Source organism: Eschrichtius robustus, chromosome 15 (assembly GCF_028021215.1).
Source record: "Eschrichtius robustus isolate mEscRob2 chromosome 15, mEscRob2.pri, whole genome shotgun sequence".
NCBI lineage: Eukaryota > Metazoa > Chordata > Mammalia > Artiodactyla > Eschrichtiidae > Eschrichtius > Eschrichtius robustus.
The window spans coordinates 74157015-74301193 of record NC_090838.1 but is presented as its reverse complement, the minus strand read 5'-3'; positions in this window follow the sequence as shown (position 1 = coordinate 74301193).

Here is a 144179-nt window from a genome sequence, read left to right as displayed (position 1 = left end):
AAAATAATGATACTTTCCCTAATTGTCTTAGTTTTTATTTTTCTATAGTCTTTATAAAAATTACGTGGACAATTCATTTGATCAGATCAATGGCTTGAGGTTGAAATGGTGTGTTCTAACATTGCATCTAGTCCAGTCCTAGTTGACCCTAGCAGGTATTCATCTGGTACAGCTTTGTTGAGGTGCCATCTTGCTTACCTTTCTTTACTTGACTCAGAGTCTAAACAAACAAGGCACATGGAAATGGATGTTTCTCAGGCTGTATTATGAACAAGGATGTTTTCTCACTCTTTCTAGTTCTGTTTGCAACCCCAAATGATAAAAACATATCAACCTCTTTCCTTCTGGAGTTTAATCACTAATCTATGAATGAAGAGCCTCTGTCTCATAGAATTTAAGCTCTGTGTCCATAATTATGCAGGTAGTTAGTGTAAAATCCAGTATAACGCACAGGAAAGAGCACTGACTTTGGGAATATGAAATTTATGTTTACATTTTTGCTTTACCATTTTTGAGCCATAGGTCAAATTGATACCGACCAGGGTTCTTGGCCTTCCCCAATCAATATAAATTGACCAGAGGCCAGACAAGAGACTCAGGCAAGGCTTTATTGGGGCTCCTGTGGCCACAGGAGGGAGTGAAAACAAGTAACATATTCCCTTGCTTGCTCCCTGAAGGGCGAGTGGTTCCTTATACAGGGTGAGGGTAAAGATGTGTCCAGGGGTCAGGTCTAAGGGTGGCTTAGATGGTTTGCTCACCCCTTAGGTGGTGTTGAGTGCAGGGAGCATGCTCAGTATCCTGTTTTTTAATCCGGGCTCTTCAGAAGTGGCAGTTGCATTTTTTGGTCTTTTTGTATCTTTTTTACCCATAATTTGTCCCAACTGTGCATTCATGTAGTTATTTTTAGTCCTTTATACTTTCTTTGTAATTTGTAGCTTGAGGAGACCTTTGTCCAGGTACAAGCATTGCAACACTGCAGCAAGGGTCCCAGGTCCCAGGTTGTCTCAAAATGATCTAGTAGTCCTCTCTGTAGCTCAGTTTTTGAAACTGAAAATAAGAAAAAATATATATATACTTACTATAAAATGTTGTGGTGTGAATTAGTGAAACAATGTACATAGAACCTGCATAAATGTCAACCTACTGATTCCCAGCACATGCTTTTCTGCCTCATCATACTGCTTTCTCTTTTCTTTATATATAAACTGTAATAACTACCAGTCTTAAGAGAATAATTACTTAATATTAATACTAATTCAATCATTACTATTCAATATGCTACCCATATTAATATCTAGCTTATGGAATAATTAATCAGACATGGTGATTGATAGTTTGATATACTTATACCTTTTTATTTAAAAAAAATAAAGATCTGTTTCAGTAAAATTCCAGTTATGTTCCAGATTATTGGAAAAATTTTGTTTCCCTCACTTTCTCATTGAATGAAAATGTTCTGTTTATAAGTTTATTTGAATTAATCTTGTTGTAATCTGAAATATTTATTTTTGAAAACTATATTTGAAAAAATATACATTTTTATAATTGATTTTACCAAACACATAGTGATTATTTATGAAAAAAAGTGTAAATTGTTAGTGTTTCAAAAGAATATAGCATAGACACAAAAATGTTATTTTATTTTCATTTGAACTTGATGATATAAAATGATATCAAAGCAGAAACTAACACACCATTGTAAAGCAATTATACTCCAATAAAGATGTTTAAAAAAAAAAAAAATGAAGTGAGTATCTTCAACTGCACCCTTTTAAAACTGCCTCAGGGAAATATGTTAGTTGATAATATTAATTAAAATGGAAGGTAAAAGTTCTTAAGCAGAATTATATCCCAAGTCTTATTATGGGGTGTAAATAGATGGAAATTTAACTTTATAATGTTTTTGAGGGATTGCCATTTTAGTCAATGTGATATATCTGGGGTTGACACTCTCCCTGGAGCCTAGAGTTTCTTATTTTCATTTATTCGTTAAACATACTGATTGCCTCTGAAAAACAGGAAAACAGGAGAGCTCTTTTTTTCATTCTTCATCTTTTTTATAGGGATGAAGATAAATTATTAGGAAATATTCAGAATTAAGAAGGAAATTACTAGGAAAAACGAAGGTCTAATTAATGAAGCAAATTTATGGCTCTATTAAAGGTGAGAAGAAGAGTATAGAGTAAGGTCCTATTTTAAAATAACTCCCATATTTTGCCCACTCTTAGCACTGAGGGAGAGCATTTTCACTTTGTTTCTTTAGTTTATGAATTCAGGAATCACTCTCAGATTTTGATTAAACAACATATAGTTTAAATGTGCAATGACACAAAAGCCTGGATAGACAGTCAGGATGCAAGATACCAGTTAATTACATTACTTTGGAACTCAAGGCCACTCAACTCTCTGAAGCCCAAGCATCAGTTCAAGGCCTTCTGCTTGTTCAAGTTGGAAGGGGAAAAGGTATGGTCCCTGAATTTTTTTGAAATTTTCATCCTTCTTGATATTTTAAAGCAGAAAGTGATTTACATGGGAAAAAAAAAAATTGCAAAATCCTGGACATGAAGAAAAGGAAAAGATCTAGAATGGACTTCCAAGAATCACTTCCAGATTAATATCTACAGACCTCTAGAAGGGGAACATAGGAGAACTACCAGTACTGACTTCGAGAACATACTATCACAGCCATTGCTGCAGCTACTGCTTTCGCTGACACCACCAATGCTGCTAAAAATTGCCCTTCTACTCCCACAAAGTTAGTGACTGGAATGCTGCTGCAACAACACCCAGTGCCTTCAAAACTCTGCTTTTGGAGAGCAGCAGCCAAACCAGCCACAGGATAGCCTCTCAGGCACTTCTGACTTCACATGAGTGTATCTAATTTGTAGAACCAAAATCCCGGTCAGAGCTGCAGCTCTAAGGGAGTCTGGGAAATATTTACTTTAGCTTTCAAGACTCTGAAATACAGGGAGGTACTCTAAAAGGAGATTGAAATGGGCTCTTTGTGTTAATTCCTCTTATTAAGCATGTCTTTTATGTTCAACATAGTGTCTTAGTTTCAAAGGTTCCTCAATAGCTTCAAAGCACTCCTAGGGAATTCAAGCATGACATCAACACCACTGGCCAAAAGTCAGTATTATTTATAAATTTTCCATTCCCAGTTTTGTTGTGACTGCCACCTCATAGTCTTCTGTGGAAGATACCTCTGCTTTAGACACTAGACATTATGATTTTAAACATAATGTTGGAACACATCCAGAGAAGTTAATCTTTGTGTCACTTCCTTGAAATGATTTACCCTATGTTCTGTTTCACAAATGGTTTTCTATTTTTCCAAGAAAATATGCCCTCATAGAAGTTTTTTAATTGATTTAGAGTTTTTATTTTATTTTCAAGTACCTATCACATGAAAGAAAGTACAATGACCACTCTAGGTACAGCTGTACATTTTATATCTTGTAAACTCATAGATTCTGATCTTATGGAAAATTGATGTAAATTTCATCTGTAGCTTCTTTGATTTTCCCCTCATTTTATGTGCTGGGATCACACCTCTGTGAATGTGAGGTAATTCCAGAAAAGACAGAAATTTTTGAGGACTTTATTTTTTCTTGGCAAAATGGAACAATTACGGTCAGATCTACAGGACATTGAAGTACAAGGGATTTCTTAGCATTTATAGTTGCAACAGCAAGTGCTGAGTCCACTACAACTTATCCTGGAAAGTACAGGCTCTTCTCTGGGATCCTCTCCACACAAGTCATTGACTTTCAGCTATTTCACAAAGTCATCTGCTATTCTTTTGTAGATTGCATTCCTGAGCATTTTCCAAAATAGAGATCTATGAAGAAAATTATCCAACACAGAATAATTATAATTAAGAAAATGAGGAACATTGAGGAGCATGGATTTTCCTAAGGATGCTGACAAATGGAAGAGAACAGAAAAATTATTTATATTATATATATGATTAAATGTTATGAGAATGATATGAATATTGGCACATCTTCCCATTATTACTTCCAAGGGCAAATAGATTATTTTGGGAGTCAGGAGAAACTGGGAAATTAATTTTAGTCCTAGCTCTGCTACTGCATCTCAATTCCTGGCACCTCCATCTCTCCACTTGTACGTGCCAGAAACCACAGTGTTATCCTTGAATTCTTTCTTTCTTTACAACTCACATTCAACCCACTAAGAAATCTTTTTGGCTTTACCTTCAAATTAGATCCAGAATCTGATCATTTTTGAACTTCAACCATGGTCTGAGTCGTTAAGATTTCTTGCTGGTATTAATGTAAGAGCTTGCTAACTAGTCATCTTGCTTCCATTCTTGCCTCTCACCCAACATAATAGCCAGGTGATCCTTGTAAAACTTAAGAAGGGTCATTTCACTCCTTTGCTCAATGTTTACTGTATGGTTTTGCTAGGGCTGTTATAACAAAGTACCATAAACTGGGTGGCTTAAATAATATATATTTATGTTCCCACAGTTCTGGAGGCTACAAGGCCAAGATCAAAGCAGGGTCAGTTCCTTCTGCAGGCTGTGAGATAAAATCTGTCCCATGCCCCTCTCCTAGAGTTTGGTGGTTTGCTGGCAATATTTGATATTTATCTGCTTGAGAAGCATTGTCCCAATTTTTATCTTCATCTTCATATGACAATCTCCCTGTGTGTGTTTCCGTTTCCAAATTTCCCCTTTTTATAAGGACACTGGTCATATCGGATTAGTGCTCATCCTAATGATCTCATCTGCAATGATCTTATTTCCAAATAAGGTCACATTCTGAGGTACTGGGGGTTAGGACTTCAACATATGAATTTTGAGGGGATACAATTTAACCCATAACACCTATCAAGGTTTGTCCTCTCCCACAAAGTAAGAGCCAACATCCTTACAGTGGCTTTAGTATGACATTTTATGACCTGAATCTCCACTGCCTCTCCAACCTTACTCTCCAAGTTAGCCACTTTTCTCTAGTCACCCTCTCACCTTACAACCATTGCACTGGCTGTTCCCTCTGCTGGCAGCAGTCTTCACACAGATGACACATGTCCAATGTCCTTGCTTTCTTCAGTTTTTGCTTAAATGTTGCTTTGGCAATAAACCTACCCTGACCACCTGAAATAAAACTGAAGCTGCCCTTCCTATCCATGAACTTCTAATACACTTTATCCTATTCTACTTTGCCAGGTATTACTAACTTCTAACAAACTCTATTAATTATAATTTACTTTAAAATATTGTTTATTGTTTCCCTTCAATAAAAAGGTAAAATTGTGTCCATTAATCTACCCTAAATATAGATTACAGTGCTTGACACATAGAAAGGGATCAATATAAATGAACTGAAAGTTGTACCAATGGCCCTTTTTGAAATAAACAGTAAATATTATGTCAGAATCTGATCCAGACTGAAGTACTGTGGGACTACCATTTGTACATGGAGTCTGTATGTGGACAAGAGTGGTCGCCTGACATCAAAACTGGATTTGGCATCCAGATATCATTTGGAATTGTTTCCCATTATAGAGATAGAACTAATGTTTGCAGCGGTATCTGTGAGTGGATCCTATTAAGTAAGGGCATCTTTAAATGTAGGAAAAGAAATGCGTGTGACGAGCAGTAAAAGGTAGAGTTTAATAGAAAGTTCGCGGCTTGAAGGATTGGTTCACAGTGATTTTCTCTTTTAAGGAAATGGATCTCAACTCAAATAAGCTCCCAATAACTAACAATTGATACAAAGTCACCTGAAAAACTAGAACAGATGGAAAAATGAATGAGAATTGTGGAGCTAAGTCATACTGATGGTAGGGTCATGGACAGAAAAATCATGACTCCTGCTGCTGCAGTATCTGGAAATGTCCTGTTTCCTTCCATCCCATGTTTTATAGAACTGCTCCATGACCTACCCAAGTACCTTTCAATAAATTGGCCTCCCCTTTCTTTTTAAGTTTAAGGTAATCAGAATTTTTTTTTTAATTAAAGTTTTAATTTTATATTAAAGATTTTTTTTAATGTCTGAAACATTTATATTAACATATTTCCATACATATTTCCATGCAAATACAAATATAAGATTTTTAGAAATTTCATGTAATGTCTGAAACATTTATATTAACATATTTCCATACAAATAACCCAATGAAAGTTTAGTATTAGTTGTTTTGTTTGTTTTTTTATACTGCAGGTTCTTATTAGGCATCAATTTTAAACACATCAGTGTATACATGTCAATCCCAATGGCCCAATTCAGCACACCACCATCCCCACCTCACCGCAGTATTCCCCCCTTGGTGTCCATATGTCCATTCTCTACATCTGTGTCTCAACTTCTGCCCTGCAAACTGGCTCATCTGTACCATTTTTCTAGGTTCCACATACATGCATTAATATACGATATTTGTTTTTCTCTTTCTGACTTACTTCACTCTGTATGACAGTCTCTAGATCCATCCACGTCTCAAAAAATGACTCAATTTCGTTCCTTTTTATGGCTGAGTAATATTCCATTGCATATATGTACCACAACTTCTTTATCCATTCGTCTGCTGATGGGCATTTAGGTTGCTTCCATGACCTGGCTATTGTAAATAGTGCTGCAATGAACATTCGGGTGCATGTGTCTTTTTGAATTACGGTTTTCTCTGGGTATATGCCCAGTAGTGGGATTGCTGGGTCATATGGTAATTCTATTTTTAGTTTTTTAAGGAACCTCCATATTGTTCTCCATAGTGGCTGTATCAATTTACATTCCCACCAACAGTGCAAGAGGGTTCCCTTTTCTCCACACCCTCTCCAGCATTTGTTGTTTGTAGATTTTCTGATGATGCCCATTCTAACAAGAGTGAGGTGATACCTCATTGTAGTTTTGATTTGCATTTCTCTAATAATTAGTGATGTTGAGCATCTTTTCATGTGCTTCGTGGCCGTCTGTATGTCTTCTTTGGAGAAATGTCTATTTAGGTCTTCTGCCCATTTTTGGATTGGGGTGTTTGTTTCTTTGATATTGAGCTGAATGAGCTGTTTATATATTTTGGAGATTAATCCTTTGTCCGTTGATTCATTTGCAAATATTTTCTCCCATTCTGAGGGTTGTCTTTTCGTCTTGTTTATGGTTTCCTTGGCTGTGCAAAAGCTTTGAAGTTTCATTAGGTCCCACTTGTTTATTTTTGTTTTTATTTCCATTACTTTAGGAGGTGGATCAAAAAAGATCTTGCTGTGATTTATGTCAAAGAGTGTTCTTCCTATGTTTTCCTCTAAGAGTTTTATAGTGTCCAGTCTTATATTTAGGTCTCTAATCCATTATGAGTTTATTTTTGTGTATGGTGTTAGGGAGTATTCTAATTTCATTCTTTTACACGTAGCTGTCCAGTTTTCCCAGCACCACTTATTGAAGAGACTGTCTTTTCTCCATTGTATATCTTTGCCTCCTTTGTCATAGATTAGTTGACCATAGGTGCGTGGGTTAATCTCTGGGCTTTCTATCTTGTTCCATTGATCTATGTTTCTGTTTTTGTGCCAGTACCATATTGTCTTGATTACTGTAGCTTTGTAGTAGAGTCTGAAGTCAGGGAGTCTGATTCCTCCAGCTCCATTTTTTTGCCTCAAGACTGCTTTGGCTATTCTGGGTCTTTTGTGTCTCCATACAAATTTTAAGATGATTTGTTCTAGCTCCGTAAAAAATGCCATTGGTAATTTGATAGGGATTGCATTGAATCTGTAGATTGCTTTGGGTAGTAGAGTCATTTTCACAATGTTGATTCTTCCAATCCAAGAACATGGTATATCTCTCCATCTGTTGGTATCATCTTTAATTTCTTTCATCAGTGGCTTATAGTTTTCTGCATAAGGGTCTTTTGTCTCCCTAGGTAGGTTTATTCCTAAGTATTTTATTCTTTTTGTTGCAATGGTAAATGGGAGTGTTTCCATAATTTCTCTTTCAGATTTTTCATCATTAGTGTATAGGAATGCAAGAGATTTCTGTGCATTAATTTTGTATCCTGCAACTTTACCATATTCATTAATTAGCTCTAGCAGTTTTCTGGTGGCAGTTTTAGGATTCTCTATGTATAGTATCATGTCATCCGCAAACAGTGACAGTTTTACTTCTTCTTTTCCAATTTGTATTCCTTTTATTTCTTTTTCTTCTCTGATTGCCGTGGCTAGGACTTCCAGAACTATGTTGAATAATAGTGGTGAGAGTGGACATCCTTGTCTCGTTCCTGATCCTAGAGGAAATGCTTTCAGTTTTTCACCATTGAGAATGATGTTTGCTGTGGGTTTGTCATATATGGCCTTTATTATGTTGAGGTAGCTTTCCTCTATGCCCACTTTCTGGAGAGTTTTTATCATAAATGGGTGTTGAATTTTGTCAAAAGCTTTTTCTGCCTCTATTGAGACGATCATATGGTTTTTATTCTTCAATTTGTTAATATGGTGTATCACATTGATTGATTTGCGTATATTGAAGAATCCTTGCATCCCTGGGATAAATCCCACTTGATCGTGGTGTATGATCCTTTTAATGTGTTGTTGGATTCTGTTTGCTAGTATTTTGTTGAGGATTTTTGCATCTATATTCATCAGTGATATTGGTCTGTAATTTTCTTTTTTTGTAGTGTCTTTGTCTGGTTTTGGTATCAGGGTGATGGTGGCCTCATAGAATGAGTTTGGGAGTGTTCCTTACTCTGCAATTTTTTGGAAGAGTTTGAGAAGGATGGGTGTTAGCTCTTCTCTAAATGTTTGATAGAATTCACCTGTGAAGCCATCTGGTCCTGGACTTTTGTTTGTTGGAAGATTTTTAATCACAGTTTCAATTTCATTACTTGTGAATCGTCTGTTCATATTTTCTATTTCTTCCTGATTCAGTCTTGGAAGGTTATACCTTTCTAAGAATTTGTCCATTTCTTCCAGGTTGTCCATTTTATTGGCATAAAGTTGCTTGTAGTAGTCTCTTAGGATGCTTTCTATTTCTGCAGTGTCTGTTGTAACTTCTCCTTTTTCATTTCTGATTTTATTGATTTGAGTCCTCGCCCTCTTTTTCTTGATGAGTCTGGCTAATGGCTTATCAATTTTGTTTATCTTCTCAAAGAACCAACTTTTAGTTTTATTGATCTTTGCTATTGTTTTCTTTGTTTCTATTTCATTTATTTCTGCTCTGATCTTTATGATTTCTTTCCTTCTGCTAACTTTAGGTTTTGTTTGTTCTTCTTTCTCTAGTTTCTTTAGGTGTAAGGTTAGATTGTTTACTTGAGATTTTTCTTGTTTCTTTAGGTAGGCTTGTATAGCTATAAACTTCCCTCTTAGAACCGCTTTTGCTGCATCCCATAGGTTTTGGGTCGTCGTGTTTTCATTGTCATTTGTCTCTAGGTATTTTTTTATTTCCTCTTTGATTTCTTCAGTGATCTCTTGGTTATTTAGTAACGTATTGTTTAGCCTCCATGTGTTTGTCTTTTTTGCGCTTTTTTCCCTGTAATTCATTTCTAATCTCATCGCGTTGTGGTCAGAAAAGATGCTTGATATGATTTCAATTTTCTTAAATTTACTGAAGCTTGATTTGTGACCCAAGATGTGATCTATTCTGGAGAATGTTCCATGCGCACTTGAGAAGAAAGTGTAATCTGCTGTTTTTGGATGGAATGTCCTATATATATCAATTAAATCTATCTGGTCTATTGTGTCATTTAAAGCTTCTGTTTCCTTATTTATTTTCATTTTGGATGATCTGTCCATTGGTGTAAGTGAAGTGTTAAAGTCCCCCACTATTATTGTGTTACTGTCGATTTCCTCTTTTATAGCTGTTAGCAGTTGCCTTATGTATTGAGGTGCTCCTATGTTGGGTGCATATATATTTATAATTGTTATATCTTCTTCTTGGATTGATCCCTGGATCATTATGTAGTGTCCTTCCTTGTCTCTTCTAACATTCTTTATTTTACAGTCTATTTTATCTGATATGAGTATAGCTACTCCAGCTTTCTTTTGATTTCCATTTGCATGGAATATCTTTTTCCATCCCCTCACTTTCAGTCTGTATGTGTCCCTAGGTCTAAAGTGGGTCTCTTGTAGACAGCATATATATGGGTCTTGTTTTTGTATCCATTCAGCCAGTCTATGTCTTTTGGTTGGGGCATTTAATCCATTCACGTTTAAGGTAATTATCGATATGTATATTCCTATGACCATTTTCTTAATTGTTTTGGGTTTGTTTTTGTAGGTCCTTTTCTTCTCTTGTGTTTCCCACTTAGAGAAGTTCCTTTAGCATTTGTTGTAGAGCTGGTTTGGTGGTGCTGAATTCTCTTAGCTTTTGCTTGTCTGTAAAGCTTTTGATTTCTCCATCAAATCTAAATGAGATCCTTGCCGGGTAGAGTAATCTTGGTTGTAGTTTCTTCCCTTTTATCACTTTAAGTATATCATGCCACTCCCTTCTGGCTTGCAGAGTTTCTGCTGAGAAATCAGCTGTTAACCTTATGGGAGTTCCCTTGTATATTATTTGTCATTTTTCCCTTGCTGCTTTCAATAATTTTTCTTTGTCTTTAATTTTTGCCACTTTGATTACTATGTGTCTCGGCGTGTTTCTCCTTGGGTTTATTCTGCATGGGACTCTCTGCGCTTCCTGGACTTGGGTGGCTATTTCCTTTCCCATGTTAGGGAAGTTTTCGACTATAATCTCTTCAAATATTTTCTCTGGTCCTTTCTCTCTCTCTTCTCATTCTGGGACCCCTATAATGCGAATGTTGTTGCATTTAATGTTGTCCCAGAGGTCTCTTAGGCTGTCTTCATTTCTTTTCATTCTTTTTTCTTTAGTCTGTTCCACAGCAGTGAATTCCACCATTCTGTCTTCCAGGTCACTTATCCGTTCTTCTGCCTCAGTTATTCTGCTATTGATTCCTTCTAGTGTAGTTTTCATTTCAGTTATTGTATTGGTCATCTCTGTTTGTTTGTTCTTTAATTCTTCTAGGTCTTTGATAATCATTTCTTGCATCGTCTCTATCTTTGCCTCCATTCTTATTCCGAGGTCCTGGATCATCTTCACTATCATTATTCTGAATTCTTTTTCTGGAAGGTTGCCTATCTCCACTTCATTTAGTTGTTTTTCTGGGGTTTTTTCTTGTTCCTTCCTCTGGTACATAGCCCTCTGCCTTTTCATCTTGTCTATCTTTCTGTAACTGTGGTTTTTGGTCCACAGGCTGTAGGATTGTAGTTTTTCTTGTTTCTGTTGTCTGCCCTCTGGTGGTTGAGGCTATCTAAGAGGCTTGATGGGAGGCTCTGGTGGTGGGTAGAGATGACTGTTGCTGTGGCGGTCAGAGCTCAGTAAAACCTTAATCCACTTGACTGTTGTTGGGTGGGGCTGGGTTCCCTCCCTGTTGGTTGTTTTGCCTGAGGCAACCCAACACTGGAGCCTACCCGTGCTCTTTGGTGGGGTTAATGGCAGACTCTGGGAGGGCTCACGCCAAGGAGAACTTCCCAGAACCTCTGCTGCCAGTGTCCTTATCCCCACGGTGAAACAGAGCCACCACTCGCCTCTGCAGGAGACCCCCCAACACCAGCAGGTAGGTCTGGTTCAGTCTCCCCCAGGGTCACTGCTCCTTCCCCTGGGTCCCGATGCACACATTACTTTGTGTGTGCCCTCCAAGAGTGGGGTCTCTGTTTCCCCCAGTCCTGTCAAAGTCCTGCAATCAATTCCCACTAGGCTTCAAAGTCTGATTCTCTAGGAATTCCTCCTCCCATAGCCGGACCCCCAGGTTGGGAAGCCTGACGTGGGGCTCAGAACGTTCACTCCAGTGGGTGGACTTCTGTGGTATAAGTGTTTGGCAGTCTGTGAGCCACCCACCCAGCAGTTATGGGGTTTGATTTTACTCTGATTGTGCCCCTCCTACCGTCTCACTGTGGCTTCTCCTCTGTCCTTGGACGTGGGGTATCCTCCTTGGTGAAGTCCAGGGTCTTCCTGTCAATGATTGTCCAGCAGCCAGTTGCGATTCTGGTGCTCTCGCAAGAGGGAGTGAGAGCACGTCCTTCTACTCCGCCATCTTGGTTAATCCTCTCTAATCTGCTGTTTTTGGATGGAATGTCCTATATATATCAATATATTAAAGATTTTAAACACATAGAAAATAACATAACTTCTTACATTCCACTGTTTCATCTTAGATTCACCTTTATTCTTAAAAATGAATATATATATAATTTATAAACACAATTTATCTATAATTTACATATATAATTCAGAATTTGAAGTTGATTGTTTTCCATAAGCACTTTGATGATCTTACTCCACTGTAATTCTGGTCTCTATTGTTATCGGAAGCCTGTGATCAGTCTTATATTTGTTTTTAGATAAACTGTCTTGACTTTCTTGTTATTATTAAGATTTTTCAATCTCATTAGGATTCTATTGGGCTGGCCAAAATGTTCATTCGGTTTTTTCCATAAGATGGCTCTAGTAGCACTTAGTCATCTTTAATTTCATTCAAAACAATTTTGTTACATTGTATGTGACAGCTGTCATATCAGTGTGCATTTAAAAAAAAGACTTATCAAAATTGGTGAATTTTTGTGTAGCCATTAAAGATGGAAGAAAAAAGCAACATTTTTGGCATATTATGCTTTATTATTTCAAGAAAGGTAAAAATGCAACTGAAATGCCAAAAAAAAATGATTTGTGCAGTGTATGGAGAAGATGCTGTGAACTGATCGAATGTGTCAAAAGTAGTTTGCAAAGTTTCGTGCTGGAGATTTCTCGCTGGATGATGCTCTACCATTGCGGTAGACCAGTTGAAGTTGATAGCCATCAAATCGAGACATTAACTGAGAACAATCAATGTTATACCACACGGGAGATAGCTGACATACTCAAAATATCCAAATCAAGTGTTGAAAATCATTTGCACCAGCTTAGTTATGTTAATTGCTTTGATGTTTGGGTTCCACATAAGTTAAGTGAGAAAAACCTTCTTGACCCTATTTCCGCATGTGATTCTCTACTGAAATGTAATGAAAATGTTCCGTTTTTAAAACAAATTGTGACGGGCGATGAAAAGTGGATACTGTACAATAACGTGGAATGGAAGAGATCATGAGGCAAACGACATGAACCACCACCAACCACACCAAAGGCCGGTCTTCATCCAAAGAAGGTGATGTTGTGTTCGTGGTGGGATTGGAAGGGAGTCCTCTATTATGAGCTCCTTCCAGAAAACCAAATGATTAATTCCAATAAGTACTGCTCCCAGTTAGACCCGCTGAATGTAGCACTCGATGAAAAACATCCAGAATTAGTCAACAGAAAACGCATAATCTTCCATCAGGATAAGGCAAGACCGCATGTTTCTTTGATGACCAAGGAAAAAGCTGTTACAGCTTGGCTGGGAAGTTCTGATTCATCTGCTGTATTCATCAGACATTGCACCTTTGGGTTTCCATTTATTTAGGTCTTTACAAAATTCTCTTAATGGAAAAAATGTCAATTCCCTGGAAGACTGTAAAAGGCACCTGGAATAGCTCTTTGCTCAAAAAGATAAAAAGCTTTGGGAAGACAGCATAATGAAGTTGCCTGAAAAATGGCAGAAGGTAGTGGAACAAAAGGGTGAATACGTTGTTCAACAAAGTTCTTGGTGAAAATGAAAAATGTGTCTTTTATTTTTCTTTAAAAACCGAAGGCACTTTTTGGCCAACCCAATAGATATTCTAGATCTCTCAGATATGTTAGATATGTAGCATTTATGTTGCTGAGAAAATTGTGCATATAGAATTTGTGAATTTATGTTTGTAATCAATTCTGGAAAATTTTTAGCAATTGTGTCTTTAAAGATCTTTTAACCCATTCTTTCTCATTCTAATTCCAATTGTATACTCCGTGTCTCATAACCTGTCCTCTTTTCTATATTACCTTTCCATTTATTTTTCGTTTTCACTGATTATATTCTTTTTTGTAAAACTATTATCTGTTACTTTTTCATATTTCCCCACTGTTTTTTTCTCAACATGTAGTTCTTTTTCTGAGGGTATCAGTTACCTTTTAAAGTTCTTTTATAAGTTTTCATATTCATATCTTATGCTTTTATGAGTGCCACTTTATTATTTGAAGACCTTAGAGCTCTGATCCTGCAATCTGTTATGCCTGAATCTCAATCATAGCAAATTATTTACTCATATCTTTTGTGATTCTGTGCTGTGACCTTATGCTTTAGAGAGTAGTAGAAGATGAGTATCCCATCTGGGCTGATTTACTGAAGCATCTCTCCTTATGGGTTATAAATTTGCTTCCTAAAAATCATTCTGGTAATATTATCTGCCTATAACTAATCATTATGTTAATTTCTCATCTTTAAGGTTCTGTATCTATGTGGATATTGTAAAATCATTCTTAAACCCTATGGATGTACAAGCCGTGGAATTATATATTTTAGGAGAAACTTTCTTTTTCCAATGAGAATCCAGAAAGAGACCGACAAGCTTCCTGTCGTCACCCTGCGATGGAGGATGAATTTCTTTCTATTTCCCCATTTCTGTCTGGGAACAATCCAGGTTTGTTCAGGTGTCTCAGTTCCAACTGTGTACCCCACATTTCTCAGTAAGCTGAAGGCCCTTAGGTTATTTATTTATTTTTTTAAACATCTTTATTGAAGTATAATTGCCTTACAATAGTGTGTTAGCTTCTGCTTTATAACAAAGTGAATCAGTTATACATATACAATATGTTCCCATTTCTCTTCCCTCTTGCATCTCCCTCCCTCCTACCCTCCCCATCCCACCCCTCTAGGTGGTCACAAAGCACCGAGCTGATCTCCCTGTGATATGCGGCTGCTTCGCACTAGCTATCTATTTCACATTTGGTAGTGTATATATGTCCATGACACTCTCTTACCCTGTCACATCTGCCCTTAGGTTATTAAGACACATAATTCCCTCCATTCAACTTTTCAGGACAGCCACAGAATAAGTATTTATAAATAAACGTGAAACTTTTTGTCTTCAGTTCTTATTGTTGTTACTTTGCCTATAATTTCTCTTTCGTAAGATCATAACTATACTATTAGACATTTTTATTGTACATTTTCCTAGCATTTTTCATATGACCTTAGTTTTCTATCATGCTAGTTTTCATCTTGAGAGTATACAGAACATAGCAACAATGTCTGGTTCTAGTGTAGAGTATATTTACCCTTTCCTCTTCAAATTCTACCCAAGTAAATAATATTTTAGAAAGATGAAACTATCTAATGAATTGACTTTTCTTTTTAAAATGGGAAAATAAACTAATTTAATGTATTTAAGTTTTTTTCCATAGACCTAATTCAGCTCAGTGTTACCAACATCTGAAACAGCCTCTCCTCCTTTAAAGTCTGAAACACAAACTGGAGTGGGCGTAATTTATGGCAAAACCCCACAAACATCCTTCTGTGCAGGTGAGACTCTAGTTACAGCTTGGCTAACAACAGAAGGCATTATTTTAACAAAGAGAAATGCTGAGTGAGACACTGATCCCCTCTCAAGAATAGTGACAGACTAAGATTCTTGGCTTAAATGAGACCCTAGTGATTGGAATTCATAAACCTGGTCAGGAGAGAGACTTGTCCACTGCCAACTGCATAAAACACCTTTAATTACAGTTGCATTGCTAAAGGTTAAATAAGCCCCATGTAAGTAAAATTAAAAAGAGAAAGAGAAATATTTATTTTTTTTAAATCTGTTTCATTACTACCATCTTTTGTCTCAAAAGTGTGAAAATCTGGGGTAAAAAAAATACAGAAGTAAATAATAGAAAATGCACTGAAGTTGAGAAAAAATAAAAACAGATTTTAGCCACATTTAATTCTTTCAGTTAGTGCTTTTGGCTCTACCTTTAAAATCTGGCTCTGTCTTAATTCTCATTTCTTCCACTAATTTGATCCAAGACATGGCCATTTCTCAACATTACCATTGCAGTAGCCTCCCACTGGAATCCTTGCAAGCACCATTCTCTAGAGTCTATTTTCAGCATACAACCTTTTCTTTTTTTTTTGTTTTTAATTTTCAAACATGCACAAAATAGACGGAAGAATGTTAAAAATCACCTCATGTCCGTTACAAGCCTTCAACAATTACCAACATTTTGCCAGTTATGTTTCCACTAACCCATCCTTCCCCATTTCCCAGTCCTCTAGCAATTCTTTTATGTATGTATTTGTTTCAATTTTATTGGACTATAGTTGATATACAATGTTGTGTTGGTTTCAGGTGTACAGCAAAGTGATTCAGCTATACATATACATATATTCATTCTTTTTCAGATTCTTTTCCTATATAGGTTATTTAGATCAAGTTACTTTTCTGCTCACAACTTTCTAAAGGCTTCCAAACTCAGAAAAAGGAGGAGAAACCATAACACGTTCAATGGCCCACACTGCTTCTATAATTTTCTATCACTGCCCTTCTATCATCTCACAATTCTACTCACCTTGCTCCAGCCACTGGCCTCCTTGTTGCTGCGGAACATCTTGGCTTGCTTCTGCCTTAGAAGTTGGCACTTTTTGCTCATTCTGCTTAAAACCTCTCCTCTCCCACTCCTTCCCCCTATACAGACAGATTGCTCCCTCAACTATTTTAAGCCTCTACTAGATGTAACTTTTAAGTGAGGAATTTTCTGGGGATTCTATTTAAAATTGTAATCCACCCCAAACCACCTGCCAGCACTCTTTATCTTCCTTGCCTGCTTCACTTTTCATCGTAGCACTATTTTGTTCCCTAATGGAGCCTCTATGCAGATACACACCTAACCTTGTATATAAACGTATATAATTATTGGCAAGGATATGGAAGCACCGGGACTTTCATACAATATTGGAAGACTGTAAAACAGTACATTCACTTTGGATATGGCAACATGTGATTTTCCTTGTGTATCATTGTTTACTGTATAACAAACCACTAGGAAATAGTGATTTATAACAATATTATTTGGATTTAATTTCTCACTTATATATTTTGCTTTTTCTATTTTACTTTGAGATTGGACTGAGTTGCCCTGGAAACTCTCACTGTTAAGCACCTTTAATAATAAAATCACCTTCTCAGTCAAGACAATTCCATCATATCGTATTCACATAGATGTTACTGGGTTCCTTTTCTATAAATGTATTGAACATTATGAAGGGGTGACTTCTGCAACAGTAGCCATGATGGATTCAGTGACACTTTTTCCATCCTAAGCATACTTCTTGTACCACACCAAGATTTTCTTCTTTCAGTTATATTGAGATATAACTGACATGCAGCAGTGTGTAAGTTTGAGGTGTACAATAATTTGTTTCAAAGCCTTGACTTGCATATGTTGCAAAGTATTACTACAATAAGTTTAGTTAACATCCATCATTTCATATAGTTACAAAAAAAAAGGAAGGAAGGGGGGAAGAAAGAAAGAAAGAAAGAAAGAAAGAAAGAAAGAAAGAAAGAAAGAAAGAAAGAAAGAAAGAAAGAAAGAAAGAAAAAGAAAGAAAGAAAAAAGAAAGAAGGAGAAAAGAAGGAAGAGAGGAAGGAAAGAAGGAAGGGAAGAAGGAAAGAAGGAAGGAAGGAAGGAAAAGTATTTTGTTTTTTTAACTTGTAATGAGAACTTTTAGGACTTACTTCCTTAGCAACTTTCAGATATACTATACCATATAGCAGTGTTAACTATGGTCTGTCTGACATAGGCAGTTCTGGTTAGGCCAACATGGGGCCGGTGATCTTGGTTGACGTTATTCATATATCTGGTGTTTGGCATTCTGGATGATCTAAGAGGCCTGAAATGGGCTGTTGTTACCCCAGCTTATGGTTGCTCCCAATGGCTTTAAATAATGTTTAAAAAAATTCATCTTTCATAATTGTTATGAGCTGTAATCTTAGTCCAATGTAAACTTCTCTGGCTTCCTAAGAATAGAAATTTCAATCACAAACATTTAAAAACTGGACTTTTAGTATATAGATATTGACAATTTCATTTCTGTTTTTACATGTATTTTAAATTTGATTTTTTGGTTTTCCATCTTTCTGTTATATATGTCTTTAAAAAAGATTTCCTTAACCAGATCTGACAGCTCAATAGTTTGTTTTTGGTTTTGTCCCATTTTCATATTCTTTCTGTAAAATATAACATTTTTGTATACTTGGTATTTTGATGTGAGTTTTCATAATTACAAGTACTAAGTTCATGCCCTCATTAGTTTCCTTTCACCTATTACATGTCTATTTGGCTTATCACCTTCATTGTAACAGTGATTCTATCCTCAATTATCTAATTATTTTTCCATTAGCTCATTTCCCTTGATTAGCTCAGCCACTTTGACAGGTAATATATATCTGAGGAGAGTGGTGGGGTCCAGGTCCCACCTTAAGCTCTTTTGGTGAATTTAAGCTGGGACGTGGCATAAAGCAGACAGCCTTGTTGCCATAGCCTGGGATTGGCCACCTCCACCTGCTGCATACCACATCTTACCTTGATGTGCCCTGAACCTCCACAATGGTTTTTACAAAAGCTTTTTATCTTTCACCATCTCTGGCTGGTACTGGACAGGAGTTTCTGAGAAGATGATGTTTACATTCTATAGATACATCTACTTCCAAATTCTGACACCTGGATCTTCTCTACACTCTACTGCTATTTCCTCCCATGGCAGGTCACAGCTGTCTTTGTTTTTTTCCCCAAGGGTGACACTATTTTAAAAATTATTATTAATTTGTCATATTCTTATATTTCCCTATGGCTTTTGTGGCATCCCCAGTGATTGGTTGAAATAAACACCTTCTAGTAGCCCCAATTTTTTTTATTATTCATAATTAATTAAAATATACATTTTTGATAGACCACACTTAATTGAATTAATGGTCTCTATTAATGACCTTTATTTCTTATTATAGTCACAAACTAGGTAACATAATGATAAATATAAGCTAGCACTATGTCAAAATATATTTGGTTTCCAATTTAATCAATCAACCGTGATCTTCAAACTTTAGTATGCATCATAACTACACAGAGGACTTGTTAAAACAGAAGTTCCTAAGCCCTAATACCAGAGTTGCTGATTCTTAGATCTAGGGCTGTGCCAGAGAATTTGTATTTCTAACAAGTTCCCAGGTGGCGCTGCTGCTGCTGCTGCTGCTTCATTGCTATAAAATGATGAGGTTTGACTTAGGACACTTACATTAGCATAACAGAAAGGCAGTTTCCTCCGATGTCCGGCTTTACTTAGTGTCAGTCATATAACTTTCAAAACTTTTGATTATTCTTTTAGTATTCCCTAGAAGATTTGAAACTGTTTCCACCATAGCCAATTTGATACATTTATATGCAGAGACCTTGACACAAATCCTGTACGTAAGAAGTTGGTTGGTGCTTCCTTACCCTCTGCACAAGTCAGATTTCTCCAGGGAAACCGAACAAACTATATATATATGTGTGTGTGTGCGTGTGTGTGTGTGTGTGTGTGTGTGTGTGTATATATATATATATACAGAGAGAGAGAGAGCGAGAGATTTTCACATTCACATGATTTGGGAGCTGGCAAGTTCAAAGTCTGAAGAGCTGGCCAGTAGGCTTGCAATTCTGGCAAGATATGATGTTGAAGTCTTGATTTGGAGGTAGTCTGGAGATGGAATTCCATCCTCCTAGGGGAACCTCAGTCTTTTCTTTTAAGGTCTTTGACTGACTAGATGAAGCCTATATACCTTATGGAATATAATCTGCTTTACTGACAGTCTACTAATTTAAATGCTACTTACGTCTAAAAAACACCTTCACAGCAACATCTAGACTAGTATTTGACCTAAAGTTGAATACTCTAGCATAGGCTAATTAACATATAAAATTAACCTTTATACTCTGACATCTAGTTTAGTTCATTCAATGGTAAACTCCAGCAAGAAAAGCCTAGGGTAGGGGAAATTAGCCCTTGGTTTTCTTTCGGATGTGTTATCATAGACTTCACAGCTCCTCCCGAGGACACTCTTTATACTTGACCCTGTGTTTCCAGTTCCATTAATGACTTTCCATTTCTCTTACCCATTTCCATAGTAGAGTAGTACCAGGCTCTCCCTTCCACCTCGTAAGAGTTCCCTGGTAGTGTTCTATCCTTTATGGTTTGCCCAAACACTTTTCATATATTTGAAAATAACCCTTCTTTAAACTCTCCTCAAATTATCTAATTTGATCATGCTCTCTTTTTCTTTCTAGAACTGGACAGACAAAACAAAATATGGGATTGGAAATTTGTAGACTATTCCTGTGGATATTCAAATCTCTATAACAAAGCTACACATGTTTCTTCCACTTTTTAAGAATTTCCTTTTCAGTCTTAGAGACTTCAACTGATCAGTGTAATTCCAAGTTTTACCTTAAATCCCCTTCATTTGCAAGGATATCATTTCTCAATCTTCCATTGACACCACAAAACAGGCTTGATCTTTGGAAATACAACAAGTGCTGAAATTGAGCTGAATAATACTAGAGAACATAGAAAATACTCTTCACTATCAAACTGCTTCAATCATGCCTGGCTCTTCTGGAAGCAGATTTTTCATGTAAACTAATTTTAATAATAGTATATAAATAGTATAATAGTATATAAAATTAGTATAATAGTATATAAAATTACGTCTACTGGCTTTAATATAATTTAACAGCAGTTATTCTATTTTTATATAGTCAGATTGCTTCTAGAGATTAACAATTAAATGATCCCTGATAATTATTCTTGATTTATAAATTTAAATGTTAATCTCTGAATATAGACATGTAATAAATGCTTTATGACTATGTATATTAATTTGCTAAGGATGCCATAACAAAACAACACAGATGTGTGGAGTAACAGGAAAAATTTATTTTCTCACCATTCTAAGGAGCTAGTAATCCAAGATCAAGGTGTCAGCAGCTATAGTTTTTCTGATGCTTCTCTCCTTGGCTTACAGATGGTGCCTTCTTGCTGTGTTTTCGCATAGTTTTTCCTCTGTGTGCACATCCCTGGTGTCCCTTTGTGCATCCAGATTTACTCTTTTTATAAGGAAATCAATCAGATTGGATTGGCGCTCACCATATGACCTCATTTAACTGTAGTTACCCTTTTAAAGGCACTATTTCTAAAGACAGTTACATTCTGAGGTACTGGGGATTAAAGCTTCAAATTTGTGGGCACAGAATTCAGCCCCAGACACTATGCATCAGGGAAAATAAGAATATATACTTGTACCTTCTTATCTGTGAAACAATAGTATAAAAAATAAATGAATTTCTTTCATCAGTGTTTTATAATTTTCTGCATACAGGTCTTTTGTCTCCTTAGGTAGGTTTATTCTTAGATATTTTATTCTTTTTGTTGCATTGGTAAATGGGAGTGTTTTCTTAATTTCACTTTCAGATTTTTTCATCATTAGTGTATAGGAATGCAAGAGATTTCTGTGCATTAATTTTGTATCCTGCTACTTTACCAAATTCATTGATTAGCTCTAGTAGTTTTCTGGTAGCATCTTTAGGGTTCTCTATGTATAGTATCATGTCATCTGAAAACAGTGACAGCTTTACTTCTTCTTTTCCGATTTGGATTCCTTTTATTTCTGTTTCTTCTCTGATTGCTGTGGCTAAAACTTCCAAAACTATGTTGAATAATAGTGGTGAGAGTGGGCAACCTTGTCTTGCTCCTGATCTTAGTAGAAATGGTTTCAGTTTTTCACCACTGAGGATGATGTTGGCTGTGGGTTTGTCATATATGGCCTTTATTATGTTGAGGAAAGTTCCCTCTATGCCTACTTTCTGCAGGGCTTTTATCATAAATGGGTGTTGAATTTTGTCAAAAGCTTTCTCTGCATCTACTGAGATGATCATGTGGTTTTTCTCCTTCAATTTGTTAATATGCTGTATCACTTTGATTGATTTGCATATATTGAAGAATCTTTGCATTCCTGGAATAAACCCCACTTGATCATGGTGTATGATCCTTTTAATGTGCTGTTGGATTCTGTTTGCTTGTATTTTGTTGAGGATTTTTGCATTTATGTTCATCAAAGATATTGGCCTGTAGTTTTCTTTCTTTGTGACATCTTTGTCTGGTTTTGGTATCAGGGTGATGGTGGCCTCGTAGAATGAGTTTGGGAGTGTTCCTCCCTCTGCAATATTTTGGAAGAGCTTGAGAAGGATAGGTGTTAGCTCTTCTCTAAATGTTTGATAGAATTCGCCTGTGAAGCCATCTGGTCCTGGGCTTTTGTTTGTTGGAAGGTTTTTAATCACAGTTTCAATTTCAGTGCTTGTGATTGGTCTGTTCATATTTTCTATTTCTTCCTGGTTCAGTCTCGGCAGGTTGTGCATTTCTAAGAATTTGTCCATTTCTTCCAGGTTGTCCATTTTATTGGCATAGAGTTGCTTGTAGTAATCTCTCATGATCCTTTGTATTTCTGCCTTGTCCGTTGATACCTCTCCTTTTTCATTTCTAATTCTATTGATTTGAGTCTTCTCCCTTTTTTTCTTGATGAGTCTGGCTAATGGCTTATCAATTTTGTTTATCTTCTCAAAGAACCAGCTTTTAGTTTTATTGATCTTTGCTATTGTTTTCTTCATTTCTTTTTCATTTATTTCTGATCTGACCTTTATGATTTCTTTCCTTCTGCTAACTTTGGGTTTTTTTTTGTTCTTCTTCCTCTAATTGCTTTAGGTGCAAAGTTAAGCTGTTTATTTGAGATGTTTCCTGTTTCTTGAGGTAGGCTTCTATTGCTATAAACTTCCCTGTTAGAACTGCTTTTGCTGCATCCCATAGGTTTAGGGTCATCGTGTCTCCATTGTCATTTGTTTCTAGGTATTTTTTGATTTCCCCTTTGATTTCTTCAGTGATCACTTCGTTATTAAGTAGTGTATTGTGTAGCCTCCATGTGTTTGTATTTTTTACAGATCTTTTCCTGTAATTGATATCTAGTCTCATAGCGTTGTGGTCAGAAAAGATACTTGATACAATTTCAATTTTCTTAAATTTACCAAAGCTTGATTTGTGACCCAAGATATGATGTATCCTGGAGAATATTCCATGAGGACTTGAGAAAAATGTGTATTCTGTGATACAAATAGATGGAGAGATATACCATGTTCTTGGATTGGAAGAATCAACATTGTGAAAATGACTCTACTACCCAAGCAATCTACAGATTCAATGCAATCCCTATCAAACTACCACTGGCATTTTTCACAGAACTAGAACAAAATATTACACAATTTGTATGGAAACACAAAAGACCCCGAATAGCCAAAGAAATCTTGAGAAAGAAAAATGGAGCTGGAGGAATCAGGCTCCCTGACTTCAGACTATACTACAAAGCTACAGTAATCAAGACAGTATGGTACTGGCACAAAAACAGAAATATAGATCAATGGAACAGGATAGAAAGCCCAAGGATAAATCCATACGCATATAGTCACCTTATCTTTCATAAAGGAGGCAAGCATATACAGTAGAGAAAAGACAGCCTCTTCAATAAGTGGTGCTGGGAAAACTGGACAGCTATATGTAAAAGTATGAAATTAGAACACTCCCTAACACCATACACAAAAATAAACAAAATGGATTAAAGACCTAAATGTAAGGCCAGACACTATCAAACACTTAGAGGAAAACATAGGCAGAACACTCTATGACATAAATCACAGCAAGATCCTTTTTGACCCAGCTCCTGGAGAAATGGAAATAAAAACAAAAATAAACAAATGGGACCTAATGAAACTTAAAAGCTTTTGCACAGCAAAGGAAACCATAAACAAGACCAAAAGACAACCCTCAGAATGGGAGAAAATATTTTCAAATGAAGCAACTGACAAAGGATTAATCTCCAAAATTTACAAGCAACACATGCAGCTCAACAATAAAAAAAAAACAACCCAATCCAAAAATGGACAGAAGACCTAAATAGACATTTCTCCAAAGAAGATATACAGATTGCCCACAAACACATGAAAGAATGCTCAACATCATTAATCATTAGAGAAATGCAGATCAAAACTACATTGAGATATCATCTCACAGCGGTCAGAATGGCCATCATCAAAAAATCTAGAAGCAATAAATGCTGGAGCGGGTGTGGAGAAAAGGGAACACTCTTGCACTGTTGGTGGGAATGTAAATTGATACAACCACTATGGAGAATAGTATGGAGGTTCCTTAAAAAACTAAAAATAGAACTACCATACGACCCAGCAATCCCACTACTGGGCATATACCCTGAGAAAACCATAATTCAAAAAGAGTCATGTACCATAATGTTCATTGCAGCTCTATTTACAATAGCCAGGACATGGAAGCAACCTAAGTGTCCATCATCAGATGAATGGATAAAGAAGATGTGGCACATATATACAATGGAATGTTACTCAGCCATAAAAAGAAATGAAATGGAGTTATTTGTAGTGAGGTGGATGGAGTTAGAGTCTGTCATACAGAGTGAAGTAAGTCAGAAAGGGAAAAACAAATATAGTATGCTAACACATATATATGGAATCTAAGGGAAAAAAAAAAAAAAGGTCATGAAGAACCTAGTGGCAAGATGGGAATAAAGACAGACCTACTAGAGAATGGACTTGAGGATATGGGGAGGGGAAAGGGTAAGCTGTGACAAAGTGAGAGATTGGCATCGACATATATACACTACCAAACGTAAAATAGATACCTAGTGGGAAGCAACTGCATAGCACAAGGAGATTAGCTCGGTGCTTTGTGACCACCTAGAGGAGTGGGATAGGGAGGGTGGGAGGGAGATGCAAGAGGGAAGAGATATGGGAACATATGCATATGTATAACTGATTCACTTTGTTATAAAGTAGAAACTAACACACCATTGTAAGGCAATTATACTCCAATAAAGATGTTAAAATAAATAAATAAATAAATAAATGAAAATTTAATGGGGTGTTTTCCTACAGGAATGTGCGGCATTGGGATGGCAAGGATGAGACTGGGGCAGCATAGAAGGAAGGGAAATAAAGGTGGCACTTCCTTGAGTTTGTCTTTCTGCACAGTGCTGATATTTGGGAGAAAGTTGATGTTTTAGATGATAGATAGATAGATGATAGATAGATAGATAGATAGATAGATAGATAGATAGATAGATAGATAGATTTACATAATAGAATTACCAGTGATAGAGGGGGGAAATGTAAAATGCAAAACAAATAGAAATAAGTAATTGTATTTCAAATTACTAAGTTTGATATACATGTTGCTGTTCATATGAGTTTATCAATCTGTATATCTATTTATTTTATGTATTCATGACTAAGACCCTCCATAAATGTGATATATGGGATGCTTTATATGTTTAATGAATGTTATATAATTTAACACTTTTATTTTTTGTATTCCATGTAAATATGTTTTTTCAGTTCTCATTTGCCTCTTATATTTACTTAAAAAAACTTAGAGAATATTATACACTTATGCAAATTAAAGTTTTTACTTTTATCATTCTCCTATTACTTCTATGCATAGAAAAGCTTCCTCTCATAAGACAAGATGTATGTTCACTAATACTGAGATTAATATATTTGTGGTAATCTTCCCTTAAACTTAATGTTTATGGCTATTCAGGGTCTTTTGTGTTTCCACACAAATTTAACTTTTTTGTTCTATTTCTGTGAAAAATGCCATTGGCAGTTTAATAGGGATTGCATTGAATGTGTAGATTGCCTTCAGTATGGTCATTTTAACAATACTGATTCTTCCAATCGAAGAACACTGTATATCTTTCCATCTGTTTGTTTTGTCTATAAATTCTTTCATCAGCATCTTATACTTTTCAGAGTACAGGTTTTTGCCTCCTTAGGTAGGTTTATTCCTAGGTAGTTTATTCTTTTTGATGATATGGAAAATGAGACAGTTTCCTTAATTTCTGTTTCTGGTATTTCATTGTTAGTGTGTAGAAATGCAACAGATTTCTGTACATTTATTTTGTATTTTGCAACTTTTCCAAATTCATTGATGACCTCTAGTAGTTTTCTGGTAGTGTCTTTAAGATTTTCTACATATAATATCATTTCATCTGCAAACAGTGATAGTTTTATTTCTCCCTTTCCAATTTGGATTTATTTATGTCTTTTTATTCTCTGATTGCTTTGTATAGGACTTCCAAAACTATGTAGAATAAAAATGGTGAGAGTGGGCATCCTTGTCTTGTTCCTGATCTTAGAGGAAATTGTTTCAGCTTTTCACCATTGAGAATGATGTTTGCTGTGGGTTTGCCATATATGTTCTTTATTATGTTGAGATAGGTTCCCTCTATGCTCATTTTCTGGAGAGTTTTATCATAAATGGGTGTTGCATTTTGTCAAAAGCTTTTACTCCTTGTATTGACATGATCATATGGATTTTAGTCTTCAGTTTGTTAATGTGATGTATCACATTGGTTGATTTATGCATATTGAAGAATCCTTGCATCCTTGGAATAAATCCCACTTGGTCATGGTATAGGATCATTTTGATGTCTTGTAGGATTTGGTTTGCTAGTATTTCATTGAGTATTTTTGCATCTATGTTCGTCAGTGATAATGGCCTGCAATCTTCTTTTTTTGTAATATCTTTTTCTGGTTTTGGTATCAGGTTGATGGTGGCTTCAGAGAATGAGTTCAGGAGTATTCCATCCTCTGCAGTGTTTTTAGAATAGTTTCAGGAGGATAGTTATTAATTCTTCTCTAAATGTTTGGTAGAATCTTGAGAAAGAAGAATGGAGCTGGAAGAATCAGGCTCCTTGACTTCAGACTACACTACAATGCTACAGTCATCAAATCAGTATGGTACTGGCACAAACACACAGATAGATCAGTGAAACAGGAGAGAAAGCCCAGAAATAAACCCACACACTTATGGTCAATTAAATTACAACAAAGGAGGCAAGAATATACAAAGGAAAAAAGGGCGTCTCTTCAAGAAAAAAAAATGAAATGAAAAAGAATGAAATTAAAACATTCTCTAACACCATATACAAAATAAACTCAAAATGGATTGAAGACCTATATGTAAGATCAGATAATATATAACTCCTAGAGGAAAACATACGTGCACACTCTGATTAAAATTGTAACAATATTTTTTGGATCAGTAACCTAGAGTAATGGAAATAAAAGCAAACATTTTTTAAAAATGGGACCTTATTAAACTTAAAAGCTTTTGCACAGAGAAGGATACCATAAACAAAACAAAAAGACAACCTATGGAATGGGAGAAAATATTTGCAAATGATGCAACCAACAAAGGATTAATCTCCAAAATATACAAACAGCTCATTCAGCTCTATGTCAAAAAAAAACAAACGCCTCAATCAAAAAGTGGACAGAAGATCTAAATAGACATTTCTCCAAAGAAGACACACAGATGGCCAAAAAGCACATGAAAGGATGCTCAACATCACTAATTATCAGAGAAATACAAATCAAAACTACAATGAGGCATCACTTAACACCAGTCAGAATGGCCATCATCAAAAAATCTACAAACAATAAATGCCGGAGAGGGTTTGGAGAAAAGGCCATCCTCCTACACTGTTGGTGGAAATGTGAATTGGTACAGCCACTAGGGAGAACAGTATGGAGGTTCCTTAAAAAACTAAAAATAGAGTTACCATATGATCCAACAAACCTACTCCTGGGCATATATTTGGAAAAGACAAAACCTTTAATTTGAAAAGATACATGGACCCCAATGTTCATAGCAACACCATTTCCAATAGCCAAGACTTGGAAGCAACCTAAATGTCTATTGACAGATGAATGGATAAAGAAGATGTGGTGTATATATACAATGGGATATTACTCAGCCATAAAAAAGAATGAAATAATGTGATTTGCAGCAACATGGATGGACCTAGAGAGTCAGACAGAGAAAGACAAATATCCTATGATATCACTTATATGTGGAATCTAAAATAATGATACAAATGAACTTATTTACAAAACAGGAATAGACTCACAGACATAGAAAACAAATTATGGTTACCAAAGGGGAAAAGGGGGAGGGAGCGATAAATTAGGAGTTTGGGATTAATACACACTAATATATATAAAATAGATGAACAACCAGGATTTACTTTACAGCAGAGAGAACTATATTCAATATCTTGTAATAACCTAAAATGGAAAAGAATATATATATATATATGTGTGTGTGTGTTTGCGTGTATGTATAATTGAATCACTTTGCTCTATGCCTGAAACTAACACAACATTGTAAATCAACTATACTTCAATAAAAACCTGTATGTTTATGTATATAATTATGTTTCTGTATTTTTATTTTGTACATATTTCAATTTTTTCTTTTAATCATAATTGACTGTCCCAACCATTTTTGAATGCCATATTTATGCCATATTTTCATTAAAATATTTATATATAAGTATACATATTTATAAATATAAATCATATATTCTATATATTTATAATTTATAAAATTATAATGTTTGTTTCTGGACTTTATATTTGGTTCTGTATTTGACTCTTCATTTTCTCTGGATAATATTATGGAGAGAACACATGATTTACAAGAGCACAAACTTTTTTTCACTGTGAGAAAAAATATTGAGCTATTCAGACAAATTTTCTGATTTATTATGACAGTTTTTTCAAAAAATTCTATGTAAGAATAGATTCCTGGGGCTTCCCTGGTGGCACAGTGGTTGAGAATCTGCCTGCCAATGCAGGGGACACGGGTTCGAGCCCTGGTCTGGGAAGATCCCACATGCCGCGGAGCATCTAGGCCCGTGAGCCACAACTACTGAGCCTGCGCGTCTGGAGCTTGTGCTCCGCAACAAGAGAGGCCGCGATAGTGAGAGGCCCGCGCACCGTGATGAAGAGTGGCCCCTGCTTGCCGCAACTAGAGAAAGCCCTTGCACAGAAACGAGGACCCAACACAGCCAAAAATAAATAAATAATAAAAATAAAGGAAAAAAAAAAGAGTAAATTGACAATGTAAAAAAAAAAAAAAAAGAATAGATTCCTGTAGAAAGTGTGAAAAAAGTAGAATGGACTTAAAGGATTCGATAAAATTAAATTTATGTTATTAGCATAGAAATACTTTCATTCCTTTTTATGGTTGCAATTGTTGATGTTTCATGCAATCAAATCATTATTTGTATTAAAAATTTTCTCGTTGTTACTATCAGCTTGTTTTTTAAAATTTTTTTCTGGCAAAACCCAGGACTAGATGTATAGTTCCTGATTCAAACACTGCCTTATTACTATATCTCCACATTTAGGCTCAGCAGAATTAAGAAGTGGAAAGAATAATTCTCTATATACATTTTTCCCTTTGAAGTGTTCCCGTATTTGGCCATGAGTTCAGATGGACAGGTACATGCACCTTTATAAATATGTGGGGGGTTGTACAGCAATACATATAAACAGAGGCCAGCAAACACTTGGCTTACAACTCAAAGAGAATTCACTTATTTCATAAACATAATGGAATGAATGTCATTCATATTTATCAACAACTAGTCCCTTTCTGTTTCTCCCATGAGAAATTAGTGAATAATTTCCACTATTCCTTGGTATTCAAAAGGTGTTTTTATCTTATAGGACTCCAAGACCAGATATTTCACTGTCCTTCTCTTACGTTATCTGTCTATGTCTAGTTTGGTAAATCCAAAAATTGTTCATAGACTCTTACCAATTACTCTGGACAATTGGTGGAATACATTATCCTTTCATCCAGGTGTAAAAGCCCATTATTTTTAATCAATATTCTAATCTAGAGATAAAGCTCATCAGAGATTACTAACTCATATAATCTACCACCATTGCAAAGATATTTTACAACTACTTCTGTAGGCAGGAGACTTTTGAAGTAAGAGTGTTTGTGATAATGAAAACAATACCATTATTGATAAACACAAATATAAAGGTTTAATGTGAATGTAAGCATTTGAACCCCAAATATTCTGAACTATATATCCTGGTTTCTAGAAAATGGTACAGCATTAGGCTGTGACTACAATTCAGCTAAACTGAGTTTGTGTCCCTGTTTTGACATTTAATATTCTCTGACACCCTCATCAAGTGTCTTACTTTGGATGACACTCTATTCTGGTGGTTTTAGATATTGGGTTCTCAGTATGATTTGTAATACCTCAATATTTCAGATTTCTCATCTCTAAAGTAGGGATAGGTAAAACAAATTCGTAAGGAAGAAGGGCAGTGGGGACTTCACAAGTTTCTTTGTTCTGGTCTCAATTTGGATTCTCCACAAAAAGTGGTGATAAAAGACTGAAGAGTAGCACTCCCGAATAGAGTAGAAAAGAAACTATGTACATTACTAAGATAGATGCAGTAAAACTATTAAATAAATAATTTACATTCAATTGCTGAATCTCCTAGAAATTTTCATTTTGATGATAGTTTCATTTTTTTTTCCTTTGGACATTTGAAGAAGACAATATGTATATTACAGTAAATAGGTTCAAAAATACTTTTTGGTGTTTCTCATTTAGTAAAGAAAGTTAGCTGTCAACTATTTTAGTTGATCATCTTATTTTTTTGTTTGTTTTAAATACATCCTCCCTTAGCTACAGAGAACACTGTATCTTTTATTAATCATCTTTGCAATACTTGAAAATTTTCACCCATGGGCTGTTTAATATATTGTCAGTTAAGATGTCAACTAGAGTTGGAGGTTGCATTGAGTATAAACATAGAGTTATATTTAAAAACAACTATCATAAATATCAATCTAGCTGAGGAGTGACATGAGCAAGTTTGCATCTTAGAAAGTCAACTGCATCAGCAGAAAAGAGCTAGGTTTAAAGAAGAATTGTATTGATTCATAGAGAAGAGTGTGAACATGCAGTTGTAGTAACTGAGGTAAGATGTGATGATTTGTACTAAGGGGAAGGCAACATAAGTGAAAATAGCAAGATAAACTCAAGAGATGTTAAAGAGAAACACTGGACAGAATATAGTGACTTATTGTTTGGGAGTGTGCGAGCAAGAAAACAGAATATTTCTGATTGGGAAAGTCATGGTTACATTAACTGAAATAGAGAATACAGGCGCAGAAGCAGGCATTGTTGACAGTATCTGTTTGGACACAGTGATTTTTGAAGAGCGTATTCTTAGAAACTTTGATATTTTCCCCCCAGAATTTTCTGCCTGATCCCAAATTTAGCATCACTACTTAATAGATATTTACATTTTGTGGCTGATTTTCATTTAAGAAAAAGAATGTAACACCCGTATATGTCAACATTAATAAGTTCTTTATATGTATAAAGAATGTATAAATATACAAATATATTCTATACTCGCCTATATTTTATCCATTTTTAAATAATATCTTTTTACACATGAAATTTTTCGTCTACTTTGTTTTAATACTACTTCTCTACTACTTCTCTACTACTTCTCTCATATTGCGTAACTAACACTCTCCCATCTGGAGTTACTGGTTCCCATATCAACGACTCCCAATGACTGTACCAAAGTCAATAACTTCAGATATATTTAATTCATTTCTCATGTCATATATTATTATCTTCAAAAGTTGCTAAATATTTCAAACAGCAGCTTATTTTCCTAAAGCTGTGATAATTCTTTGATAATTTGTATTTGTTGGTCATTTGATAACTGCCACCACTTCATTTTCAACACTTTCAGAATAGTTATAATGAGAATTTTTAATTATGATCATAAATAATTATTATGTTACTAGAAACAATAAGACTTTTCTTTATAAACATCATTAATTCTCTATAAACATCACCAGAGACATGAGTTTTAAAAAAATAGCCTCCACTAAAATTGCTAAACATTTTATATAATGCCATTGAGCACCTAAAGTTTAACTTCTCTAAGTAAAGAAGATTATTATTTCTCCCTTAGTATTTTTCCCACACACTTAAACCTTTTCTCTCATGCCACCTTTGTCAAAAGGAACCTGTAGTACAGATGTGATAGTTACTAAATGTGGATCATACATAACTAGCACATATTCATTAGTGCATATAGCTTTTGCTGGCTCTGTATTTTAGTTTCAGTGATTGTAAAGTGTTTTGTTATAGTTAAAAAAATTTTTTTTTACTGTCTATGTTTGTTTTTACTTATACTTATTCTCTTTGGAAATTTAGTAGATTTTCATAAAAGAAAATTGGACTTGTATTCGTGCCAACTTTTCCCAAGAAGTCACATCTGATGAGATTTATATTTAAAATGTTTTATATATTTACCAGTGCAAGTAGTTTTCCAACTGATAGTGTTGTTTACCTGGTGAATGCTCATATCATAAAAGATAATGTTGATTTCTCCTTCCTAATATTTAATCTTCTTTATTTTTCTTTATTTCATGAGTAATAACTTAAAGAATGATGGTTAATCATCAATAGATGGTCACAAAACAATCACTCTTAAATTTCATGCTATTGTCTTTTGTGTTTCATTCTGCTGCCTGTAATCGAAAATGGAGCAGAGGGATTCTCCAAACAGGACTGCAAGCTCCTGAAGCTGCTCAGTGAAGTCATCCAACACTGAAATTTTTTCCACATTAACAGTTTTTCTCCATAGTTGCGAGATGATTCCTGGACTTCAAGATGTCACAGTTGAAATCCTGTAGGAAAGCTGTGAATGGAAAAGAAAAAACATTAATGAAATTGTCTTCTGATATTTTGCCTTTTTCATTCAATAAGGAATATCCTCATCTGGAACAAACACTTTTTTTGCAGGGTCACACAGAGATTCTATTTATTAATAAAGGGAATTGAATCAGATGTAGAAAGCTAGAAGAGATTGTCATAAACATTGTGGGAGGTATTGGCTGTAAGATTAAGTCTTTTTAAAAATTATTATGACTTATGCTTCTATGTCCGTATTCTCAAATCTTTCAAAATGCTATTTTGTTATCTACTGAAATAATAAAGTCTTTGTTTACAGACTCATGATATTACATACAAAATTTTGATTAAAAGCAATTACAAAGTGTCCAGTTGGATAATATTTAATTGTAATTCTATGAAACAATTTACTACTTAAACCAGATTGTGGGTTTAATTAGATTTTCTACTTGAATAAATATTGGTCATTAACAATACACATATATAACTACACTGATAATCATAACTTTTATGAACTTTTAAAAATGAGATTACATTCAATTTATGTAATCATTTTCGCTTAGTCTCCTCTGTAACTAGATTATTTTTGTTCATCTTTTCCTAGCACTGTTTAATTTTGGGGGGATTTTTATTACTTTAAAAACCTGAAAATGTTTTGCTATTTTTAGTTTTATTTTTTGGTGTAATTAAAAAATTTCTTCCAGATGCTTTACTTTGTCTTGCTTATTTCCAATGGCATCAGTATATTCTTTATTAAAAATGTAAGGACACATAGCCTGCTATTTAAAATTAAGTTTGTCAGGCTCAAAATGTTCTCATTATTTTACATTTCTAAATATTTGTCTTTCCAGTTTTTAAATTCTTCTTTAAACAGGAGCAATTTAGTTGCTTCCTTTTTTTCTTTACTCCCTCCTTATTTCCAGGCTTCCTTATTTACAATTATGGATTTTAAAATTTAAATAGTTGACTGTTACTTATACTTTTAGTGGAGTCTTATGTAAAAACCTAAGGTGCATTTTCTACTATAATGTATTGTAATTTGCTCCTAAATGTCCTCTGATAGTCTGAGTACAGATTGAAAAAATAAGAGCTTGCAACATCTTTTCTGATTTCTGTTTTCCTTCCCAACTAGCGAAGAACTAACAAAATTTTGCTCTCTTGATACATAGACCATAAAACAGAATCCCATTTATATGGACACAGTGGCCAGTATATAAAACATAGTGATCGCTCCATGTCCTCACTTCCTTCTTCCCAGGCAAAGCTCCAACGGCCCTCTGAAGTAGAGAGAGTAGATGATATGCAATTGAGCCCTTCCTGCACCAATCAAACACCTGGCCACACTTGCATTTCTGTATCCCTTTTGATGTGAAAAAAATATTTGAAGGAACTTTCAGACCTTGTCTGGCATATGTGTGCTACACAATGATTCATGTCACAGGGAACACATACCTGAATTGGCTTGGATTGCTTTATGCTCACAATAACTCTATTAAAATTTGTCTACAAGCTTTACATTTTGCAATATATCAAGCCAAAATATGCCCATATCTTCTTCAGCCATATCCATCAATTATTTACATTTTGATACATTTGCTTTCACTCATCCTTCATACATAAATACATACTCACAAATGTACATGCATACATGCATATTCACATCCAGACATACATACATAGACATTATTTTTTAGCTAATCCATTTCAGAGTATATTGAAGAAATCACAATGCTTTACCAACAAACACTCAACATGTGTCTCCTTAGAACAATAACAACCTTCTACATAAAGGTAATATTTGCAGTGCTCTCAGTCATTTAACATTGATACATGCAATTTTCCAATTGTTCCAATAAAAAACTTCAGAAATTTTTTTCTCTTACTCTAAGATATAATTAAGGATCATACACTGAATTTGGTTGGTTTTTCCTTTAGTCCAAATTTAATTTAGATAAGTTTTTTTTTTTTTTTTAATCTAACTTGGGCTGCTTTTTTGTTGTTGTTGTTGGCAACAAGTATATGCCAGTTATTTTAAATACATATATATTTGGTTGTCTGATAGTTGCCTCAGGATTGGATCCAAGTTAAAATGTTTTGGCAGTAATACAACAAAAGTGATGTGTATTTATCACAACAGGGTAATATCCTTTCAGTTTGTCCTGTTGATGGTGCCATTTAGTTATGGAGAGTTGGTGGATATACAAGTCACCAAGTCATCAAGTGAAGTTTTTCCATTTATTAGCTGTTGTTTGTCTCCTAAAAAAATAATTTCTCCCTTTCTTTCTTTCTTTTGTGCTATATTTCTTTCTTTCTTTCATGTTTATTTAGATTATCCATGTGGAGCTTATGGGTACTTTTCCTTTACTCACTGTTACAATCCATCATCATCACCATTTCCTTTGATACACAAATTTCTATTTTAAGTATTCCAATTAGTCTCTGAAGACTTTTTTTTCCCCAAAGAAATTGTTTGGGAGAAAATTGTATTTTACTTATTCTATCTAGATCTGCAGTCAACATATTAGAAGGGGATGATATTTAATAAGAGATGGTAAGAGTGCCTCAGTTATGTGGAATGGAATTTAGAAATCAACATTTGGGCACTAGCTTTATTCATTGCTAGTAGAATATCACTGGGTTTAATCTGGTTTAGTGGTGAGAAGGGAATACATAGTATGAAAATCACAAGTTGATGTTAATGCTTCTGAATATTAGCCAAGAAAACAGAACTTTTCTCCACTGTATTTTACTTATATGGTGAGAATTTTGATTCTTAAGGAGTTGCTGCCTTAATTTTTTTTATTATGCAACATAATATATGTAAAGATAATCAAATATACCACTATAACAGTAAAGCTACTTAGCAGAGTTCAATAGTCCTGTGCAGTTTTTGTCTTTAGTATATATCTTATTGAAAACATACAGTTAGAATGATATTAAAAAGTAAGTAGTATTAATATTCTTTTTAAATTTTCTTCTATGTGAATACTGTGAATATGATGTGTACTTAGGCTCATTACTTTCTGTTTATGTTCAATATTAAATCGTTCTAGCTGATCTAAATTTAACTTCAGATAGATAAAATGTTCTAAATTCTAAAATTTTAAAAATATGTGAGTACTCCAGTGAAACTGGCTGAGTAGACAGCTCCAAAACCTTGTAGTTTTCAGTCCACAGATCTTTTACCTCCTTGTTTAAATTTATTCCTAAGTGTTTTATTATATTTGATGCTATTGTGAATGTGACTGTTTTCTTTTTATTTCAGATATTTCATTGTTTTTGTATAGAAACACAACTGATTTCTGTATATTGGTTTTGTATCTTGGAACTTTACTGTTTTTGTTGATTAATTCTGACAGCTTTTTGGTGGAGTTTTTTAGAAATTTCTATATTTAATATTATCATAAACAGAAAAACAGAAAGGCAATATATAGAATGGGAGAAATATTTTAAAATCATACATCTGGTAAGGGGTTAATATCCAAAATATATAAAGGACTCATATGACTCAATAGCAAAACAAACAAACAAAAAAGCAAAACAATATAATTAAAAATGGACAGAGGCACTGCTACATTTAAAATGGATAACCAGAGGAACTTCAAGATGGCAGAGGAGTAAGATGTGGAGATCACCTTCCTCTCCACAAACACATCAGAAATACATCTACATGAGGAACACTCCTACAGAACTCCTACTGAACGATGGTAAAAGACCTCAGACTTCCCAAAAAGCAAGAAACTCCCTACGTACCTGGGTAGGGCAAAAGAAAAAAGAAAAAAACAGAGACAAAACAATAGGGATGGGACCTGCACCTTTGGGAGGGAGCTGCGAAGGAGGAAAAGTTTCCACACACTAGGAAGCCCCTTCACTGGTGGAGACAGGGGGGTGGGGGAAGCTTCAGAGCCACAGAGGAGAGCACAGTAACAGGGGTGCAGAGGGCAAAGCGGAGAGATTTCCACACAGAGGATCAGTGCCGGCCAGCACTCACCAGCCCAAGAGGCTTGTCTGCTCACCCGCCAGGATGGATGGCAGCTGGGAGCTGAGGCTAAGGCTTTGGAGTTCAGATCCCAGGGAGAGGACTGCAGTTGGCTGCGTGAACATAGCCTGAAGGGGGCTAGAGCACCACAGCTAGCTGGGAGGGAGTCCGAGAAAAAGTCTGGAGCTGCCTAAGAGGTAAGAGACCATTGTTTCAGGGTATGCGAGGAGAGAGGATTCAGAGCACTGCCTAAACAAGCTCCAGAGATGGGGGTTAGCCTCGGCTATCAGCGCAGACTCCAGAGACAGGCATGAAACGCTAAGGCTGCTGCTGCAGCCCCCAAGAAGCCTGTGTGCAAGCACAGGTCACTATCCACACCTCCTGTCCCAGGAGCCTGTACAGCCTGCCACTACCAGGGTCCTGTGATGCAGGGACAACTTCCCTGGAGAACACATGGTATGCCTCAGGCTGTTGCAATGTCATGGGACCTCTGCCACTGCAGGCTCACCCCGCATTCCGCACCCCACCTTCCCCCTGGCCTGAGTGAGCCAGAGCACCGTAATCAGCTGCTACTTAACCCTGTCCTCTCTGGGTGGGGAACAGATGCCCTCAGGCAACCTACATGCAGAGGTGGGGCCAAATCCAAAGCTGAACCCCCAGAGCTGTATGAACAAGGAAGAGAAAGGGAAATCTCTCCATGCAGCCTCAGGAGCAGCAGATTAAATCTTCACAATCAAATTGATCTACCCTGCATCTGTGGAATACCTGAATAGACAAAGAATCATCCCAAAATTCAGGCAGTGGACTTTGGGAACAACTGTAGAATTGGGGTTTGCTTTCTGCATCTAATTTGTTTCTGGTTTTATGTTTACCTTAGTTTAGTATTTAGAGCTTATTTTCATTCGTAGATTTTTTTATTAATTTGGTTGCTCTCTTCCTTTTATATATATATATATTTTCCATTTTCTCCTTTTGTGAGTGTGTATGTGTATTCTTCTTTGTGTGATTTTGTCTGTATAGTATTGTTTTTACCATTTGTCCTAGGTTTCTGTCTGTCTGTTTTTGGTTTTTTGTTTTGTTTTTTTTTTTCTTATTTTTAGTATAGTTTTTAGTGCTTGTTATCATTGGTGGATTTATTTTTTGGTTGGGTTGCTTTCTTCTTTCTTTCTTCTTTTTTATTACTTTTATTTTTTTATTTTTAATAATATATTTTTATTTTAATAACTTTATTTTTTTTAAATTTTTCTTTCTGTTTTTATTCTCCCTTTTCTACTGAACCGTGTGGTTGACAGGGTCTTACTGCTCCAGCCAGGTGTCAGACCTGAGCCTCTGAGGTGGGAGAGCTGAGTTCAGGACATTGGCCCACCAAAGACCTCCTGGCCGCATGTAATATCAAATGGCAAAAGCTATATCAGAGATCTCCATCTCAACGTGAAGACCCAGCTCCACTCAATGACCAGCAAGCTACAATGCTGGATACGATATGCTAAACAACTAGCAAGACAGGAGCACAACCACACCCATTAGCAGAGAGGCTGCCTAAAATAATAATAAGGCCACAGACACCCAAAAACAACCACCAGATGCAGTCTTGCCCACAAGAAAGACAAGATCCAGCCTCATACACCAGAACATAGGAACCAGTCCTCTCCACCAGGAAGCCTACACAACACACTGAAACAACCTTACCCATTGGAGGCAGACACCAAAAACAATAGGAACTATGAAGCTGCAGCCTGCAAAAAGGAGACCCCAAACACGGTACCTTAAGCAAAATGAGAAGACAGAGAATTGCACAGCAGATGAAGGAGCAAGGTAAAACCCACCAGAACTAACAAATGAGGAGGAAATAGGAGGGTCTACCTGAAAAAGAATATAGAGAAATGATAGTAAACATGATCCAAAATCTTGGAAATAGAATGGAGAAAATACAAGAAAAGTTTAACAAGGACCTAAAAGAACTAAAGAGCAAACAAATAATGATGAATAACACAATAAATAAAATTAAAAATACTCTAGAAGGAATCAATAGCAGAATAACTGAGGCAGAAGAACGGATAAGTGACCTGGAAGATAAAATATTGGAAATAACCACTGCAGAGCAGAATTAAAAAAAAAAAAAAGAATAAAAAGAATTGAGGACAGTCTCAGAGACCTCTGGGACAACATAAAACACACCAACATTCGAATTATAGGGACCCCAGAAGAAGAATAGAAAAAAAAGTAAAAGGGACTGAGAAAATATTTGAAGAGTTTATAGTTGAAAACTTCCCTAATATGGGAAAGGAAATAAGTCCAGGAATCACAGAGAGTCCATACAGGATAAATCCAAGGAGAAACATGCCAAGCACATGTTAATCAAGCTATCAAAAATTAAATATAAAGAAAAAAAAAATAAAAGCAGCAAGGGAAAAGAAACAAATAACATACAAGGGAATCCCCATAAGGTTAACAGCTGATCTTTTAGCAGAAACTCTGCAAGTCAGAAGGGAGTGGCAGGACATAGTTAAAGTGACGAAAGGGAAAAAAAACTACAACCAAGATTACTGTACCCAGCAAGGATATCATTCAGATTAAACGGAGAAATTAAAACCTTTACAGACAAGCAAAAGTTAAGAGAATACAGCAACACCAAACCAGCTTTACAACAAATGCTATAGGAACTTCTCTAGGCAGGAAACACAAGAGAAGGAAAAGACCTACAATAACAAACTCAAAACCATTATGAAAATGGTAATAGGAACATACATATAGATAACTACCTTAAATGTAACTGATTTAATGCTCCAAACAAAAGAGATAGACTGAGTTAATGGATACAAAAACAAGACCTGTAAGTATTCTGTCTACAAGACACCCACATTAGACCTCGGGACACATACAGACTGAAAGTGAGTGGATAGAAAAAGATATTCCATGAAAATGGAAATGAAAAGAAAGCTGGAGTAGAAATTCTCATATCAGAAAAAATAGACTTTAAAATAAAGACTATTATGAAAAACAAAGAAGGACACAACATAATGATCAAGGGATCAATCCAAGAAGAAGATATAACAATTTGAAATATTTATGCACCAAACATAGGAGCACCACAATATATAAGGCAAATGCCAGCAGCCATAAAAGGGGAAATTGATAGTAACACAATCATAGTAGGAGACTTTAACATGCCACTTTCACCAATGGACAGATCATCCAAAATAAAAATAAATAAGGAACAGAAGCTTTAAATAACACATTAAGCAAGATATACTAATTGATATTTATAGAACATTCCACCCAAAAACTACAGAATACACTTTCTTCTCAAGTGCTCATGGAACATTCTCCAGGATACATCATATTTTGGGTCACAAATCAAGCCTTGGTAAATTTAAGAAAATTGAAATGGTATCAAGTATATTTTCCAACCACAACGTTATGAGACTAGATATCAATTACAGGAAAGAAACTGTAAAAAATACAAACACATGGAGGCTAAACAATACACTACTAAATAACTAAGAAATCACTGAACAAATCAAAGAGGAAATCAAAAAATACCTAGAAACAAATGACAATGAAAACACGATGACCCAAACCCTCTGGGATGCAGCAAAAGCAGTTCTAAGAGAGAAATTTATAACAATACAATCCTACCTCAAGAAACAAGAAAAAACTCGAACAGCAGAAGGAAAGAAATCATAAAGATCAGATCAGAAATAAATGAAAAAGAAATGTAGGAAACAATAACAAAGATGAATAAAACTAAAAGCTGGTTCTTTGAGAAGATAAACAAAATTGATAAGCCATTAGCCAGACTCATCAACAAAAAAAGGGAGAAGACTCATTCAACAGAATTAGAAATGAAAAAGGTGAAGTAACAACTGACACTGCAGAAATACAAAGGATCATGAGAAATTACTACAAGCAACTATATGCCAAAAACATGTACAACCTGGAAGAAATGGACAAATTCTTAGAAATGCACAACCTGCCGAGACTGAAGAAATAGAAAATATGAACAGACCAATCACACGCACTGAAATTGAAACTGTGATTAAAAATCTTTCAACAAACAAAAGCACAGGACCAGATGGCTTCACAGGCAAATTCTATCAAACATTTAGAAAAAAGCTAACACCTATCCTTTTCAAAGTCTGCCAAAAAATATCAGAGGGAGGAACACTCCCAAACTCATTCTACAAGGCCACCATCACCCTGATACCAAAACCAGACAAAGATGTCACAATAAAAGAAAACTACAAGCCAATAACACTGATGAACATAGATGCAAACATCCTCAACAAAATACTAGCAAAAAGAACCCAACAGCACATTAAAAGGATCATACAGCATGATCAAGTGGGTTCTATCCCAGGAATGCAAAGATTCTTCAATATACACAAATCATTCAATGTGATACACCATATTAACAAATTGAAGAATAAAAACCATATGATCATCTCAATAGATGCAGAAAAAGCCTTTGACAAAATTCAACACCCATTTATGGTAAAAAATCTCCAGAAAGTAGGCATTGAAGCAACTTACCTCAACATAATAAAGGCCATATATGACAAACCCACAGCCAACATCTTTCTGAATGGTGAAAAACTGAAACCATTTCCACTAAGATCAGGAACAAGACAAAGTTGCCCACTCTCACCACTATAATTCAACACAGTTTTGGAAGTTTTAGCCACAGCAGTCAGAGAAGAAAATGAAATTAAAGGAATCTAATTTAGAAAGAAGAAGTAAAATTGTCACTGTTTGCAGATGACATGATACTACAGATAGAGAATCCTAAAGATGTTACCAGAAAACTACTAGAGGTAAACAATGAATTTGGTAATGTAGCAGGACACAAAATTAATGCACAGAAATCTCTTGCATTCCTATACACTAATGCTGAAAAATCTGAAAGAGAAATTAAGGAAACACTCCCTTTTACCTTTGCAACAAAAAGAATAAAATACCTAGGAATAAACCTACCTAAGGAGACAAAAGATCTGTATTAAGAAAACTATTAGACACTGATGAAAGAAGGATACAAACAGATGGAGAGATATACCATGTTCTTGGATTGGAAGATTTAACATTGTGAAAAAATTTATACTACCCAAAACAATCTACAGATTCAATGCAATCTCTATCAAACTATCAATGGCATTTTTCACAGAACTAGAGCGAAAAATTTCACAATTTGTATGGAAACATAAAAGACCCTGAAGAACAAAGACAATCTTGAGAAAGAAAAACAGAGCTGGAGGAATCAGGCTCCCTGACTTCAGGCTATACTGCAAAGCTACGGTAATCACGACAGTATGGTACTGGCACAAAAACAGAAATATAGATCAATGGAACAGGATAGAAAACCCAGAGATAAACCCATGCACATATGGTCACCTTATTTTTGATAAAGGAGGCAAAAATATACAATGGAGAAAAGACAGCCTCTTCAATAAGTGGTGCTGGGAAAACTGGACAGCTACATGTAAAATAATTAAATTAGAACACTCCTTAACACTGTATACAAAAATAAACTCCAAATGGATTAAAGACCTAAATTTAAGGCCAGACACTATCAAACTCTTAGAGGAAAACATAGGCAGAACACTCTATGACATAAATCACAGCAAGATCCTTTTTGACCCACCTCCTAGAGAAGTGGAAATAAAAACAAAAATAAACAAATGGGACCTAATGAAACTTAAAAGCTTTTGCACAGAAAAAGAAACAATAAACAAGATGAAAAGACAACCCTCAGAATGGGAGAAAATATTTGCAAATGAAGCACCTGACAAAGGATTAATCTCCAAAATATACAAGCAGCTCATGCAGCTCAATATCAAAATACGAACAGCCCAATACAAAAATGGGCAGAAGACCTAAATAGACATTTCTCCAAAGAAATATACAGCTTGCCAACTGACACATGAAAGAATGTGCAACACCACTAATCATTAGAGAAATGCAAATCAAAAGTACAATGAGGTGTCTCCTCACACTTGTCAGAATGGCCATCATTAAAATATCTACAAACAATAAATGCTGGAGAGGGTGTGGAGAAAAATGAACCCTCTTGCACTGTTGGTAAGAATGTAAATTAATACAGGCACTATGGAGAACAGTATGGAGCTTCCTTAAAATACTGAAAATAGAACTACCATATGACACAGAAATCCCACTACTGGGCATATACCCTGAGAAAACCATAGTTCAAAAAGAGTCATGTACCACAATGTTCATTGCAGCTCTATTTAAAATAGCCAGGACATGGAAAGAACCTATGTGTCCATTGACACAGGAATGGATAAAGAAGGTGTGGCCCATATATACAATGGAATATTATTCAGCCATAAAAAGAAATGAAATTGAGTTATTTGTGGTTAGGTGGATGGACCTAGAGTCTGTCATACAGAGTGAAGTAAGTCAGATAGAGAAAAACAAATATATGCTAACACATATATATGGGGTCTAAATAAGAAAAATGGTTCTGGAGAACCTAGGGGCAGGAAAGAAATAAAGACGCAGATGTAGACAATGGACTTGAGAACACGGGGAGGGGGAAGGTTAACCTGGGGCGAAGTGAGTGAGTGGCATTGACATATATACAGTACCAAATATAAAATAGCTAGCTAGTGGGAAGCAGCTGCATAGCACAGGGAGATCAGCTTGGTGCTTTGTGACCACCTAGGGGGTGGGTAGGGAGGCTGGAAGGCAGACGCAAGAGGGAGGGGATAAGGGAATATATGTCTATGTATAGCTGATTCACTTTGTTATACAGCAGAAACTAACACAACAATGTAAAGCAATTATACTCCAATAAAGATGTTAAAAAAATAAAATAAAATAAAATGGATAACCAGCAGGGACCTACTTTATAGCACAGGGACTCTGCTCAATATTATATAACAACCTAAGTGGGAAAAGATTTTGAAAAAGAATAGATACATGTATATGTATAACTGAATCACTTTGCTCTACACCTGAAAGTATCACAACTTTGTTAATCAACTATACTCCAATATAAAATAAAAAAATTTAAGAGAATGGACAGAGGAACCAAGTAGACATTTTCCAGACAGTATCAACATGGAAATAGGCTTAACATGACTAACTATCAGGGAAATGCAAATGAAATCACAATGAAATGTCACCAGGCACTTTTTAGAATAACTATCTTCAAAAAGACAACAGGTAAGTGTTTGCACTGATGTGGAGAAAAGAGAGCCCTTGTGCACTGTTGGTGAGAATGTAAATTGGTGCATTTCCTCTGGAAAACATTACAGAAGTTTCTCAAAAAATTATGACTAGAATTACCATACGATCCACAATCCCACTTCTGGATATATATTTAAAGTAAATAAAAACAAGGTCTTGAAGAAATATCTGCAATCTCATGTTTATTGCATCATTATTCAGAGTAGCCAAGATAAGGCAACAACCTAATTGTCAATCAACGTATGAAAGAATAAAGTATATATATGCACAATGGAATATTACACAGTCATGAGAAAAATAAATCCTGCCACTTGTGACAACATGGATGGACCTTGAGTGCATTTTGCTAAGTGTAATATCAGACAGAGAAAGACAAATACTATATGATGTCACTTATGTGTGGAATCTGCAAAAAGCAAACTCATAAAAATAGAGAGTAGTAGAATGGTGTTTGCCAGGGTTTGGGATGTGGGGAAAATGAGGTGTTGTTGGTCAAGGTTCAAATTTCCATTTATAAGGTAAATAATATTGATTTATCTCACTATATAAAATCTCATTCTTTCTTTTTTTCCTACTATCATTTTCACTCCCGACCTTTGTAGGTAACTAATTACTTTCCTGAAAACTAAGCAGGTATATTCATATATTCTTCTTTCTTGTTATTTCTTGCCCCAGAAATACTATTTTAGACTTATTCAGTGGCATCTGTGTTTTTTACACTTAACACATATTTTAAAACTACAGTGTAAATTCTAGGAAGTGGGATTTATGGATCAAATGGTAAATACATATGCAGTTTTGGTAGATATTGCCTTCACAGGGGTTATGCCATTTCACAATCCCAGCAGCAATAATAAAATGATACTTCTTTTCCCCACAGCTTGGCCAACAGCATATGTTGTCATGTCTTTGAATTCTGTCAATCTAATAGATGAGACACTGTGACTAAGTATAGTTTTAATTTGCATTTCATGTATAAGTGAATTTAAATATATTTCCATATATATAAGGACAATTTTATATCTTTTTTGAGCATTTTAAAAACTAATTTTGCATCTCTTATTTATTATTACATTGAGTTTTTAATTTTTTTCCCTCAATGTTTTTTGAGATTTTTTAAAAATTAAGGTTACAGGCCCTTTCATTCTGTGGTGTTATATATTGTAAATATTTTTATCCAGTTGGCCATTGCCTTTGATATTGCTAACTGTGTTTTGCAGTGGAATTATTATAAAATTTTATCTATCACATTGGTTAATTGTTTTCATTATTGTATCTGAATTTTGAGACATAGTTGGAAAATATTTATGCATATGCAGGTTTTAAAGGAATTCTGTCATTTTTTTTCTAGTAGTTTATATTGCTCATTTCTACACTTAGATCTTAACCATTAAGGTGTTACTGGTGTATTTTAACAAATGATGCAATTTTATCCTAAAGGGCTGACTAACTGTACCATTATCGTCTATTAATAAGCTTATTTTGACCCCAGCAATTTGGAACACAAACCTTATTATCGTACTAAAGTTTCATATTTCTTTAGTGTACTTTGGACTTTCTATTTCTGTTCTACTTGATCGTGTATCTACCAGTACTACAATTTTAAAATTTAGATGGTCTATGTTTTAATATCTGATTGGGTTAGTTCACCCAATTTTATTAAGTTTATTTCTAATTATTTTATGTTTTGTGGCCATGGTACGTAAGCTCTTCTCTTCCATTATGTCTTTTAACTTTTTATTATTTATGTATGTGATAGTTATTGAGTTTTGTATGTTGATATTACATTTTGCCAAATTAATGAATTGTTTTCTGGGTTCAGATAGTACATGTGAACAATCCAAAGGAATTAGTGATAAAAAAATCATATCACAAATATGTATGTTATTTATTCTTTTAAAAGTTTTATGCCTGCAAATATTGTCTCTCTCCTAATTGCATTTCTTAATTGTATTCCTTTTGAATTGTTTCCTTATTCATTACAATACTGATTTTTGGAAATTGTATATCTCAAATTCTTCCCACCCAGATTCCACTTCCTGCCCCTCTACATGTCCCTGACATCTATCAGTAGGGAAACTCCTTCCCTTTATAGGGAAGTAAGTAAATCTCCTTTATTTTGTCTGCCCATTCATATTTTAATCTGTAGAGAACAAAGACCATGATGGTTATCTTTGTAATTCTTTTCTTTACCACATGGAACAATATTTTCATGAAACAAGCTCTTTAAATGATCTAGACTCATTACTTATAAAAATGTATGTTCAAAAATTATATGTATATGATTTTTTTTAAAGGCCAAAATTGCATAGGAAGTTGAAATATTATAGAAAAAATTGGAATAATTCTTATTAACTGTCAACTGGGAAAACAAAATTTGTGTAATGTGACTTTAAAGTCTAATAATTTTTTATACACCTGAAAATACCTATCCAAGAAATGTTCATATTATTTTCTATCCCACTTTAAGAAATGTATAATTTCTTACCAAAGCAAAAGACACATGGTTCCCCGTATGTACCTCAATTTATGAGAAAATGTAACAACTGTTCAACATTAAAATTGGGCCACCACTGTGGTCTTTACACATTATTTCTCTTTTTTTCATAGGCAGTTACATCTTGAAGATATCTATAAATTATTTATTTTAAACTGGTTTTCAGGAAGGAATTGTTGGTGTTCACTTTGTTTTGTTTACTGGATTTTGTTGTGTTTTCCCTGTTGTAACAAAATTTTGATATGAGGAAACTCTCAGAAGAACTGACTATTCTGGATCCAGGAAGGGAAATGTCATGGAGGATGCTCAAGTTCTTGGAAAATAACTAGCCAATTTTGTTCAAGAGGTATATCTATGACTTGAATGAGTTGAAAAGGGTAGGCCTGAAGAATTCCTTTGAATGAATGCCAGGATCACTTTGTTACAGGATTCAACATTAATACAAATAATAATACATTTTAATATCACTATTGTGTGTGTATCTCCCTGAACCACAGCTTTTCCTGTTCAACTGTCCTGTCCATCAAAATCAATGCTAGAGTGAGGACATTCTGTTTAAAAAGATGAGAGATTTTATTTAACGTTTCTATTTTAATTCTATGAAGAGAATATGTGTTTGTGTGATCAGATCCTTTTTAATTTTTTTTGTTGTTTTTGACCTATAAAAATAGGTAGTAGTGGGAAACTAACAAGGAATCAATAGAGGGATGATTCTTGGAGTGGAAATGCCGTTACCCAACCCCCCCCCCCACCAAAAGAAAAGAGTAGTTTTTGTTACAGAGTTTAGTTTTGCATTATCTTTAGCTTTTAGCAACACTATACGATATGGTGTCAGCATTTAGAAAATGCCAAGTATTCTTAGATTGAGAATTAATTTGTGCTTACTGATAACTATTGTCTCATCATCATACTGGCTTTTGATATTTAAGTTTTAACAGCAAAATGAAAAGAGGAAAAAAATTCTAGAGTCTCTAAGCCTAAGTGGTTTAGCAAATCAATATAATTGTACAGGTAAGTGATGTACAAGGAGTGAGAAAAAAAGGCACTACTAGAATTGTTGAGATAATATTCTTACTAGTGCAGGGGAAATATAATCGTTTTGAAATATTTTTTATGGATCATAAATTCACACATATAGCTTCTTCCTCACCACTAATTCCTTCAACTACCCTTGTCATACTCTTGGAAAATGCATACATAGAGAGAAGCAAAACAAATGATACAGTAAGAACAATGTTGAGAAATAGAAGGGAAAATTTTTTGTGTTTAGTGGTTATATAGTTGAAAGGTCAGTTATGTAATAGAAAATTCATTTCAAGACTAGAAAGTTTAGTAGCCTGGAAAAATTCCCTGTTGAAATAAATAGCCATATCCTTCAGAACAACAGCCTGTCAAAATAGAAGAGCTATTTACAACTGCACACCATATGAGCTTTGGGAAGAGGCTATGCTCCTTGACAACTTGCAACTGAAAAATGAACTAAAGGAATTCAAACTGGTTTTAGGTCTCCATTTCTTTAAAGACACATGGGGGATTGATACATATTTCTTATTCTGAAACAGAGTTTTGAACACACTGGGAAGACAAATATCCAAATAATAAATTGGCTGGCAATTTAGGGACAGTAGAAATCTATGGACATACCACTTATAGAATTACTATTTGGTTTATATTTAAAACTGTCAGTAAAGCCAAATGATCTTCCTTATTTCCTCTATATTAATCTGTATTCAGACTATTAAAAAGTAACATATACTTCATTCATCCACTTACTGAATTCCTCAGAGCATTTTGGATAAATGCAAGTCAAAATCCAAGTAACAGCTTTACATTTAATCTTGTTTATATGCTGCTTTAAACAACTGTTCCTTTTTAGTATTCATAATTGGTTAATAATGGAATATAATGAAACTTAGACTCAACAATATTCTTAACAGGCTGGTAAAAATTATTTATTTACTGTGAAATAATAAAACCAGAATAAATAGAAACATAGATGTGACTTTTACTTTCTTGAATAAGTTAACAAAACAATCCCAAGTTTATACATTATAGCTATATATTTTTTAAATCAAACATCATTATAGATAAAAATAATAGATAAAAATAATAATGCCTGTTTTCTTTAAAAAGGTTATTTTGAGTTGGGTATATTATTTTTCTCACTGAAAATTAAGACAAAAATATCAAGGAAACTTGCACTTGTTTCTTAATACAGCACACTTTTTTCTTATATTTTCAAATCTATAAAAGATACTAAATGCTAAATATTGGTGCCTCTACCTTCCTTTTGTAATTTAATGGCTTTTCTAAATTATTCACAAAAGACTAGGAATGTGTTTTATATCTAAGTACCCTTACTTTTTAATTTCTTTTTGAATTCATAATCAATATAATATTAAAGAAATGCAATTACCTAAACTCACCAGTGTTTCTGTTTCCCAGCATAGGATGCCTGTCCAGAGTCATCAATGCTCATGATTGATGGGCCAGGCACTTTATTCAAGAGATTCCCAAATTTGGATGGTGAGTCTTCCTTAGGATCATCAAGAGGAAATATAAACAAATGGAAGCCATGTGTTCTAGAGCTTTCATGTCACAATATCAATCTGGATATATTTTCCCAGATAATCCTTTGAGCTCAGGCATTCCTGATTTGGATTGTAGTTTGTGATGGTTAACAAACTACCTATATTTTTAGGATTTTCTGAATATCTTGTTAGATCATTCTCTACATTAAGCATTTACTCTAAATTGCTAAAGAAAGTGAAACTGAGAGTGAAATTTTAGTCGTAGTGTGTACAACTCACCTATTATCCATGAGTATAAAGCATAATGTCACAAATAACACAACTTGAATTATGATAAACTTAAAAGCTAAGAGTTGCTGTTCTTGTTCTACTTCAGTAGATTCATGACTGTTGTCAGCTGCAATATCATAAACATTCCCTGTTCTCCTGTTCTCTCTCTCATGTGTGTGAGGTGAGGACAAACACTCATACTCTTTTAGAGCCACATTTGTTGCAGTGGCAGGAGAGGGGTCACTGGCCTGACTTTTCCACTAAGTAATAATGACAGCAAAACAGAAGGCAACTTTTCTGCATTTGCAGAGTGGAATTAAAGGTCACTGCAGGCACCAGATCTGTGTTTATGATCACCACCTTAAATGAAAGCTTAGAAAATGGGCAAAGCAAATACAGGTTCGATCAATTCAATGGATACAGCCGTGCAAAGAGATACTCCACTGATAAGACTGTAGCTCAAAATACTTCATTTTTTTTCTTGTATAATTTAAATATGATGACAAAAATGTTATAAAACTCTTTGGAAAGGCAAAGAATATCACCTCTTAGTCTATGCTTCAAATAAAACTATAATTTCATATCTTCCTATTTTTCCCAGTATCAATTAGAAAAAAACTGCACCTCTGGTGGGCATTTTTAATCATCAGTACAACCTCTTGTTTTTTCAAGGGTTTCTCTGAAAAGTGCTCTATAGTGAAATTTGTTTTCTGTGTTTGTTTTGTTTTTAATTTCCAATATTTCCAATAGATTATTTTCTAATATTTCCAATATTCCTTAGACCTGGAGATGGAGTAAATTTTCTCCTCACTTCTTATTGTTACCTCCATATTCACTCTATTTTTTATATCCTAAACTTCCAGTTCATTCAAAGCTCATGCTTCCTTTAATTTTAGTCTTCCCAGGAATTTGGGGTTATTTCATCCTCATTTCTTGAAAGTTTTATCAGCTGGCTCACTTTTCCTTCTTCACCAATATGGTGATAACATTTCCTTTAGCCAACTTCAACTGTTTATCTCTGGATCTTACCTTTAGTACTTTTCCTTTTGGGAAGCAATTAATTGCACATCTCTATTTATTCCCCCCTGCCCATGGTTTCAGATGATGCATTAAAAAAGTTCCAACTTTAACACTCTCTGTATTGATACCTCAGAGGCAGTCATGAATAAGATGATGAACAAGAATATTATAACCCCCTGTAATCAATATAAATTTGGTTGCTTGCTTAATGTTGGCACAAAGAGGAAAACTAAAAATAAATTATAGTCATCTATGTCCAATTATATATGGAATCCTGCTGTCTCTAATAATAAGGGGAAGTTACTGGAATTTTCTAATTTAATTCAAAATTCCTTACAAAGTAAATTTTTAAAGAATTGATGAACTGAGCTCATTTGTATTATTGAGTTAAAACTCTTACTACAATGAGAAAGAATATTTTGTCAGAGTATTCTTCTTCATGCCAGTGATAGATATACCTTTATCTTTTAAACCAGGCTGAAGCACTTTGTTTCTCCTAATATGCTCATTCAATAGAACATTTTGCCTATTTTAATATTGTGAGCAAGAAACATTATTATGAAAACTTATTATAACAATATGCCATAAAAGTAAGAGAAACTAGTCATGAATCATGCCTGCATGATACAAAATGAAATATGTAGAAGGAATAGATACTAGTCTTTAAATCTGAAATTTTACATTGTATTTAATGTATAGTAATTCCAATTTCCATTTGCTAGTTCTAAATGAATACAACCGACCGAGATTTGAATATATATTCACATATATACAACACACATAAAACACACACACATATGAACATAAGGAGAGAGGTAGAGATGGATAAAGATAAGAAGAGAGAGAGAAAACAAGAGAGATTCTGAAGTCAGCTCGTTGCTTTGTGACCACCTAGAGGAATGGGATAGGGAGGGTGGGAGGGAGACACAAGAGGGAGGGGATATGGGGATATATGTATATGTATAGCTGATTCACTTTGTTATAAAGCAGAAACTAACACACCATTGTAAAGCAATTATACTCCAATAAAGATGTTAAATAAGTAAATAAATAAAAAATAAAAGTATACAGTTTAATAAACATTTAATGGTTAAGTATCTTGCTAAGAGGTCACCAAAATGTCAGTATTAGTACACAGAATTGAGCCCCATTTTTTGTTCTCATCACTGGAGATCTGTACAGTATATCAGAGTTGTCAACCTAGACATTTTGTTGTTTTGTTGTTTTTTTTATCCTTTGTCTGTGTATAAGTCAGCTAATTGGCCCCAACACAGCTTCAATTCTATCAGTGTGTGACACTCATAACATTCACAGGGAGAAGAATAAGAATCAGATCTACCATTGTATTTGTGCTTGGATTTAATAAGCCTGCTAACCTGATCTTATATCTGGAATAGTAGAGATAAACCCTGAGAATTCCAATGGCCTTCAAGCAAGCAAACAAGCTAGACTGCTGACATTCTTAAAAGGACTTCTTTTTTAGACTTGATTTTGGCATCTGCATCACTATCTAAGTATCTTTCTAAGGTTGAGTTGGAGAAAACATTTCTACTGTTTTTACAGTAAAAGAAAAAAGATAAATTTCATAATCATCATATTTCTTTTTCCCTCTCATTAAAAAGAAATCTATAGCCATCACCACCACTATGTCTAAAATAAAATGTGCAAATCTTGCACAATTGCTCATATTCAGAGTAATTTCCATATAAACTAGTACTATGATACAAATACCCCTAAACTTCATTGGGTTCTAGTCTACAAACTTAAAAATATATTGCTCAGATTAATAGGTGTGTTATTTCTGTCCTGACAAAATACAGCCTAGTTTTACTTCTTTGAATGATGAAGATACCACACTTTTAAGGTAGAATTAAAGCTATGAAACTGATTAAAAAAAACTAAAAATAGCTAGTGGATAGAATGAAATTTCCAGTCACAGATACATGATAATTTTTGGTCTCTCATTAATAATTATTTCATGAAAGTGTAAGAATTTTTTTGCACAGATTATTAAGGAAAAATAAACTTATAATGATTTCCAATTTTACATATATATTTTAGACTTGGTACAGAAAACACTAAAAAATAAATAGGTCTTCACACATAAGGCCTGCATGTGTACATGTACACTGTACATATGTCACTATATCGCCCCTTGTTTCCCGGTAAGCAGGCTTTATGTTCAGGGTGATGAAGTAATAGGTTTGATTTTTATTATCATTATTTTTCAGGTTTTCTATAGAGAGCTATACTTTTTATCTAGCAGTGCATTATGAACATTTCCCTTTTTTTAATCATCTCTCGTTATACAACTTGTAATGTTTATTACTTTCCATCTAATACCATAAGTTAAATAGGAATATTTTTGTTTAAAAGATTATAAATGTAAAACAGATCAGTGTAGACTGCTGTTCATGATATTTTGCTCACATTGATGATTTTTACCTTAAGCATAAATATTCTGTAGTAAAATGGCTATATTAAGAAACATGAGGAAGACAGTTTTTAGGTCTTCATAGTCATTGTCAAATGTATTCTTCTGCTCACACACACATGCATATGCTAAGAGACATGTATAGGCAGACATATAAAGGGAGATTTTTTACATTTACTATTTTACATTTCTACCAGCTGTGAAGGATAGCAATGCCTTACTCTTAGCACCAAGAATATTATATTTAAAACAGCCGAAGTATTATGGACCAATTAATAGACCTAAATTTCTGACTCATTATGATTTAATTAGCCATCCCATTCATCACAATTAAATTTTTTTTTTTTTTTAACCTCTATTGGCCTTTTAAATTTCCTTCAGTGTTAACTTACATATTGTTTTCTTAACTTATGTTTTTCTTGGGAAGTTTCTCTATATCTTAGTGATTTGGGGAAATTCTTAATATACTGAAGATGTTTATATAATAGTTGCCACATATACTTAGAGTGAGCATTTTTTTCTTTTTCCCCCACTAGACTCAATTCACCTTTATTCTTGGTTATACAACACCTGTTTTGCCCGTCACCATCTATTCACTTCTATGATGGGGCACGTGGCTCAGGTCTAAACGTATTAGCATGACCATTGCCAGGCCATGATGATAATTTCAGTGTTGAGCATAGGGCATAAGAAGACTGAATTAGACCTTGGGATTTTGTTTGAAGTTTGGGGAAAAAAAAGGTTAACTACCCTTCTTAAAAATGAAACAAGTAGCCAAGTAAGTTGTCAGCACATCTGACCATGAGTTCAGTGAGGGAAAGGATCAGACAGATGCAGAAAACAGAATGAAGGAAAAGAAACAGTGACCATTTTTACTCCATTTGTTTGCTGATCAAGCCTCATGTGACAATATAAATAAAATGTTTTTTGAATTAAATAACATTGTTCTTGCTTTTCATGATACTATATTAACTTTTGTAATTTAATTATTTTAATGTTTGAATTTTAATTTGATTTGTTAGGAAATTTATGGACCCACATACTTCATGTATTAGTAAGATAACATGGGGAAAATATTTAGCAGGTAAATATCAATAAATATCAGCTGTATATTATTATTATTATCTCTATTCAAAAATGTTATTTACTTGCTTTTGGTAACATTTTTATAACTCTCATGTATCTAAATATTAACTTATATTCTTTATATCAAAACTTTAAGTATTTTCATTGAAAACTTTAATTCACTTAAAATTTATTTGGGATATGAGATAAGGGTAAATTATCAGTTCATCAAATAAATCCTGTACATTCTGGAATAACTTGCCTTTAATACCAAATTTGGAAAGCTACATTAACTGTATTCCCAATATATACACTTTGGATAACTTTTAGACTTTCTTTTACACCCTATTAACCTATATTGTCCTAGTGTCATTATGACCTAATTTTTATAATTTTAAGGTATATCTACACGTCCACAAATCTCTGGATATCTTTGTTAAACAAAGTTTAAATTTTGTTTTTCATTTGTGAATTATGTATTTGCTTGCAATTTTGAATGCTAATGCTCAATTTCATTCTCATTTATTATTTACTGACATTCCTCCCTAATTTTCAATAAATTCAGATATTTAGATTTAGAATTTTAGATTTAGATCTAGATTTATATTCAAAAACATCTTTTTTATTTATTTTTTTGACATTTGTGTAGCTAGTGTTCCATTGTATGTCTATTTCATGATGTGTTTAACTACCCTTTATTGCTGAATATTATCACTCATTTGAAGTTCTTTTCAATGATATATAAGCTCAATAAATAATGCCAAGCAACTGTTCAAGTATATCATAAGCTTAAACAATAAAAATTAGATTGCTAGGTCAATGTCTATATATATTTGAAATTTGGATAAGTATACTAATAAGTTCTAAAACCACAACCAATGTTTTCTGTGCCTGCTTCTCTACATCTTTGCCAAGAGAGTTTTATTAAACTTTTAAATTTTGGCAATGTTGTTAATAAAAGTGGTATCATTGTAAAATTTCTTTGTGTTTCCTTTAATAAAAATAAGATGGATTATATTTTACTATGTTTAAATATTATTTTCAAGTCTACATCTGTATAATGTGAGTTCAGAGCCATTTTTCTATAGGACTGCTGTTCTTTTCCTATCAATTATCATCAAAAATCTTTATACATCATGAGTTTTATATATTACAGATTTTGATAGAAATTTCAAATGTTTATTTCTAGTTTTCATTTATATTTTACTTTTACTTATGTTTTTAAGATGTGCAGCTATGTCTGCTGTTTTTACAATATAATATTTTAAATTATTTTCTTACATATTTGATTTAGAGCATATTTCATATAAAAGTATCATTCAAAAACTTTTTACATTTTTGTGATTTTTATGTTATTATACATGTAAATCCTTGATCCATTTGGAACTTATGCTAGTATATAGTATGAATAAGTTTCCAAATATATAGTTTTTCCAGATGGCTACAAAATTACTCCAACATTATTGAAAATTATCTATTTTCACCAAAGAATTGAGATATCATACCTTCCTACATTAATTTACTTTTCTAGATTTTCTTTATTATTCACTTTGGTTTTTCTATTTATATACTAAAACCATTTTTGGTGTTTTATAACTTTTAATACCCAGTAAGACCAGTTATCCCACATTGATTTTCTATTAAGTGCTTTCTTACTGCTTTTACATGTTCTTTTTCACTGAATTGTGTCCAAGCTCTCCATCCCCACTATCACCACAAAAAGAGTTGTTATTTTTATTAGTTGTCCCTAAATATGTTATGCTAACTTCTACTATAAACTCTAACTGCTTTTTCTTTGTATATAACCAAATGTCATAATAATTTGTAGTTCATGTTAACATTGTGAATGGAATTTTACTCTAATTTTTTGTGGTTATTGGTATTAGGTATGAATCAATACTCATTATTTCTAGTAACAGTACTTGTAATTTTAGTGTCACAAATTGTTTTATTTTTAAAAGTTATATGATATGCACCAAATTATACAGCATGAGAATAATGTTTGAAATGACTTGAAATGATTCTTCTTACAATGTTCTGAGCTAAGTGCCTTTCTTGCTGTAATCTTTTGATTAAAAACTCCAATACATTTTCAGTTTATCAGTATGGTCACATTTTTTCTTCTTTTCAGATAATATTGTTATTGTACATTTTTGTAGAAATCATCTGTATTATCCTTTTCAGATTTATTTTCATAGGCTATATTGCATTTTGCTGTGGAGTTTCTCTCATGTTTTTTTTTTAATATTACAGTTATGGTACATATGCAATGAAATTGGCTCAATTTGTATGTTTTAGAAGAACTGTAAATTTATACACACCACTTTTTTAAAGCAGTTCACCAAGAAGTATCTGAAACCATAAACATATTCATATTATTTGAAAAAGTAATACCACTTCTGAGAAATGATCCCAAAATAATAAACCAATGTAAGTGAAAAGCCTTAGAAGAGGAGATGTTCATTTCCTCATTACATATTACATTGAAAAGTCAGAAACAATATAAATACCCCTGACAGTCACAAAACTTGCAACATGTTTGTTTATCAGATAAATGGGATAGCCTTTACATAGGGATTGAAAACTCTGTAGGGAGATAATCATTCCAGAAAGATGAACTAAACAAAATGCCCTACCCTCAGGAAGTGCCCTATTCATTAGACGGGAGATTCAATTTTGATTATAGCATAGTGTTCGTTTCTTGGATATGTCTTTCTGCTGAGCTGCCATTGGACACCAACCAAAGTGACAACACTAAAATAGTTTCACTAAAAATCCTTTTAGATCCTGTAGTGCAGGTAGCTCTTTTTAGGCATGTTTTCAATGAAATATAACACAAAGATGGAGTCACCCTACATTTAGTATACTTCACCAACAAATTTAACTAAATTTTGGGCTTCCATTACCTTATTTAAAGCTGGAATGGATGGAGATCAGTGAAAAGCTGTTACCAGGATATTCATAAATGGTATCAACAAGACCTGGCAGAGGTGACTTCCTTATTAGTATCTAAGCTGTACCCTGTGGGCACTCCTTCAATCCATTTTACAGGAAAGTTGTAGGACTAAAGTAAAATACAGTATCAAACTAATACTGTAAAAAATATTGGAAGCTGGAGAAACACAGGTTTCAGAGCTTAACTCACCTGGCCAATGTCACAGAGCTGGTCAAAGGTAAAATAATATATGAACCTATCTTCTCTTCAGAGAAGGTATCAGATAGCTATTTATACATCACTCTGTAGTTTCTCTTCAGAGAAAGAAGCCCAGTAGTGTTTATGGAGTGGGAGTGGAGAAAGCTAAGAGACTTTATGATCTTGCATCTGAATATTTACACCCTGTTGCAGAGCGGGGAATAATATTAAGGGTCAGACATTCCTTTGTGCTTTCTGATTTTCTTATTAGTAATAAACGTACAACAAATTTATGTTAATGGTTGATTGATTCTTTATGTCATAGAATTTCAAAGTTTTGTCTCCATGGATAGCAAAGGTTGCATTTTCTGTTATAGTCATCTTGTTTCTATATATTTAAGAACTTTTTTCCCATTTTATTTGATGTCTTTGGCAAATTGCAACCAATTTTACGTTGTGATTTTTTTATCTTACACCTATAAGGCTAAGCAATTTCCTTACACAACTTGGTTGTTTGAACTTCTATTTTTTTGGCATATTTATTTTTGTTTCAACTACATGAGCATTCCTTTGTGCAGTCATGTGAATTTCTCCCTCTATGTAAATATTTCTGTCAGACTCCTTCTTAAACAATATTTCATATATCAATATATTAAGAGATTTGTATCTATCTATATAGAAACATACACATATATGTGTGTGTCTATATTTATGTTTACATATATGTGCTAGTGTGTATATGAGAAATAGATAGCTAATTAGTGGTTGTAATCATATTACATTTAGTAAAAATAGTTTAAATATATTCAAACTGCAGTAAACCTAAAATACAAAATTAAAACTTAGGAAACAATAAGCTTACAAATTCAGAATAATTATTTATCTATGTTATAATAACCGAAATCTTTTAAAATTGAAGCTTTTTGAGGACATTTACATATTGTTTATATTCAAATCCTCTTGTCTTGATATAGTATCTAAATAATAACACTTTTTACACTTGCTATTTATTCTTCAAATTATAGCAGGTGTTGTACAGCTCCTCTGTTGTTTTCAGGAAAAATGTATTGTCTGCTCAAATGCATTTTAAACTCTTAAGTATTTAGTTAGTACTGTGTCTTGTACTTTATTTTTATCATATATTCTGCACACACACAGAGTAGGTGTTAAATGAATAGTTATTCATTGTTAAAGTATATAATTAATCAGAAAACTGCATTTACCAACCATGTTGAACTTTAGGATTGTATTATATGTAATACTATCCTATACTTGAGTTAGTTATAACTTCTACCTGTGGGGAAAGTATATTCTTATTATCACGATTCTTTATAGCATCATTATAATAAAGCATATTATTTTGATATGTTAGGGAAATGTAAGATGTGCTGTGAGTATGTTACCTCTAATTCAGCATTGTTTAATGAAAGGTTATAACTAGGCAGAATATCTATTATTTTGTATTATCTAGTACTCTGAACATTTCATCAGTAGAATCTATTATTTGCAAAATAATGAGAATAATCCTCTGGGATATGGATTGGATCATTTTTTCACATTTGCTTTCTTTTTCAACAGCTTTCTAGCTTAGACTACCTCCATAAATATGTATATTTGTGGTGAAGAATAGGAAATAGTTATGTATTTGAATTCCTCTCAATAATACTTAAACACCACCTCAATTCTAAGTAATAGAATATTTTATCTTTTAAATAATCAGGATAGAATGATTTCTAAAATATTTATTGATGAAAACAGTGTGCAAAGTATCTGAAAACAAAAAAAAATGCAAAAGTAATCTGGAAAACTATCTATTGGGAGCATGGAAATAATACAAATAATTCTAATGCAAAGGGAGATTTCTAAAATATGTTCCTAGTGATATAAGGATTGAAAGGCAGGATTCCTAAACAATCATTTGGAGGAATCAAGTTACGTAGGGATTAAAAATAGGTAATATTGTAAAAGAGGTTAAAGTTTCCAGACAAGGTGGCAAATAGAATGTGCTGCTGTCTGTATTCTCCAAAATCAGCTGTGGAAAAAATATAGAAATTGCAGGGGAGATTGGATGTGAAAAATGACAATTTCTGCAAAACTCCTAGGGAGAATAAAGAGCATCATAAACTCATGGAAGAGAAGGTGGCATTGCCTTGGTAAGAGAATAAACTGGGGGAAAGATTTAAGTTCTACAGTTGTCACCCATTTAAATTATTTGGGAAAGCCTTTGACTGATCTATCACAACAGAAATGACCAGCAACAGCCCAGGCTTCTCAGTTGTGAATTGGGATATTGGGATATTGCTGGGTTGGCACAATACCTTGTTTGGGTGAGGAGCTGTAAAAAGAGGTGCAACTGACCCTCAGATGTCAGGCATTCACAACTCTGTTCTGACTTCAAATCCCCCTCAATGGCACATAAAACTATGGAGATTAGAGAGTATGCTTTCCAACTTGAGTTCCTTTGTAAGTCTTTAAGGGTGACTCATTAGTAGAACTGTTGCCTGGTGAAGTGATGTGATCATTAGCGGTTTTATATGCCCTCTTCCTAAACCCATTGAGAAGGACCCAAACTTTCATATGGCCTTTAGCTTTTCCATTACACTTTACCATACAGGAAAGCTGATACTGTCAGACATTCAGCTTGTTTGCCAAAATAACTAAATACCTCACAATTTCAACTGCTATAAAGAAAGATACCAAATAAGTTATAGGTACAACATGAACTAGAATAAATAGAACAGAAAATTTAGAAATTAAAATAACAATAATAAATATCTTTAAACAAGGCAATTAGTAATATGAAGCAGAAAATGGAAGTCATAACAAGAACCATATAGAAGAAAAAGAATGAAGTTTATAAATAAAATAAAGAACACAACAAAGATAATAAATTGCAGAAAAGATTGAGTAAAGAACAAATTAGTGAGCTAGCAGTTCTGACTAGACAAAAAAAATTCTATGAAAGCAAAGATGAAGGACAATGGATAGAAAATATAGAAGTAGAAGATGCTATATGGAGTACAGAAATAGAAGGACAAACATCAGGAAACAGGTAGCTATCTCATAGGGGCCTATGCACACTGTGCATTGCATACCTTGCATGGCTTCAGTTTATACCCACACCCATCATATAACTGTATGTTTATTATAACTATGTCCTTGTAGATAGTGTCTTGCAATAGGGGAATTTTTTTCTAGTTTTCAAAAATGCACCAATTACTTTCCTGTGCTATCCAACAAGGAGTAGAAACACTAAAGTCAATTACTCCCACAGATTACAGTAAGTCCCCTACATACGAATGAGTTCCATTCTGAGAGCACATTCATAAGTTCAATTTGTTCGTAAGTCCAACAAAGTTAGCCTAGGTACCCAACTAACACAATCAGCTATATAGTACTGTACTGTAATAGGTTTATAATACTTTTCACACAAATAATATATGAAAAACAAACAAACAAAAAATAAAACATTTCTAATCTTACACTACAGTACATTGAAAAACACAGTAGTATAATACAACAGCTGGCATACAGGGACAGACATCGATTGAACAGGCAAGAAGAGTTACTGACTGGAGGAAGGAGAGGAGGAGGGAGATAGTAGGAGGGAGATGGAACGTACATTCACATCTTTGAAAGTTTGCAACTTGAAGGTTTGTATGTAAGGGACTTACAGTACAGCTACAATTTCTGGAGAGAATACAAGGACTCTGGAAAGTAAATAATATCAGACAGATTGGGCAGAGAAATAAAAATGTGAATAACTACCAGTACAGCAGTGAGCTTCCTATTTTGTTTGTTGTATTCTTCTTTTATCTCCAAACTTTGACCTGAAGGTGCCCAAATTGAAGAACTGTACAGCAGGCAAGGCCTCTTTCTGGTCAGAGGACTCAAAAACAGAGCTTCTCTGGAGTGGAGGGTGGGGAGAGAAATCTACTCTTTTTTTAAAATTTTATTTTCTTTCTTCTCTCCTGGGCCTCCTCAAAGACAAGCCTCAGTCACGGAGCTGCACTGCTACCAAAGAAGCAGTATATACACCCACAATCCCAAGAAAGTTCTATCCCACCAGTCAGAGAAACCCAAAAAGGACTGCTACTATTGTAACAGTGTAGCAAAAATCCTTGTCAATTGTTCCTCTGTCTCCTCTCCCATTTCTTTGCCTAGAAGATGGCCCAAATTATACTGAATTGTACAAAAACATAGGGGACAAAAACTCTGAGGTAATACATCATTCTTACCAGAAAACAACAACAACAAAAAATGAAAACAAAACAAAACAAAAACAAAAACAAGAAAAGTGTCACCTGGGAGAGTGTGAGGGAAGAATCCTCCAGGAGAGGGCTGAAGAAAGGGATCCTTAATTCTGTGAGTAAACTGACAAAAGTCCTGGGTAGGCATATAACCTGTACATGTCAAATAGACACAAGGATGCACAGTAAAAATTTTAAGAACTAAACTACACTGTAAACTGCTGTCCAAGTTTAGACCACTGAGTGGCACAAGGATATGGCAAATCTAGAAACCAAAGCAAAAGCTTTGAAACTATACTGACACTGGAAATATTGGACAAAAAAAGAAAGACAGAACTAACTTATTCTGAACCTAATTGGTTCCATGGCCTGTTTAAACAAAACAAAAATAAATTCTCCAGAGGATTTTAACAGGAACCAAATTCTCACAACAATTCAAATTACTTGACATGAAAGCAAAGCAAAACAAAGCAAAGCAAAACCAACAGAATCTATGAAAATGTGTCCTATTTTCAAAGGAAAAGGTACTCAACAGTTGTCAAAAATGAGATGACACAGGTGCTAGATTATCAAAGACTTTAAATCAACTACTATAACCATGTCCCATAACTTAAAAATGAAGATTCTTGAAATTATTGGAAAGATAGAAATTCCCAGAAGAGAAATAGTAGCTATAAAAAAGATAAAACTGATATTTGAAAACTGAAAAATAAATACCAGAATAAAAAAAAACCCCAAAAAACAAAAAAACACTGGATAGGCTCACTAACAGAATGGAGAATGACAGAAGAAAGAGTCAGTGAACTTGAGGATAGATAAATAGGAATCACTCAATCTCAAGAGAATTAAAGATTGACAAAAATTAACAGAGTTTCAGGGTCTCGTGGGACAATATGTAAGTATTTCTGTCATTGGAGTCCCAGAAGAGATAAGAAAGAGTTCCATGGTTAGAAAATATGTGAAGAAATAATGGCTAGAAACTTCTCATTTTTTATCAAAGACATGAACTTATAGAATCAAGAAGTCCAGCAAACTCCAAACAGAATATATTTAAAGAACACTACACATAAGAGACAGATTATAATAAAATTGATGAAAAACAAAGACAGAGGAAAAAAGTCTTGAATACAGCAAGAGAAAATTGATGTTACATAAAGGAGAACAACCCAAATAACTACAGATTTTTCATCAGAAATCATGGAAGTCAAAGGACTGTGCAAGACTATCTTTTAAATTGCTGAAGTAAAGGAATTATCAACCCAGAATTTTATATCCAGTGAAAACATGACAACAAAATTAAGACATTTTTATACAAAGAGAACTAAGAAAATGCATCCCTAGCAGACCTGCTCTAAAAGAAATACTGAAGGGATTTATACAGGTTAAAGAAAATTACCCAGAAGGAACGTTAGTACTTCAGGAATAAATGAAGAGCAAAAAAAATGGTAATATTTGAAAAAATAGGATAAATTATTATCCTCTTAACTTCATAGTGTATGTATGACAATTGAAAGCAAAAATTATAACATTTTATGAGGTTTTTCAAAATATGTAGATATAAAAGATACAACTACGATACAGGCATACCTTGTTTTACTGCACTTCAGTTGAAGGTTTGTGGCAACCTTGCATTAAGCAAGTCTATTGGAGACATTTTTCCAACAACATTAGCTCACTTTGTGTCTCTGTGTCATATTTTAGTAATTCTTGCAATATTTCAAACTTTTTCATTATTATTATATTTGTTCTGGTGATCTGTGATCAGTGGCCTTTGATGTTACTATTGTAATTATTTTGCCATTTTTTAGCCATAAATTATTTTTAATTAAGATATGTACGTGTTTTAGACATAATACTATTGCACACTTAATAGACTGCAGTATAATGTAAATATAAATTTTTATGAACTGGGAAAACGAAAATTTAGTGTAACTCGCTTTACTGTGGTTGTTTGGAACCAAACCTGACCTATCTCCCAGGTGTGCTTATAAAGGCTAGGGGGAGGGAAAAGAGACCTATGTGAATGATGTTTTGAAATGTCATTTGAAGTTTTACAATACTAACTTTATGTAGTTTGTGAAAGGTTGTGTATGTATGTATTAATGTCCTAGAGAAACTAAAAATATTTTAAACATATATAACACAAATATCAAATGCTAAAAAAAATGAATCTAAAAGAATGCAGGAAACTTGAAACAGACAAACAAAAAACAAAGTCAAATATAAATAATAAAAAATTTAGAATTAAATTCAGCCATATTAATAATTACATTAAACATAATAGTTTAAACATATTATTTTAAAAACATTAATTATCAGATTGGCTAGAAGGACCCCCACTCTATGCTACCAATAAGAAATCTATTTTAAATATAATTGTATTGATAGGTAAATGGCAAAAAGATGGAAAAGGACATACCATGAAAATGTACTTTCAAAGAGCTGAAGTCACTATATTAATATCATAAAAAAGGAGAATTTGAAACAAGGAAAATTAGTGGTGAAAGGAAGTATTTATGATAAAAAGGGTCAGTTCATCAAGAATGTTAACAATCCTAAATAGCTGTGTGCCTAACAAAAGAACTTTAATATATATGGATAAATAACTGACAGAAGTGAAATGAAAAATAAAATCAAAACTATACTTGGTCACTTGACTCCCTCTCAATTGAGAGAACAATGAGATAGAAAATCAACAAGACTATATAATACATATTGAATACAGTCAATTTACTTGACCTAATTGCCATTTATAGAACATTTTATCTAGCAATAGCAGAATATGCATTGGTGGATTTTTTGTTTGCCTATTTTTTAAAGAAAGCACTACTGGGGCTAGAGTGGGGCTGAAAACAGATCACCCAAAGAATTTTCTTTAAAAAGTAAAACAGGGTTATAGTTGTAAAATAATTATAACCAATTTCCATTTTTAAAGAAAATTTTAAAGTAGACTTAAATCTTAAATGAGAGTAAAAATGACATCCCTTTACATATTAATAGCATCATTTAAGAAAAAAAAAAAGAATACGGCACAGAGAAAAAAAATCATCCAAGTAGGAAGAGAAATAATACAATTTATAATTTTTAACAACAAAACTGGATATAAGAAGAGACCAGTGCAAGAGTTTTCTCCTTAATATTCTTGAGTATTGCTGGAAGAAAAAACATCTAAACAGAGATTTGTATGTCTAATGACAATTTTGTGCATAATAAAATATACATAGGCATACAAAGCTCCAGAGTTCAATGTCCAACACTTAGGTTATACAGCTGTCTGAGATATAACATAAACCAGAGCAAGAGATTGGAAGTAGCTGCTATGTTAGTGGATGTCTGTAATTATTAGCTGCACTTCCAAATTACTATATAAAATATGAGCTCAGGCTAGAATTTGCTAGTTTCAAATGCAAAATAAATGAAAGGAAATAGAGTATAGAAACATATGCCTTGAAGAGACGGAAACATTGAATGCTTCTGGACCCGGAACAGCAGGAAATTCGATTTTAAAGAGAGATTTAAATGGCAAAGTCCTTTTAGTATTTCTCAATAAATGACCCATCAGTAAAGATCAAATTAAGGGTTTTCCTTCCCATGCAAGTCAATTGCTTCACATAGCCACCATTAAGTTATGGAATATAAGGAAGAAAATAAATGTCAGTTTTAATAAGTATATCTGGGAAAGAGCTTTAGCTAAAGTTTTTGTATCATAAAACTCACTGTAAGAAAGAGTTCAGAAGTCTATTTAATTTTTGAGGAAATTATACTGATAAAGAAACAACTTACCTGACCTGAAGATCCTTCAAATATTTAAATATTAAAATGTTCAAGCCCCCTAATTGTCCATGGCAGGAGGAGGAGTTAGTCAGCAATGCAGCCCTCAAGGAAGGCAAATTTTTCAATATTCACTTCATATTTGGTCATGAAGGATAATGAACAAGGAAGAATAGCTCAGAGGTTCGAACCAGTAGCCTAGAAGAATAAGGACATTTTCATGGGTGTTCAAGCTGTGAAGTTACCTACGGTTCCATAATTGGTTTAATGTTCTTCTGTTACAATCTTGAAATTTATAATAAATTATTTTCAAACTTGTGCTTTGTAAATGACATCCGATGGTACATCCCTGTGACCAGAAGAGTTATGTACAGTATGTGTTCTGCAGTGTCTTGCATATTAGTATTTGAAATGCCCCATGAGCACAGAATTCCAGTGGATTCAAGATTTTGAATACTTTTTTTGTATTGTATTTTTATTTAAAAAATTTTCTTTTGTACTATTTTATTGATTTCTGTAAAATTTAATTAAATTAGATAAATCCAATAAAAAGCATAATGAAGTTATAATGAAGTTAAACAACTAAAATAATTTTGTATGACCATGTTAGGAAATCATCACAATGAACGTTGTTGGTAAGCAAAACTCAAGTGGAAAGGAAAGAAAAAAGTACATAGTCATATGAGAAATTCCCTTTCTAAAAGTGAATTTTCAATATGTCATAGGTAACTGTCTGCTGTTTAAAGAAAAATGGAGAGCACTCTTTATTTGTTTATTGGCTAACTGGATCATATAAAAGAACTTCTAAATAAATTACAAAATCTTTTCTAATGTAAGTTACAAATTTGTGTGTTTTAGACATTTTATAAATATGTGTGTACACATAGGTAAATGTGTGAATGTGAATAAATATATAAATGTTCATAGATGTATATGTGAATGCATACATATTAAGAAGGTACTGAGAGTAGAGATGCTTATCAACATTAGTACTAAATTATAGTATATATCATAGGATTCTTCTAATAGCTGCTTTGTATATCATAATTAAAAATGCTAGTATCAGTGAACAATTTCTCAAGAGATGGATATTTTAATTTGTCTCATTTCTGACTATTGAAGGCAGCACTTAAATAAATATTGTTGTATCTGTGCACATGTGGAATTGTCGATGCCAATAAATTTCATTACTGGATTTGGATATAATGTTTATTTCAATAGCTACTATTAAATTACCATTTTAAGGGTCTTGATTAATTTAAATTTCCATGACTACTATAAAAGTTTATATCCATATCTCCACAGATATGTTAAATTTGTTAATATTCAATTGTCTTCTTTTACCCCAATTCTAATTGGTATAAAATGGTATCTCACTGTACCTTTGTTTTAGGTATCATCCATTACGAGTATATAAGAACATATTAGTGACTTAAAAGTTCTCTCCTATGAATTGCATATTTATGTACTTTTTTTTCTGGATTCCTGGCCTTCATTTATTAATATAGGTGAGAGCGTTTTTAAAAATTATATTTTATATTTTAAATTTCTATTTGTAAATATATTAAAAATATTTTCTATATGTTTGATACTCTAATAATTAATTTATATTTTATCATAAAGTTCCTTAATTACATTCTTATAACATTTTTTATTCTCATGTTTCCACTGCTACTTAAAAGAAGTTATGCTTCTAATTTTAAAATAATTTTATTGAATAATCCCTGATTGAAAAAAAGGAATAAAAGCTCTAGTATATTCTATTATAAACACACTGGTTGTGTACATAAACCAATATATCTGAAGTTTTTTGAGTGACAAACTGTTTATGTTTGTATACATTTTTAAAAGGATGAAAACTTTTCTCTTTTAAAGCTGTATCAATATTTATTAACAATTTTTTTGTGTGTTTCTAGATTTTGGTACTGTACAAAATAGTACAATAAATGTCAGAGCTTATAAATTACAGTTTTTAATATAATTACTTCCTTGGTGTATGGATTTATAAAAGGAAAATTTTGGTGCAAACATTGATGGTTATGATACATTAATCAACTACCCCTCCAGAAATTTTGTGAAATGTATATTCTGCCAACAAAAGAAAAATGCTTGTTTCCTGACACTTGTGAACATAACAAGTATCCTTTTTATCATTAAACATTGAATGTCTAAAAATGTATAATTAACTCCCTAAATTGGAAATTATTTGTTTCAAGAATAAAAGGATACTTGAATATTTATTTGAGAAGCTATTAAAGGCTCTATATCATTTCAAATTCTTTAGTAATTTTTTGGTCTATTAAGTGTCTCTATTCTTGCGCTAATTTTGGAAATATACCTATAAGTCCAGTAAGGCATACTTTTCATCTAGCTTTTCATTGTTCACGTATTTCATAATTTGATATATCACTTTCATCTATGATATTTTTATAGTTATATCCCATTTTTAATTTATTGTTTGATTTTAATCATTATTTTACAGTAGTATTTCTGAATAATATACTGCTTAGCTTTGTAGGATTGAAACGTTACATAAATGGAAACACAGTATGTATTCTGTAACTATGGATTTGCTTAATATTATGTTAACACATTACTTTATGTTGATGAATGGAGCTGTTGTTCACTCTTTTTTACTACTATATATTTCTTTTGAATATATCACACTTTGCTTTTTCATTCTCATGGTGACAAATATTTGTGTTATGCACTGGTTTTGCTATTACTAAAAAATGCTGTCATGAGCATCTTTCTGTTTGAGTAATTAGAATGTATATCTAGAAATGGGATTTCTGCACTGTTTTATGTATATAACTTCAATTTTATTTGTGTAATGAAAATTATTTTCAAGTCTGGAAAAAAAAAAGAAAAATTCCTATTCTGCAAGCATATGTATAAGGCCTGTGGCTACATATCTTTGAAAACATATATATATTTTTTATTCTGTTGTCCTGAGTATATCTAAAATAGTGTTGCAAATTAATTTTAGTGTCCTTTCCCTGATAGCTATTGAATGTCAGCATCTTTTGACATGTTAATTAGTCATTTGTGTTTATTTCTTCCTGAAATGCCAGTTCAAGAGTTGTGCTAATTTTCTATTATCTTATTTTTCATTTTATTATTGACTTATAAATCTCTCCATATGTCTTTATAAATTTCATGTTTTGCCAATATTTTTCCCAGTTTTTAAATGATGTCTTAAGATTTTTATAACACATATACATGAAATTTTGTAAATGTAGTTAAATTTAGCTCTTATATAACTGATTTTAGTGCATTGTTTTTAAATTCCATCCCAACCTAGAGTTACAAGACATTCGCATTTATTTTTTGGAACATTTAAAATTTTGCTTTTCATATTTAAGTCTTTAATCCACAGACATGGTTTTGTAAATCTATTACATGAGCTAGATGTCCTATTGATTATTTTCCATATTCAGAACAAGTGTTCCCGGCAACATTTGTTTAATATTTTATCTCTTCTCCATTGACCAGTAACAATTCTTGACATAACTAAGGCACAATTCTCTATGGATTTCTCATATTTTACACACCTTCTGAGTAGAAGTACTGACAGTCTTTGTCCTGACTATTTTATCAAGAATTTATTATAGCAAATAGAAGATAGCCATAGTGTGTCCCTGTGAGGAAGAGGGAAGTTTTGTTCTTGTTGCTCTTGTTGTTACTGTTTATAATATTAATGATAATGGCTCCCTTCCCTGGGGCAGTGGTTGGATATTTTGGCTGGCATTCCTTTTTAAAGCTTAAGTTTCTTCAGCTGTGACACAATCCACTGAGTGTGCAGCATCCAATATGGGCTCTTCCATGTCACCCTGGTAAGATTTGGGGGACAAGGGGAACAGACGTGAACACTAAGCTCATACTGCCTCTATGCCATGAGTAATAAAGCATTTTGACTTTGGCCCAGGAGTCTCATGTCTTCTGCTAGTAAATATAAAAACTGTGGCAAGCTAAATTATTAGTCTGCCAATAAGGTAAAATTGTTAGACCTCTCATAGTTCTTGACACTAAGTACTCATCAAAATCAGGTGAGAATTATAAAACAACAAAGTTCTGTTACCCCTTTCAAGACAAAAAAAAAAAAAAAAAGCCAAAAAACAAAACAAGAAATTAGCAGGATTCCTATACATCTTGAAACAAAATGTAATCGAGTACAACATCTTAATCTCTGATTGGATAAGTCATTAAAATTACACACTACTACAAATTCACAATACCATCTGATTGGGTTATTAATGCTACCTATCCAGTTCTCAACATCTTGAAATAGTGGCTTTATTAGTTAAAATATGCTCACCCTACCCTATATAGTATTATACCTTCAAATTTACAACTAACATATTATACATACGCTTTACATTCTATATTATCTCATATTTTCCTTCTCAGACATATGCTTTTTTCAGTTTGTATATTAAACAGCAGATACTGAAACCCAATAAACTGCACGTGCAAAACCAAAAGTGGTTGGAGAAGAGTCTACAAGAAGAATAAGATGTACATAAAGACAAAAAAAGAGGTTTAAAAAAGTAGGCATGAGGGACTTCCCTGGCGGTCCAGTGGTTAAGACTCCAGGCTTCCACTGCAGGGGAACGGGTTCGATCCCTGGTCAGGGAACTAAGATCCCACAAGCTGCGTGGCACAGCCAAAAAAAAAAAAAAAAAAAAAATGTTGGCATGAGAAAGCACAGAAATTCAAATGAATTGTAAAGATTAAATATAAAAACTACTAATAAAAATGACCAGCATATTATGGTAGTAGCTATAATTTTGTAGAAGAACATACTTTGCCTTGTAAATGTTAAAATAAAAACTAGTTTCCTCTACTCTCACGCTATTTCCATTGCCAAATGTGTGTTTTTTTCCCCAACACCAACCAATCTCCCACTCTCCAGGCACCAGCTGGGTGTCCTATAATTCAGTCATGACACTAACTACTGGAATTAGCACAGAACGCACAGGTTAAGAACTCAGTCCTACAAGACCATCCCCCCACTTCTGATACCAGTCCCAAGTCCCAGGCTATTGCTTGTACTTCTGCCCAACCACGTATAAATTGGGGCTCCGAATAGTCCCCTCAGCAGGTTCAACATCTGCTGTAACAACTCAAAGAACTGAGGTAAACATTTACTTACGTTTACCAGTATATTATAAAGGATATGATAAAGGATACAGATAAATAGCCAGATGAAGAGGTGCATAAGGCAAGGTCTGGAAGGGTCCTTGTGGAGTTGGGGGGCACCACCCTCAACTGTGCACCAACCTGGAAGCTCTGCAACCTTGTAGTTCAGGGATCTTTATGGAGGCTTTATCACATAGACATGATTGATTATTAACTCAATTTCTGGCCCCTCTCTCCTCTCTGGAGAATGGGGTTGAGGCTGAAAGTTCCAAGCTTTAATCATGGCTTGGTCTTTCTTGTGACCTGTTCCCATTCTGAAGCTATCCAGGAGCCCACCAACAGTTGTCTCATTAAAACAAAAGATGTTCCTATCATCCAGGAAATTGCAAGATTTTTAGAATCTCTGTGTCAGGAATTGGGGGCAAAGATAAAATACATATCATATTTTCATATATTTCATATATATACACACTCAAGATAAGAAAATATATCTTATTTAATAATTAAAATAATATGACTTTAAGGAGCATTTTACCTATATTACAATATTTAATTCCCATATCACTCGTTTGGAAAGTATTTTTTTTATTCTTACTTTTACAAATGAGAAAATTAAAGCATAAAGGCTTTAAGCTTCATGACCATATCTAGAAAGTGCCTGAGCCAGAATTCCAATCCAAGCGGTTTACTCTAGAGTTTCCCATTTTATCCATTATACATTACCTCTACATTTATGTGGTGATATCTGCAATAGTTTGGATACAAATAATTCTGTACTATCTTATATGTATCATGTTAATTCTTTAGACAAGTGGCTTTTCACTATATCATTATATAGTGATGTTTGAGTTTACCCAATCAAACAAAAAAGAATAATAATTTTTAAAAGTTTGCCAGAAGTATTAATAATTTCCTGAAAGTACTATAAAACTTGACTAAAGAAATTGTTTTCATCTATGTGCTATGTTTATTACTTTACAAAGGAAGAGCACTTCTGAGAACGTCAGAGAATGATAATTTAATTTGAATATACCACAAAGATATAAATGAGTTTGTAGACTGAAACAAATTTATGTCTGGGAGACTCATTAAAAGTAATTTGTTATTTTTTCCTCTTAATGAATTGTATTAATAGCAATAATTATATATCCTACAGTGTTACCATCAATGACAGTTCATTTTTTTTCTATAAAGTAATATAAGATAAAGGAGCAGATTAAAATGTTCATATTGATGCATAATGTGTTCTTTAATATATTAATGTTCATATGCATAAAAATAGAAAGGTTTACATGGTATCACGTAAAGAGTAAAAATGTTAAAATAAGGTGTATTTTTCTACCCACTGTCTTAATCTTCTGAATTTCTAATGAAATCATCAAGACATAAAATAAGTAAAATTTTTTATAAGCAAAATAGATTAAATCCATCCACAGATCTGACATTTAAAAAATTACTCCCTGATAAAAACAGGCAAAACCAGCTTGAAAAATTAGCCAGCCAAAAATGTGTGAAGTAGAACAGAGTACATAAGAATGGCCACATCTGTGGTCTCCAGTATAATGCTAGATGACAGGGCTCAACAGACTTATCAAAGAAAACTCTCAGTCCTGCTGGAATCTCTGCCTAGTGAGAAAAAACTAGTCCATTCAGGACATGAATCTCATTGAAATGCTTAGTCTAGTCTAGTCTTTCATATGCTCATATGACTGTACAAGGCACAATGGGAACATTTTCATGAGTTTTTGGTAATGCAGGTAATGGGGCTATTAATCCCACCTGGCAGAATGAATTTACCTACCTTGGCTACATCAGTGTGCAGCACCTTCCTTGTTGTTCACCAGCCATTGCCTCATCTGAGGGCTAGACAAATCAAACACACTCATGATGGCAGAGAAGAAGAAGAACTGGGCCTTTGTTGACATTGCTGGGTGTTAACAAAGAAAGTTTTAGTTAAAAACTAACCTTTCTAAATTTGGTGATGTCCTGCCTCTAAATATCTTATATACAATTATTAATATATATATTGTTCAATGTAAATTGTTTTAGGGTTTCCTGTTATTTGAAATCAGAACATCTGACTATACATACTGGCCTGTTGTGCTTGCTTCTCTAGAAGGTTTTCTGATGACCTGACCACATTGACGATATTATTTCTGGGATGTAGCAGGTTTATATCTAACAAACACCTGAATTTTATAAACTATGGCCTAATAATTAAATCTGTACCTTAATGACATTTTAATGTTTATTCTCAATTCAGCAAAATTTGCAGTACTGAGATATTCTCCATTATTTTTGTACCTCCTTTGCACAGATATTTATTAAATACCCACTTTGTGACAGGAGCAAAACAAGCTCTATTAGTGCTTTTCATGTTAGACATTGCAATATCAAGTAAAATTTGCACTTGCAGTTTAGACTAATCATGAAAAAGCTCCACGTTGCCTGGATAAAATCCTGATCCTTGCCATTTGGTGATCAGAGATAAATTTATTACGGTTATTTTTGTTGTCATATATTTTTTCTCTGAACAATCTATCAATCCCCCAAATATGGGGTCTCCAGCTTGTGTTTTTCTGCAATCTGACACCTATAGGTGAGACAGAAATAACTCCAGCATCCTATACTTGTTTCCGACTTTATACACATTCTTTGAAAGCATTCTCAAATTTGTGTCATGCCTCTAAAGAAAAGTATAGTACATCCTCGGACTCTGAAATTAGCCTGATTCTTTTACCGGGGATATCTCCAGTATCATGTTGGTTGGCTACTTCAGAGGGTCAGAGTCACTGATTCTTAGTCTCATACTGTAAGGAAAATTGAACATGTAGTTAGATGATGCGACCAACCTATATCCTTTAGCTTGACCCTGATAATTTCACAGCTGAACAGATTTCATCAAACTATATGCACTTGATTTTGTTTGTTTATAACAAGAATAACATAAATATGACATTGAATATCTTTGTAGGACAGATTGTTTTTCAGGCAAAATTATGTGCTTCTTCTCCATTTTTGCTTGTTACAGCAAAGCATCTAAGTGCCCTATGAACAGTATCAATAAGAGAAACCAGTGGATTTGTCAGTATCTGAAATGCTGACACAGGAGGAGCCAAGAGCATAGACATATTGAGAAAGTCTTTAAATACATGAGGAAAACAGACACGAAATGGAGCCACACATGTTGTCTTTATAATAATAAAAAAAAAAAAAAGTGAGACTCTAGAGGGAATGCTTAGAACTATTAAGTGTTCCAGATATTCATTCTAAAGTTGATATCTGTTGGTTCCTTACCAAAAACTTACTCCTAAGAACTCTCACTAAAGCTTCCAGATTTTCTTTTGTGTAATAGCATCCCCATTTCACCGTCTAAAGTGCTATGGGAGTGATTCATCACAATCTCCATGAAGGACTCTTATTCTTCTAGCCATATAATTCAGTTCTGAGATGATCATGAGACCCAATCTTGGCCATGTGGCATTCAGAACATTTTGCCAAGGCAGTGAGGGAAGAAGCTTTGTCTAGCTCCTTGAGGAGTAACGGAATACTGGGAGAGTTGGAATAGTATGAGGATGGGAGTTTAGGAACTGTTACGTATACTTTTACTCATCAGATGATCTGTCCTAATGGTGAAAGTGAGTCACAGAGGGGAAGAAATGCCAAAACCATCACAGAATACACATAAATCAAACCAAAGTTTTTCCTTGGTAGGTGGAGAGAAGGGGCAGAGAATCCCTGGGGGAGGGAACAGCATGAAGAAAGGTGTGGAATTAAGAAATAGCAGAGTCAAGGAGCCGGGAGCAGTCCTGCCTAGCTGTAGGGGGCAGGGGTGTGTGGAAGGATCCGGAGAGGGAGGAGAGGCCAGGTTGCCAAGCAGCCTCCCACCTGAGGAGTCTGAGCCTCGCGTTCAGGGGGCTGCGATGTCCCTTACCGTAGTCACGTGCCACACGGGGCTGCCTAGCACAGTACTTGAAGTGCAAGGGCCTCTGAGATACGCTGCAGGTGTAAAGAACACACAGGATTTGGATTAGTATCTTATTACTAATTTTTTAAATATTGGTTACATGTTGATATGATTAATTTTGATGTTTTGGGTTACCTAAATTGAAGAAAACAAAACAAAAGTTCTGAAGATGTGTGAATGTTGAAATTAACATTCAAATGAATCCAGTTCTTCTAGGCTTTTCAGCTCTATGATCCAATGTATGCATATATATAAAGATATATGTTTATTTATACATATTTAATATAGTCATAGTTAACTATTAAACTCTTAAATTATTCAAAGACCAGTTCAAAATTGAGACTACCAGTAAGCCTTAGAAGTGAATCAATATTGAATTCAGATTTCTAGTCACGTAATACATGAATAAATAACATTATAATGTCCTTTATTCTAAAGTACATATATATAGCATATATATTTTTAAATTTAATTTATAATTTCATTTTTTCTTTATGTTTATTAACAGTCAAAAATTTCAAGAAGGCAATTTTACAGAGCATTTAATATGTCTCAAACATTGTTCTAAATATTTACACATATTAAATTATATAACCTTTATAACATCATTATGAAGTAGATTTTTTTATTATCTTGATATTATAGGAAAACATATCCAAGATACTGGGCATCATCATCCATGAACTTAACGTTTATTTATTATATAAATCATAGTTTGATTGTGAAAAGAGGTTGTAGGAGCAAAGTATAAAACCACTGTATTACAGGTCAAGATCCATTTAAGATTTTACCCATTAGTTTAGAATAGCTTTGTTTTTATTTTTTCTCTCACTATTTTGGACCTGTAGTGCAAGAATTAAGCATGGATTTCCCCATTCTACTCGCCATATGCATTCGATATTCCCATTACCCCCAACACAGACACTCACTCTAATACATTAGGCATAGACATACATATATGCATGCATAGGCATACACAATGATACATATATGTCTACGTAGATACATAGACCTATATGTATCCTTTAAAGCATAATGCAATTTTTCTTGCATGTATGTATTGTATACATGCATAAATAGTATGGAGCAATGATAATACAATAATATTCTATTTTTCTTCTTGTTTTTACTCAACTTCATGTTTTAAGATGCATCCATATGCTTTGAGTGCCTCTTGTTTATACACTGCTTTTTACTACCTATTATGGCATCATATATATTACACATGTCCTACTTGTATGTTATTTTTTTTAGTGATCAATCACAAGGATGGTTCCAATAATCTGCTTCCACATACAATTCTGTAGTAAATACCTTGAAAATATATACTAAAAGACAAGAGTGTCATTTTTCTTGAGTACATATACAGGTGCCTCTTTTAATTGCTTATTAATAAGCTTAGTTCTCTTTGTATTAGTTCTCTATTTTTTTATTTTGTTGATATGAACTTGCATATTGTAAATATGAAAATTGTTTTTCAGGTGTTAATTTTGCAAATACCTCAATTTCTCTCTTGTCTCAGTTTATTTTTCAGTTGTATCTTTGATTGAACAAAAATACTAAATTAGACAGTACTGAAACCAGAATTTTAATTTTCTTCTTTATTATGTGTGCTTGCAAGTGCTTTATTAAAATCTCTTATCAAACCTAAGGGTATAAATATATTTTCCTTGGTTTACTCTATTACTTTTACAGTTTTACTGTTCCCATATATATAGTGTATATAGTGATAAGTTATGCTCTTCTCCAGGAGTCAGTTTTTCCAACATCATCTCTTAAACAATCCACACTATGTCCAAATTTTGTAATACTTTTATCACAAAACAGATTCATTCATATGTGTTTTATTTCTGTTTTAAAATTTCTATCCTGTTCAATAAGCTAATTTGTTTACTGTGATGCTTATACTACATTGTTTTATTAACATGCCTTCTTTAAGATATGCCATCTTTTACGTAGAAAAAGTCTTCCCAATTCTTTTTAAAAAATAATTGGGGTTGGGGAGAAGAAGGCGGAAGAGTAAGATGCGGAGATCACCTTCCTTCCCACAGATACAGTAGAAATACATCTACACGTGGAACTGCTCCTACAGAACACCCACTGAACACTGGCAGAAAACGTCAGACCTCCCAAAAGGCAAGAAACTCCCCCCGTACTTGGGTAGGGCAAAAGAAAAAAGAAATAACAGAGACAAAAGAATAGGGACGGCACCTGCACCAGTGGGAGGGAGCTGTGAAGGAGGAAAGATTTCCACGCACTAGGAAGGACCTTCGCGGGCAGAGACTGCGGGTGGCAGAGGGGGGAAGCTTCGGAGCCACGGAGAAGAGCGCAGCAACAGGGGTGCGGAGGGCAAAGTGGAGAGATTCCCGCACGGAGGCTCGGCGCCGAGCAGCACTCACCAGCCCGAGAGGCTCCTCTGCTCACCCGCCGGGGTGGGCGGGGACTGGGAGCTGAGGCTCGGGCTTCGGTCCGATCCCAGGGAGAGGACTGGGGTTGGCGGCGTGAACACAGCCTGAAGGGGTTAGCGCACCACAGCTAGCCAGGAGGGAGAGCAAGAAAAAGTCTGCAGCTGCCGAAGAGGCAACAGACTTTTTCTTCCCTCTTTGTTTCCTGGTGCGCGAGGAGAGGGGATTCAGAGCGCTGCCTAAACGAACTCCAGAGACGGGCGCGAGCCACGGCGATCAGCGCGGATCCCACAGCAACAGGGGCACAGAGGAAAAAGCAGAGAGACTCCCGCACAGAGGCTCGGCGCTGAGCAGACCTCACCAGCCTGAGAGGCTTGTCTGCTCACCCGCCAGGGTGGGCGGGGCTGGGAGCTGAGGCTCAGGCTTCCGTCGGATCGCAGGGAGAGGACTGGGGTTGGCGGCATGAACACAGCCTGAAGGGGTTAGCGCACCACAGCTGGCTGGGAGGGACACCAGGAAAAAGTCTGCAGCTGCCGAAGAGGCAAGAGACTTTTTCTTGCCTATTTGTTTCGCGGCGGGCAAGGAGAGGGGATTCAGAGCGCCGCCTAAACGAGCTCCAGAAACTGGCGCGAGCCGCGGCTATCAGCGCGGACCCCAGAGACGGGCGTGAGACGCTGGGGCTGCTGTTGCTGCCTCCAAAAATCCTGTGTGCGAGCACAGGTCACTCTCCACACCACGCCTCCCAGGAGCCTGTGCAGCCCGCCACTGCCAGGGTCCCATGATCCGGGGACAACTTCCCTGGGAGAAAGCACTGCGTGCCTCAGGCTGGTGCAACGTCACGCTGGCCTCTGCCGCCGCAGGCTCACCCCGCCTCCTCTGTACCCCTCCCTCCTCGCGGCCGGAGTGAACCAGAGCCCCCGAAGCAGCTGCTCCTTTAACCCCGTCTTGTCTGGGCGGGGAACAGACGCCCTCAGGCGACCTACACGCAGAGGCGGGTCCAAATCCAAAGCTGATCCCCAGGAACTGTGCGAACAGAGAAGAGAAGGGGAAATGTCTCCCAGCAGCCTCAGAAGCAGCGGATTAAAACTCCACAAACAACTTCATGTGATGCATCTGTTGAATACCTGAATAGACAACGAATCATCCCAAATTCAGGAGGTGGACTTTGGGAGCAGGATATATTAATTTTTCCCCTTTTCCTTTTTTTTGTGAGTGTATATGTATATGCTTCTGGGTGAGATTTTGTCTGTATAGCTTTGCTTTATAATAGCTTTATTTTATTTTATTTTATTTTATTTTATCCTCTTTCTTTCTTTCTTTCTATTTTTTCTCCCTTTTACTCTGAGCCGTGTGGACGAAAGGCTCTTGGTGCTCCAGCCAGGCATCAGGGCCGTGCCTCTGAGGTGGGAGAGCCAACTTCAGGACACTGGTCCACAAGAGACCTCCCAGCTCCACGTAATACCAAATGGCCAAAATCTCTCAGAGATCTCCATCTCAACATCAAGACCCACCATCACTCAATGACCAGCAAGCTACAGTGCTGAACACCCTATGCCAAACAACCAGCAAGACAGGAACACAGCCCCATCCATTAGCAGAGAGGCTGCCTAAAATCATAATAAGGCCACAGACACCCCAAAATACACCACCAGACGTGGACGTGCCCACCAGAAAGACAAGATCCAGCCTCATCCATCAGAACTCAGGCACTAGTTCCCTCCACCAGGAAGCCTACACAACACACTGAACCAACCTTAGCCACTGGGGACAGATACCAAAAACAACGGGAACTACGAACCTGCAGCCTGTGAAAAGGAGACCCCAAACACAGTAAGATAAGCAAAATGAGATGACAGAAAAACACACAGCAGATGAAGGAGCAGGGTAAAACACACCAGACTTAACAAATGAAGAGAAAATAGGTAGTCTACCGGAAAAAGAATTCAGAATAATGATAGTAAGGATGATCCAAAATCTTGGAAATAGAATAGACAAAATGCAAGAAACATTTAACAAGGACGTAGAAGAACTAAAGAGGAACCAAGCAACGATGAAAAACACAATAAATGAAATTAAAAATACTCTAGATGGGATCAATAGCAGAATAACTGAGGCAGAAGAAAGGATAAGTGACCTGGAAGATAAAATGGTGGAAATAACTACTGCAGAGCAGGATAAAAAAAAAGAATGAAAAGAACTGAATACAGTCTCAGAGACCTCTGGGACAACATTAAATGCACCAACATTCGAATTATAGGGGTCCCAGAAGAAGAAGAGAAAAAGAAAGGGACTGAGAAAATATTTGAAGAGATTATAGTTGAAAACTTCCCTAATATGGGAAAGGAAATAGTTAATCAAGTCCTGGAAGCACAGAGAGTCCCATACAGGATACACCCAAGGAGAAACACGCCAAGACACATATTAATCAAACTGTCAAAAATTAAATATAAGGAAAACATATTAAAGGCAGCAAGGGAAAAACAACAAATAACACACAAGGGAATCCCCATAAGGTTAACAGCTGATCTTTCAGCAGAAACTCTGCAAGCCAGAAGGGAGTGGCAGGATATACTTAAAGTGATGAAGGAGAAAAACCTACAACCAAGATTACTCTACCCAGCAAGGATCTCATTCAGATTCGATGGAGAAATTAAAACCTTTACAGACAAGCAAAAGCTGAGAGAGTTCAGCACCACCAAACCAGCTTTACAACAAATGCTAAAGGAACTTCTCTAGGCAAGAAACACAAGAGAAGGAAAACACCTACAATAACAAACCCAAAACATTTAAGAAAATGGGAATAGGAACATACATATAGATAATTACCTTGAATGTAAATGGATTAAATGCTCCCACCAAAAGACACAGGCTAGCTGAATGGATACAAAAACAAGACCCATATATATGCTGTCTACAAGAGACCCACTTCAGACCTAGAGACACATACAGACTGAAAGTGAGGGGATGGAAAAAGATATTCCATGCAAATGGAAATCAAAAGAAAGCTGGAGTAGCAATTCTCATATCAGACAAAATAGACTTTAAAATAAAGACTATTACAAGAGACAAAGAAGGACACTATATAATGATCAAGGGATCGATCCAAGAGGAAGCTATAACAATTGTAAATATTTATGCACCCAACATAGGAGCACCTCAATACATAAGCCAAATAGTAACAGCCATAAAAGGGGAAACCGACAGCAACACAATCATAGTAGGGGACTTTAACACCCCACTTTCACCAATGGACAGATCATCCAAAATGAAAATAAATAAGGAAACACAAGCTTTAAATGATACATGAAACAAGATGGACTTAATTGATATCTATAGGACATTCCACCCAAAAACAACAGAATACACATTTTTCTCAAGTGCTCATGGAACATTCTCCAGGATAGATCATATCTTGGGTCACAAATCAAGCCTTGGTAATTTTAAGAAAAGTGATATCGTATCAAGTATCTTTTCCGACCACAACGCTATGAGACTAGATATCAATTACAGGAAAAAATCTGTAAAAAATACAAACACATGGAGGCTACACAATACACTACTTAATAACAAAGTGATCACTGAAGAAATCAAAGGGGAAATCAAAAAATACCTAGAAACAAATGACAATGGAGATACGACGACCCAAAACCTATGGGACGCAGCAAAAGCAGTGCTAAGAGGGAAGTTTATAGCAATACAAGCCTACCTCAAGAAACAGGAAACATCTCGAATAAACAACCTAACCTTGCAACTAAAGCAATTAGAGAAAGAAGAACAAAAAAACCCCAAAGCCAGCAGAAGGAAAGAAATCATAAAGATTAGGTCAGAAATAAATGAAAAAGAAATGAAGGAAACAATAGCAAAAATCAATGAAACTAAAAGCTGTTTCTTTGAGAAGATAAACAAAATTGATAAACCATTAGCCAGACTCATCAAGAGAAAAAGGGAGAAGACTCAAATCAATAGAATTAGAAATGAAAAAGGAGAAGTAACCACTGACACTGCAGAAATACAAAAGATCATGAGAGATTACTACAAGCAACTCTATGCCAATAAAATGGACAACCTGGAAGAAATGGACAGATTCTTAGAAATGCAAAAACTGCCGAGACTGAACCAGGAAGAAATAGAAAGTATGAACAGACCAATCACAAGCACTGAAATTGAAACTGTGATTAAAAACCTTCCAACAAACAAAAGCCCAGGACCAGATGGCTTCACAGGCGAATTCTATCAAACATTTAGAGAAGAGCTAACACCTATCCTTCTCAAACTCTTCCAAAATATTGCAGAGGGAGGAACACTCCCAAACTCATTCTACGAGGCCACCATCACCCTGATACCAAAACCAGACAAAGATGTCACAAAGAAAGAAAACTACAGGCTAATATCACTGATGAACATAGATGCAAAAATCCTCAACAAAATACTAGCAAAGAGAATCCAACAACACCTTAAAAGGATCATACACCATGATCAAGTGGGGTTTATCCCAGGAATGAAGGATTCTTCAACATACGCAAATCAATCAATGTGATACACCATATTAACAAATTGAAGGAGAAAAACCATATAATCATCTCAATAGATGCAGAGAAAGCTTTCGACAAAATTCAATACCCATTTATGATCAAAGCCCTGCAGAAAGTAGGCATAGAGGGAACTTTCCTCAACATAATAAAGGCCATATTTGACAAACCCACAGCCAACATTGTCCTCAATGGTGAAAAACGGAAACCATTTCCACTAAGATCAGGAACAAGACAAGGTTGCCCACTCTCACCACTATTATTCAACATAGTTTTGGAAGTGTTAGCCACAGCAATCAGAGAAGACAAAGAAATAAAAGGAATCCAAATCGGAAAAGAAGAAGTAAAGCTGTCACTATTTGCAGATGATATGATACTATACATAGAGAATCCTAAAGATGCTACCAGAAAACTCCTAGAGGTAATCAATGAATTTGGTAAAGTCCAGGATACAAAATTAATGCACAGAAATCTCTTGCATTTCTATACACTAATGACGAAAAATCTGAAAGTGAAATTAAGAAAACACTCCCGTTTACCATTGCAACAAAAAGAATAAAATATCTAGGAATAAACCTACCTAAGGAGACAAAAGACCTGTATGCAGAAAATTATAAGACACTAATGAAAGAAATTAAAGATGATACAAATAGATGGAGAGATATACCATGTTCCTGGATTGGAAGAATCAACATTGTGAAAATGACTCTACTACCCAAAGCAATCTACAGATTCAATGCAATCCCTATCAAACTACCACTGGCATTTTTCACAGAACTAGAAAAAAAATTTCACAATTTGTATGGAAACACAAAAGACCCCGAATAGCCAAAGCAATCTTGAGAATGAAAAATGGAGCTGGGGGAATCAGGCTCCCTGACTTCAGACTATATTACAAAGCTTCAGTAATCAAGACAGTTTGGTACTGGCACAAAAACAGAAATATAGATCAAGGGAACAGGATAGAAAGCCCAGAGATAAACCCACACACATATGGTCACCTTATTTTTGATAAAGGAGGCAAGCATATGCAGTGGAGAAAAGACAGCCTCTTCAATAAGTGGTGCTGGGAAAATTGGACAGGTACATGTAAAAGTATGAAATTAGAACACTCCCTAACACCATGCACAAAAATAAACTCAAAATGGATTAAAGACCTAAGTGTAAGGGCAGACACTATCAAACTCTTAGAGGAAAACTTAAGCAGAACACTCTATGACATACATCACAGCAAGATTCTTTTTGACCCAGCTCCCAGAGAAATGGAAATAAGAACACAAATAAACAAATGGGACCTAATGAAACTTAAAAGCTTTTGCACAGCAAAGGAAACCATAAACAAGACCAAAAGACAACCCTCAGAATGGGAGAAAATATTTGCAAATGAAGCAACTGACAAAGCATTAATCTCCAAGATTTACAAGCAGCTCATGCAGCTCAATAACAAGAAAACGAACAACACAATCCAAAAATGGGCAGAAGACCTAAATAGACATTTCTCCAAAGAAGATATACAGATGGCCTACAGACACATGAAAGAATGCTCAACATCATTAATCATTAGAGAAATGCAAATCAAAACTACAATGAGATATCATCTCACACCGGTCAGAATGGCCATCATCAAAAAATCTAGAAACAATAAATGCTGGAGAGGGTGTGGAGGAAAGGGAACACTCTTGCACTGTTGGTGGGAATGTAAATTGATACAGCCACTATGGAGAACAGTATGGAGGTTCCTGAAAAAACTACAAATAGAACTACCATACGACCCAGCAATCCCACTACTGGGCATATACCCTGAGAAAACCATAGGTCAAAAAGTGTCATGTACCAAAATGTTCATTGCAGCTCTATTTACAATAGCCAGGACATGGAAGCAACCGAAATGTCCATCGACAGATGAATGGATAAAGAAGATGTGGCACATATATACAATGGAATATTACTCAGCCATAAAAAGAAATGAAATGGAGGTATTTGTAATGAGGTGGATGGAGTTAGAGTCTGTCATACAGAGTGAAGTAAGTCAGAAAGAGAAAAACAAATACAGTATGCTAACACATATATACGGAATCTAAGGAAAAAAAAAAAAAAAAAGGCCATGAAGAACCTAGTGGCAAGACGGGAATAAAGACACAGACCTACTAGAGAATGGACTTGAGGATATGGGGAGGGGGTGGGGTGAGATGTGACAGGGTAAGAGAGTGTCATGGACATATATACACTACCAAATGTAAAATAGATAACTAGTGGGAAGCAGCCGCATAGCACAGGGAGATCAGCTCGGTGCTTTGTGACCACCTAGAGGGGTGGGATGGGGAGGGTGGGAGGGAGGGAGATGCAAGAGGGAAGAGAAATGGGAACATATTGTATATGCATAACTGATTCACTTTGTTATAAAGCAGAAGCTAACACACCATTGTAAGGCAATTATACTTCAATAAAGATGTTTAAAAAATAAAAAATAAAAAAATAAAGACACATCTAAAATGTGAAAAAAAAAATAATTGAACTATTATTGGATAGATGCTCTTACATGTGTATTTAGAATCTGTGTGTTGAGTATTTACTAAATAAATAATTTGTCAGGAATTATAATTGAAATTGCACTGAAGTTATGGTAATTTGGGTAATGATATTTGGTGACCTGGTCTTATTCTCAATCTTAAGAAAATATGGAATTAACAGATACAAACTACAATATATAAGATAGATAAGCAATAAGAATTTATTGTATAGCACAGGGAATTATATCCATTATCTTGTAATAACCTATAATGGAATATATTCTGCAAAAATTCTGATCATTATGCTGTATACCTGAAACTAACACAATATTGTAATTCAACTATACTTCAAATAAAAAAGACATCATCTAACATTTTCTAGTAAAGATAGATTTTACACAAAGTTTTATAGTATTTATAATCTTAAGATAGCTACCTTCTGCTCACTGCATAAATTGGATAACATTCTTCAAGTACTTTTACGTATCTGTTTAAAATAAATGAATGGGAGCACATCTTGAAGTTAGTGTCTTAATGGGGCAGAATAAATTTGGAGTACCCCCATGGAGCCTCATTCCTACAGATTTTTTTATGATTTGGCCTGGAAGTTCCCTGCAAACCCAAATTGCAGAGCTTGTTCTTATTTGATCTGAGTCAGAATTAGAGTGAAAAGTTTTCATCCCAGGACACTTGTTAAAAACCATCAGCCACAATTGTTTATACCACAATTGTTTGAGCCAATGATAACAACTGGGGCAAATGGGAAGACAACCAAAAAACTTAACAAATTGGAAAATGGGATGTCCATAGGAGGTTTTGAAAAACTCTGACATATTCCTGAGAATCTGGAAGGTAATGTGTGAGGCAGTCCATATGCCCAGGAAGATCTGAGAAGGCCCTAAAATCTCTCCTTTGGTTGAGCTTGAAACTTCAAAGTGAAGAAAAAGGCACATCTTTAGCACTAAAGATGTGCCTAAAAAACACGCAAGGCTCCTCAGCAACACCTGGGAGACTTATTGGATTAAGGCATTTAAGTAAAATGTGTGCACTTATTAGCCGACCACTAAGATAATCAAAGAAAGAGTTCAGTGGTAACACATGATCCAGAATTTACAGATTAGTTCAGGAAATTTACACACACACACACACACACATACAAACAAGAACAAAAATCTTATTTCCACAGTTGCCACATTATATAATTTTAAGTATTCAGTTTTCAATAAAAATTATGAGATATGCAAAGGATCACTAAAGTATGGTACAGACATAGGGGAAAAATAGAGTAAAGAAACTGTCCCTGAGAAGACCTAGACATTGGATTTACTTGACAAAGACTTTATATCAGCTCTTATAAATATCTTCCAGGAACTAAAGTAAAGCATGTGTCATGAACTAAAGGAAAACATGAGAGTTATGTCTTGACAAATGTAGAAATATTTACATGTGTTTAGAGGTGGCATACTAGTGGACACAGAAATTACAAAGGATTTCATGAACACACACATGAACTCTTAGAAGTAATAAATTAGTTCAGCAAGATTGTAAGACACAAAATCAATATAAAATATCAGTTGTACTACTCTATAGTAGCAATGAACAAATTCCACTTATTTATGCTCTTGCATATAAAAGAATAAAGTGTTTAAGAATAAATTAAGCAAAATAAGTGCAGGACTTGTACACTGAAAACTATAAAACATCTTTGAAAGAAATTAAGGATGACCTACATAAGTGGAGAGGCATCCCATAATCATAAATTGAAAGACAATATTGTTGAGATGTAAATAGTCCCCAGATAAATTGACAGATTTGATGCATTCCCTACTGAAATTTTACCTGGACTTTTCACAGAAGTTGTTAGGCAAATAATTAAATTCATTGGAAATTCAAGGATTCCAGAATAGCCACAATAATGAAAAGTAAAAACAAAGTTGGAAGACTCACATTTCCCAATTGCAAAACTTACTACAAATTACATTATTCAAGACAGGGTGGCACTCTCAAAAGGATGGAGATAGAGTTAACATACTCCGTCTCTTGATAAACAGTGTTGGAGTAATTGTAACCCATGAAAATATAGTATAGAATCACATATATTGAACAAAATACAAAAGACTTAAAGGAAGATATTAATTCTGAAAATGATTTATTCCATGATCTGAAAAAATGTTTGAGAAATAGTTTTGAATTATCAGAAGTTGTTGATTAAGTGATATGGGGAACAATTTGAAAAGCTTTCCCAGCATTCACAGGACAAAATGATAATTAACAGATAAAACATGCAAGTGGAGGCTGTAAACTGGTGATTTAAAAAGGCAGATTACTGGTGATTACTGATAGAACAAAACAAATAGGGCAGAAGTTGGAACCAAAATTATAGGGTATATATGTTTTCTAGACAAAAAAAGAAATACATTGCATGTGTAATAAAATGTTCACTGTGGGTCATGCAATATAATTCTTACATCTACATGTAAACACAGAAAGGGGAGAAAACTCATTCCATAAAATGTATAAAAGCAAAGTCAAAAATAAAGGTTAACTTCATGCTAACAATAGAAAATTAACTCACGTTTCCCATATATTCTACTGAAACTCAAAACAATGGAAGAAAAATATAAACTCACAGCATTCTCAGTAATTTAATGTTGAAAATAAAAGCTTATGACCAGATGCTCCTTTTTAAGATAAAAGCCACACAGAATAAATAGGGCTCAAGAAAAATCTGAACCTGTTTACTCTCCTTAGAGAAATTTTGTAAAGATCTATTTCAACCAATTGATAGAAAAAGCAATGTTAATACTCATAAATTGATAGTCATAAATTGAAAGATTAATAAAAATGTATAACAATGAACAAGGCTTAGTGATAATTCAGAGACAGTTTAAATAACTGTTAATTTCATTAGCACTGTAACAACAAATTATAATTAATAAGATAATATCTGTAGTATATTGGACCCCTAAAACTGAAAATGATTGTAATTACTATTTATGTATTCCTTTCTCATATACTGGTACCAAGCACACATGCACCTGTTTTTGTTACCTATCCTTCTCCTGCCTGGTAGAAATTTCTATCAAAATGTCTCACTTAACCTTCCCAGAATCAGGCACATTGAGGTTGTTTTAAACATGTCTTCAAATTCTCTAAGTCTCCTCTCACAAAATATGAGTCTTGGGAATATCGATTTTCTTATTGACTCACTGCTAATGAATAGAATGTGTCTGAAATTACATTGCATAATTTCTGACTCTAAGAAAAAGGCAGTACAACTTCTACCTGCTCTCTCTTTCTGGAGTTTCTGAGCTGACATGTAAAAATTCTGGCTACCCTACAGCTTTCATACTGAGGTCAGGTGAGGAGACCATACAGAGTAAGAGATAGGTACCTGAGGAGTTTTGTCTATACTGTTCCTTAGCTGTTCAACTCTATCTAGCATCAACCTTCAGACATATGAGAGAGAGAGAGAGAGAGACTTCAGATAATTTCAGACTTCTGCCCCTGCAGACACCAGTGAAGCAGACAATGCTTCCCCACAGTGCCCTTCAGAATCCGTGAGCAAAATTAATGGTCATTTTTCACAACTAAGTTTTTGGGTAATTTGTTAAGAGGCAGTCACTACAACACACACAGACCAACTTTTCAATTAGAATAATTCTTCCATTTAGATTATAATTTGTTTAAGGATGCTCATATGGTTTAAGCTAAGCCAGTCAGAATTGGAATTCCTTGCTTGTTAATTGATTGATTTGGTTTGGCTTGATTTATTCTTTTTTCAGAGTGGTAGAAAGAGAGGTAGGCGGAATTAGTGACGTGGAAGTTGGGAAGGAGAATAGCTCTGCCTGTGAAGTGAGGAAAAATAAGTTCTTTGTTAAACTGGAGCTCTATAGGTAACATTTATAATGATGAAGAAGAGGATGTCTCAGAAAGAAATCAGAAACAAGAGATGCAGAAAATGACACAGGTTGCTGGTGACATATTTGAACACTGGGATCAATTCTCACCTGAAATAAGCACAGGTATGTAGTCTTCTGGATATGTGGACCAATGAATATTCTTTTGTGGCTTAATCTAATTTGAATCAGTGTCACTTTAACCAAAAGATTAATGAATAATGCAGCAGTACAATGTGTTTTATTGTCCTCTTACAAATCTGATGCCCATAGACTTCTTCCAAGCAGCAGTCCATTTTTATCAGTGTTGTTGTAATTCTCCAAAGAAACATGATGCCCTCTGAGGGCTTGCCTTCATCAAGAAAAAAATCAGTTTAATTTCTTTGGTTGGAAATTATTTTAATGAATAAAATTTTTGGAACACTTTTTTTTCAAGGAAGCTGCTTTTTAAAATTTGGATCAGCTACAATTGTGAGCTATTACAAGTCAGAAATCACAACCTGAAAATGTCAAAAGTTTGAGCAACTGACAGTGGAATTCTGATATGCCAAAAGTAATTGAAAAGAGATATTTGACAATACCTCATGTACATATTCATAAAGGAAGGCAAGTAGGAGTGCAGATATACCTTCCCATGTATTGGTATTACACTATATGTCAAATCCTAATAATATGTCTGATATTGTACAAAATTTCAGATTCATCTAGAAGCTATTTTTAAGACATTGAAAAACTAATTCTAGTAAGTTTACTGGAGGAACAAATACAAAATGTTTTTTTGTCTATAAAATAGTAAATCTGAATGAGAATTAATATATGTTTTATTAATTTTTAATGGAGTATAGTTGCTTTACAATGTTGTGTTAGTTTCTGCTATACAGCAAAGTGAATCAGCTATACATATACATGTAGTCCCTCTTTTTTGGATTTCCTTCCCATTTAGGTCACCACAGAGCAATGAGTAGAGTTCCCTGTGCTACACAGTATGTTCTCATTAGTCATCTATTTTATATATAGTAGTGTATATATGTCAATCCCAATCTCCCAATTCATCTCCCCGTCCCTCCCCCATATCCATATGTCCATTCTCTACATCTGTCTCTCTATTTCTGCTTTGTAAATAAGCTCTGGTATCATTTTTCTAGATTCCACATATAAACAATATTATAGGATATTTGTTTTTCTCTTCCTGACTTACTTCACTCTGTATGACAGTCTCTAGGTCCATCCACATCTTTGCAAATTGCACAATTTCATTCCTTTTTATGGCTAAGTAAGATTCCATTGTATATATGTACCACATCTTTATCCATTCTTCTGTTGATGGATATTTAGGTTATTCCATGTCCTGGCTATTGTAAATAGTGCTGCAATGAACATAGCGGTGCATGTGTCTTTTTGAATTATGGTTTTCTCCAGGTATATGCCAGGAGTGGGATTGCTGAGTTATATGGTATTTCTTTTTTAGTTTTTTAAGGAAACTCCATACTGTTCTCCATAATGGCTGTATTAATTTACATTCCCACTAGCAGTGTAAGAGGGATCCCTTTTCTCCACACCCTCTCTAGCATTTATTGTTTGTGGATATTTTGATGATGGCCATTCTGACTGGTGTGATGTGATACTTCACTGTAGTTTTGATTTGCATTTCTCTAATAATTAGTGATGCTGAGCATCTTTCCATGTGCTTTTTGGCCATCTGTATGTCTTCTTAGACGAAATGTCTATTTAGGTTTTCTGCCCATTTTTGGATTGGGTTGTTTGTTTTTTTAATATTAAGCCACATGACCTGTTTGTATATTTTACCTTTAACCCTGATTAACCCTTTGTCAGTTGCTTTCTTTGCAAATATTTTCTCCCATTCTGAGGGTTGTCTTTTCATCTTGTTTATGGTTTCCTTTGCTGTGAAAAAGCTTTGAAGTTTCATTAGGTCCCATTTGTTTATTTTTGTTTTTATTTCCATTACTCTAGGAGGTGGATCAAAAAAGATCTTGCTGTGATTTATGTCAAAGGGTGTTCTTCCTATGTTTTCCTCTAAGAGTTTTACAGTGTCCGGTCTTACATTTAGGTCTCTAATCCATTTTGAGTTTATTTTTGTTTATGGTGTTAGGGAGTGTTCTAATTTCATTCTTTTACATGTAGCTGTGCAGATTTCCCAACACCACTTAATGAAGAGACTGTCTTTTCTCCATTGTATATCCTTGCCTCCTTTGTCATAGGTTAGGTGACCATAGGTGAGTGGGTTTATCTCTGGGATTTCTATCCTGTTCCATTGATCTATATTTCTGTTTTTGTGCCAGTACCATACTGTCTTGATGACTGTAACTTTGTAGTATAGTCTGAGGTCCGGGAGCCTCATTCCTCCAGCCACATTTTTCTTTCTCAAGATTGCTTTGGCTATACAGGGTCTTTTGTGTTTCCATACAAATTGTAAAATTTTTGGTTCTAATTCTGCAAAAAATGCCCTTGGTAATTTGATATGGATTGCATTGAATCTGTAGATTGCTTTGGGTAATATAGTCTTTTCACAATACTGATTCTTCCAATCCAAGAACATGATATATCTCTCCATCTGTTTGTGTCATCTTTGATTTCTTTTATCAGTATCTTATAGTTTTCTGAATACAGGTCTTCTGCCTCCCTAGGTAGGTTCATTCCTATGTATTTTATTTTTTTGTTGCAGTGGTGAATGGGATTGTTTCCTTAATTTCTCTTTCTGATCTTTCATTGTTAGTGTATTGTTAGTGTATGTAAGAGATTTCTATGCATTAATTTTGTATCCTGCAACTTTAGCAAATTCATTGATTAACTTTAGTAATTTTCTGGTGGCTTCTGTAGGATTTTCTATGTAGAGTATCATGTCATCTGCAAACAATGACAGTTTTACTTCTTCTTTTCCAATTTGGATTCCTTTTATTTCTTTTTTTTCTCTGATTGCCATGGCTAGGACTTCCAAAACTATGTGGAAAAAAAGTGGTGACAATGGACATCCTTGTCTTTTTCCTGATCTTACTGGAAATGCTTTTAGTTTTTCACCATTGAGAATGATGTTAGCTGTGGGTTTGTCATATAAGGCTTTGATTATGTTAAGTTCCTTCTATTTCCACTTTCTGGGGAGATTTTATCATAAATGGGTGTTGAATTTTGTCAAAAGCTTTTCTGCATCTATTGAGACGATCATATGGTTTTTTATTTTTCAGTTTGTTAATGTGGTGTGTCACACTGATTGATTTGCATATATTGAAGAATCCTTGCATCCATGGTATAAATCCCACTTGATCATGGTATATGATGCTTTTAATGTATTGTTGGTTTCGGTTTGCTAGTATTTTATTGAGTATTTTTGTGTCTATGTTCATCAGTGATATTGGCCTGTAATTTTTCTTTTTTTGTGTGTGACATCTTTGTCTGGTTTTGGTATCAGGGTGATGGTGGACTCATAGAATAAGCTTGGGTGTGTTCCTTCTTCTGCAATTTTTTTGAAGAGTTTCAGAAGGATAGGTGTTAATTCTCTAAATGTTTGAGAGAATTCACATGTGAAGCCATCTGGTCTTAGACTTTTTTTGTTGGAAGTTTTTTCATCAGTGTTTCAATTTCAGTACGTGTGGTTACCTGTTCACGTTTTCTATTCTTTCCTGGTTCAGTCTTGAAAGGTTGTATGTTTCTAAGAGTTTGTCCATTTCTTCTAGGTTGTCCATTTTATTATCATATATTTTTTTTTAATAGTTACTTATGATCCTTTGTATTTCTGTGGTGTCAGTTGTAACTTCTCCTTTTTCATTTCTAATTTTATTGATTTGAGACCTCTCCCTTTTTTTCTTGGTGAGTCTGGCTAAAGGCTTGTCAAATTAGTTTATCTTCTCAGAGAACCAGGTTTTAGTTTCATCGGTCTTTGCTATCCTTTTCTTTGTCTCTATTTTATTTATTTATGTTCTGATCTCTATGAGTTCTTTCCTTCTACTAACTTTGGTTTTTGTTTGTTCCTATTTATATAGTTGCTTTAGGTATAAGGTTTGGTTGTTTATTTGAGTTTTTCTCTTGTTTCCTGAGGTAAGGTTGTATTGCCATATACTTCCCCTTAGAACTGTTTTTGCTATTTCCCAAAGGTTTTTGTTGTCATTTGTTTCTAGGTATTTTCGATTTCCTTTTCTATTTCTTCAGCAATCCACTGGTTGTTTAGTAACAGATTGTTTAGCATCCATGTGTTTCTGTGTTTTACAGTTTTTTTTTTTCTCCTGTAAGTGATTTCTAATTCCATAGTGTTCTGGTCGAAAAAGATGGTTGATATGATTTCATTTTTTAAAAAATGTACCAAGGCTTGATTAGTGGCCCAAGATATGATCCATCCTGGAGAATATTCCATGTGCACTTGAGAAGAAAATATATTCGGCTGCTTTTGGATGGAATGTTCTATAAATATCAATTAACTCCATCTGGTCTAATGTGTCATTTAAGGCTTGTGTTTCTTTACTGATTTTCTGTCTGGATGATCTGTACATTGATGAGAGTGGGGTATTAAAATCTCCCATTATTATTTTGTTATTGTCGATTTCTCCTTTTACGGCTGTTAGCATTTGCCTTATATATTGAGATGCTTCTATGTTGGGTGCATATATATTTACAATTTTTATATCTTCTTCTTGTATTGATCCTTTGATCTTTATGTAGTGTCCTTCTTTGTCCCTTTTAACAATCTTTATTTTAAAGTCTATTTTGTCTGATATGAGTTTTGCTACTCCAGACTTCTTTTGATTTCCATTTGCATGGAATATCATTCTCTACCCCCTCACTTTCAGTCTGTATGTGTCCCTAGGTCTGAAGTGGGTCTCTTGTAGACAGCATACATATGGCTCTTGTTTTTTCATTCATTCAGCAAGTCTATGTCTTTTGGTTAAAGGATTTAATCAATTTACATTTAAGGTAAGTATCAATATGAATGTTTTTATTTACATTTTGCTAATTGTTTTGGATTTGTTTTGGAAGGTCCTTTTTTTCCCTTCCTCTTCTATTCTCTTGTGATTTGATGTCTTATCTTTAATGATGTGTTTAGTTCGCTTTTTCTTTTTTATGTTTATATGTATTGTAGATTTTTGTTTTGTGGCTCCCATGAGGTTTTTATATCACAGTCTATATATGTACAAGATTGCTTTAAATTGCTGATCTCTTAATTTCAAATGCATTCTCAATATCCCAAATTTGTACTCTGCTCTTTTCATGATAGCTGGTTTTGATATCATAATTGTGTGTAGATGATTTCCTACCTTTATATTTGCCTTTACCACTGAGATTCTCTATTCAATTTTCTTGATTCTTATTGTGGCCTCTTCTTTCCCACCTAAAGAAGTTCATTTAGGATTTGTTGTAGTGCTGGTTTGGTGGTGCTGAATACTCTTAGCTTTTTCTTGTCTGTAAAATTTTTGATTTCTTTGCCGAATATTAATGAGACCCCAGCTGGGTAGAGTATTCTTGGTTGTAGATCTTTTCCTTTCATCACTAAATATATCCTGCCACTCCAGTCTGGCCTGAAGAGTTGCTGCTGAGAAATCAGGTGATAACCTTATTGGGGTGCCCTTGTATGTTATTTAGTGTTTTTCCCTTGTTGTTTTTAATATTTTTTCTTTGTGTTTAACTTTTGTCTGTTTGATTAATATATGTCTCGGTGTGTTCCTCCTTGGGTCTATCTTATATGGGACTCTCTTCACTTCCTGAACTTGAATGTGTTTCCTTTCTCATGTTAAGTAAGTTTTCAGCTATAAGCTCTTCAAATATTTTCTCAGATCCTTTCTTTTTCTCTTCTTCTTCTGGGACCCCTGTAATGTGAATGTTGGTGCATCTAATGCTGTCCCAGAGGTCTCAGAGACTGTCCTCATTTCTTTTCATTCTGTTTTTCTTTTTTTTTTCTGTGGCAGTGTTTTCCAACATTCTGTCTTCCAACACACTTATTTGTTCTTCTGTCTCATTTATTCTACTATTGACAATCTCTAGTGTATTTTTCATTCCATTTATTGTATTGTTCATCTCTGTTTGTTCTTTAAATCTTCTAGCTCTTTGTTAAACATCTCTGGTAACTTCTCGGTCTGTGCCTCCACTCTTTTTCCAAGATCTTGAATCTTCTTTACTATCATTACTCTAAATTCTTTTTCATATAGGCTTCCTATCTCCTCTTCATTTCATTGTTCTTGTGGGTTTTTATCTTGTTCCTTTGTCTGAAACATATTTCTCTGCTGTCTCACTTTTGTCTAACTTTCTGTGTTTGTGGACTCCTTTCAGCTAGCTGGAGAATCATAGCTCCTCTTGTTTCTGGTATCTGCTCTCTGGTGGGTGAGGTTGGTCCTGAGGTTTGTGGAGGCTTCCTGGTGGGAGGGACTGGTGCCTGCCCACTGTTGGGTGGAGCTGGGTATCGTCCTTTTGGTGGTAGGGCTGTATTTATAGGTGGCTGTGAGCTCAGTATGGCTTTATGCACACCGCTGATGGGTGGGTCTGTGTTCCTATCCTGCTGGTTGTTTTGCCTGAGACATTCCAGCACTGGAGCCTGTTAGCTGTTGGGTAGGGCCAGGACTTGATGCCAAAATGGCGACCTCTGGGAGGGCTCACACCAATCAATATTCTCTGGGACCTCTGCTATCAGTGTCCTTACACCCCCCCCCCCCTTCAAGTGAGCCACAGTCACCTCCAACCTTCCCAGGAGACCCTTAAGACTCATAGGTGGGTCCAGCCCTGGATCCTATGGAGGTACTGCATTGTGCTTGTCCCAGTGTACATGAAACCTTATTGTGCCTTCCAAGAGTGGAGTCTCTGTTTCCCCCAGTCCTGTGGAGCTACTGCAATCAATCTCCACTGGTCTTCAAAGCCATATGCTCAGGAGATTCTTCCTCCTAATGCCAGACCCTCAGGCTGGGGAGCTTGACATGGCGCTTAGGACTCTCACTCTTGTGGGAGAACTTCTGCAATATAATTATTTTCCAGTGTGTGTGTTGCCCACCCAATGGGTATGGAATTTGATTATGTTGCAAAAGTGCCCCTCCTGCCACCTCATTGCATCTTCCTCTTTGTCTTTGAATGTAAAACATCTTTCTTGGTAGGTTCAGTGTATTTTATTGACTGTTCAGCAGTTTGTTGTGATTTTGTGTTTTTGCAAGAGATGTCCTTATACTCTGCCCTCTTTTCCTGGGATCAAGGGGCTGATTTTAGTTTGGATACTTGCTGCCTCTTTCCTCAGTGTGTTCTGGCCATTATCCCCTTGATATGTGGTGTGCAGTTACAGTGGTCCTTGATCGTTCCTGAGACAGTGAGGGCAGGGCCTGGTGCCTGCTTGCAGATTTCCTAAGGGTGGGTGCTATCCGCATGCTCCAGGGACAGTGGGGGCAGGGCCAGGCACCTGCACAAAGATTTTCTAGTTGCGGGCGATCTCTGCACCCTCATGGGACTGCAGGGGCAGGGGCTGGTGCTTGCTTGTGGGTCTCATAGTTACAGCCAGTGCCCACTTCTGGGGCCCAAGATGGTGGCAGTGACTCCTACCTTCCCCTGGATCTCCTGTAGGCAGTGTCCTGTTGCCTGGGAGCACTCACAGGAAAAGAACTTCGGGTGGTGGTCCTGCCCTTCTCTTCGTACACCTCCCAATAATGGCACCTTGCCTCTTTGGCAGGCCCAGTCTTCTTCTTAGTACACCCTCAGTCGCCACAGCCCAGCCTCTCCAGGCTGTTTATATGAGCAAGTTCTCTTTGCAAATTGATTTGAAAAATTATGACTTGTGCACTACTCTACATATATGCTATAGGCCAAATGTTTTAGTAAAAAAGTGCAACTTTTGAAAATTACCATAAAGGAAAATTTGAAGGACAAAAAAACAAAACTTCACAAAGATTATAATAGGTAATACCATCATTGTTTATATGTGTGAAAATTGGAAAACAAAAAACAAAACTACTTCCCAATTTCTCCAACAACAAACAAAGTAGTCTTGGCTATTTTGATTAGGATGTGTGAATTTCAAACAATATTGAAGTAAAATATCAGGAAACGTTTTGGTATAATTGGCTTTAGAAAAATTAAAACTACAGTACCAAAGTCGGGAGCCCATAACAACTATGTAGTCTTGAAGTCAGAATCTAAAGTGCACTATATGAATTAAAGCCCTTTTTCTAAGAAATTATTATAATTCTCAGCATATCAGTATTTCACTCACTTTTCTATATTGAAGGATAATTGACACTAGTTCTATAATTGTCTAGTTTCAAAAAAGTTCTTGCAGTTTAACTGCTTTAGGGGCTGTTATTGTCTCCCTCTCAAAACTGCATAAACATTAGTTTGCCTGTGGAGCTGAACATGTAGCCAACTGAAGAAAAAAATATTCAGACTCTTTGTGATAAATATACTTTTTGAGATTCTTGGTTTTCATGTTCACATTGACTCTCCAAGAGATTGCTATATTCAGCAAAAGTGCAGAAAATCATTGTGTTTATTAATTCCTAAACAAGGGTATTATATGATATAATAATATTACATTTATCTTGAGTTTGGCTTATAAGAATTTATTTTAATATTGATGTTCCTGATATGATTTAGTAGGGACACAGGCAAATCTTTTTGCCCTAATATAAAATGCCACCAAGATAGAGTAATTCCTTTGATCTTAAAATTTTTTTCAAAATATTCTCCCATTGAAATAGAAATATTACAGGCATATTTTCTATAGGGTTAAGGGTGGAGGCTTAAAAAACACAGGAATTTCTTGCCAAGTGATAGATTATGTAGATAAATTTAAATTAATATTATGAAATATTATGCTGCTACTTACAAGAATGAGGTAGAAATGTAACTGTTGATTAAAAAGATCCATGTTGGGACTTCCCTGGTGGTCCAGTGATAAAGAATCCACTTCACAATGCAGGGGACGTGAGTTTGATCCCTGGTCAGGGAACTAAGATCCCACATACCGTGGGACAACTAAACCCACAGGCCACAACTACTGAGCTTGTGCACCTCAGTTAGACAGCCCACATGCCGCAAATGACAGAGCCCACACGCCCTGGAGCCTGCATACCACAACTAGAGAGAGAACCCACGTGCCACTAGAGAGAAGTCCATGCACCGCAATGAAGAGCCCATTTGTAACAACTAAAGACTTGACACAGCCAAAACTAAATAAAATAAATAAATAAATAAATAAATAAATAAATAAATAAATAAATCTCTAAAAAAAAAAATCCACATTATGCATTTTATACTAGGAAAAATCAAATGGCAAAATAATTTATATTAGGTGCTCAGATCTTCATAAAGTAGAAGTATGTGTATGTGTGTTTGTGTTTATTTCAAAATGCAAAAACAAGAATATGGAAAAATACAAACAAATGTTAAAAGTTTATTAAAAGAAAACAAACATGGATTTGTTTGGGCTATCTGTGTATTATTCAAAATGTAAAAATGACATTAATTAAATGACTGAAGAAAAATTTATTGGGGGAGCTTCAAGATGGCAGATGAGTAAGATGTGGAGATCACCTTCCTCCCCACAAATACATCAAAAATACATCTACACATGGAATAACTCCTACAGAACACCTACTGAATTCTTGTAGACCTCAGACTTCCAAAATGGCAAGAAAATCGCCATGTACCTAGGTAGAGCAAAATAAAAGAGAAAAAAAAAAAAGAGACAAAGGAATCAGGATGGGACCTGTGCCTGTGGGAGGGAGCTGTGAAGTAGGAAAAGTTTCCACACACTAGGAAGCCCCCCTCACTGATGGAGACAGAAGGGAGCTTCAGAACCTCAGAGGAGAGGACTCCAACAGAGGTGCGGAGGGAAAGTGGACAGAATCCCGCACAGAGGATCTGTGCTGACCAGCACTCCCCAGCCTGAGATGCTTGTAGGCTTGACTACTGGGGCTGGTGGGGACTGGGTGCTGAGGCTTGGGCTTCGGAGATTAGACCCTAGGGAGAGGACTGGGGTTGGCTGCATGAAGACAGCCTGAGGGGGCTAGTATGTCACAGCTAGCTGGGAGGGAGTCCAGGAAAAAGCCTGGGGCTGCCATAGAAGCAAGAGTCCACTGTTGTGTAGTGCACGAGGAGAGGGGTGGACCCTCCATAGGAGCTTCTAGCTCTTTGTGCTCACAGACAGCAGGGCACCACCTACATGAGCTCCAGAGGCAGGTACGAGCCACGGCTGTTATCTCAGACCCTAGAGGCTGCTGCCATTGTTACATTGTTACCAAGTGTCCTGGTGCTAGCACAGGTCACTGCCCACACCTTCCCCAGAGCCTGTGCAGCCCACCACTGCTGAGTGTCCCACGATCCAGGGCCAACTTCCCCGGGAGAATGAATGGCACTCCTCAAGCTGTAGCAACTTCCTGCTGGCCCCTGCTGCTGAAGGCACACCCCGCACATCCCAATTGTGGTGGCCATATCTCTCCCTCTCCCTGGCCTGCATGAGCAAGTGAGCCCTAATCAGCCGCTGCTTTTGCCCCCTCTTGCCTGGGCGGGGAAGAGATGCCTGAGGGTGGCCAACAGGTAGAGGCAGGGCAAAACAAAAGCTGAACTCCATGGGTGGTGTGACAAAAGAACAGAAAGGGAAACCTCTCCATGCAGCCACAGGAGCAGCAGGTTAAAGCCTTGTAAGTGGCTTGGTAAACTTTGAATCTGTGAAATATATGAATAGACAACGAGTGTTCCCACAATAAAGGCTGTGGACTTTGGGGGCAACTGTGGACTTTGGAGGCAAGTACACGTGGGAGTAAGGCTAGGTCAGAGTCCAAGCTGGCCCAATATTACACAGTGGGTCCAGATACCTACTAGAAATACTGGAGGACTTCCTGAGTAAGCAGGAATTGGCTGTGGCTCACTGTTGGGGACAGGACACTGCCAGCTGAGGCCACAGAAAAATATTACTATTATTACTACTATATATCCTTTTTCATTTTTTTCCTGTTTTGTTCTATTGTTGTTCACTTTTTATTATTCTTTTAATTTTTTGTATTTACTTTTCCTTTTCTTTTTTATACTTTTATTTTTAATATACTTTTTAATATTTTTTTCCTATTTCTACTGTACTTTTTTGTTACATTGTGTTTTTTCCTTTTTTTTCCCTTGGTTTTGCTTGTGTTTATCCTCTTTTAATTTATATTTTCTATTTTTCTACTTTTACTTTACCTCTTTTTTGTTTTATATTTTTTCTTTTGTTTTCATCTTTTTTTTTTTTAACTTATATTTTGGATCATTTTTGTGTCTTTGTTTTCTACTTTCTTTGCCTTTTTTTAGTTTGCTTTCTGCGTTTGATTTGTTTTGGATTTTTTGTCTTTATTAGTATAGTTTTTATTGTTTTTTTGGTTTTTGTGTTTATTGGTGTGGTTGCTCTCTTCATTTTTTTCCCCCTCAATTGTGTTTTCTTTTTGTGAGTTTGTGTGTGTGTGTGTGTGTGTGTGTGTTTCTTTGTGTGTTTTTGTCTGTTTAGTTTTGTTTTTACCATTTGTCTTGGGGTTTTTTTTGTTCATTTAAAAAAAATTTTTTTTTTTCTCTTTTCTTCCAAGCTGTGTGGCTTGCAGGGTCTTTGTGCTCTGGCCAGGGGTTAGGCCTGAGCATCCGAGGTGGGAGAGCCAAGTCCAGGACATTGTACCACCAGAGAACTCCCAGCCCCATGGAATATTAATGAGTAAAAGCTGTCCCAGAGGTCTCTATCTCAACACTAAGACCTGGTTCCACCCAAAGGCCAGCAAGCTCCAGTGCTGGGCACCTCATGCCAAACAACTAGCAAGACAGGAAGACAACCCCACCCATTACAACCAGGCTGCTTGAAGTCATACTAAGCTCACAGACACCCCAAAACACACCACTGGATGTGGCCCATGACCAGAACGCAGGCAACAGTCCCCCCCACCAGGAAGCCTACACAAGCCACTGGACCAACCTCACTAACTGGGGGCAGACACCAGACATAAGAGGAACTATGACCCTGCAGCCTATGGAAAGGAGACCCCAAATGCAGTAAGTTAAACAAAATGAGAAGACAGAGAAATATGCAGCAGACGAAGGAGTAAGTTAAAAACCCACAAGACCAAATAAATGAAGAGGAAATAGGCAGTCTATGTGAAAAAAATTCAGAGTAATGATACTAAAGTTGATCCAAAATCTCGGAAGTAGAATGGAGAAAATAAAATAAACATTTAACAAGGACCTAGAAGAAGTAAAGAGCAAACAAACAGTGATGAACAACACAATAACTGAAATAAAAAATATTCTAGAAGGAATCAATAGCAGAATAACTGAGGCAGGAAAACGGATAAGTGAGCTGGAAGATAGAATTGTGGAAATAACTGCCACAGAGCAGAATAAAGAGAAGAGAATGAAAAGAACTGAGAACAGTCTCAGAAACCTCTGGAACAACCTTCAATGCACAACATACGAATTATATGGGTCCCAGAAGAAGAACAGAAAGAGAAAGGGTCTGAGAAAATATTTGAAGAGATTATAGTCAAAAACTTGCTTAAGATGAGAAAAAAAATAGCCAATTAAATCCAAGAAGCATAGACAGTCCCATACAGGATAAACCCAAGGAGAAACACACTGAGACACATATTAATCAAACTATCACTAATTAAATACAAAGAAAAAATATTAAAAGCAGCAAGGGAAAAGCAACAAAAAACATACAAGGGAAGCCCCATAAGGTTGACAGGTAATTTCTCAGCAGAAACTCTGAAAGCCAGAAGAGAGTGGCAGGACATATATAAAGTGATGAAAGGGAAAATCCTACAACAAATATTACACTACCCAGCAAGGATATCATTCAGAATTGACTGAGAAATCAAAACTTTACAGACAAGCAAAAGCTAATAGAATTCAGCACCATCAAACCATCTCTACAACAAATCCTAAAGGAAATTTTCTAGGTAGGAATCACAAGAGAAAAAAAGGACCTACAAAAACAAACCCAAAACAATTAAGAAAATGGTAATAGGAATATAAACATCAGTAATTACCTTAAATGTAAATGGAGTAAATGTTCCAAGCAAAAGACACAGGCTTGCTGAATGGATACAAAAACAAGACCCATATATATGCTGTCTACAGGAAGCCCACTTCAGACCTAGGGACACATACAGACTGAAAGTGAGGGGATGGAAAAAGATATCCCATGCAAATGGAAATCAAAAGAAAGCTGGAGTAGCAATACTCATAACAGATAAAATAGAATTTAAAATAAAGAACGTTACAAGAGACAAGGAAGGAAACAACATAATGATCAAGGGATCAATCCAAGAAGAAGATATAACAATTATAAATATATATGCATCCAACATAGAAACACCTCAATACATAAGGCAACTGCTAACAGCTATAAAAGAGGAAATCGACAGTAACACAGTAATAGTGGGGGACTTAAAACACCTCACTTACACCAATGGACAGATCATCCAGACATAAAATTAACAACGAAACACAAGGTTTAAGTGACAAAATAGACCAGATAGATTTAATTGACCTTTATAGGACATTACATCTGAAAACAGCAGATTACACTTTCTTCTCAAGTGCACATGCAACATTCTCCAGGATAGATCATATCTTGGGTCACAAATTAAGCCTTGGTAAATTTAAGACAATTGAAATCATATCAACCATCTTTTCTGACCACCACACTATGAGATTAGAAATAAATTACAGGAAAAAAACTGTAAAAAACACAAACACATGGAGGCTAAACAATACACTACTAAATAACCAAGAGATCACTGAAGAAACCAAAGAGGAAATCAAAAAATGCCTAGAGACAAATGACAATGATAACATGATTACCCAAAACCTATGGGGTGCAGCAAAAGCAGTTTTAAGAGGGAAGTTTATAGCAATACAATCATACCTCAAGAAACAAGAAAAATCTCAAATAAACAATTTAACCTTACACCTAAATGAACTAGAGAAAGAAGAACAAAAAAAAAAAATCCCAAAGTTAGTAGAAGGAAAGAGATCATAAAGATCAGAGGAGAAATAAAGGACATAGAAATAAATAAAATGATAGCAAAGATCAATAAAACTAAAAGCTGGTTCTTTGAGAAGATAAACAAAATTGATAAACCTTTAGCCAGACTCATCACAAAAGAGGGAGAGGACTCAAATCAATAAAAGTAGAAATGAAAAAGAAGTTACACGGACACTGCAGAAATACAAAGCATCATAAGAGAGCATTACAAGCAACAATATGCCAATAAAATGAAAAACCTCGAAGAAATGGACAAATTCAGTCTTAGTCTTCCAAGACTGAACCACGAAGAAATAGAAAATATGAACAAACCAATCACAAGTAATGAAATTGAAACTGCAATTAAAACTCTTACAACAAACAAAAGTCCTGGACCAGATGGCTTCACAGGTGAATTCCATCAAGCATTTAGAGAAGAGCTAACACCCATCCTCCTCAAACTCTTTCAAAAAGTTGCAGAGGAATGAACACTCCCAAACTCATTCTACAAGGGCACCACCACCCTCATACCAAAAGCAGACAAAAATATTACAGAAAAAGAAAATTATAGACCAATATTACTGATGAACATAGATGCAAAATTCCTCAACAAAATGCTAGCAAACATCATCCAACAACACATTAAAAGGATCATACACCATGCTTATGTGGGATATATACCAGGTATGCAAGGATTCTTCAATATACACAAATGAATCAATGTGATACACCATGATAACAAATTAAAGAATAAACACCATATGATGATCTCAATAGATGCATAAAAAGCTTTTGACAAAATTCAACACCTATTTATGATAAAAACTTTCCAGAAAGTGAGCATAGAGGGAACCTACCTCAACATATTAAAGGCTATATATGGCAAACCCTCAGCAAACATCATTCTCAGTGGTGAAAATCTGAAAATATTTCCTCTAAGATCAGGAACAAGACAAGGATGCCCACTCTCACCATTTTTATTCTACATAATTTTGGAAGTCCTATCTACAGCAATCAGAAATAAAAGGAGTCCAAATTGGAAAAGAAGAAGTAAAACTGTCACTGTTTGCAGGTGGCTTGATACTATACATAGAAAATCCTACAGAAGCCACCAGAAAACTACTAGTGCTAATCAATGAATTTGCTAAAGTAGCAGAATACAAAATTAATGCACAGAAATCTCTTGCATTCTTATACACTAACAACAAAAGATCAGAAAAAGAAACTAAGGAAACAATTCCATTCACCATTGCAACAAAAAGAATGAAATACCTAGGAATAAACCTACATAAGGAGGTAAAAGACCTGTACTCAGAAAACTATAAAACACTGGTGAAAGAAATCAAAGAAGACACAAATAGAGGGAGATGTATATCATTTTCTTGGATTGGAAGCATCAATATTGTGAAAATGACTCTACTACCCAAAGCAATCTATAGATTCAATGCAATCTCTTTCAAATTACCAATGGCATTTTTCACAGAACTAGAACAAAAAATCTTAAAATTTGTATGGAGACACAAAAGGCCCTGAATAGCCAAAGCAATCTTGAGGAAAAAAAGCAGAGCTGGAAGAATCAGACTCCCTGACTTCAGAGTATACTACAAAGCTACAGTCATCAAGACAGTATGGTACTGGTGCAAAAACAGAAACATAGATCTATGAAACAGGATAGAAAGCCCAGAAATAAACCCACTCACCTATGGTCACCTAACCTATGACAAAGGAAGCAAGGATATACAATGGAGAAAAGACATTCTCTTCAATAAGTGGTGTTGGGAAAACTGGACAGCTACACATAAAAGAATGAAATTAGAACACTCCCTAACACTATACAAAAAAATAAACTCAAAATGGATTAAAGACCTAAATGTAAGGCTGGACAATATAAAACTCTTAGAGGAATACATAGGAAGAATACTCCTGGACATAAATCACAGCAAGATCTTTTTTGCCCCAAGTACTAGACTTATGGAAACAAAAACCAAAATAAACAAATGGGACCTAATGAAACTTAAAAGGTTTTGCACAGGAAAGGAAACCACAAACAAGACAAAAATACAATCCTCAGAATGGGAGAAACTATTTGCAAACAAATCAATGGACAAAAGATTAATCACCAAAATATACAAACAGCTCATGCAGCTCAATATCAAAAAAACAAACAACCAAATCCAAAAATGGGCAGAAGACCTAAATAGACATTTATCCAAAGAAGAAATACAGATAGCCAATAAACACATGAAAAGATACTCAACATCACTAATTATTATTGAATTGCAAATCAAAATCACAATGAGGTATCACCTCACACCAGTTAGATTGGGCATCATCAGAAAATCTACAAAGAATAAATGCTGGAGAAGGTGTGGTGAAAAGGGAACCCTCTTGCACTGTTGGTGGGAATGTAAATTGACATAGACACTATGGAGAACAGTATGGAGCTTCCCTCAAAAACTAAAAATTGAATTACCATATGACCCAGGAATCCCACTACTGGGCATATACCCAGAGAAAACCATAATTTAAAAAGACACATGCACCCCAGTGTTTACTGCAGCACTATTTATGATAGCCAGGTCATGGAAGCAATTTAAATGTCCATCGACAGATAAATGGATAAAGAAGATGTGGTACATATATAGAATTGAATATTACTCAGCCATAAAAAGGAATGAAATTGGGTCATTTGTAAAGACATGGATTGGCTTAGAGACTGTCATACAGAGTGAATTAAGTCAGAAAGAGAAAAACAAATATCGTATATTAGTGCCTATTTGTGGAATCTAGAAAAATGGTACAGATGAACCAGTTTGTAAGGCAGAAATAGAGACAGAGATGTAGAAAACAAATGAATGGACATCAAGAGGGGAAAGGGGGGGTGGGATGAATTATGTGTTTGGGATTAACATATATACACTAATATGTATAAAATAGATACCTATTGAAGATGTGCCATATAGCATAGGGAACCCTACTTCACTTTGTTGTACAGTAGAAACTAACACAACATTGTAAAACAAATATATGCCAATAAGAAAATGTATATATATATATATGCATCTAAATTAAAATAGATATTAAAAATGTTTCTTATAAGTCTAAACTGGTGGAAAGGATTCAATCTCCAATGCATTATACACACTATCTTTTGAAAATAAAACTATCATTTTCTCAAAAAAAAAGAAGAAAAATTTATTGTGTAGATAAGCCACAATAAGGCAGTTGAGCCTTCATTTGTGAATCACTGAAGTATATAATTATGTAATATTTCATTTTAACATAGAAATTATTAGTTTCTGATTAAAAAAAAAGTAAAGTAGGACATATTCTTTTCTCTTTAAGGAAGTGAAACAGGGGAGAAACTGCTAGAAGTAATGAAAAAATAACAATATAAATAGTAAAAAGAGCCAAAAGTCCATTTCACCAAATTCATTATGCTATTTATTATAATAAAATTAATTATATTGAAGTTTGAATTTATCTTTTTGTTTCCACTGCATTCCTAAACTATAGTGTTTTGGGCTGAGTTGTGTCTCCCCAAAATTCATGTTAAAGCCTTAAATGCCAGTTCCTCATAATGTGACTGTCTTGGGAAACAGGGCCTTTAAAGGGGTGATTAAGGCTGTTAGGGAGACCCTAATGCAATCTGACTGTTGTCCTTATAAATAGAGGATATTTGGATACATGAAGAGACATTAGGGGCTCCTGTGCAAGGAAAGGCCATGTGAAGACACAGCAAGAAGGCAGCCATCTGTAAGCCAAGTAAAGCAGCCTCAGAGGAAATCAAACCCATCCACACCTTGATCTTGAGTTTATTATCTTCAAAATCTTGAGAAAATTAATTTTTCTTAAGTTACCCAGTCTGTGGTATTTTGTTATGATTACCCTAGCAAACTCATATAGAAAGTTTATCATTAATTATATCTTAAGAGAAAACATACTTAGGATTAAAATATAATAAAAATAATTGGTTTATCTGATTCATTTTCTCTATCTTGTGGCTGAAAGAATGAGTTGCCACACAATATTTGAAGCCAAATCTGGCCTCTGTACCCCAACACTGAATTAATTCTTGTAGACAGAGTTTTGGGTGAAGTAGAAAAGAATAACTTTATTGCTTTGCTAGGCAAAGGAGGCCACAGTGGGCTAATGTCCTCAAAAAAATGTGGCCCAACCTGGAGGGGGTAGTGAGAAGTTTTATAGTAATGGTTCAAAGAGGGTGATCACCTCGTGGACATTCTTCTAATTGGTTGGTGGTGATGTTAAGTGTGAGTCAGCATCATCAACTTCCTATTTCCAACCCGTCTGGGGTCTAAGTGCTTGTGAGTATCATAGTGTTAACTTCTACCACCTAGTGGGGTTTCAGTATCTGCAAAACAGCTCAAAGATATTGGTATGTATATCCCTTGGTGGGCAACCAGGACCCTGCCCCAAGGCTGCACTATTTTTGTCTTGACTATTCCTCCCTTGTCTCTGTATCCCCTCCCTTTCCTAATTAGCAACTGATTGAACCTGCTTGTTGGAACTCCGGGAAGGTCATGGAGGCTGAATTAAGCCTATTTCCTGTAATCAAAGAAATGGGGGACACAGAAAGGCTTTTGTTCCCAGGAGTCCCACAGGGTCATGCCTGATACCATATTCTTTCCTGGTATTCTGTGAAGGATTTTGATGCACCTAGCTAAGAGATTATACTTCCCAACTTCCACTGCAACTACATGACTAAATTCTGGCCAAACAGATGTAGATTGAAATATTGTATGAGACACCTGAGAAGATAGTTTTGAAAGACCTGACGCAACCAGAAACACAATTCACTTGTTTTTTTATGTCCTTTTTCCTGCTACATGAATGCAATTGTAATGGCTGCGTTGAATAGCCATTTTTAGCATGAGCAAATTTAAGAAGCAAAGTGCTGAGAATAAAATAGAAAGCGATGGAGCCAATGTTTCTGCTGATTGTTGAACTAGATTTGTATAGAATTGTAATTGTAAATTGACTGCAAAGAATTGATACAAAGAGGAAAACATTTTCTTAAAGTCCTTTTTATACAGAGTTATACTCAAATCTAATACGATTAAATGATTTAAACAATTATTTTTACATCAAAATATTATTTTATCTGTGACATTAAATATTGTCCTTATCCGATGTTATTTTGTCAAAAGACACTTTGATACAAAATAGAAAATGTATTATTTTTAGCACACACAAAATAAGCAAGAATTTTATTTTTGTTTTAAATATATATAATTCTACTCATTGTAATAAACTTTTCTCCAAGAATTTTGAGATATTTCATGCACATAAAATGTCTTTGAAGGGTGTTTGCTAGATATGATGGATTATTTTGTAATCAAAAATGTAAAAACCACTGAAAGAAGAAACAGAGATACCTATTTTGAGAAAACAAAGAGGTAGAAACATACATACACATACACACTCTTCAAAAGGTTACAGGAAATCCTTTCTTGTTAGGGTATCTTTGGTATAGCTGGAGTGGTCTTAACTTCTACATAAATCATTCATAAAAATGTATCTTTTTTTAAACTCCAATCTGCCCTTGTTTCCTATTCACAGTGATTTTTTTTACTATAGTTAGCTGCTCTAGATAATGTAAAACATAAACTATTATCACTAATCTTATGCCTATAATTTTTTAAAGTTTTTTTTCACTTTCTCACTATAAAATCTTTATAATAATGTTAATCAGATAGGAACAGTTCTCAGGCCAGGCTACTTGATTCTAATCCAAGTAATAATCTTTGATAAAGTTCTAGAATGATTAAAAGTACAGACTTGGAATTAAGAAAAAATGTGAGTTTACATCCTGACACCAGGTCATCTGTAACAGTAATATTTCTAGTAAATATTGAATGAACTAAACATAATGTGCTTAAAAACCAGTACCAAATATTTTATAAAGTTAATTTTTGCTTTGAATCAAAGGTTCAAACCATTTACTAACTAACTTTATGAGTATAAACTTTCATTTGTTCACATTCAATTAATGTAATAAAGGTTAGTTTTATTTGGAATGCTATTGTCTGTGCATTCAATCCCTAAAATTAGAACGTTGATTAGACACATGGTATGAAAATAGGACAAAATATTAAAATAAGAAGAGTCCAAACATGGACTCTTTATTTAACAAAATGTACTGTTCTATAAAGCATAAATCTATACATATTTGTAAGCATGTATGTCATTAGGTAAAATATATCTGTGTTTAAAAAAAAATGTTTGTGATCCTAGGAACTTCATTTTAGTATTATTTCTGATTAAGATGTTGATATTATATGTTAGGGGGAAAAAGTTTTCCCCTGAAACTCTCCCTAATTGTCTAGGTATGGTCATGGAGTAGCTGACAGATTTGATAGTGGTGGTGTGTCCCAGAAGATAATGCCCTCACTGTCAGGGATCACAATTGATCCTGTTATATTGTCTCTCTCTCTCAGCTCTCTGATGCTTTCCACATGTTTTGTGTTGGTCTAACTTAGTAATTGATTTGGAATAGCATCACAGGATAGAAGTCATCTTAGAATGCCCAAGCAAGGAAAGCCAGCCAGCATAGCCTGGGAGCAACTGACAAAAATTGTTTTTACAGCATCAGTGAACACAAAGGCAAACCTTGGGCAAAATTCTGAGATGTCTAATATTGGCCACCTGCAACCATCTATTTACCTCTTTTCTTCTATTCCCCCTCCCTTCATTTTACTAACAAACTCTCTCCTTTTCTTTTGCCTTATTAAAATGTTTTATCAGAAAGAGTAGGATAAAAAGTCCTACTGGCAAATGGAAAAGAAACCCTAGATATATCAAGACTTTGGCTTTTGGATAATGTCACATCTATAGACCAATCTAATTTTTAGAGTAAACAAAAAACTCATGTTAGTAGATGCCAGATTCTACTTCTAACTCTGTCCCTGATTAAATAAGTGACTTTGAAGTTGTTGACTTGTCCTTGTAGATAAGTTTCTCAACTGGAAAGCGAGTTGAAATCTATTAGAAGTGTTGAAAGTGGCTCTAGGGAGCCTTGGGGCTCTCTGTGAAGACTCATGGAGCCTTTATTGAACGAAAAGTCAGGGGCTGTCCATTAAATATAATTTCAGAACACAGTACTATTCACCTCAAAATTGAATCTGGGACTCTGTAATCTACCACACTTTTAAACTCTATTATATTGAAAATCGCATTTTACCCCAGGATTTCAATGATCTCTAGACTAAATTTGAGGCAAGTTCAAGATACCTGGGACCTCCAGATTTCCCAGCAGAAATTTTAAGCTGATTACTTACCCAGCAGATGATCAAGAATGAGGGAGTTTATCCATGAAACAAGGAAGTAGATTTTTTTCTTTCACAGGTGTCACAAATTTCACCTTTTTAATGTAAGCCATTTTAACATTTATTTCTAGTCCCTGTAAACACAGTATCTATCTATTCTGTATTTTTCCTTCTTGAAGGCTATAGACAAGAGTGATTCCTTTTTTAACGGTTGAATAGATGGGAAAAAAAGGCTAGAAATGACAAGAAAAAGACAACATGTTCATGTTTTAAATTTATTGACCCACACATTGGTCTGGTGAAAAAGCAGAGTAGTGTGTATTTAAGGTCTTTCAAATGAGAGAGAAGATTTAGGTCTAGAGGAAACGAGAGAGATCAACATGGACATGGAACTTTGGGTAAGAGTTGGGTTTTCAAAAGCAAATACAAGCAGATTTCTGCCAGGAAGAGACATGCTACTGTCCTCACACCTGTTTCTTAACATTTCATGAACAGAGGGTTACAAGCTCTCTTTAATGCGCTTGTGAATAGTGTTTGTAAAACATAAAAGTGCTTGGTATGCATGACTTTATCTGCATTTTTATAGCTACATCGACAATATTGACATCATCTCTTGGTAATGGAACTTCATTTTCCAACCTGTAAAATTAAAATCTAAGTTTAGGGAAATACTACTATTTAATTTCACTCTAAAAACTTCTGATTTTTATCACTTAAATTGTAACATATAATTTTATTAGGAAACTCTCTCCAATGCTCTAAGATAAAACTGGAAATTATTTTCTGTTTGTGAATTTCAGTTGGACATTTTTCTGGACTGTATGAAGAAGTTAAAAGCTAATTTTCATTCTGTCTATTTTTCAGTCTTTCTTTTTTTATTTCCTAGAAATAGAAAATTAAATACTGCTAGCTCTCTCTATATGTGAGAAGGATGGCAGAAAGCACTTATCCAAAATGCAGAAGCTGATTCCTGACCTTGACTTTACAGTTTCAGTTAGGTGCAATGAGTCTAACTCAAGACTATGACAGTTTGTGTACAACCTCTTTGTGGAGATAAATAGTGAACTAATAGTTCTAACAGTAACAGAATCTGTGTTAGCCCATCAACAGTTGACTTTCACCCATTTTACTTCTTATATTAGAAGTAAAATAAAATCGCTTTGCACACTATGTAGCCTGTGATTTAGAAATTAAAAGGGCATGATAAGAACATTTTCTAGTGAAAAAACCAAAATACTGCATGTGTTTTGTCTTCAAGTAACAAAGTAATTACCATTCTACAGTAAAATCTCACCTGGTTATCAGCCCAAATGAATTCTCTCCCAAATTCTTACTAACAAGAAATCAATGATACTTGTATTCTCGTGTTTTTGTGTATATTTGTAATAACCTCCATTAACCAAGGTAAAGCACACATGTCTTTTCCTGAAACCTTGTACCTTGAGAAATCCATGATGTTATGGTTGTTGGCTTGTAAACTGCAAGAAAATCACTAAAAAACAAAACAAAACAAAACAAAAAAACTATTAGAACCAACAAATAAAGCAAGCAGTCATTTAAAAAGTGAGTTTCCCAGATAGTTTTTCTTATCTATCAGATCAACACACATATATCAAAGCTGTGAGAAAACAAGCACTCTTACTCATAGGAGGAATTTGACAATTTCTAACTAAGCTATTTATGCATTTATTCTTTGGCCCAGAAATCTAAGTCTGTAATTTATTTCCACCTGTGTGAAACAATATGCAGAATTTTACTTATTGTGATATTTGCATTTGCAAAACATGTAGAAGACTTATTGAAGAGTCAAAGATACATCTATTTAGTTGAACATTGTACAGCCATAAAAATAAAATAGCATACACATATATTATTAAATAAAAAGTAAGGATATATTATTAAATAAAAAGTAAGGTACCAAAGACTATATGTATGTATTTGTGTGTATTAATTTTTTAAAATAAAGGCCAGAAAGAGAGCACAAAATGATAGATATGAGAGTAACACTTCTTTAAATAGACAGTTTTATTACTTTGACACAAGTACTTATTTTATTCATCTAAAAATTAAAATTTATTCAACAATATTGACAAATATCAAACAAAATTGAATACAAAAAGAAACAAATGAACTTAATGATATAATATATTGCTAATCAAGCTACATCAAAAAATAGTTAATTCAGAGACTTGTATATTTGCCTTTTGCATCTTTACTGGGATATAGTCTAAGAACAAAAGACCTGTAAAGGAATCTTGAACTTTACTTGGTAAGCTTGCTCTTGGTAGAGATATTAGTATAGTAATTATGATAATATGATGCATGTATTTTCGTGTAGAGCAAATAAATAAATATGCAGATCTTTCTGGGACCCAGGTTTCTCACTGTAAGAGAAGGGAGACATAATTATGGATTGGGACAAAGTGAAGTACCCTATGATGGTTGATTTGAGTTGGAACCGTCATAGTAAACACTGAGTTTTAAAATATTTTATTTCCTAGCTCTGTTCACTGAAAAGACCTTCAGCCACCAGTAGCCCTGAAGCAGTGAACAAACCCAATATGTCCAGATCTTACATTCTAAATCCCATTCCCCATTTTAAAAGATGTGGATTCTCCAAAAACAAACAAACAAACAAAAGTTGATATCAGAGCAGAGGCAGGGAATGAATGATATCGCCCTACTACATCTTTCTGTGAAAACAAGCAAGAGTGTACCTGGAAACTAATGGAGTTATACCAAAAGAAACAAGATGAATGAAGGGACTCCCATGGGATAAATTTTGATCATAAAAAAGATTCATGCTGATAATGGATTATCACATATCCAATGACAACAACAAAAAATATGTAATTCCTAGTGATTATCAAAATTATAAAGAAGTCTGAGGTGAGAGGAAAAACTCTTCTCTACAGAAGCCAGCTATTAAATGTGGAAAGATTATTTCATTCAGAAAATTAAGATTTTGTAATCATTAATGCAATAACTGATACAGGCAAATCATTAGTAGTTTTAAAAGATGCTGAACAATTTGTAAAAAACTGTTGGGTAATAAGACCTTCCAAAAGTTTCAAACTATCACCCCACAGATTACTTGCTAATTACAATAATAAAAAATATATATTTACAATACAGATATAGTTAACTGTAAGTTAAATAAGTCATTAAACTTAGTATCATCAAAAATGGATCAAAGGAAGAATATGTGCTTTCTGATATGCAATCACAAGAGTACAACATCAACTAACTGCAGTATTCTCACAGAAGTGTTTAAGCTGAACCTAATAATGAAAGTTCAATCATAGAATTCCAGACTGTGGAAAATTTTATAATCTTGTAGGTAAGTATTCTTTTAAAAGTTGAAGAAACTGTTCAAGAATGAAAAGAGATTAAAGGTTACTAAAGAGATAAAACAACCAAGTGCATCATATTATTCTTGATTGCATTGTGCATTATTATTGAAAGAGTATTTTTGGACAATTGAAAAATTTTAATATGGTATCTATGTCAGAAACTTTATTGAAATAAATAATCTCTTAAAATGTCTAGTAGAAGAAATAAAAGAAACTCTCTTTATTCTTGAGATATACCAAGATATAAAGCTGACAGTGGTCAGCGTTGTTAAAAGGTCACATATGCCCAGATTAAGATTAAGCTATATTATATCATAGAATGTACCCTAAAGGGACTATTATCACACACACACACACATACACACAGTCAAAAATTTATTTGAAAATTAGCTTAAATAATGTTATGATATCAGCATTCTATTTTAATAATTCTCTGGGTGGTCACGGATAGCTTAAGCAAAAAAAAAAAAGAAAAGAAAAAAAGAGTATTTATTTTCAGGATACTGAAATTCAAGATTTGAACAGTAATATCTTGGAACAGCCTGGAAATAGGGGAGCTCCAAGCAACCCAAGAACCAGGAGCTCATGAACTTTCCTCTTTTAAAGGCTAAAATTAAAATGACTCAAAGTTTCAGGCACAATAATGTAATATTTGAATCTTAGCATCTTTCCCCTTTGGGAAACCTAACAAAGGAAACAAAGATACAATGTTAAACAAACAAAAAAAATTAATTATCAGTTAAAATGGTGACAGAAATACTCCATAGACCAAAATTAGGTAAAAATTGTCAAATCACCTGAGATTGGCTAAAAGCCTCATATAAGATGTTACAAAAAAAAAAGTATAGAGAGTGTTGAGAGAACAGCAACAATCTCCTAGAAAATGCCAGCAAAATTCCACTTTTTTAAAGGAAAGGAGTCATATTGTAAAACATAATCAATATCCCATATATGCAAGATGGCTATTGAAATTGGATTGAGCACCATCTACTGAAATCTATTGAAGAAGTGGAGAATTAGAAATGCCCATAGGATCTCACTGGTCAACAGTATTTACAGGAAACAATAGTCTCCATATCATCAAAGGAGAAAACTTTTGTGAAATGTATTCTGGACATACCCTGGACCTACTCAGAGAGTAATATTTCCTATATAAAACACATTCAGCAAAGTCCTCTAGCATAGTACCAGCACTAAAAAACTCTTAAGGGGATACTCTATAAAAATAAAAGCATAACTTACAAATACATAAAAATCAGTCATCAGAACTACATGATGTCACAGATCTAATACAATTTTGACCAACTACTTTGCAATAAATTAAATCAGTAGTAATAAAGAAATTGTTCCCATGACAGAACTCTACAAACCAGTCAAGGTAAGAGAATAAAATATGAGTTGGCAGAGTTCAGTAAAGAAGTAAAACAATCAACAATACAACATGGGAATGAAGATATAAAGTGGAAGGAAAGAATAGACACTGTGAAAGAAAGAGTTAAGAGGCATGGTGTATAGAAACTAGCAAAGCAAACAAAGTAAAACCAAAGGAAACATTTTAAAAAGACCAAGGAAATAAAGAGAGAAACAACAGGTGTGTAAAGTAGATCAAATAGATATGTATATATGCTTAATTGGAGCACATGGAGAAGAAAGTTTAAACAATAAATGTAAAATATATTAGGTATATAATTTGAGAATACTTTCAATACATTAAAAAGATATATAGGTATGTAGACAACATATGCAAAAGATAACAGATACAGAAGAGTCAATACCACAATATAACCTAGTAAAATATTTAGCCTTCAAATATAAATATTTCTTCCACGGCCAGGTTAAAAACATCAAGCAACTTATAAGAGTAAAAACTATATATATAATTCGCCTCAGATTTATTCACAGAAAAATTCAATGTCACAAAAGACATATAGCAATACCTAAAAACATTCAAAGGAAGACAGTGTAAGCCAAGACTTTATATTTAGCCAATTTTATATTAGCTTCAAGAATGAAAGCTATGGAGAAGTGAATTTGAACATTAAGAAGTTTAGAAATATTTTTTCCTTGAGACTATCTTAAGCATGCCAAGAGTTCACCTAGAGAACTATGACAAAGGAGCTGGCAACAAGCTAAAAATCTTAGCCTTAGACTAAACCTAACAATGGTATTAAGATGACAAAATAGAATGCCTCAATAATAAGGAACTGATTGAATTCTGAAAAATGGGGAGAGGAAAGAAAGCTAGAGGTAAATGTAATTTAATTTTGCCTCATTCTTTGCATCAGTGAATTGAAGGACATTACTTTATTCTTACAAATCAAATAATAAAGCAGACAATTTTCACAAATATTCCTTGTGTTCTTAAAAAGAATGGGCACTATGAAGTTGTCCAGTGAAGTGATCTATGTATATCCAGTAAATAAAGCTCATTAATTATGTTGCCAAACCCTTACATAACCTTACTGAGATTTTGTTCTTGTGTTTTTTGTTTCTTTGATATGTTTCTGAGAGAGGCATAGTAAAATCTTCCTCTTCACTCATGTGCATGTGGAAATCCAGTTATCCTACTGTGTAAATGTTGGAGACTTTTCTTTCTCTGTGAATGGTCTTGGCACCTTAATAGAAAATCAGTTAGTAATAGGTGTTTGTGTTTATTTCTGTACTCTCAATTATATTGCAATTGGAAAGTCTAAGTCCTGCAACTACATTTTTATTTTTCAGGATTGTTTTGAATATACAGGACGCTTGCAAATCCATAAGAATTTGAGAATTGGCATTTCCATTTCTGGGGAAAAAAAATGCTTTGGAATTTTGATAGGGATTGCATTCAATTTATAGATCAATTTTGCTGATATTGACATCTTAACAATATTAAGTCTTCCAATCCATGGATGTTTGATGTTTTTCCATTTATTTAGGTCTTCTTTAATTTATTTCAGCAAGGTTTTATGTTTTTCAGTGCACAAGTCTTTCACTTCCTTGGTTAAATGTATCCACAAGTATTTTATTCTTTTGGATGCTACTATTTATGCAATTATTTTCTTAATTTCCTTTTGAGATTGTCTTTCCTTTTGTTTCTAGTTTATAGAAACAAAAAAAATGTATTAAATTTTATATTCTTTCATTTTTCTTTCTTTAATTTATAATTCAGATATTTAAGTTTTACTACTTATTTGAGAGAAAGCAATTACAACCTTAAATTACAAAATTTAATGTCAGGTTATATTTTCAGTTTCTTCCTGAACACCCTAAAATATTTAATTCTACTTACTGCTCCCTGAATTATATCCTGTACTCTTTTATACATATTTCATTAAGACTGTTATGACTTTTAGTATTTCCTTTAGTGTGGGCCTTCTGGTCACAAATTATCTCATTTTTAAAAATTTAATCGAAAATATTTTTATTCAACCTTCATTCCTGAGGAATATTTGTGTTAAGTACAGTATTGTACATTGGCAGTATAGTTTTTAAGTACATAAAATATATTATTATATTTTCTCTCAGCATTCATTAATTATTTTGAGAGATTAGTTCTCAATTAATTTGTTTTTGCTGTTGATGTCATTACTGTTTTATTTTTTATTTAAAAATTTTAAACAGCTTTATAATTAACAAATCATAATGATTATGATAAACAGTATGGTTAACAAATAAAATTGTTTTTTAAAGTGTACAGTACATGCATACATTATAAAATGATTATCACAGACTAGTTAAATAAAATCTATCACCTCACATATCTACCTTTTTTTTCTGTTAAATTGTTTTGGGAAGCATTTCTCTCTTTCTCTGTCTGTCTCTCTTTTCTCATTACTTTAGCTATTTTCCAGCTTCTCTTTGTTTTAACTTTAATTGTTTTACTATGTGGTATTTAGGTATGTATTTATTTTTAAAATATTCCTCCAGTAGTTTCTTAGTATGCATGAAGAAACCTTAATTATATACCATACTTTAATAATCTGCTTTTGTTTAGAATCTATTGTTCTTTGCTGATATCTTTTATCTTCTTGAACATAATAAACCTAAGTATTTTAAAATTTGTAATATTAAGATCCATAAACGTCTACAGTCTCCCTGAGTCTTATTCTTTTTTGTAATTGTTCTTGTTTTTGTATGCTTCACTGTATGGATTTTCTTATGTCTGATATCTTTGTGTTCCAGACACTGTGTTAAAAATATTATTTGTGGAAATTATTTGAGGTTTAGGATAATGATATCTCTCTTCAGACAGAATTTTATTTTGCTTCTTATAGGCACGTAGGGATGCTAATAATCTAGGGTTTTTCTTGTGTGTGTGTGGCACCTAGAAGAGTAGATTCTGGGCCACAGCTCATAGGAAGGCTATTTCCTTTTGGTTCACACCTATTCCTAGGGTGTAGTCTTTCAGTATTTAGTCACGTCTCAATTGCTGGTGAGTTCTAGGGTTCAACTCTCGTTTCCTAGGCTGTTTAAACTACAAATAAACATCTCCTCTAGCCCTTTCCAAATTAATAAATGTCTGCAGGCCAGATCTTGGCCTCATTTTATTATTATGTGTGAGCTTGTCAGTGATGTAAAGCAGATTATATTAATATTTTGTTGTGTAGTCCTCAGTGGGTGGGTTTTGAATTGCCTAATGTGTTCTTACCAAAGAATCATTATGCTAATACATTCTAGACAGCTGGCGATTAAATGAAGTTTTTCATCTTAAGCATATCATTATCTGTTTTTCCATTTACCTAGTAAAGTTGTTGGATCAGAATACATTTTTGTTAGGTATTTATTAAATAAAAAATTTGTAATCATTTTAAATTTTATTTTTGTTTATTTTATTTTAAATAATTTTTTAGCATTTATTGTGTATGTTGAGCATATAATTTCTGTTTGTTTACACTATAATACTATAGTATTATACAATACTATTAATTGTAAACATAATTCCCACCTGAAACTATATCCCTTTGGTGCACTAATGAATTAATTATTACATAATTGCATGAGTACTTTTTCATAAGTTATATTATTTAGAAATCCTTTGAAATTTTTATCTGTATTGTTAGTAGTTTTTACTTATATTTTGCAAAATAGGTTGAGGATTTTTGGATAAACTGGAAAAATATTAATATTCTATCCATTTATAATAATTGAATATGGTTTCCTGTTATATTAAAATTTACTATCAAATATATTTTCATCAAATAACTAGATTCAGAGAATGAAAAATCTATATACACACACATACACACATGCTCCAAAATAATATTGCAGGACCTCATAGAATTTAAAGATGAATCAAAGTAAGCCTTTTGATTTATTTATTTTTCAATTAATTTTTATTGGAGTATAGTTGCTTTACAATGCTGTGTTAATTTCTATTGTACAGCAAAGTGATTCAGGTATACATACACTTGCATTCCTGTACACTAACAATGAAATATCAGAAAGAGAAATTAAGGAAACAATCCCATTTACCATTGCAACAAAAAGAATAAAATACCTAGGAATAAACCTACCTAAGGAGGCAAAAGACCTGTACTCAGAAAACTATAAGATACTGATGAAAGAAATCAAAGATGACACAGACAGATGGAGAGATATGCCATGTTCTTGGATTGGAAGAATCAATATTGTGAAAATGACTATACTACCCAAAGCAATCTACAGATTCAGCACAATTCCTATCAAATTAACAAGGGCATTTTTCACCGAAGTAGAACAGAAAATTTTACAATTTGTATGGAAAAACAAAAGACCCTGAATAGCCAAAGCAATCTTGAGAAAGAAAAATGGGGCTGGAGGAATCAGGCTGCCTCACTTCAGACTACACTACAAAGCTACAGTCATCAACACAGATTGGTACTGGCACAAACACAGAAATATAGATCAATGGAACAGATAGAAAGCCCAGAGATAAACCCATGCACCTATGGTCACCTAATTTATGACAAAGGAGGCAAGAATATACAATGGAGAAAAGACAGCCTCTTCAATAACTTGTTCTGGGAAAACTGGCCAACTACATGTAAAAGAATGAAATTAGAACATTCCATAATGCCATACACAAAAATACACTCAAAATGGATTAAAGACCTGCATGTAAGGCCAGGCACTATAAAACTCTTAGAGGAAAACATAGGCAGAACACTCTTTGACACAAATATCAGCAAGATTTTTGACCCACCTCCTAGAGTAATGAAAAATACATAAATAAACAAATGGGACCTAATTAAACTTAAAAGCTTTTGCACAGCAAAGAAACCAAAAACAAGATGAAAAGACAGCCCTCAGAATGGAAGAAAATATTTGCAAACAAAGTAAGCCTTTTTAAGGACTGATAACAGGACCACTCTGTGGATCTAAATAACTGGTTCAAAATATATATTGTAGAATTGATAAAAGGGTCAGTGTAAGAATTCAGTCTTTATGTCTCTCAGGGGAGACAATGTGCTTACCCCATCTTGAATTAGGGTCCCACTCAGATATTAATCAACTATGGCACAAGTACCCACATATATTCATGTTATTTGAGTTTTAATCCTTGTATATAGAGAGCAGTTCTTGATGAAGAGTTAACTAATATTAGCTAGAGGAACTTAATCTAACCCTTTTCATTTCCTTCTAATCTATCAGGGTATTTTGATTAAGGTAAACTCACTTGAAATAAGGAAAAAAATGGGACAAGGTCACATACACAGGAACAAAGAATATGGTCTAAATAATTTTATGTACTATCTGTGGAACAACTCTTACTGAAAACAAACTGAAGACTGGTAGTAAAGCTATTATACATTGAAGGTTGCAAAGAAATATCAACATGAAATTGGGTAGGAAGGGTGGAGAAGTGATCAGTTTGGGACCCACACTCTTAGTAGGTGACACAGAAGAGGAGGGGGATATCACAAGCTCAGGGATCTTCCATCAGGAGTGAGGGCTTCAGGCCACAAATTGGGCACCATAACCCTGGAATCCAACACTGGACAGACAAGTCTCTTTAGCTGGTTTGAAAACAAGTGGACTTACCAGAGGGCTATAAGAAACCAAGATTCTGCTCATGAAGAGCTGCATAGATGCTTGCTTACTCCAAGGAATATGGCAGAGCAAACAGATTGAAAACAGCCTGAGTCTCTTGCCAGTTTCCTAAGGCCACCATTGTGCACATCCCAGCCCAGACTAGGGGTCTACTCCAGACTCTCTTGCTCTGGGGAAGCTCTCCACTAAGGCAAAGCCTACCATTGCCAAAGAGAGAGAACACACTTAGAGAAAATGGGGCCAGCCTGGACCTGACCCTGCCGCTGAAGAGAGCAAAGGCAGCCATTGCCAGAGGGCATGCAAATGTGGTCAAATAAAAGCTGCCTGGAGCTCTGACTGACTGGCCCACACCGTCCCAGCATGCACCCCATCCCTCACTGGATGCCCACTCCAGCCTCCCCTGTTTCAGTACTGCTCTCCATTGAGGAGGAGATGCCATTGATTAAGAGAGTGTGAACACATGGTAGGAATGAAGCTGGCTTGGACATTTCCCTGTATCTGAACAGGTTGAAGTTGGCCATTGCCAGCGTGCAGGTGGAGGCAGTTGATTGGGAGCTGCCAGGGACTCTGACTGTTTGCTGAGACTGTCCCAGTGCACCTCAGCACTGCACCTGGTGTTCGCTCCAGCCCCTCTAGTGCCTGTGATGCTCTCCACTAGGGTTGGAGGTGTCGTTGCCTAGGGAGAGCACACACTTAGAGGTCAGCTTGGACCTGACCCTTGGGTTTCTGATTGACCACTTTGGTCTTAACCTCACCCTTAGAGAGCTGTGTTAATCACTCAGCAGAGGAGAAGCCCTGGCTCACAACTGACTGTGGCTCAAGCTCCTCCATCTCCAGCCTTACTTCCCACCAAGGTGGTAGCTGCTAGCACAAGGCGAGAGAAGATATGACCCATGCTCACTTCAGATCCAGCTCTCCCACAAAAGCCACTGGGCACCCACAGGGTGCATAGAGCCAAACTTGTATATGGGCACCCCTTCAAGAGCAGGATAGATAACTGTTTTACCTAAATTCATAGACAGAGAAAGTTTAACAAAATTAAAAGACAAAGGAATTGGTTTAAAATGAAAGGACAAGGAAAAAATGAAAAGACAAGGAAAAAATTATTCATAATGGAACAGAGATAAATAATTTACCAGATAATGAGTTCAAAGCATTAATAGCAAGACTGCTAACTGAACTTGGAAAAAATAGATGAACACAATGAGAATTTTAATGAGGAAGTAGAAATATAAGTAAGAACCAGTCAGAGATAAAAAATAAGATAACTGAAATAAAAAATACACTAGAAGGTACTAACAGCAGACTAGGTGATACAGAAGAATGCAAACGTAATCTGGAAAATAGAATAACGGAAATCACATAATCAAAACAGCAAAAAAGAAAAAGAAATTTTAGAAAATTAAGATAGTTTAAAGGACTTCTGGAACAACAGCAAGCTAACTAACATTCACAGTACCACGGTACCAAAACAAGAAGAGACAGAGAAAAGGACAGAAATTGCATTTGATAAAAATTATGACTGAAAAGTTTCTAAAGCTGAAAAAAAGAGTCTTACACAAGGGAACACCCATAAAGCTATCAGCTATTTTCCTGCAAAAAACTTTGCATAATATATTTAAAATACTAAAACAAAAATAACCTACTACTTGATACTCTACACTGAAAGGTTATTACCTGAATTAAAGGATATATAAAGTACTTCTCAGATCAGTGAAAACTAAAAGAGTTCAATACTAAATCAACCCTAAAGAAATGTTAAAGTGTCTTCTCTAAGTGGAAATGAAAATGCTATAAGAAGTAAGAATTTATAGGAAAGGAAAAATTCCACTCCTAAAGGCAAATATATAGATAAGGCTGTAGATCAAACAATTAAATAAGCTAATAGGAAGATTAAATGTTAAGAAATGTAATATTTATTGAACTTCAATTAACAGTTAAGTGATAAACATGAAAATATAAAACATAACATCAGAAACATAAAAGGTGATGGAGGGGAGTAAAAAATGTGATCTTTAAGAATGTGTTTGAACTTAAATCACTCTCAGTTTAAAACTAATAGATATATTTATAGGTCACCATATATGAAATCTATGGTTACCACAGATTATTAACCCACAATAGATACACACAAACTAGAGAGAAGAAAACACAAGCATACCACCAAAGGAAATCATCAAACCACAAGGGAATAAACTAAAAGAAGAAAAGAGTAGAGAAGACCTACAAAAATAAATAGAAAACAAGTAACAAAATGGCAATAAGTACACTCCTAGCAATAATCACATTAAATGTCAAAGGACTAAGTGCTCCAAAAAATACACAGCTTGGATAATTGGATGAAAATAAGAGATCCATCTATATGCTGCTTACGAGAGTCTCACTTCAGAGCTAAAGACACACACAGACTGAAAGTGAGGGAATGGAAAAAGATATTTCATGCAAATGAAAACAAAAAGAAAGGTGGGGTAGTGATACTCATATCAGTCAAAGTAGACTTTAAAACAAAGTTTATAAAACAGGCAAAGAAGAGCATTAATTAATAATAAATGTATCAATACACTAAGAGTATATAACATTTATTAATATATATTTGCCTAATATAGGAGCACCTAAATATATTAAACAAATGTTAACAGACACAAAGGAAGAAATTGACAATAATACAGTAATAGTAGGGGATTTTAACACCCCATTTACATAAATGGACATATCATCCAGACTGATGAAAACATTCCATCCATAAAGAGCAGAGTACACATTCCTTTCAAGGGCATATGGAATGTTTTCCAATATAGATCACATGCTAGGCCACAAAACAAGTCTCAACAAATTTAAGAGGATAGAAATTATATTTGAGCATATCTTCCAACTACAACAGTATAGAAATAGATATCAATTACAAAAATTAAAATTGGAAAAACATAAACACATGGAGACTAAATGACATGCTACTAAAAAACAATGTGTCAGTGAAGAAATCAAAGAGTAAATCAGGAGATACAACAAGGCAAATGAAAATATTAAAAATAAATCCAAAATCTATTGGACACAGCAAAAGCAGTTCCAATAGGGAAGTTTATAGCAATATAGCCCTACATCAAGAAACAAGAAAAATCTCAAATAAACAACCTAACTTACCATCTAAATAATTAGGAAAAGAACAAACAAAGACAAACATCAGTAGATGTAAAGAAATGTTAAATATTAGTGTGAACATAAATAATATAGAGGAGGAAAAATCAATGAAACCAAGAGCTGGTTTTTGAAAAGATAAACAAAATTGATAAGTTTTATCCAGGACCATCAAGAAAAAAAAGAGAGAGGATCCAAATAAACAAAATAAGAAGTGAAAGAAGAGAAATAACAACCCATATAACAGGTTAAAAAAAATCATTAGAGTGCACTATGAACAGTTATATGCCAATAAATCAGACAAACTAGGAAAAAATGGATAAATTTCTAGAAACATAACAATTTTTCAAGCCTAAATTAGGAAGAAACAGAAAATCTGAATAGATTTATCACTAGTAGTGAAACTGAATTTGTAATTAAAAACCTCCCCCAAAACAATCCATGAATCAGATGGCTTCATAGGGGAATTCTACCAAATATATAGAGAAGAACTTCTCAAACTATTCCAGGAAGGTTGAAGGGGAGGAAACTCTTCTAAATTCATTCTGTGAGTCCACTGTTACCATTATACCAAAACCAGACAAAGACCTATATCTCTAATAAATGTACATGAAAAAATACTCAACAAAATATTAACAAACTGAATCCAGCAATATATAAAAAGGATCATACAGCATGACCATAGGGGATTTATTCTAGTGATGCAAGGATGGTTCAACATCTGCAAATCGATTAATGTGATACACCACGTTAACAAAAAGAAGGTGAAAAGTCACATAATCTTCTCAATAGATGCAGAGAAAGCATTTGACACAATTCAACTTCCATTCATAATAAAAACTAATAATAAAAGTTAGCATTAGGGAACACTTCTTAACATAATAAAGTCTGTTTATGACAAACCCACAGCTAACATTATACTCAATGGTGAAAAGCTGAAAGCTTTCCCTCTAAAATCAGGAACAAGACAAGAATGCCCACTCTCACCACTTCTATATTAAATAGTATTAAAAGTCTTAGCCACAGCAATCAGACAAGAAAAATAAATAAAAGGTATCCAAATTTGAAGGGAAGATATAAAACTGTAACTATCTCAGATGACATGATACTATATATAGAAAACCCTAAAGACTTCAAAAAAAAAAAAGTATTAGAACTAATAAATAAATCAAGTATAGTTCAAGGACACAAGATAAGTATGCAGAAATCTGCTGCTTTTCTATACACTACTAATGAATAATCAGAAAGTGAAAGCAAGTCAACAATCCCATTTAAAATCTCACCAAGAAGAATAAAATACCTAGGAATAAACTTAATAAAAGAGGTAAAAAAAACCTATACTGTGAAAACTGTAAGATACTGATGAAGGAAATTGAAGATGATACAAAGAAATGGAAGGATATCCCATGCTCTTGGACTGGAAGAATTAATAATGTGAAAATGGCCATACTACCCAAAGGAATCTACGTATTTAATGCAACCCTTATCTAATGTCATAACATTTCTCACAGAACTAGAACAAATAATCTTAAAATTTATATGGAACAACAAGCAACACCAAATAACCAAAGTAATCTTGAGAAAAAAGTACAATGCTGAAGGTATCATGTTCCCTGACTTCAGACTATACTACAAAGTTACAATTGTCAAAACAATATGGTCCTGGCACAAAAACAAACATACAGATCAATGGAACAGAATAGAGATCCCAAAAATGAACCCTCACACTACAGTCAATTAATCTATGACACAAGAGGCAAAAATACACAATGGAGAAAAGACTCTCTTCAATAAGCAGCACTGGGAAAACTGAATAGCTATGTGCAAAAGAATGAAATTAGAACATTTTTTGACACCAAATACAAAATCAAACCCAAAATGGATTGAAGACATAAATATAAGACTAGAGATCATAAAACATTTAGAAGAAAGTATTTGAAGAATGCTCTTGGACATAAACTGTAGCAATATTTTTGAGATCTGTATCCTCAGGCACAGGAGCCCAAAGCAAAATAAACAAATTGGGCCTAATTATACTTAAAAATTTTTGCACACCAGAGGAAACCATCAACCAAATGCAAATATGACCTACTGAATGGGAGAAAACATTTTCAAATGATATGACTGATAAAGGGTTAATATTCAAAATATATAAACAGTGCATACAACTGAATATCAAGAAAAAAAACAACCCAATTTAAAAATAGGCAGAAGACCTGAATATAGATTTTTCCAAAGAAGACAAACACATGGCCAACAGGCACATGAAAAGATGTTCGCCATCATTAATCATCAGGGAAATGCAAATCAAAACCAGAATGATATGTCCAACAGGGGTTAGTATCCAAAATATATAAAGAATTCACACAACTCAACAATAATAAAACAAACACTCTGATAAAAAAAATGGACAGAGAACCTGAATAGACATTTTTTAAAAGAAGGCATACAGATGGCAAGAGGCATATAAAAAGATGCTCATCATCACTTATCATCAGGGAAATGCAAATTAAAAGCACAATGAGATACCTCACACTTGTCAAAATGGATATTATCAAAAAGACAAAAAATAAGAAGTGTTGGCAAGGATGTAGAGAAAAGGGAACCCTTGTGCACTGTTGGTGGGATGTGTTTACTATGGAAAACAGTATGGAGATTCCTCAAAAAATTAAAAATGGAAATTTACTCAAAGAAAACAAAAATACTGATTCAAAAAGATACATGCATCCCAATGTTTATTGCAACATTGTTCTCAATAGTCAAGATATGGAAGCAACCTAAGTGTCCATGGATAAAGAAAATATGATAATGTGAGATAAATGTGTGTGTGTGTGTGTGTGTGTGTATAATGGAATATTAACCACCAAAAATAATGAAATCTTGCCATTTGTGACCACATAGCTGAACCGAGTGTATTATGCTAATTGAAATAGGTCAGACAAAGACAAATACCATATTTTTTCACTTATATGTGGAATCTAAAAATCAAAACAAATGAACAAACATAACAAAACAAAAACAGAGTCATAGATACAGAGAAAAAAACCTGTTTTTTGTCAGAGGGGAGGGGATGAGGAGTTGGGCAAAATAGGCAAAGGGGATTAAGAGTTACAAACTTCCAGTTATAAAATAAATGTCACAGAGATGTACTATACATAATATGGAATATAATCAATAATACTGTGATAACTTTGTATGGTGACAGATGGTAACTAGACTTATCCTGGCAATGTATAAAAATATGGAATCAATATGTTGTACAGATGAAACTAATATAATATTGCAAGTCAATTATACTTCAATAAAAAATTGATTAAAAAAAAAAACAGGGTGAAATTTCACCTCATATCTGTCAGAAAGGCTATCATCAAATGGACCAAGAATAACATATGTTGACGAAAATGTGAAGAAAGAGGAACCCTAGTACACTGTTGGTACAAATTTAAACTGATGCAGTCATTATGGAAAACATCATGAAGCTTCCTAAAAACTAAAAGGAGAACTATCATATGATCCAGTGATTCTACTCCTATGTATACATGCAAAGAATACAAAAAACACTAATTTGAAAAGATATATGCTCCCCAGTATTCACAGCAGCCTTATTTACAATAGCCAAAATATGGAAGCAAACTAAGTGTCCATCAACAGATGAATGGATAAAAAATATGAGGTGTACCTAATATACATATACTATGTGATATTACTCAGCCATAAAAAAAAAAAAAAAATTTGCATTGGAGCAACATGGATGGACCTGGAGGTTATTATGTTTAGTGAACTAAGAGAGAGAGAGAAATAAAAATACTTATGTTATCATTTATGTGTAGAATCTAAAATATAAAACAAGGGAATGAATATAAAAAAACAAAAACAGACTCAGGTATAGAGAACAAACAAGTGGTCACTAGTGGGGATAGGGGCAATATAGCAATAGGGGTTTAAGAGGTACAAATTACCATGTATAAAATAAATAAGATAAAAGGATATATTGTATAGCACAGGGAATATAACCAATATTTTATAATATCTTTAAATGGAATATAATGCAGATGTCCAACAGGCATATGAAAAGATGCTCAACATTGCTAGTTATTAGAGAAATGCAAATCAAAACTACAATGAGGTATCACCCTACACTGGTCAGAATGGCTATCATCAAAAAGTCTACAAATAATAAATGAGGATGTGGAGAAAAGGCAACCATCCTACACTGCTGGTAGGAATGTAAATCGGTGCAGCCACTGTGGAAAACAGCATGGAGGTTCCTTAAAAAACTAAAAATAGATCTACCATATGATCCTGTAATCCCACTCCTGGGCAAATACCAAGAAAAGAAAAACTCTAATTCAAAAAGACACATGCACCCCAATATTCATAGCAGTACTATTTACAATAGCCAAGACATGGAAGCAACCTAAGTGTCCATCAATGGATGGATGGATAAAGAAGACGAGGTATATATATATATATAAAATGGAATATTACACAACCATAAAAAATGAAATATTGCCATTTGTGGCAAAATGGATGGACCTAGAGAATATCATACTAAGTGAAGTAAGTCATACTTAAAAAGACAAATATTATATGATGTCTAAAAAATAATACAAGCAATCACATTAATAGCACCTCGGAAACCCTCTGCAGGTCCTCCCAGTTAGTAATTCTACTCTCCTCCCAAAAGATAACCTTCTAACCTTCATTTTGTCCATTTTTTAAACTTTATATAAATAAAATGATGTTGTTTATATTTAAAAAATGGAGTATTATATATAAAAATATTGAATCACTTTGTTGTACACCTGAAGCTAATATAATATTGTAAATCAACTATACTTTAATTAAAAAACAAATTCTTTCAAATTACAACAAAAAATAAATTGGAAAACCAGGCAAATATTTTGAAAAGTTAGTTTAGCGAAGATTATCAAATAACCAATGACTTCAGTCAAGCTCAGTAATTGTCTGTGAAATATGGTAAATAAAAGTATACAAAGAGGACTGAATAACTAAAGAGATGTAAAAATTCCTGGTTAGGACCACCTGTCTGAGTTGAACATTAGAACATAACACTATTTTTTAATGCAGAAAGTTGTTGTTTACAATCATAAATTTCTTTTGGACAGATGTTAAGAGCAGTGTTGTGTCCCCCCAAAATCTCATGTTGAAGTGCTAACCCCTCATACCTCAGAATGTGACTGTATTTGGAGACAGGGCCTTAGAAAGGCAATTAAGGTCAAATATGGTCATAAATGTGGACCCTAATCCAATATGACTGGTGTCATTATAGTAGGCAAAGATTAGCTGCAGACAACACAGTCAAAGGGATGATCAAGCCAAGGAGAGATGTGTCAGAAGAACACAAACCTGAAGACAGGTCCTTGATCTTAGACTTCTAATCTACAAAACTGTGTGAAAATGAATTTCTGTTGTTTAAACCAATGAGTCTTTGATATTCTGTTATGGCAGCCCTACCAAACTAATACAGGGGAATTTTTTGTTCAAAAAAAATTCATTTAAAAAATTAGCTTAAATATGTCCTTATCTTCTGATAGTTTAAGAGATTATATACAATTATTATTAAATATATATATACATATATATATATAAATTTGGTAAATATTCTTAAATGTTGTCTATTATGTACTTGGAACATTTATTTTTAACTTATTCATATATCTTTTCAGGGAGCAAAAAGACATTTAGTTTGAGGATTAGTGTGCTGATTACAGTTTCATATCAAATCTCTTGTATAAGAAACACATTAAGAAATTTTTCAAGATTCTTAGGTTCAATTTATTTAAAATAGAACCACTTTAAGAATGCTGTACAGCAACTGAGTTGAGAAGATTTCCGGATTTTATCATTTTTTCTAGGGTTTTACAGTTGTCTACCTTACCTGCCTACAATAGCAGCACTTTTTTGAGCAAACTTTACAGAATATTTCCCAATCAGTCCCTTAACTTTCATATAATTTTCTTTTCAAGCTCCATTAGCTTACAAACTCATCACATAGTATAATAATGTGAAGCTAGCATAAATATGCTTGCTGTATTAGGCTCCTCGGGCTGCCAGAACAAAATACCATAGACTGGGTGTCCTAAACAATAGAAATTTATTTTCTCATATTTCTGGAGGCTGGAATGTTCAAGATCAATGTGTCAGCCTGTTAAGTTTCTGGTGAGAGCTCTCTTCCTGACTTACAGACAGCCACCTTCTCTCTGTGTACTCACACTTCTTAGTGTGTGTCCATGGAGCTAGAAAAAGAAAGTTTTCTTCCTCTTCTTATAAGGCCAGCGATCCTTTTAGATTACGGCTCCACTCTTATGACCTCATTTAATCCCAATTACTTCCTAAAATCCCTATCTTAAACACAGTTATGTGGGATTTAGGACTTCAACATGTGAAATTTGAAGACTCACAAATTCACTTGCTAACAGAAGGTAAGCACAAGAGAACTGGTTGGAGCAGATGTGTCCAGGCCTGTTGCAGAGGGGACTTCTATTTAGACTCACAAGTATGCCAGGAGCTTTAGTTTTGAAGGTTTTATGGGGGAGTGGTACACACATTACTCTTGTAAGTAGATTAGTTGAGTACCAGTTAAGAGTTCTACTGTAGATGTTTAATTATGAAAGTGGAAATAAATGTAGGAGGTATTAAGTCAAAAGTATTTAGAGCATTTATATTAGGTATGATTACACTAAAAATACAAAACAACATGCATTTGTAAAAAGATTTTAAAGAGAACATTCCTGTAGCCTGACATTGATCATGGTCCTAGACACCTTGCTTCTTACTAATTTCCAAGTCTATTTCTCCAGGCTTCCAAATGAGTCTGTGATTCCCTCATACAATCCCAATAATTTTGTTTTTCACTTAAGACAGCTAAAGTTATTTGTAGTCAGGAAATTTGACTGACAGAAAAACTGTTACCATTGTTACTGGGTCAAATCAAATGGGTCTTGAAGGCAAAGTTGAAATGGTGCTGAAAGTAGAGAAAATTCTAGCTGGCTTGGTTGTGGTTGTGCCATCTAGTACATAATTTGTCTGTGTGCATTGAAGCCAGATGAATATAGGGAATGGAGTTAGATATTATTTTTCTTTGCCAGAATTTTCTACTTTCAAATGAGTATAAATAAATCTGTGATTGAATGAGAAAATAATATTTTTATAAACAATATTATTTTCTTTCTGCTCACAGAGCATGGATATGTTAATTACCAGACACCATTTATTTATTAACTTTGTTCCTCAGGAAGACGTTTTTGCAAACTTAGTTTAAAAAATACCTTAGAGCAACTCAAACTACTAACGCTACATTTTGGTAAAATGCCTGTAATCTATATTTTTAGGTAATTGTTTCTATATATATCTCTCATCAAACTATAATGCATAATTTGCTAAGAATTATATCAGAATCATTTAACTTCCCTCAGCCTTAAAAAAGTTTATAAAAAAATGTTATATTGCAGTTTATTTTTAAGAAAAAGCATCTGGGAAGAATGACTTACAATTAACTTTGCAAGGGAAATTATTATAATGCTTCAAATATGTTTATCAGTATAATCATAGATCACACATGAACATTCAAATGCTTTGGTCTTGAGATAATTTTTTTGAATCACTAACAAAACCGATATTTTCTAAATATAGACCTTGTAAAGAAAAGAATAGCAATACTAATTGGAGAAATGTCCTTCCTGCAGAACAAAAAGTACAATACAGAGAGAATTTTGCCTAGGCAGATATTATTAATCTTAGCCTTCAAAATCTATGAATTCTCATCAATTACACTTCAAATGAAAGTAATTATGCAATAATAACATTGACAGTATAAAATATTAAAGTTCTTTATAAGGAAATGCCCTTTGTCATGTCCAAAGGGATAGACTGCAGGCATGAATGGTCTATCATTTATGGATGGTTATAAGCTATAAAATATCAGTATATCTAAAAATACATGAGACATTTTATATTGTTTGATTATAAATAAAATTAGTTTTATAATAAGTTTTCTCTGTAAGTAATGTTCTATATTTAATAACATTAATACATATAATCTAATAATATGTATTCAGGGAAAACTTTAAGGAAAAATTAGCAGTACAATTTGGTTTGTATGTGCATAGTGAGAGTTAAGTCTGCTGGATAAATTATGGAAGGTCATGAGAAAACTTTGGGGATAAGTATTATAATGAGAATACAGTGATATATCTTCTTAATGATTTAAAAATGAAGTACTACTCAAGACTAATAACAGACAAGTGATTGTAAATGTGATATTAGTCCAATAATACAAAAAATGGATTAATTACAGAAAACAAAGTCCATCCTATTTCACGTATATTTAATTTTCTTGTATCACAGTCACTACAGTTATTATTTCACCTGGTATACATTTCTTAAGATATAAATAGTCTGCCTCTAGCCACTTGCAATCAATTAAGGACATTTCTGATGCCATTAAGATATAGAATCTCATACCTAATTGTGTCTCCCAAAATCTGTACAAAATAACTAATTTAAGATCTGTACTTCTCTTTATGAGCCTAGGATTCTTTTGTAAAATTTATTCTATGACTACATGAATTCTACAAAATGTCCTCTTACTCAAAAATACTTATGTGAAAGAAATTTCTACAGAGCTTGTGAACTGTGACAACAAAAATAAAATTCTTTCCATCCAGTGTTGCTAGGAAGATTTTTCAGGATATTTTAATGGACCTTTCCTTTAAGAATATGTGACATGTTAGCATTGATTCTCAGAGCCAATACCCAAACGTAAAAAGGATCTATCTAGAAAAATGTGATAATTTTTAAAAGTTTAAGGTCCACCTGTTTTGTTTACAGTATGGGAGGAGGACATATTGGAAAAGAAGACTGAAAATCAGAAAGGAGAAGACTATATTTGAGAGGCCATTGTGAAGTGGTTTCAAAATAACTTATTACAAATTGGATAGGAAGTAAATGATGTGTTTAAAAATATTTTAATGAGTAGATGCCCTTAATCATACACACAAAAACAGAGAGAAATGCATGCATACACATACCTTTATGATAACTACTCATGCTTCAGTAGGAAAATCAGATTATGCAGAAGAACTGAAAATTGATTTACCTTCGAATACTTACTGATGAATACTATTTATAATAATTTGAAGATGTGATATTAAACCTATAAACTAGGATTGGAAGTAAACTAAGAAAAATACAAATCTTTTGCATTTTCATAAGATTTCCCCTAGAAATCTTAAGGTAGAATGAATGGCCCAAGATCTGTGTCATGGACCTGTTTTTTTTCAATTCCTTTTCAGAGAATTTTATTATTGAAATCCACAGATAATTATTATGGAATTATTTGCAAGACACAATTAAAAAAGACTATACTGGCAAAATACTGCATCCACAGCCTAGTCAGGATTTTTAGTGATGACTATTCTTCCTTTATTACATATGCTGCAATAACAAGGCTATAGGGTTAGAAAATACAAGTAAATGAGAGGTTTAAAAATTAGTAAAAGTGATGTAAAATTATTGTTTGAGGATATGATTGTAAACCTAATAATCCAAGCTACTCAATGGAAAATTACTAAAAACCTATGAGAAATGGATGGATATATTGATGAAAATAGTAATTGATAAAATTATGCCCTACTTGAACATTCTGCTTATCTAAACTTGACTCTGATTTTTCATTCTTAAACACATTACTTTTATTGCAAACTATATATAAATACATATAGCCACACTGAATATTTGCTTAAATTATTATATTTTTTAAGGATAAGAAGACATAGTCTGATTGTTCCCATAAGTGGGCAATTGGCACTTTAGCTATCTTCTAAATTAGAAGTATGCATATTCCTTATTAAAAGTTGTTTTGTAATTAGGTTTGCTTTTTTCTTACCCACTAGGTAGACTGTTTCTGATACACTCACATAATATATTACATATATATGGTTGATATTTTATATATGTATATGTATATTATATATATACCAGAAATGTCTGCCTAACATAAAGTGTCATGTCTACATTTATCATAATATCTTTTAAAATCCATGCTAAGATTTTATTTATTACTAAAAATGATATTGAATATTATGCCATTTCTTTCAAAATTTCTTTTCAAAAGATTTTAGGTTTTTATTATAATAATTCATAATGCACCTAAGTTTAAGGAAAATGGCACTCATTTGATTTTTCTATAAAAATGAGTGTTACACATCATAAAGATTTTTTTCACTTTTTAATGAAATTATGGTACTTATAAACAAGTTATTTTTTTTCCTTTGAAATTATAGGGTTTTTTAATTTTAACATCTTTATTGGGGTATAATTGTTTTACAATGGTGTGTTAGTTTCTGCTTTATAACAAACTGAATCAGTTAGACATATACATATATCCCCATATCTCTTCGCTCTTGCGGCTCCCTCCCTCCCACCCTCCCTATCCCACCCCTCTAGGTGGTCACAAAGCACCGGGCTGATCTCCCTGTGCTATGTGGCTGCTTCCCACTAGCTATCTATTTTACATTTGGTAGTGTATATATGTACATACCACTCTCTCACTTTGTCCCAGCTAACACTTCCCCCTCCCCGTATCCTCAAGTCCATTCTCTAGTAGCTCTGCATATTTATTCCCCTCTGTCTTGCCCCTAGGTTCTTCATGACCATTTTTTTTTTTGTTTTTTAGATTCCATATATATGTGTTAGAACACAGTATTTCTTTCTCTCTTTCTGACATACTTCACTATGTATGACACTCTAGGTCCACCCACCTTATTACAAATAACTCAATTTCATTTCTTTTTATGGCTGAGTAATATTCCATTTTATATAAGTGCCACATCTTCTTTATCCATTCATCTGTTGATGGACACTTAGGGTGTTTCCATGTCCTGGCTATTGTAAATAGAGCTACAATGAACATTGTGGTACATAATTCTTTTAGAATTATGGTTTTCTCAGGGTTTATGTCCAGTAATGGGATTGCTGGGTCATATGGCAGTTCTTTTTAAGGAATCTCTCTACTGTTCTCCGTAGTGGCTGTATCAATTTACATTTCCACCAACAGTGCAAGAGGGTTCCCTTTTCTCCACACCCTCTCCAGCATTTATTGTTTGTAGATTTTTTGATGATGGCCATTGTGACCGGTGTGAGATGATATCTCATTGTAGTTTTGATTTGCATTTCTCTAATGATTAATGATGTTGAGCATTCTTTAATGTGTTTGCTGGCAATCTGTATATCTTCCTTGGAGAAATGTCTATTTAGATTTTCTGCCCATTTTTGGATTGGGTTGTTTGTTTTTTTGATATTGAGCTGCATGTAAATTTTGGAGATTAATCCTTTGTCAGTTGCTTCATTTGCAAATATTTTCTCCCAATCTGAGGGTTGTCTTTTTGTCTTATTTACGGTTTCCTTTGCTGTGCAACAGCTTTTAAGTTTCATTAGGTCCCATTTGTTTATTTTTGTTTTTATTTCCATTTCTCCAGGAGCTGGGTCAAAAAGGATCTTGCTGTGATTTATGTCACAGAATGTTCTACCTATGTTTTCCTCCAAGAGTTTGATAGTGTCTGGCCTTACATTTAGGTCTTTAATCCATTTTGAGTTTATTTTTGTGTATGGTGTTAAGGAGTGTTCTAATTTCACTCTTTTACATGTAGCTGTCCAGTTTCCCCAGCACTACTTATTGAAGAGGCTGTCTTTTCTCCACTGTCTATTCTTGCCTCCTTTATGAACGATAAGTTGACCATATGTGCGTCGGTTTATCTCTGGGGTTTTTATCCTGTTCCGTTGATCTATATTTCTTTTTTTTTTGCCAGTACTATACTGTCTTGATTACTGTAGCTTTGTAGTATAGTCTGAAGTCACGGGGCCTGATTCCTCCAGCTCCGTTTTTCTTTCTCAAGATTGATTTGGCTATTCAGGGTCTTTTGTGTTTCCATACAAATTCTGAAATTTTTTGTTCTAGTTCTGTGAAAAGTGCCAGTGGTAGTTTGATAGGGATTGCATTGAATCTGTAGATTGCTTTGGGTAGTAGAGTCATTTTCACAATGTTGACTCTTCCAATCCAAGAACGTGGTATATCTCTCCATCTATTTCCATCATCTTTAATTTCTTTCATCAGTGTCTTATAATTTTCTGCATACAGGTCTTTTGTCTCCTTAGGTAGGTTTATTCCTAGATATTTTATTCTTTTTGTTGCAATGGTAAATGGGAGTGCTTTCTTAATTTACTTTCAGATTTTTCATCATTAGTGTATAGGAATGAAAGAGATTTCTGTGCATTAAATTTGTATCCTGCTACTTTACCAAATTCATAAATTAGCTGTAATAGTTTTCTGTTAGCATCTTTAGGATTCTCTATGTGTAGTATCATGTCATCTGCAAACAGTGACAGCTTTACTTCTTCTTTTCCTATTTGTATTCCTTTTATTTCTTGTTCTTCTCTGATTGCTCTGGCTAAAACTTCCAAAACTATGTTGAATAATAGTGGTGAGAGTGGGCAACCTTGTCTTGTTCCTGATCTTAGTGGAAATGGTTTCAGTTTTCACCATTCAGGATGATGTTTGTTGTGGGTTTTTCATATATAACCTTTCTTATGTTGAAGTAAATTCCCTCTTTGCCTACTTTCTGGTGGGTTTTTATCATAAACGGGTGTTGAATTTTGTCGAAAGCTTTCTCTGCATCTATTGAAATGATCATATGGTTTTTCTCCTTCATTTTGTTAATATGGTGTATCACATTGATTGATTTGCATATATTGAAGAATGCTTGCATTCTTGGGATAAACCCCACGTGATCATAGTGTATGATCCTTTTAATGTGCTGTTGCATTCTGTTTGCTAGTATTTTGTTGAGGATTTTTGCATCTATGTTCATTAGTGATATTGGCCTGTAGTTTCCTGTCTTTCTGACATCTTTCTCCGGTTTTGGTATCAGGGTGATGGTTGCCTCGTAGAATGAGATTGGGAGTGTTCCTCTCTCTGCAATATTTTGGAACAGTTTGAGAAGGATAGGTGTTACCTTTTCTCTAAATGTTTGATAGAATTCACCTGTGAAGCCATCTAATCCTGGGCTTTTGTTTGTTGGAAGATTTTTAATCACAATTTCCATTTCAGTGTTTATGATTGGTCTGTTCATATTTTCAATTTCTTCCTGCTTCAGTCTTGAAAGTGTTGTGCATTTCTAAGAATTTGTCCATTTCTTCCAGTTTGTCCATTTTATTGGCATATAGTTCCTTGTAGTAATCTCTCATGATCCTTCTTATTTCTGCAGTGTCAGTTATTACTTCTCCTTTTTCATTTCTATTTCTATTGATTTGAGTCTTCTCCCTTTTTTTCTTGATTGGTCTGGCTAATGGTTTATCAATTTTGTTTATCTTCTCAAAGAAACAGCTTTTAGCTTTATTGATCTTTGCTATTGTTTCTGTCATTACTTTTTTATTTATTTCTGATCTGATCTTTATGATTTCTTTCCTTCTGCTAACTTTGTTGTTTTTTTTTTTCTTCTTCTTCTTCTTTCTCTAATTGCTTTAGGTGTAAGGTTATGTTGTTTATGTGAGGTGTTAATTGTTTCTTAAGGTAGGATTGTATTGCTATAAACTTCCCTCTTAGAACTGTTTTTGCTCCATCCCATAGATTTTGTGTGGTCATGTTTTCATTGTCATTTGTTTCTAGGTATTTTTTGATTTCCTCTTTGAATTATTCAGAGATCTCTTGATTATTAAGTAGTGTATTGTTTAGCCTCCATTTGTTTGTATCTTTTAAACATTTTTTTCCTGTAATTGATATCTAGTCTCATAGCGTTGTGGTCGGAAAAGATACCTGATACGATTTCAATTTTCTTAAATTTACCAAGACTTGATTTGTGACCCAAGATATGATCTATCCTGGAGAATGTTCCATGAGCAGTTGAGAAGAAAGTGTATTCTTTTGTTTTTGGATGGAATGTCCTATAAATATCAATTAAGTCCATCTTGTTTAATGTATCATTTAAAGCTGTGTTTCCTTATTTATTTTCATTTTGGATGATCTGTCCATTGGTGAAAGTGGGGTGGTAAAGTCCCCTACTATGATTGTGTTACTGTTGATTTCCCCTTTTATGGCTGTTAGTATTTGCCTTATGTATTGAGGTGCTCCTATTTTGGGTGCATAAATGTTTACAATTGTTCTATCTTCTTCTTGGATTGATCCCTTGATCATTATATAGTGTCCTTCTTTGTCTCTAGTAATAGTCTTTGTTTTAAAGTCTATTTTGTCTGATATGAGTATTGCTACTCCAGCTTTCTTTTGATTTCCATTTGCCTGGAATATCTTTTTCCATCCCCTCACTTTCAGTCTGTATGTGTCCCTAGGTCTGAAGTTGGTCTCTTGTAGACAGCATATTTACAGGTCTTGTTTTTGCATCCATTCAGCCAGTCTATGTCTTTTGGTGGGAGCATTTAATCCATTTACATTTATGGTAGTTATCGATATGTATGTTCCTATCACCATTTTCATAATTGTCTTGGGTATTTTATTGTAGGTCTTTTCCTTCTCTTGTGTTTCCTATGTAGAGTTTCCTTTAGCATTTGCTGTACGGCTGGTTTCGTGCTGCTGAATTCTCTTAGCTTTTGCTTGTCTGCAAAGTTTTAAATTCTCCATCAAATCTGAATGAGATCCTTGCTGTGTATTGTATTCTTGGTTGTAGGTTTTTCCCCTTCATCACTTTAAATATGTCCTGCCACTCCCTTCTGGCTTGCAGAGTTTCTGATGAAAGATCAGCTGTTAACCTTATGGGGATTCCCTTGTGTGTTATTTGTTGTTTTTCCCTTGCTGTTTTTAATATTTTTTCTTTGTATTTAATTTTTGGCGTTTGATTAATATGTGTCTTGGCCTGTTTCTCCTTGTATTTATCCTGTATGGGACTCTCTGTGCTTCCTGGACTTGATTATCTATTTCTTTTCCCATATTAGGGAAGTTTTCAACTATAATCTCTTCAAATATTTTCTCAGTCCCTTTCTTTTTCTCTTCTTCTTCTGGGACCCATATAATTCAAATGTTGGTGCATTTAATGTTCTCCCAGAGGTCTCTGAGACTGTCCTCAATTCTTTTCATGCTTTTATCTTTATTCTGCTCTGCTGTAGTTATTTCCACTATTTTATCTGCCAGGTCACTTATCCGTTCTTCTGCCTCAGTTATTCTGCTATTGATCTCTTCTAGAGATTTTTAAATTTCATTTATTGTGTTGTTCACCAGTGTTTGTTTCCTCTTTATTTCTTCTAGGTCCTTGTTAAACGTTTCTTGTATTTTCTCCATTCTATTTCCAAGATTTTGGACCTTCTTTACTATCATTATTCTGAATTCTTTTTCAGGTAGACTGCCTATTTCCTCTTCATTTGTTAGGTCTGGTGGGTTTTTACCTTGCTCCTTCTTCCTCTGTGTGTTTCTGTCTTCTCATTTTGCTTAACTTACTGTGTTTGGGGTCTCCTTTTCATAGGCTGCAGGTTCGTAGTTCCCATTGTTTTTGGTGTCTGCCCCAGTGGCTAAGATTGGTTCAATGGGTTGTGTTCGCTTCCTGGTGGAGGGGACTTGTGCCTGTGTTCTCATGGATGAGTCTGGATGTTTTCTTTCTGGTGGGCAGGTCCACCTCCTGTGGTGTGTTTTGGGGTGCCTGTTGCCTTATTATGATTTTAGGTGACCTCTCTGCTAAGGGTTGGGTTTGTGTTCCTATCTTGCTAATTGTTTGTCGTAGGGTATCTAGCACTGTAACTTGCTGGTCATTGAGTGGAGCTGAGTCTTGCCTTTGAGATGGAGATCTCTGGGAGATTTTCACCATTTGATATTACGTGGAGCTGGGAGGTCTCTTTTGGACCAATGTCCTGAACTCGGCTCTCCCACCTCAGAGGCACAGCCCTGATGCCTGGCTGGAGCACCCAGAGCCTGTCATCCATACGGCTCAGAATAAAAGGGAGAAAAGAAAGAAAGAATGAAAGAAAGAAAGATAAAATAAAATAAAATAAAATAATTAAAATAAAAAATAATTATTAAAAAAAAACTTTTAAAAAGTAATAAAAAAAAGAAAGAAAGAAAGAAGAGAGCAACCAAACCAAAAATCAAATCCACCAGTGATAACAAGCGCTAAAAACTATACTATAAAAAAACAAACAAACAAAAAAAAAAACGGACAGACAGAACCCTAGGACAAATGGTAAAAGCAAAGCTATACAGATAATATCACGCACAGAAGCATACACATACATATTCACAAAAAGAGAAAATGGGGAAAAATATATATATATATCATTGCTCCCAAAGTCCACCTCCTAAATTTGGGATGATTCATTGTGTATTCAGGTATTCCACAGATGCATGACGCATCAAGTTGACTGTGGAGATAAAATCCGCTGCTCTTGAGGCTGCTGGGAAGAATTTCCATTTCTCTTCTTTGTTCGCACAGCTCCTGGGGTTCAGCTTTGAATTTGGCCCCTCCTCTGCATGTAGGTTGCCTGAGGGTGTCTGTTCTTTGCTCAGACATGATGGGGTTAAAGGAGCAGCTGATTAGGGGTTCTGGCTCACTCAGGCCGGGGGGAGGGAGGGGTACGGAATGCGGGGCAAGCCTGCGACGGCGGAGGCCGGTGTGAAGTTGCACCAGCCTGAGCTCTGCCGTGTGTTCTCCCAGGGAAGTTGTCCCTGGATCATGGGACCCTGGCAGTGGTGGGCTACACGTGCTCCCGGGAGGGGAGGTGTGGATAGTGACCTGTGCTTGCACACAGGCTTCTTGGTGGCTGCAGCAGCAGCCTTAGCATCTCATGCCCATCTCTGTGGTCCGTGCTGATAGTTGCAGCTCGTGCCCATCTCTGGAGCTCCTTTAAGCAGTTCTCTTAAGCCCCTCTCCTCACGCACCAGGAAACAAAGAGTCAAGAAAAAGTCTCTTGCCTCTTCGGCAGCTCCAGACATTTTCCCCGACTCCCTCCCAGCTAGCTGTGGTGCACTAGCCCCCTTCAGGCTGTGTTCATGCAGCCAACACCAGTCCTCTCCCTGTGATCCAACTGAAGCCCGAGCCTCAGCTCTCAGCCCCCGCCTGTCCCGGTGGGTGAGCAGACAAGCCTCTTGGGCTGGTAAGTGCTGGTCAGCACTGATCCTCTGTGGGGGAATCTCTCTGCTTTGCCTTCCGCACCCCTGTTGCTGTGCTCTCTTCCACAGCTCTGAAGCTTCCCCCCTCTGCCACCCGCAGTCTCCGCCCACAAAGGGGCTTCCTAGTGTGTGGAAACCTTTCCTCCTTCACAGCTCCCTCCCACTGGTGCAGGTCCCATCCCTATTCTTTTGTCACTGTTTTTTCTTTTTTCTTTTCCCTACCCAGGTACATGGGGAGTTTCTTGCCTTTTGGGAAGTCTGGGGTTTTCTGCCAGCATTCAGTATGTGTTCTGTAGGAGTTGTTCCACAGGTAGATGTATTTCTGATGTGTTTGTGGGGAGGAAGTTGAGCTCCACGTCTTACTCTTCTGCCATCTTGAAGCTCCTCAAGAAGTTATTTTTTAAAAGGAGAATGCAAAAACTAAAAAAAACAAATCTTTAAACTTTGAAATGCATGAAAAACAATTAGAAATAATTAATAAATTACTTAGAAAGACTTCAATATAAAACTTAGAGTAAAATTTCATTACAATACAAATATTTATAAAGCATCTCCCATGAACTAGATTTATGGGAAAAATATATACATGTATATACATGTGATATATTCACTTATCCTCCATAATATCACAACATTTTTCTGTGTGTTTTTTTTTTTTTTTTATAGTGACAAATAAACAAATGAAAATTAATACTAGACTGGGTTAGCTCTTATGGCCTCAGGGCTTTGTACTGTGTTTAAGAGGGAATTAAACGGAATGACTTTGGCTGAACCAAATTTCCCTTCAGGATGCTATCTAAGAAAATATAGTTCTGCTTTGTCTCCATTATCTTCTGCTTTCATTATGGAAAAAGTGGTAATGTGAACTAGCACATGTTTGTCCTATCACCTAATACCTATTAAATTTATTTTTAATAGAAACATGTTTACCATCTCCATGAAATACTATCCTTTGCAGTAGGGGGCTGAATCACCACCAGCAAGCGAAAAAAGGTTGAGACTGTTCTTATTAATCTAGAGATCATTTCTGCTTGTGGGTGACAAAAACTCAATGTGATTTAATTTAGGCAAAAAAAAAAAAAAAAAAAAAAAAATCTGTGACCCAAGGAATAAAACCGTCTGAAGAGCAAGAAGACACTAAAGGCAGAGACCAAGGGGGAAAATGCCAGCATTCTTCCTATCTTCATGTCAGCCTCTCTCTGCAGGCTGGTTTTATTTGTCCCATCTAGCCCACATCTTCACAGCCTCACCATTAGATAGAAGAACTTGCTTTCTTTGGTTCTGATTTTTAAATTCCCAGGGAAGGAATTTCAGTAATGTGAAGGCGGGGGAGGTAATATTCCCATCCCTGGTGCCATGAAAGCTGAGTAGTCATTGACCATTCCCTCAAGAACCATATGACATGGAGTCAAACCATGAAGAGTTCTCCTTGAAAAAAGGAAGGCAGCTGGGCAAAATTAATTAATTACATAAAAATAATGCTTACTTTTGTATCAAGTAGAATAAAAAGTGCTTTCACATTCTGTAGCTATTTTAAGCCTTAGTAATTTTGTAACAAAACAATTTTGGAAATGGTGAGATTGAAGCCCAGAAGGCTTAAGTGATTTTCAAAGTTAACACACACATTAAATACCAGAGCTTAGACTAGAACTCAGAGTTTAAACTTTGAAATCCATGTTCTCTTCACATTTGAAATTTGATGTTCACATCACATATTCAGATATTCATGACTATTCGAAGTCATGGATTCACAAATCTTTTAATATTAGAAGCTTAATACCAATCATACAAAGGAATACTGTTCAAAGAAAAATAATTTGGCTGAATGACAGAAGTTTTAAAAATCTCTTCCAACTGCTTCTAACCTTCAGCTCCCTCTAACCACCTCCTGTTTTCTCTGTATTCTGACTAGTATCTTCTAATGCTTTGGTTTCATAATGGATTTCCTCTCTTACAAGATTTTATAACAGAGAACAATTGTTCAGATGTAAACAATCTGAAAACATTATCTCCTGGAATTAGATGAAAACATTGTTTTTAAGAGAATAGATTTAAAGACTGTGTGTTTCCTTTATACAGTATATAAATATCCACATACCTTATGATTACTGATGTCTAGAAAGGTCACAAAGTAGTTTGGCTGCAGAGGCTTAGGTGAACATCAGTGGTCATGAGTACTGGAATGAGTCAAATATTCCCAAACTTCCTGTTTACTTCTTACTCATATAACTTTTCATAAGCTCCAAATGTCTGAAAATATTCAGTTTGGACCCTGGTCCAAATGTAAAATTAGGGTTAGCCAGAAACATACAGAGAATACACAGGATGATGCATTGAAGTCTGTTATTTTTCTTTTCTCAGTTCTCCTATTCTTTCTGCCTTTAGCCCACTGGTCTTGCCCCCTTCTCTATCGCTAAGGATTTTCCACATATTTTTCTTCAGTCCCACTATTGGGAAGGAGTATTGTAAATTCCTTTTCTGCCCTTTATTTGCAGGCTCAAATTTTCTGGTTATTGTATGATACTGTTTACCAGAAAGTAACTACATACTCTCTCTCATAATGTAATTTTGATATATTTTTATGTTGATAATATCTGTTTTGCTTTATTCTATGTCCATGATACTTCACCACTAGATAGAAGGGTAAAGACCATCCAGGTTTATTCTATTACATGATATTATGGAATATGTGTTGTCTGTTTCTACAAAGTCACCAGGTAGACCTATAGTTGAATAGAAAAAGAAGTCTGACACTAGTAAGACTTGTGTTTAGCTGTTCATTTCATTTGATATGTTTTCAGGCATATCAAATGCACATGCACATGTGTGTGTATGTGTGTGTGTGTTTCAATGTGACTAATGTCTCTTGACATGTCTTCAGATGATTTGATTGTTTTCCCATCTGTGTCACATCTATTGATGAGCTCAATAGAGGCATTCTTCATTTCTGATAGTAAAATCTTTTTCATTTCTAGCATTTCTATTTAATTCTTTCTTATAGTTTTTGACTCTGATGACGTTGCTCACATGCTCTTGCATGTGGCCCAGGTTTTCTTTAGAGCCTTTCACACATTAATAGTAATTATTTTACAGTCCATATTAGACGGCTCTAATGTCTCTGTTTATCATTGAGTATTCTGACAACGTCTTGTCTCTTCAATGCGTGTTTTATCTTGCCTTTTCAAATGCATTTTAATTTCTTTAGAACCACATATATTGTGTAGGACAATATAGACAAAGGTAAATAATCTTTGTGCTTGGACATGGGCACAGAATCCCTTTTACTAGGCTCTGTTATAAGTGTCTGAGTTAAATTAGGGCTTTGGATGGTTTTGAGGTTTACAATTGCCATGGTTACCTTCATTGCAGCACACTGTAGCAATATTTTATGTTTAGGGTGGGGTGGATTTGTTCAAGCATGTCTTTTACATTCTGAGCTTAAAACTTCTCCCTGCACTGTATCTCGGAGAGGGCTATTCTCTATGTTCTTGTTTGTCATCTTTTCTCTCCCAGTAGCATAATGCTGTTATTTGTAATTTAAGGCCTATTGCCTGGTGGCAAGGGTGTCTTTTTCTGATTAGCTTCAGGTTTTGGCACGTACTGTTCCAAGGAACTCATGGATGTGGTCCTCTTAGTTCTCCTATTCTTTTTTTAGTTATAGTTATGAGTCCAGTGTATAATTCTGCTTCTCCACCAGGAGTAAGATTTTTTCCCCCCGTTGTTCCTGTCCCCAGCTGCCATGAGTTTTTAGTAATGCCCAAGAAAATCATAGTCTATTTCCCCTTTCTCCTTACATTCAAACTTCTCTCCATAGGGGTATAGGGGAGAAGAATCTGGGCAGAGTTTCTTGCCCTTCACATATAACTGCTCTTCCCCTCCCCAAGGTCACCACAATGGACAATTCTTAGCATTTTTTTCTGGGCTTTTCAGTGAAAATCCATTAGATTTCACAGAGACGCAACGAAATTGCCTTCCATGAATTCAGCAGGTCCTTGGGTTTCACACTCTCCCACCAACTCAATTTCCACGTTCAGCAAGGTCATCAACGATTCTAGCCAAATTTTGTTTACCTGTGTTCAGTTGCATTATTCTACCCTGAGTAAGTACTTCCATTTCATCTCTCCCTGCAGGTTTTCGTCTCTATTTGAGACTAGTTGTTTCTCTGTAAGCTTAGATCTTAATGGGTTAAAAAAAAAGAATTTGAAAAGTTATTCTAGATCTTTGTGGCAGGGTAAGAGCAATACTCTTTCTAGCTGCCTATATCATGCAGTGGAGGCCAGAGGTACTCATCATTTTTTTTTTAACATAAAAATACAGGTTCTATTAATGCTTAGGAAATTAGGTTGTCTTTTGAAGATGACTTATAGGTTTCTCAGTCAAGTATATAATTTTCTACCTTTGTGATCTAAGATCCCAAGGATTTAAATATATCTCTAGCACAGAAAACTCTCCTATGTATTTGTCTTCTCACCAAATACTTGAATTATCTTCACAGACTTATACTGTATGCTAGAACTTAAAATGTGCACACCAAGCTTTTGATTATTTGTCCATGAACTGAGACGCCTCGCAGTGTTCTCACTCCTATCTTACTACCCTACCCATAAATAACACAAATGTTGTTATAATTTAATATAAATATATTTAATGGGAGAGTCACATAACTGAACATTAATGCAAATAAGCAAATAATTATGAACTTTTTTGGATGGTTTCAAGGACAGCTACAGAGGCAAAATGAAGGGGGTGTCATGGAGTTCCTTGCTTAAGAAGCAGGACATGTCCAAGAAACTCAGAGAAGTCCCATGGAGTTTGTTGCAGAGAACAATAAGGCAACTGACTGAAGGAGAGTGGGGTAGATTCTTTATATATACATATATATATATATATATATATATATATATATATATATATATATATATATATATATATATGTTTATATTTTGTAACAAAAGTCCTCTAGTGGTAGTTTACCTGTGTGGTGTTTGTATAACTTGTACAATTGCAGGTTTTAAATAACATGTTTAGAATTTACTACTCCGTAATTACAGGGAAGTCTACTACTCCTATAGTTTCAATTTTTATACAGTGAACTTTTAGGCAATTAAACCATTATAATTAAGACAAAA